Raw genomic sequence first — 129,251 nt, 5'->3', positions numbered from 1 at the left:
TGCCCACGACTTGTTTAAAATGGCTCCATACCTCCAACTTTCCTCAAAACTTGCTCAAAGTTAATTCTAATTTTTTTATTTCAAGCTCCATGTTGCACTTAAAGGTGCACTTTGAGTTTCTGCATGGTTTCAGTGCGATTTCATTTTTGTCTCAAATTGTAGGGATCTCTCCTTGATCCGCTAGCTGCCTACCCCCTGAATATACTGTGAAAAAGCCCGGTCTTGGGAGAAAACACAGGGGTCGTAAACGTCAAACAAACACTAGAGGCACAGGCGGTGCACCAAAATACAACAAACCACTCCAGCCAATTACTGACAAGATGGTTGGGGGAGAGGGTGGGGGGTTGGTGAGAGTTAAGTCTGTTTTACAGTTCTGCGGAGGCTCCACACTGCAGAGGCTCCACGCTTACGTAGCCTACGTAAGGGGCCTGATGTTTACTGTATACTTGTGCGCTGGTGTGTGCGTCGAGCCGGCGTGTGTGTGTGTAGGAAGTGGGTGATAGAGCGAGAGTGAGAGAGTGACGCGATTAGCTCCGCAGCGAGTATCGACTCTAGAGTCAGGCTACGGCGTAGATGCAGAGGGGTCTGTGGGGGTACGCTGTCGATTTTACACACAACCATAAAACGGCCTTTAGTCAGTTAGTCATGACAGTTACGGAAACATGTGGGGAGGGGCAAGCTTGCTTTGTTTGAAATTTACTTGGAACGTCAACAGAAGTGACCATGCAGGAACTCATAGTGCACCTTTAAGCTACACAATACAGCACAGCAGGCGTGTGAGTGGAGGAGATGCTGCGCATGTGCATTTTGTAACTGAGGCCTAACTTGTGCAACTTTGTACACATTTGGCCTAAAAATATATATAATAGTTCTGATTATGGCATAGCTTTCTCCCCACCCAATTAGGCTAATAAAGTAATGATTAAAAAAACACAAATGCTTGATCAAGGGCCCGGGGCCATGATATAACAAATCCCACTATGGCCACGCCAAGACCCACCCTTCAATAGCATTTATTGGCCAGGGGTCCATGCTTACGCAAGGTAACGTAACCCCATTTGTACAGGTCCAATCGGCTATCCTAACCTTAACCACTCAAGGTCAAATGCCTAACCCTGACCAAAAAAGCTGCTTCGTAGGGTGGGTCTTGGCATGGTCATAGTGGGATTCGTAAATTTGCAGCCCGGCCCAAGGATAGTAGTGGTGGGAAATATCAGCAGGCCGGGTCGGGTCAAGTTTGGGCTCGGGCTCGGGCTCAGGCAGGGAATCTAAACTCTAGTAAGGACTTGGCCTGGGAATCTGAGGGTCGCCGGTTCAAGTCCCCATACGGACTGGTAGCTGGAGAGGTGTCAGTTCACCTCCTGGGCACTGCTGAGGTGCCCTTGAGCAAGGCACCAAATCCCCAACCGCTTGGGGTGCCTTTAATGGGCACCCCCCCTTACTCTGACATCTCTCCATTAGTGCATGGGTAAGGTATGAGTGTGTATTTTGGGCCTGTGTGTAATGTGTAATATATATCAATAGAGTGTAAAAATTTAATTTCCCCCCTGGGGATCAATAAAGTATGTCTTCTTAAGTGACCGTGTTTCTTAATACAGTGTAGAAAGTGGTTTTATAACTTTCATTTCCATCCATTTCCCTTCCATTCCATTCCATTCCCCCATTCCATTCCATTCCCCCTCTGTGTGTTTCATTCCCCACCAGATGCCATTCCTTCCAGTCTTTCCATTCCACTCCATCCTCTTCCATTCCTCCATCCACTCCTTTCCTTAATCTTCCTTCTTCCTCCATTCCTGTCCTTCCACTCCTTCCTTCCTTCCAAATCTCCCCCATCCATTCCTCTTCCTTCATTCCTTCCTTCTTTCTTTCTTCCTCCATTCCTTCTTCCTTCCATCCTTTCCTTTCCATTTCTTCCTTTCCTTCCTTCCATCCTCCATTCTTTCTCTCGTCCTTCCTCTTTCCTCCCTCCTTCATTCCGTTATATGTCTCTCTCTCTCTCTCTCTCTCCTCTTTCTCTCTCTCTCTCTCTCTCCTCTCCTCTCTTTCTCTCTTTCCTCTCTCTCTCTCTTTCCTCTTTCCTCTCTCTCTCTCCTCTTTCTCCTTCTCTTTCCTCTCTCCTCTCTCTCTCCTCTCTCTCTCTTTCTCTTTCTTTCTCTCTCTCTCTCTCTCTCCTGTATATCTCTCTCTCTCTTTCTCTTTTTTCCTCTTTTCTCTCTCCTCTTTCCTCTTCTCCTCTCTCTCTCTTTCCTCTCTCCTCTTTCCTCCTCTTTCCTCTTTCCTCCTTTCCTCCTTCCTCTTTCCTCTTTCCTGTCTCTTCCTCCTCCTTTTCCTCCTGCCTGTCTCTCTCTGCCTGTCTGTCTTTTTCCTGTCTCTCTCTCTCTCTGTCTCTGCCTGTCTCCTCCTGTGTCTCTGTGTCTTTCTTTGCTGTGTCTTGCCTGCCTGTGTCTCTTCTCTGTGTGTGTGTGTGTGTGTGTGTGTGTGTGTGTGTGTGTGTGTGTGTGTATGTGTGTATGTGTGGTATCTGTGTCTGTGTATGTATGTATGTGTGTGTGTGTGTGTGTGTGTGTGTGGTGTGTGTGTGTGTGTGTATGTGTGTATGTGTGTATGTATGTATGTGTGTGTGTAATGTGTATATATATGTATGTATGTATGTAATGTGTGTGTAATGTGTGTAGCTAGCATGTATGTAGTAATGTTATTAATAATATGTATGTGACATGTGTGTGTGTGTGTATGTATGTGTGTGTGTATGTATGTGTGTGTGTGTGTGTGTGTGTGTGTGTGTGTGTGTGTGTGTGTTCTCTCTCTCTCTCTCTCTCTCTCTCTCTCCTCTCTCTCTCTCTCTCTCTCTTTCCTCTCTCTCTTTCTCCTCTCTCCTCTCTCTCTCTCTCTCTCTTCTCTCTCTCTCTCTCCTCTCCTCTCCTCTCTCTCTCCTCTCTCTTTTCTCTCTCTTTCCTCTCCTCTCTCTCTCTCTCCTCTCTCTCTCTCTTCTCTCTTTCCTCTCTCTCTCCTCCTCTCCTTCTCTCTCTTTCTCTCTTTTCTCTCTCCTCTCTCCTCTCTCTCTCTCTTTCCTCCTCTCTCTCCTCTTTTCCTCTTTCTCTCTCTCTTTTCCTCTTTTTTTTCTCTCTTTCTCCTCTCTCTCCTCTCTCTCTCTTTCCTCTCTCTCTCCTCTTCCTCTCTCCTGTCTTTTCCCTCTCTCTCTCTTCTTTCTCCTTTCTCTCCTCTTTCCTCTTTTCCTGTCTTTTCCTCTTCTCTCCTCTTTTTCTCTTTTCCTTCTCCTTGTCTGTCTCTGTGTCTCTGTTTCCTTGCCTGTCTTGTCTCTGTGTCTCTGTTGTGTGTCTCTGTCTGTGTGTGTGTGCTACTCTGTCTCTTTGTGTTGTGTGTGTGTGCTGCCTGTGTCTGCTGTGTGTCTCTTTGTGTCTATATGTCTCTCTCTATTGTCTCTATTTTGTCTCTTTATTCCTATGTATATGTATGGTTTTTTTTTTTTTGTGTTTGATAATACAGTTGGATGATGTTCCATCTGTACACACTGTTCTTTCTTTGCACTACCTTAAGATGTCAGATATGGGATGATTGATTTTTTGTGTTTTTTTAGGCTGTAAATGTCAACAATATTTAGAATTAATGCATAGTGTTACTACTGTCCTAAACTATGTACTTTAACTAACACCCCAGGCCCTTGACAAATACTTTGTTGTAGTTGATCCTTATGGTTTGATGTCCTGGTGGCTGGCCATATCTTACTTTACACATGTAGTCAACGTGGAGGTAGGAATCTAGAAAGTGTGATCAATAATATTCCAGAATAAGGTGTTGTCAGAAGCTAGAAAAATGTTTCTAGGAGTGCAGGCTTTATTACAATTATTTATTATTGAGCTAATTTCAAACACTTTTTATCATCCAATAAGGTACTTCAAGCTTTACAATAAGAAGTCAAGGAAGTGAAGGGACTACAGCCACATCCCAGCCCTTCAGAGAACTGTCCTGCAGAAAAGGCTGTCGTCCAGACTGGGGTGGTTGGGCCATCAGTGAGCTCAGGAGACCAGATGATCCCGCGCCCAGGGGTTGTGTTGTGTGACTACTCCTGCACCACCCTCAGAAGTGTTGTTGCAGACACAAGTCAGCAGAGAAATACAGCTTGCCTTAGGTGAAACTGAATATGTGAAATATATACATAACCCAATTACTCAGTATGTTTGTGTATTGTTGGTGATGAAAAACTGACCCTGACCTGTGATGTACTGCAAATAATGACTGACACTGAGTTCCAGCTTCTTCTACCACCGGAGCCCCAGCTAAATATGTTCAAATATCCATTATGTATGTGAAGTTTTATATTGGACTAAAAATAAAGCATTATAATAGTCTCAACCTTATTTCCTGTTTTATATAATGAACCAAACAGACAAGGGTGAATGTAAAAATTGTTTTAATATATTATGTGCATTTTAAAATATAATTACAGTAAGACAATGTAAACACAAATTAAATTACAGGACAGTATACTGTAGTAGGATATATTGACATACAATGGACTAAGAAACTACAAGTACACAATAAAGGTTATTGTAAGTGTTAATTGAGTATCTGAGCAAAATATGATCAATACATACACTATTGGTCTACACCCTGGCTGTTTGAAGCCTTCGCACACAGTGTTTCCTCCACAGAGAGACTAAAGGCTCCTCTCCCTCTGCTGCTCCACGTCCTCCTGGTTGGTCTGCCTGCTGCCTGATGTGAGCTGTGATAGAAAATTATAACAAAGTTTCTTACACAAATCAAATGGTAACAAAGTTCTTACTGATAACTGAGGCTTCCAAGGTTGTGTGATTTACAATTAAAATAACTTGCTTATAAGTAGCCATTAGCAAATGTGTAGGCTTTAAAAACACTATGAACATTTTCCTTATGCTGACCTGCTTGCAAATGCAACAGAAGACATGTAATTATAGTTAGAATAGCCAGTCTTTGTCATAACTAGGAAAGTACAGATGAGCACAAAACTATAAAGATGAACCAGTTAAGCAGTGCTAACACTGCATTTGTACTGTACAGTATGTGTCGACCTCTAGATATAATACATTATATTCACAGCTTCTACATTGTACAACTTAACCAATACCCTAGCATTGTGTATTATCAGGCCAATTGCAACCACAACAATTAGTAGTTAGCTGGATAATAATTTTTCCTAATAGACCATAATATAGCTACGTTACTAACCTGAGGTTACCTGGGAGAGCATCGTAGCTCTGCTCGGTCCTGCAGGTCTCTACAGAGAGAAAACGATAATTAATACAGCTCCATTGAGTAAGGCCTCACGAAGAATACATGATTCCCATGGTAAATTAGCTCAGTAAGGTAGCCGGTGGCTACAAGTTTTAGATAACGTTAGCAGTAGCCTATAGCTAATGTTAAATGCTAACTTAAAAAGGTTTACTAGCTAGCTAGCTAGTCACTTAGCACAACGAAACAACAAATGTCTAGTAACCATGCTTGGTTACTAGATACAGATAATATATATATATGATCAATACTTACATTTTATTAATCTTATAGTAATCCCCTGTGGAGTGGCTTGTGTGTCCTCCAGACCAGACTGAGTCTCTAACGTTAGTTTACCTGTACTGAGGCTGAGCTGTCACTCAAACTTTCCCCTTAACTCTCATTAGCCAATGGGGACGCACCCCTGTAAGACCCGCCCACGCGAGATATTTGTGTCAGAATCGCAAGCAAAAACTCAGAGAGCGCAAACGAGAAAGCTGGGAGCATGACTGCAAACGTTATGGAGAGGGCAAAAGACTGATCATTGAGAAAGAAACAGAGGGAACTGTAAACAAAAGGACATAATAAACAAATAAAAGACCAATAGTTTACAACTACACAAATGTTTAGTTTGCAAGTTTTACCTTTGAGGTGACAATTTTTTTGCTTGAGTTAGTGTTTTTTGTTTGATACTTGAGAAGTTTTGCTTGGAATTAGAGTCACAAAACTAATCCCATACTTGGCCGACTACTTCTCAGTTGCAATTTTTGATCTTCACTAATGGTGCGTTCTTTTTGTCTTGTAATCGCGACTAGTAGCTCGAGCGTGACGTCAAATCCGTGTCGAAAAACGAATAACCACGGGTTGTTGCATTCTTTTTGTCACACAATACGAGTCGGAGAAAAGATGGATTTTTGTAACATTTTTAGTAACATTTAGGATTCTATTCACCCAGTTGACATTACAAATATATTTCAGTTTGATACATGAAAATTACATTTCGATTAACGTTAGGCTACTGCTCTGCTTTCTGCTCAAGACTCTGCTTAAAGCCATTGTTGTCATATAGAAACCAAGCGTCTCTAGCCAATTTCAGCTGCACAAGCTACAAATTAACTAATCAGGCGGTATTTAACTTATAAGACTGTAGCGACATGCCTATAGGTAGCAGTATACAGCGCTATGTGTAAGACTTATTCATTTGGTTCAACAAAGACAAAAGTGCTTAAAATTGTAGAAAACCACAATGTTTACTATGTGTGATGCACAACGTAGCCATCTTTGAAAGTGAGCTCTGGGTCCTCTGAGTTCAGACGACTCGTAAATACGACCTCGGGCGTTCTTTTTGCAACTTCCGGGTCCTAACTCCGGAAAACGACTCGTAGATTGACTTCGGTGGACAAAAAGAACGCACCATAACCCTCCAGCCTTCCTGCTTCTCCCACTGCCTACCAACTGGACTTAGCCACCTCCATACTCTCCATACTCCAACTCCAAATAAAAACTCACCTTGTTATATCTACTTAATTTGTCCTGGTCTGCTTTTGGGTCCCTACACTAGACAAATCGTTACACAATAAGCCTTGTTTTCCAGTGGTGAAGAGTAGCCTACATTTACTTAAGTACAATTTTGAGGTACTTGTACTTTGCATGATTCATTTAAGTTTTGATACTTTTACATTTTGGAGGAAAACACTTCTCACAGCACTACATTTATCTGACAGCTTTAGTTACTAGTTAATTTGGTTCAAATGATAATACAAATTATAATCACCTGATATATCAGTATTATAGATTAAGCTACCCACCAGGATACTGAAGTTACAATTACCTTTACCAGCTGCAACACTAAAATAATGCATCCACATTAATGCATCCATTGCTATAATCCAATGATAGTAATAATATAGTACTTTGAGTGTATTTTGATACTAATTGTTTGAGGGTTCAGTTTTAGAGGTTGATTGCCATCGTCATGGGGCTTCGGTCAGAATGCATGAGGAAGCCAGAGAGAAGTTAAGTCCATTCAATGAAGATTTATTTAACAAAGGGTGAGGCAAATGATACTGGATAATAGAACAGACACACATGGGTCGGACAATCTAGGAAGAAACAAATAGAAATTACAACTTAACAAAGTCAATATTCTCACATGTTAATCATAAAGTAACTAAATAAAGCTGTCATGCAAATATCAGACATGTTATCAATAAATAAGGTGCAAACTAAAACTCATCTTACCAGCTGGCGCCCCATGTGAAGGTGTAGAAGGGAGTGAGTGCAGTCTTAAATAAGGAGTGACCAGGTGAACTCAATCAGGTAATCAGGGTGGAAACAAAAGCCAGTGATGAAGACAGGGGAGGAAAGGAAGTGAGGTATAGGAAGTGAGGTAAGTGTGGAAATAAAGTGTCAGAATAAGATAAAAATAGGGATCTTTAGTACACTAATACTTTTAGGGCCCTATCTTGCACTCAGCGCAATTGCCTTTGTACACCGACGCATGTATCATTCCTATTTTGCACCCCACGCACAGCGAACTTTTCCCTCCACAGACGCACGTCGGTAAATTAGGGAATGTATTTGCGCTCCCGGGGCGGTTCAGCGAAAAGAGGAGGCATGTTCCGGCGCAAACGTTACCTGGTGCTATTTTGCAGTTTCAGAAAACAATTCCGCAACAGACCAGGAAAAACCTGGTCTAAAGTCAGTGCCGCTAGTCTAAAGTCAGTAGTGCGTTATTCAGATGCTATTTTAGGGGCACATGCTTGGCCTTAATGTAGCGTGTGCACAATGCGCATACACTTCTCTCATCTACACGGACGCAGCAGTTCCCATTTTTCCAAACCATACATAATTACAAAGAATAATATTACTGAAAATGCGCTTCAGTTGTTTGGATAGATCAGGAGGCACTTTACAGTACAATCCTCAAAAAGTCGCAGCATTCTTTGTGGCTTGTTGTGTTTTACACAACATTTCCATGAATCATGGATGTGTTGATGACATAAATGAGGAAATATTAGAGGAATTAAGGAGACATGATGTTGAACTACGGTGGGATTGGATACTCCGGTGGAATCTGGTCTGGGATTGGCAATGCGCGATGCGCTCCTGATGGAGCGGGTGGACGGAGATGGAGTGGGGGGAGGAGGAAGGGGCACAACAGGTGTAGGTGGTGCGTTTGGAGGCCCACGCTCCATGGATGCAGCAATCCTCTCCAGACTTGAGGAGATGCGCCCGAGAGGCCACAGCAACATCGCCATCCGGCCAAGACAGGCATTTATTACTTTACCGCATCTCGGACAGCTCCCGCTGGCGTGCGCCAGGCAAATCCGCCGTCATAATAGCAATCCACCATGGAACAAGCGCGCCTGCTCTTAAAGGGAATATGAGATGACACTCTGATTGGTTATTTTCACGTTACGCCCAAACCACACCTAGCTACTTCAGACCAACCCATGTAAGATTTGCGTCGGGCGCAAGACTCATTTATAATAGCAACAGCGCCCGAGATCCGCCCACAAAGCTACTTGCGTTTTGCGTTTCAGATTGTTAAAATAGGGCCCTTTGATTTAAATTAGACCACTTCTCCTGCTGGTGTATGTGTGTGTGTGTGTGTGTGTGTGTGTGTGTGTGTGTGTGTGTGTGTGTGTGTGTGTGTGTGTGTGTGTGTGTGTGTGTGTGTTGTGTGCCAGTGGTGGAAGAAGTATTCAAATAATTTACTCTAGTAAAAGTACTAATACCACACTGTAAAAGTACTCTGTTACAGTTAAAAGTCCTGCTTTGAAAATGTTACTAAAGTAAAAGTATGTAAGTATCATCAGGAAAATGTACTTTACGTATTAAAAGTAAAAGTACTCAATGCAGGAAAATCCTCACATTTTAGAAACTGGAAATGATCAAAACATTTTTGTGTTTAATGGTCTAATAATTTCAGGTGGACTTGTAGGCCGTCATATTGTTGGGTAGTTTCATTTATAATAAAACATCAGATTTTAGTAAAGTTATTATAGTATTTATTGTTTGCAAACATCTTAACCAGTTAAGTACCTAAAGCTGTCAGATGAATGGAGTAAAAAGTACAATATTTGTCTTTGAAATGTAGCAGAGTAGAAGTAGAAAGTGGCATGAAAAGAAAATAAAGTAAAGTATGAGTATGTTGCAAGGTGAGGTGTGTTGTAGCTCAGAGGAACCATGAAGCAGATAAAATATTACGCTAGCAGGAAAACTGGTTGACTTTTATTTGCCTTCAAAAAAATACATTAAACACAGAAAAACACAGAGGACCCCCTCTTTACTGAAATGTAGCGGAGTAGAAGTAAAAAGTGGCATGAAAATAAAAGACTCAAGTAAAGTACAAGTACCTAAAATGTGTACTTAAGTACAGTACTTGAGTGGATGTACTTAGTTACATTCCACCACTGTCCCAATCCAAGGTCACTCATGTTGTCACTGTTGAGTCACGAAGCTGACAATGAAGCACCTTTTGAAAAAAAATACATATAATGTGCAGCTTTCTGTCCCCATTCTGTTTAGCCTCTGCAGTTTAATTCCATACCCCGTTGTCCACACAGTGTCATGATATCCAGAAGAGTCCTGTTGGCTGTGAGAGGCTTGCAGCAGCACCTGGTGTGTCTGAACAGGAAACCTGATCATCGGCAGGTACAAGAATAGCTCGGCAGGACTGTTATAGGCCACTCCCCTGACCTGCTGTGAACTGGCATTGAACTTCTGTTCCTGCTGAGGACAAAACCCTGCTCAGTGTTTGTGTGGCCACGTATCTCTGGGCTTTGGGTTCTTTTTTACTCTTTTGTCATTTCTGGTTGTTTTCCTTTGGAAGTGTAACATATTGCATTTGAGCTAGGGCTGCACAATATGAGGAAAATATCTAATTGCAATTATTTTGACTGATATTGTGATTGCGATATGATTCAGGATATTGGAGGGAATGATAGTTTTTACATCATTATTCTCATTTTCTTTGAACATTAAAAGAAGTTAAAATGATTAGTGTGATTTTTGCGAGGATCTGTACCAAACAAAGATGTTTTCTTTAGTATGTAGGATATGATTTGTAGGCTTCATGCTTCATTCAGAATGATTTGACACATATTTTGACTTAAGCAAATATTGCGCCCCCTTGCGATTTTGATTTTGACCTAGTCCATTTTGCGATTTTGATAAAATTGCGATTAATTGTGGAGCCCTAATTTTAGCATCAATAAATCATCCACACATTCATTTAGAGATACAGTATCTTTACGGTAAACAAACAAGGCCACCACTGAGAAGCTAAGCCGCCTCTGCAGAAAATATGCTAAACTTTGATTTGGCGTAAAACAGGAAGAGGAGACTTTTGTCTTCCAGGGCAAATGGGAATTGATCTTTGAGAATTGTGTGTGTGTGTGTGTGTGTGTGTGTAAGTAAACAGATTGAAATGTCTTCATTTTGAGGAAAACTACACTGGAAACACAACAACCTTTGCTGGCACGATCATGGATGAAAATGGATTAATCTGCAGAATCATACTTAGTTGTACACAAGGTTTGATAATTTAAAGCAGGGTATCTTCAAATTTTTTAACAGCAAATTTAATGACTTTTAAGATCTTTTTTAAGTCCTCTAAAAGGAAAATGTAAGACTTTACCACAACAAAAAAAACAGGAATATGTTCAGCGCGACACAACACAGAATGGTGTGGCAAAGCGTAGCACGGCACAGCTCACCAGAGCCACGCTCAAGACAGGTCACAGGGACACAACAACTTTTATACCAAGTGCTGGCCTTACAAAGCTGACATGGTTGACTGTGTATGTCTAAACTATAAGCCTTTAAGGTACTTCAGGTAATTTCTAAATTCTGGCCCCTCATAGCAGTTTGAAAAAGACATGGAGGACAGCCCCAGGAAATTACAAAAGCCCACAAATACACAAAAGTTAAAGTATTCATCATCCTTTCTCTAATTTATGGGTAAATGTGGCTGCCAAATAACCTTGAGGAGTGTTTGGGGGTTCTCCCCCAAGAAAATGTTGTTCAAGGTCTGCTTGTTTTCCATGTCATTTCAGACACATAAATAATAAATAAAGATAAATGCAAGCACATTCAATTATCATAGACCTAATGCAATTAGCAAAGCTACCGAAGGCATTGCTTGATGAAGTGGACGGCCTTGTGGAAGGCTGAGAGGTCGAACTGCTAGGTTCAACAGGAGAAGATGAGAAGATACTTATGGGCAAACTACTTGCCTGCGACGACACATACTTCTTGTGCTTCTCTGCTTTCATGTGTGAATCGAGTGCTATGTGGCCCGTTGTCCCCAGCTGTATCGTCTTTTTACATAAAGCACACCTCGCTTCATGATTAGCCTACTGGCTGTTTTCTTCAGCCACCCCCAATACTTTTTGTCCTCCAACCAATAGTTTTTAAACAAACATTTGCCCATGCTTGCGATTTCGCTTCATGGCGAACCATCAACACACGCATTCATCAATCACCTACCTGTCAGTCACCTATGGAATGATGCAGATTGCACCCACATAGATCGAAGTGCTGCCCCAGATGGTGCGCTGGTCAAATTGCAGTTGAAAAAAAAAAAACGGATGACGAGTCGGACTCAGTCCCACGTGAAATTTAAGACCTCCTTATCGTAAATTCCAGATTTCAAGACAATTTCAGACCTTAAATATCCAAACTTTCATTTAAGACGTTTCAAGACTTTTTAAGGACCCGCGGGGACCCTGTAAAGAGGCAGCAGGTTATCATCTAAACCAGAGGTTCTCAACTGTGACCCACATTTTCCCATGGCCATTAAGTCACGATCAACTCAAGAATTCCAACCAAGCAATTTTTTTTTTCAAAAACACCCTCTGAAAACACACCCATGCCAGCTTTTTTTCTTTTAAACATAAATACACAAATTTACATGTGCAAAGTGCATTTCAGAGAACATTAATAAGAAACTGTGGAGGAACATGACAACTGTATGGACAAAAGGGACTAAAATAAATTAAATATCAAAACTGCACAAAATAAATAAGGCCACAAAATTAGATATTTAACTTCCATGCATATCTCTGCATTCAGAGAACATTAGTAAGAAACTGAGGACCATGACAAATGCATGTATTAAAGTGAAAAATAAATATTAAAACTGTACAAAAGAAAGAAGAAAAAAAGGCCCACATAATGAGATGTTTTCACCTAAACTGTCATACATTTTTATCCTCAATGTACAAAAATCCATATAAGGTTTTACACACACATATACTATATTACTATATATATTATTTGTACATTCAACCCCTTCAGCCTTTTGTTCTTATGCAACAGTTATTTTGTATGTATATATTTGTTTCTGTATTTATTGTTTATTTCATATTAATGTTTAATCTGTGGTTTGTTTGTTTATGCATGCACCATTCACCAAGGCAAATTCCACATGAGTGTAACATCTTGTGGCAATAAACCCTTTTCTGATTCTGACAAAACAACAGATATAATCAGTTTCTAAAATGCGATGCATTGTTTTAGCTTACACAACACAGCAGTGTATGAAGTAGTTGAAATATCTGTAATAATAATCCAATATATGTTCTCTTAAAAGAGGCATTCTGATAATGACTCATTTCACTTTTGATAGTGTAGTTACAATGTAGTATACGTATACTATTGTACTTTTTAGTTAGGTAAAAGATCAGAATACTTCTTCTATCACTGCCAATTTGTTAGTTACAGTTTACTTTGAGCTTCAGTTTCTAAGGTTTAGGGTTTAGGTAGCCTTAAAAAGTGTTAAAAATATAACACTCAACTTACTCAATTACCGTAGCACATTTTGGTGTACTTGCATTTGAGTATTTATATTTCAGACTTCTTTATACTACATTTCAGAGGGAAATATTGAACTTTATATTTCACATAAGCTAATAATTCCGGTTTGCTACAGTGCAGAATTGCTGTTTTTAGCTACTTAAGTATATTCTGTGAATACAGAATACTTTAATTTCCCTTCAGCTCTACTCTCGAGATCCATTTCCACCTGTGGAGAAACACCTCACTGTTATATTTTTAATTTCTCCAGCAGTCAGGAGCAGCAGCGCGAGTGGGAGTCCCGGGACGACCCTGTTAGAGCGGTAGGACCACCGTTTGGAAACGACTATCAGAGAACACACAGACACACACCCATGTGCGGCCAGTAGGAGGGGCCATGTGCTGAGGTGTTTGAGAAGGTGATGCCGTAAAAGCGGGCCAGTGTGTCGCAAACCAGGTGTTTTGCAGGGGGAAGGTGACGTCGTAAAGCGGACAGGAGGAGGGAGGGGTGAGGAGGGGTGAGGAAGAGGAGGGGGAGACTGGAGGAGGGAGGAGGTGACTGGCAAGCGGCTGCGCTTCAGACTCAGCGAGAGGATCATGGCGGATGGCCCCAGGTGTAAGCGCAGAAAACAGGCGAACCCGAAGAGGAGCAGCGGTAAGTCCAAACTCCTCCGTAACCGACTGGGCGAGCCGGGCCGGCTGCCGACGAGGTTTTCACTCGGTAAACTCCTTCGGAAGACTTGTTGGGAGTGAGTTGGACCACGTTTCGGGGAGTTTTAGGGTGTTCATATCCCAGTGTGGTGGTGTACCGTTATACCTGGTTTGCTTCTCTCTCCGCCTAGCGGTGCATGGGGCCGCCTGACAGAGTGAACCGTTATCCGTCACTTAGGCTATAATAACCCGAGGAGCGCTTGATAGTTGGCTCGGCTGTATCATTAGTTTTCTTTACTCTTCCTTTCTTTGTTTCTGCACTTTTCGGCCACTTTTCCACCCATTGCAGCACTTGGCGGCAGGTTGCAGGGCTTTCACATAACAACGTGGCCCGTTAAGCGCAGTTTGTAGTTTAGTGTATGATTTTAGGGCGAGGTTGTTGCGGGGTTAGTTTCATGCTAACTTGCTACTCACTCGGCCCCGGACGGTGCAGTTTCCCCCTCACGTTCAAAATAATTCAACTTTGTCTGAATGTTTTGATGTCCGGATGGGAAACCGTGCTGTTGAGTTAAAGGCGTGTTGTTTTTTTGTATGGGGTTTGGTCTTGTTCACTTCTACTCCAGTGATGGCAAAAGAGATGGGATGTTTATTTTATCTTCAGTTCAACCCTCCTGCCACAACTGCAACACCACATGTCCCCTCAGTTAAGGTAAGAGTGGAAACTGTATTTTTAATCCTCCTGAAGTAGAGTTTGGCAAATGTATTTTCATGCATGCATTTCCTCATTGCCTGCACCAGTTTATAGCTTGATTTAGCATTTTTTTGTTATTCGGCGTGAGTTTTATGTTGACTGTGTTGCAAATTGCCCCTATTGGACGTTTTCGACTGTTGCTTTTTGCACCTGTAAATTCGGTGTTGTGGACCGTAAAAAATGCTGAAAACACATGTTATTTTTGGCTGCATTTGGGGCATTATAAGGGAATGTATTTTTTTGTTTCTAAGCATATAGGTTTCGAGTCACTTCATTACATGGATTTATAGTAGTTTACATTATATTTACTTGATCTTACTTAGTGGTATCTGCTGTGATTTAGTTTTAATACCTCTCTATTATCACCTGCAGGAAGATTATCTCTATGATATCGAAACAATGATCACAGAATAGATGTTTGTGGGCTGTGTTTTTCCACACAGTGAGAGTATTTTTGAGTCCACCCGTTATGAAGTAAAGGATATCAAAATAGATTTTAGGTGTGGGCTGTTGTAATAACTTTAAATTGACACAACCCTTTATAGTCCCTTATTGGACGGTTTCTCACCTGTACTCTCCCCTCTTACGTCGTATCAGCCAGTAACAAAAGTAAACCCATTTATTTATATATTTTAGACACCGTTATGAGGCATTTAATGTGTGTGAGCCGAGGGGCCGGAAAGCACCTTTTTTTTCTCCTGCTGACGACACGACGGTGACTGTGCGTCCGTACAGGAGCCATCATCATCACCACCACCACCATCATCATCATGTTTACCTGAACGCGGATAACGGGGCTGACAAATGGCCTAGAAATAAACAGAAATAACACCTGCGGCTCGCGACCGTTCACAGAACAGGATCTGCTCGCCGTTTCCTAAAGGCTCTGTGTCTCGTGAGGAGCCAGGGAAAACCGCTCCAAATGTCAACTTGTGCAGGTAGAGATGATTTTTTTGTAGTTTTTTTTAACCGTGTGCCGTGCCAGCTCGGCGGCATGGATGCTCGCCTGCCTTTCATTCTCGCGGGATTTATCTCACCGACAAGCATTTCTGACCTACTTGTGCATGTTTTATCTCAACCTTTTTATATGTGTTTTTTTTTTATTTTGGTGTGTGGATTGGTCGCCTTGTTTGGTCGAGTGCACTCCGCAGCTTTGTGTGAGTGTGCACGGCAGACGAGCGGTGCATAAGGTGGTCATTGCTCTGTTATCCCCCCAAACTGTGTGCAGTAACAGCGCTTTACAGGGCTCACCGTCAAACCTCTCGTTTCCATCTATTGTGTTGCGGTAATTCGTTATACAATTTCCTGAGCGCTGTGCGGAAGGGAATGGCGGTCACTCAGTACTATTACTGCAGTGAAGGCGGGGTTGCTGCTTTTTTTTCCTGGACACAGCCAGGTATACGCAAGGTGATGCAACACCTTATAAAGGTGTATTTTAACAGATTTCCCCCTGTGATAGCTATGCAGTATACAGCTCATGATACTTGATGGGAATATCCCTGAGCGTCTCGTTTCCTTTTAATTATATAACGTTAAATGGGATTAGAATGTGAAAGGAGCGCGTCCGTGTAACGGGGCGCACAATCAAGATGGCAAAATGTGGTGTGATTTAGTGCGCACCGCTTCCATCTGCTGCAAGTAGAACTCATCTGCTGCTCCTGTTCCCTTTCATTTCCCCACCAGCCTCAATTTAAACTGTGCATTTTGTATTAGTTCATCCCACATGACACAGACTGCTCACTGCTTTGGATTTTCCTTCTGAACATTAGCCTGTGCTAACGTGCCATGATCTCAGTGTGTCATCACCATGATGTGGCAAACAGCTGCTGGTACATCGACTACACTACACTGTCACAAAAAGCTTTCATTTGTGCTCTAACAGTTCATATGCTCACATGACTCGATGCTACTGACTTTGTGCTCTATAAGTCTAAGACATTAACACAGAAATGCCAATCTTACAGTGGACACATGTATTATAAAGTGAGTAAGCAGACTGTAGATGGGCCTTTTCTGATAATAACTGTTATTCCTCAGGTGACTTTAGACACATTTCATACCTCTGAGGCAAATTTGTGATATTGGGCTATAATAAAATTGTCAATTTCACTGTACACATTGTAATGTTTTTTTTTTTAACCAATTAGTTAAAATGCCTTATATAAATTCCAAGACCCACAGTCTTAAAGCAGCAAATCCTCCCATTTGAGAAGCAGGAACCAGAGAATGTTTTGCATAGAAAATGACAAACGATTTATTGATTAATCAAAATAGCCAATTTATATCCTACAATAATTGACTAATGGATTAAGTTTAAGGTCTCCTAACACCTCACATGTCCCAGGGACCCATCTCCTCTCCTCACTTGAGAGTTGTGCTGAATCTTGTTTATTATTATGGATAAGGGTGTGAGAAGATTATGAGGCAAAACATTACACCGATTTGCACAGTGGCCCCCAAATGACAGCACATTAGACACAGTGATTTATATTAAGAAAAGATGACAGCTGTAGTGTACATGGTTAGTACCAGTTGAGCGTTGTAAACATTATGTGTGAAGGGCACACTCAGACCTACCACTGGTTCTCTTGGTTCCAAACCACAGTGACAGAGTTGGCATTGGATTTTATTTTGTGGTTTTAGTTTCACATTGCACACTTACTGTATGTTTTAAATAAATCTACTTCCAGTTAAGGTCATTTAAGATAAACATTGTTTGTTGTTTTTGCTGCAGTAGTTCAATGTTTTTAATGCATTGTCATTTCATGTATTTATAATCTCATTCATAATGAGCCAGTTTGCTTGAGAGGGGACTCATATTCTGGTGTATGTGCTGTTTTTGTGTGCCACCCAAGTTCATATGGCATTGTTCTCCCCTATCTAAACATCTTACCCTAGCCTGCCTGCTGTTAATGCTGGCTGACAGTCACTTGGCCTACGTCTTAACAGAGAAGATTTCCCACCAGGACACCACTGTAAACCTGCTGCTATAAAACCAGTAAATGATGAGTGTCATTGGGCTACAGGCCTGCAGGGAGCCTCAGCAACTTCCACTGTTCTCTTACTGTACTTTTTCCTGCATAAAGAAAGAGGTTTTAGCCAGAGGAAATTAACGTGCGCCAAATCTTCTGATTTTCAGCAGCCAGACATACCGGCCTGCGCTGAAAAGCCAGCTAAACTATAGCATATAGCATATAGCATATAGCATAGTAATTAAGCAAACTGGACTTTGAGGTCAAGTTTAGTCAAGTCCAGGATGCGAAAGCCCCCTTACTGCATTATATTTCATTATATGTTTACATTTTGAATTGTTACCTGCCAACAGAATTTGGTGTTTTCCATTACTTAAAGACTACATACATTTTCACAATAAATTGGTGCCTAAAATGTATCGTACTGCAGGAAATGGAGTCTTTAACGCTCAAAATACCCCCCCCCCAGATCCCCCACTTCAAAGGCCCATTTTGAGCCAGGGAAAAACCCTGCACACATTAGACTGTAGATTTGAGGGAGTTGTAGCAGCATGCACAGTACATAAAACAGTTATTCCTGTGTTTTAGAGTCATTATATACGGACATCCTTGTAAAGAAAAAAGCGGAGGAGAAATGGTGAAGTTGTTTTTATTTTAGGTCCGCGGTGAACTTGTCTTTATCTCCACCGCATGTCGATGGTCTGCAGTTCTTCTGTAAATGGCAGGTGTTGGCCCTCGATGTTGCTGCTGCCATTTTGGTCCCGGCTTGGTCATCCAACGCCTTTCCTCTTGCCTCAAAGTGCTCCGTGTTTGTGTGTGTGTGCGCTCTCAACTGGGCTGTAATCTAACACAGCAATTTAGGGACTAGAGGAATGCAGCCTGGTGTTAACATACCTTGACAGGATAAACACAGCGGCCTACTCCCAGGCTTGGGACTGCTCATACCTCCGAGCCTGCCAGGGCCTGGGCCATTACCGGTGTACATTCAGTCACACCAAATTGTGTGTTATGTGTATCCTTAAGGTCCAACACGTGATGAATGCATTTCTTTTCTCATGAACTATTTGCAAAGTTGATTCTTTTTAAGGATTTTGAATCCAGCATCCAGTGTAAACTTGCTAGCAGTCTTCTTCTTCTCTGGGCGCTTTGCTGCACATCTTGGTGTGTCACTGCCACCTGTAGATCAGTGGAATAGTGTGAAACACTTGGCAGGAATGTGCATCACGTCACCCCTTGTGTGTGTGTGTGTGTGTGTGTGTTTGTGTGTGTGTGTGTGCATAGCATTACGAAAGACCAAAAACTCCACAGGGAAGCTTTCAGCTTTCCTGTTTTAGTGCCAGTAACAGTTCTGGAGCGGATGCTGTGCTATAAATGTTTTTAATACTTCATAATAATCCTCAAGCCAGTCGCTTGTTTAAATTGCAGATGTACAGTACGTTTGGTTAAATGATAAATGGAGCATTTTCACCATCAGTAATAGTGGCGCACCAACAGACACGTGGAGTGTTAATTAGACCTTTCACTGACTCTGTTCACTGACGGCTTGTACGTTATATCAGGTCAGGGAAACAGGCATTTGTTGATATGAACGTGCGGTGGATGACTATTTTAAGGGAGTACTCTGGTTTCTTTGGTGATAGGCTCTTTGATCAGCTGGTTGTTGTTTGATGCACTGAGATGAGTAGCATTTTCTCTGCGTGTGTCTGGTATTTATTCAGCGCTCCTCTGTGGCTGTAATGCTGAGGCTGTTATGCTCTGTAATGCCTTGCATGTTGTGCAAGCAAGCTTTGCATCATCTAACAAGAACTAGGGCTGCACAATATATTGTTTTTTTAATCATCATCAGAATATCAACTGGCGCAATATACACATTGTGAAAGGCTGCAACATATAGACACAAAAAAGATTGAAAGAAGTTGAAAGAAAATAGAGTAGAAATCCGTATAAAACTGCACATTAAAATGTAACTGTCATTTTTTTTAAGTGGTACCTTTTATATTCAATTCAATGTTCAATTTATTCAATAAAAGAATGTTGGAAATGATTTGAATTCAACAAGCAGTTTGTTGTATTTTAGAAGAATACTGAAAGCAGCAGAAAGGTAGAACTGAGTACATTTTAATATCTGTTTATTTACCACAAGCAATATCGTTATTGCGAAATTCAACAACGTTCTCACATATAGCATATTTTCCTCATATCGTGCAGCCCTAATATGAACTACTGTATGGCCCTTCAGCTGAGTTGATAGACCTTGGCACATTGTGGTTTCGTACAATCACACACCGGTCTTTGTGTGAATGAACCATTTCCTCCAGCTCACCCTATAGGTGCCCCAGTAACTCCTCTTACAGAGCAGCGGAGTCATGTGAGTGTCTTTATTTAAGATATTATTTAGCATTTATTTGGAGCTAACAGGCCTGGCCGTAGACTGGCTCCCGCCTGCTACACTCTTAGTCTGATAACAAATAATAGATGTAATTATCCAACATACTATTATGCTTACCAAAAGCTATTTTTATACAAAGAACTAGTCATTTGTAGTTTTTTTTTTTTTTTACCTTACCTTATATATTTTTTGAGTGTAATGTGAATATTTATGCACAACATGTGAGCCTTTGTTGTGTTTTAAGGAGTCAGATGGAAATGGTCCTGAGTGCTATTAGAGGTGGCTGTGGTCAACAGTAAGCTGCTAATTGATCCATGAACATCGGCCATTCTTGTTACTTTCTCCTTGTGCTAAAGAGCCTGGAGCTCTGTGTTTGTGTGTGTGTGTGTGTGTGTGTGTGTGTGTGTGTGTGTGTGTGTGTGTGCACTGTTTTCCTTGCAGTAAAGGCCTGTGGAATGACAAAGCACTACAGGATGTCTTTAGCGTGTCAGCATTACCCCTCCCATTGCCTTTTATGGTCCAGAGGGGGAGGTGCGTCAGGGCTACTGATGCTGCTGCTATGACTAATTGAGTAGTGTGTGTGTGTGTGTGTGTGTGTGTGTGTGTGTGTGTGTGTGTGTGTGAGAGAGTATGTGTGTTGTGTTAACATCAAGGTGGGAAACTGCTACTTTCCTCCAGGCTTTGCATAACAACAGAGGCCCGCTTGTTTGGATTTACATGCATTAATATGCTGCCTGTTGGGGAAAATCAGTGGTTCCCGCTGACGCTGTTGCGTTTCAATTAGATGAATATAAAGGCACCTTGACAGATCAGGCGTGGAAAGTTGAGGCAGATGACTCAATACAGCCTTAAAAGGCATCATCTTTAAATGGGTTTAAATAATATACACCCTCCCACATCTGACTTAGATTAAAGAAAGAGTCAGAGAGTCTGGATAATTTTTAGTCATCATCCACTATACAGCAACCTTTATTATTATTATATAACTAAGTAGCCTACAAAAAAAACACATTCAGAAAGAAGCCTGAATCCAACTAGAAATGCCTACAAACATTAGCCAGCACAGACATGCATGTTGTCATGCAGGTATGATAAGCTCACTGCAACCCATGCACACTCAACATGAGCACTATTTATAGTCGAGGCGGACAGGAAATAGCGTGCTGCCCTCTGATTTGATACGAAACCGAGAGCAACAAATTGTGTCATTCAGGCTGCACTGTGCCGACGAGGCTAAGTAAATCTGAAACGTGGCAATGTGGCTTCTGAAACTCAACACTATAAGTTGTCTGCATCAATAGTGGTAACAAAACAGGTTTTAGAAGATAGCTCCCCCCACCCCACCCTCACAGTCATTTCACAGAGAGATCAAAGGTCAATGGAGCAGCCCTGGAGCTGTGTTAGGAAACACAAAAATTACCCCAAAGTACACATGGGAATTATAACATAGATAGCTTTTTTGCATCAAATCATAAAAAAATGGTGTGTACATTTAATAGTAAAGCTGACTGTCTCTAATGTGCCGATGTCACTTAGAAGTCTCCACTTTTGTACATGTTCATCATTAGTCCTCAAGTGCCAGTCCATGCACACCTGAATTAATTTAGGGCTAAATGGCACCTTAATTGTGTCAAGCGTGCAAGACTAGAATTTCAGTAAAAACACTTTAAGGCAGGTAGACCTTAACGACATTATTATTGAATACTTGATCCATGTTTAGGCTGCAGAAATCGTTCTTGTCACACATCCAAGACTTCAATACAATCAAAATATTCACCATAATGTCAGCTCACAGAAGAGTACTAATGCCTGTGCTATCTGAATGATTTGAGAGTAAATTGCTGCCCATTTGTCGCTATAAATCAATGAAATACATACACAGTTTAAACTGCTGTGCTCCAAAAATGTAACATGTCACAGATATGTGCCATGCTAAGAATGAAGAGCTCAAAAGAGTGGTAGAAAGAAAAATCCAGTTCCTTTATAGTCTGCCGTGTTGAATTAAAATAATATTATGGTGAAGCCAAATCCTGCTCGGAACTCACAATGCCATTTCAAATTGATGTCATGAAGACAGAGTTTGCTCACTGCCACCTACGCTCAAAACAAAGCCAAATGTGGAACCAGAACTGAAATCCACCTCCAGGGCCATCGGTGCATAAAATCTCAGAGGAACTGCCAAAACTCTTACAGTATTAGCACATTTCTTAAAGGTGGCCTAACCCATTTCCACAAGTAACCTGCTTTGCCGTTGCCTTTCATCGTTCCCATTCAAGCACCTGAATATTCATGTATTCAAGAGGCTCCCCGAGCAGCTAGCTAAAACTTTAATCTACACTGTGTGGTGCTAACCAAGGCTGAGCTGTGAAAGACAGCCTTTGGTGACGGGACCCAGTTTGTTCTGCTGCTGACCAGCTCACACCATGCATATATTAATGCATTTGCACCTGTATTTAATTAATTTAATTTAATTTTTAATGTGTTTATACGTTTGGTGGGATTGTGTGGGTGTGGTGTGTGCATTCAGGCCAGTGTGTGTCCAAAGAAAGAGCCCCATTCAAAGTCCTGTGTGAATGGGAGGGGGTGGGGGGGGGGAGCACTCTTTCACACTCAGCCGATGGGAAACTCCTCTCCCTCTCCTTTGGTGGTGCTACAATTTGCATATCCTGCCATCCTCCATTCTCTTTTTTCTCCCGCCGCCTGAGAAGCAGAACAGAGACGGCCGGCTCCTTCGAGCTCAGAGGAAATCAGTGAAAACGCAGCCCAAAGCTGCTGCTGGCCTCCAGGCACTACACCAAGCCACAGCCACGGATGTTGTACAGTAGAGACTAAGTCTAGTTGTAATCCCACACGTTGGTCATTGAAGTGCAGTGCTGTTTGCCTGTGATAGGCTACCCGCTTTTATTCGCTTCCAATTAAAACTGGGACACATCTCGAAGGTAAACCAAAAAGAAACAGGTGTAGGGAAGCTGAAACGAAAAGAAATGTGGCTCTGAGGGCGCCTGGGTTGCTCACCTGGTAGAGCGCGCGCCCATATATAGAGGTTTACTCCTCGACGCAGCGGCCACGGGTTCGACTCCGTCCTACAGCCTTTGCTGCATGTCATTCTCTCTCTCTCTCCCCTTCATGTCTTCAACTGTCCTGTAAAAATAAAGGCCTAAAAAATGCCCCAAAAAATAATCTAAAAGAAATGTGGCGCTGAGAAGAGAGGAGTGGAATAATGAAATGGACAAATAAAAGAAAACAGTGAAACAGTACAAAGTTAAAGCCCAACATTACAACCTCTGTATTTGTCCCTGTACTGAAACATTGTTCATCTTAGTAGCCATGTGTGTCATTCAGTCACAGAATAATACAGAGCTTAAACAACTGTTTAAAAATAATTGATAATCGATTAATCGTTTTTTTCAAGCAAAAATCGTAAACATTTTCTAGTTTCAGCTTCTCAGTTGTGAGGATTTTCTGCTTTTATCTAATAGAAAACAGAATATTTTTGGGTTTAGGAAGAAAATGCAAGTTAAGTCATTTGTTGAAAGTAAGTGCAAATCACTGTAATTAGTGATCTTGTCACTTATGAATTGGAAACTGTTTTAAGTTTGATGTTTTAAGACTCAATGCAACGGACTTGGTTAGATTTCTACAGTCTGTGCTGTCATGACCAGGACACTATTGGAAAATAATTATAATCTAAAATAGCACTGCATTCTTACTAAAGTTACTTTGAGGAACCAAAGCTATATAAAACCAAATAATTCTTGGAAGCTTCCAAATCATTTATGATGGAATAAAGCTAAAGTAGGAGCAGGGGAGGCGACCGACCTCTCAACAGCCTCAGCGTTCTTAAAGCCATTATATACTAGACACCTCCAAGGTGGCGCGCGACATCGTGACGTCAAAATGATGTAATATCCGGCCGGCGCGTCCGATTTATGGCGCGCGAGCCGAGGTCGCGCACAGCTCTTTTTTTTTCAGCGGCGCGCGACAAAGCGGAAACAGGAGGCCTGAATGAGTTCGCCGACAACCGGATGCCAGAACTCTCAGAGTGACTGCAAGTCTCTCTGGTAAACTTACTGGGTTAAGATGAGTTATTTTATGGTGAATGAAAGGCTTGATCCGATGAAGTAGGTCATTGAATCAAATCGAAGCATTGACGGCAATGCTGCCAGTTCTGCCGTTTGTTTACCTTTTTCTTCTTCTTCTAGCCAGTAAAAATAGCAACATCAGTAGCCTTTGCTCATTAGCGCCGCCGGTGTTCAGGAGAAGACTGCAACTAGTGTCGCGACCACCGGCGCAGGTATAAATAGTCACGGCGATTTCATGACGTCACATATGCACGCGCCAGCTCGGCTGCGGTTACTGTAAAACACGCTTTAGGAGACACAAATCATGAGCGGTGGACAGGTGGGTTAGGAGGGGCCGGGACTCACGGGAACCCCCCCGCAGACCTCAGTGAGTACAGCAGCAGCAGGACAGGTGGGAGGGGAAGAGATAATTAGATTAGAAGCCCAGTAGAGGGGTTTAGTCTCCTCTTTTACACTGTAACTGTAGCTTGTCTAACATTATGGTATGTATCAAAGGAAAAGAGTCGCTCAGGAATAACAAATTATTTGCATTCTTGCCTGAAGCAGAAAATTTAAGTTTACATAACTGAAGATATGTATGTGGCACTAAGCAAAGAAGCATAATATGTTTGCTACAGGGATTTATTTTAGGGCTGTCAAACGATTATTTTTTTTTAATCATGGTTAATCTCTGAATTTCTATAGTTAATCGCGATTAATCGCATGTTTTATCACATGATTAAAATTCTATTATTTTGCATTTCAGAACTGTTTTTAAGTACATATTAACAATGGAAAGCAATTCTTACCAGTGTATATTGATTGGGAATCAAATGAATGCAAAGATGATTTTAAGATTTGATTATTTATTTATTTACTGTAAATAAAAGAAAAATGTGTGAATCTAGTCACACATTTGAATCTAGAATCAATATTAGGTTTGAGTATTGTTTGGTTTGGATACCGGTGCTTAAGCGGTACTTTTAAAACGGTACCGATGCCTTAATTGTGCATGAACCGAAAGTTACAAAAAAGAAGGGTACTAAACAACAGTTGGTCACATTAAAGAACGGCTTGTTTATTGCTAAGGCCATATGGTCAAAATTAAATGATTTAATAATAATGTAATAACTAGGGGTGGTATGGTTCATGAAAAAACATCCGAACCGTATGGTTCGCTTGTCTCGGTTCGGAACGTGTGTGTAGCGCGGTTCGTCAATAGACTTCTAATGTGCACAAACCACTTACTGCGGTTGTGCCCTCTTTCAACACCTATGTTAAAACACTTACCGGAAATGACGAGCGGGATGAGGGTGACAAACACAACACGTGGCAGATGATTGGACGAACGCGTCACGTGGGGCTGGCTGCTCTCGAATTTCAAAACAGACTAATGGCATCTCGTTGTGAACACAATCATAATTAACGAAAATAGTTCACCGAAACGTGTTTCTGAAAACATTTTAAGCGATAAATAGACCATGCAGTTGCTCAATCTGTCTTCATTTCAGATCGACAAAGGTCAGTTTAAAAAAAATTCGTCAGATTTTGAGAGGCAGCGAGCCGACCGCTCCTCAACGGTGGTGTGTGGAGTGCTGCAGGTCACGTCACCTGTAGATTTTAGTTGTTAGTTTGATAAATGCAAGTTATTTCAATTGTTATTCTGTAATATTTCAATCTTCATGTGCTAAAAAGGGCACATATGTTCCTGTAAATGGCGATACACACTCATTTTTTTGCCAAATAAATGAAATGCTTGTTGAAATCATCATTGTCTTCCCTCTTGCTGTATCAAAATCTCACCTCGCTTTCCTCAGAGATGGTCCCAATAATGTGCTTAAAGTCACATTCCATTTGTGCATGATTACAAGATAGAACTATGTTTTAATACTGTGTCCTACGTTGTGGATAATTAAGCTATATATCATATGCTGAAGTATATTTCTGGAGTGTTAAAGATTAAAGAAAAAATAACAACAAGAACCGTACAGAACCGAAAACCGTGACCCTAAAACCGTGATACGAACCGAACCGTGGGTTTTGTGAACCGTACCACCCCTAGTAATACCTATAAATTTATCTTATTTCACTAGTAAATAGCTGTTGAACGACAAAAACAACCACCAGTTGGGAAAAGAGCATTTAACAATAACTTTGAATGCACCACGAGGCTGTAGGTTACCAGTTTCATTGAACGCACCGTCTGTGTTTTTCCGACAACAGCAGCTGCAGATTGTCACATCCCGGTGTCGGAATCCTCTACAGTGAAATACAGACAAACTTTACACCATTTAGCTTTAGCTGTCAGCATTGTAACCGTGTTTAATCCAGCTACTAGCTAGCGGTAGGCTAACGTTAGCTGCTGTCGAGTGTAGTGTTAACCAGCGTCACGTGCAGCGATGTTTCTGTTGCCTGTAACATCTGTTTCAGAGCATCAGAGAGAAAAGCAGGCATATCAGTGGCACCGGAATGAGGCACCGAAATCTGCATTGCTATTCCTGCAGCAGCAGGATGTGTTACGAGGAAATATGGCAAAGTGCGGCAAAGGGTCAAAATAGTAGCCTGTTAGTAGCCTTGTAATAAAACTAAATTAATAAATGGCGGCATGCGATTAATGCGATTTAAAAAAATGTACGCGTTATGCTCGACCCTTAATCGCATCGCGATTAACACGTTAATGCTGACAGCCCTACTTTATTTATATACCTTCCATTGGCTGCCTTTGCTTGAAATTAAACCATGCCCCCTTTCTCATGGGTTGTTGCAAAGCATTTTGGGAAAAGTCCTTACTAAGCACATGTTCACACTATACGGATGCAAAGTGACAGACTCTCCTTGCCTCTCAAGAGAATGCTTAGCATTGAGCTGGTAATCTACATACTTAACTCTGATAGCAACGCGTTTATTTAAACTAAAACAGGGGTGCGTTGAACCCCCTGTTGTGTGTGCAAGCCCTGTGCCTTTTTATTACCACGAGTTTATAGACACGTCTCTGCTGATTGGTATCACCTGTGATACAGCCAATAAATGAGAGACACACCTACAAAACGAGAGAAAACATCTCAAAGCCTTCACAAGGTTTCACACCGTTTCGAGGAAACATGTTGTTTGACCAGGAAACCGTAGCAAAACGGTGCACACCGTTTTGAGATTGAACGTGCCCCTGCTGTGGTGCTACTTCGCTTTCTGCTTCTTCTTCTTTAGTGTTTAATGGCGGTTGGCAAACCAGTGTAGAGGTGCATTACCGCCAGCAAGTGGACTGCAGTCGCCACACTGTCATTCATGATGAGATGAGCAGATGCTGAGTCAAGTGAGACACCTAGTTATAAAATTATGGATACCGGTCCAGTCCGGTGTTTGGCTTAATATCAAACTAGTTTGATATTTTATACACAGGCCTAACCCTAAATTAAACCCTAGATATTTCCCCCGTTGTTTTCTGATTTATGGTTGAATAAAGTAAGCATTTTGAAGATGTCACCTTGGGCTTGGGGAAATTAGATGTGCATTTGTTTCACTAAAAAAATAATCATTAATGCAGGGCCCTGATTGATCTGCTCCTGGGCAGTGCTGCTAACATAATTCGATTTGCTCAGTTATGAATGAATGTTTCCTCAATGTGCGGACCCATTTCATAATGATTGGATTGTAAACGGCGCACCACTTAGATGTGGTTCTGTTTAGGTTCTGTTTACGGTTTCTCTGGATTTATTGTTATGTTACTGTATATTCATTTCATAGCTGGGCAGAGACAGAGCGGCTGCCTCTCTGTTTTTTCCTCTCCCAGTATGCAGGATGCGGGGTGAGTAACGGAAATGGAACAGAGGATTTGATTAGAAGCTGAGCAGGGATGTGCAGTGTGGATTCTCTCTCTCTGTGTCTCCTCTCCATCCTGTGTCCTCTGGCTTGATGGGGTGTGCGTGGAGCAAGAGGGATGATACATGAGGCTTGTAAAAAAGGCAGAGGAGGTGGAAGACACCTCTTGCTTGCAAACATAATATGCAGTGCTATTCAGATCCCTTAATGAACTGTCAGTGTAGATTTAGATTTGTTCATTGATGTAGGAGAACATTAGGACTCGTCCTTTTTTTTAAACCGTGCACAGTCGGGTGAAAGAGAGAGCTGCTGAGGCTGAAAGAAAGGGAGTGTTGTTATTGAATTACAGGTGATGGCGGCTGCTAATTGGGCCCTCCAGAGGTTGTGTGTGTGTTTTTGTGTTTGGTGTGAGTGTTTGTGTCCGGCTCAAGGGGATGGAGAGTTGAGGAAGCTGTTAGGGTAAAGTGCGGGGCCCCAGTGAGCTCCCTGAGTGCTGTGCTTCGGAGGCTGCGCTGTCCCTGCGGAGGAGCGCTAATGGAGGCCACCCCGCCCTGATGAATTACACCCAGACGGGATGGATGGATGGATGGATGGATGGATGGATGGATGGATGGATGGATGGATGGATGGAGGGACAGCGGAGCCGGGGGGTGATGCTGCTGTAATTGAGGCGGCTGCTGGGCGAGAAGAGTGCTCGCCTTTTTGATGAGTTGTAGGCATGAAGCACCACGTTTGCACCGTAGCTGTGACAATAACCACATCACCACGCGCACCATGGCTCCTGGTAGCGTGGCAGCTGAGCCTGAGAGTCATATCTGAATACATGGTATTCTACTATCACAGCCTTTTATCTAGTCCGTGAAATCGTAAAAAGGTGATGCTTGACATCAGATCTCTGGGAACATCCAGTGTTGTGTTTAATGTCTAATGTTTGTGCTTGTTTGGAATAAATAGAAGAAGTACTAGTAGCTAGTAACAGTTAAATCTATGATATGATAATAATAATTTAGGTAATTTATCAAGCAAAAATACAAAATATTTACAGATACTGGCTTCTCATATGTAAAGAATTGCTGTTCACCTAATTGCAAACTGAATATACTTAAGTATAGAATAGATATATCGGACAAAACAAACTCATTTAAGATGCCAATTTAGGCTCTCAGAACTTGTCATGCTCTTTTTTCACACATTATTGTTATACTTTTTTTGTTGAGTCATGACTGTGAGTTGATGGAGCTCTTTTATATTGGATCGCATCTAGTATTTCCCTTCAGGAAAATTATTTTCCAGGGAAATTATTTGGTACTGATGTTTTTACAGGATTTTGAATTGATGTTCAGTTATGATGTGTGATTTCTGTTGTTTTTTATGTCTATCTTGGGTACCAGAAGGTTTTTTTTTTTTTTTCCTTGTGTAGTTTCAAACTTTTGATCCATTAGTTGTTTGACATACAGCAAATCCAGCTTCTCAATTAGTTTTTTCTTCTTTGTTTAATGCAATAGTGAATTGAAGGTATTTTGGTTACAAGCAATTTGAAAACGTCACCTTTGGATATTGACAGGCGTTTTTCACTATTTTCTGACATTTTATAAACCACGTGATTAGCAGATTCATTGAGAAAATAATGGGCAGATTAATCGATGATGAACATGATCACTAGCTGCAGCTCTAGCCTAGTTTCATGGGAAGTGCGTGATACTAACTACATGGCATTCTGGATAAAAACCATGACCAAATCTTACAGTATCCCTGCCCCCTTTTTCATTGCATTTTTAGTTATCACATGAAATTTGCTTTCCCTGTGTAATTGTTATTCTTTGTTCTGCTGAGCGTTCAGGATCTCCGCTGTTACTGCTTATCCACTTTGGGAGGTTTTTGTTGATCAAAGCAGTTTTGGCATTGGTGTTGCCACTGCGGCGTGATCGCTGAGGTGTCGGCTGTGCAGTCAGCAAGAGATGTGAACAAACGACACTGCGGGCTTTCTCACCGTTTTGTTTCTGTGTTTGCCTCTGCCTTCGCTGGGGGAAACCTGTGGGGGAGGGGTTTCTGCAGGGGGTCTCTGTGCTATATTTACACCTGCATAGGTAAACTGTAATTTTCACTTTGCACAGTCAAACCACATAACCAGCCGTGATAGGTTACAGTTAATCTTAGCAGCTTATTGTCATGACACGAATGTGAGAGCATTCAAATAATGGAAAGTTCTGTCTATGGATGGTTAGTCTCTGTAACTCTGTAATTCTCTGTGTAATATTGTGTTGGACTGACATTACTGAAGCCAATACCTTTCTTTTTTAGCATTAAACTGATACAGTTGAAAGATTTTGACCTTGGTGTTAACATGTTTCGGTTTCAGCCATGTCACTCTAAATTAGCTGTTGACTTTTGGAAACCATCAGCCTGTGTAGTTGATGGGCAAAAAGTCTAATTTCCTGCCTTCATCTGTAACCTAAGCACGAATGTGTCTGAGCTGCACTTTTCCTTTTTGAGCTATCTGTATAAGAGAATTTGCCCAGGTGCAGCTCAGACGCCACAGCTTTTACATCTTACTGGGTTCATCACTGCTGGTTGTTTTCCCCTGTGGTCTCATGCAGCAGGCATCTTAATGTGAGTTTAAAGATACCTGGAGTTAATCTCAGCAACCTGTAGTAAGCGTGTGTGAATGCTCATTATTTACCAGTCACGTTGTGTCTTACAGTCTAACAGAGCAGAGGCTAAAAATGCAACAAAAGAGACATTTTTACAGCTGAGATCAGCAGTATGTAATGTGTGTACACCCAGACGGCGTGCAGCGCACACATGCTAGAGTAATCTCGTAGTTCAACTTCAAATAGGGCAAATGTTTGATGCATAGTTTTGCAAGACAGAGGTGAAGTATTTTGTGAATACTTCGTAACCCATCACCTTCAGCCAAATCTGGTAGACTGGGTCCATAGTCTGTTAGTTAACTTGATGTCATGTGTCAATGTCACAAAACCTTAGAGCTGAAACAATTAGTACATGAATTGATTGGTCAATGAACAGGAGCTAATCAGTAAATATTTGGCTAATTGATTAAGCAAAGAAGAAAGGCAAAAAGTTGGCCTGACAAAACAAGACCTCATATACAGTACTTTGTCTTCGAGAAACTATAAAGGCTGTTTTTCACTATTTTCTGATATTTTATAGACCAAATAATTAATTGAGAAAATATTTGTCGGATTAATCAATAATGAAAATAATCATTAGTTGCAGCCCTATTTGATTAATGCCTGTGTGACTGAGCTTTTCTTCCCTTGTTGCCTTGAGTTATTACGTTCTTGGAAAAACTGTTAAAGCCCCTGGCAGCCTCTCTTCTCTCCCACTCCATCCATGTGAAGACAAGTCCAGTGTATTTACGTGCATGATGCCCTCATCAGATTTGTGGATCAACATGGCACTTAAATACAGCTGAAAACAAGCAGAAACAAGCAACTTCAAGGATTTGCTGCTATTGCTAATGTGTGTGTGTGTGTGTGTGTGTGTGTGTGTGTACCCTTCCCAGCGTAGCAGGTGTGCCTGCATGGGCTTTAACCTTATTACAAATCTCATAAATACCACCTGACAACGTTACAGCAGGCAGGTTTGGATATAAAATTCTCCTCCCGTGGCGTGATCATGCAGCCTTTCAGCACAATTATATTCTACCACACTGGAGGGGAGGAAAGCTCCGCCCCTTTCCCAGTACCTCCGAACAGACCGAGCTGTGTCTCGTGACTTCAAATTTGAGCAGTTTTTTATTTCTGCATTTTAAGCACTTTTGTGAATGAATACATTTGTTCTGCATTGACCTTAGCTTGCTCCTTTTTTTATTTTTTTTAAAAGTGGATCCTCCAAAGCTATAATATATAATGTCCAACATGTTCATTTGAGACTTTAACCTTGGCCAAAACACACACACAGTCACATAAACACACACACACACACACACACACACACACACACACACACACACACACACACACACACACACACACACACACACACACACACACACACACACACACACACACACACTTTCAGAAGCATTAAGTGTGCATTACATTTAACGGTGCTCAGTGGGGGAAAAAACACATCATGAAGGCCAAGATGTTCTGGAGTTTAATCCCTCTGTATCCTTTAACAGTCACGGCAAATTGAGCACATTTTTGGCTCAAAGGTGTTGGAATTATAGGTATTTGTTTGCCATTGTGCCGATACACACCTGTGCAGTGTTTGTCTGTTTAGCGTCTTTGCTGCCTCGCCTGGATGACATTTCAGTCGACCGGCGGTCTGAGCGTGCATGACATTTTGCTAAACTGTGTTGGGAAAGGTTCCTGCCTGTCCCTGTGTTTTCCTTCCCCTCCTCCCTGCATTGTGTGACTGGGTAAACAAGCACACACTCAAACACATGCATATCTCTTCTCAGACTGCATATACATCTGGGGAGTTTGCTTTGTACGCCTGCAGGTTTAGGATGATGCCTTTGTCTTTATCGCTTACAGCGTACAGAGCAGCCTTGAGTTGTTTATCTGTGGTGTTTTCCCCCGAACACACCTGTAAAGAAAAAGTAGGTTAGCATCTCCTCATGCTCTCAAAACAGGTCGCTGTTTTCTCAGTTGTCCGCACATGGCGGTTTTCTACTGCTTATTCTGTCTGTCTGACATTAAGAGTTGTGCAAATGCACCAAATAGTACAGTTTGCATGTAAACTGACTAAATTTATAATCTAAGACTCTTGTTCCCACATAGTACTGTGAAGACCAAACATTTTGAATTTATACCAAACACACTGCTGTTGTATAGTGAGAGTTACGTTCTTTGAAAATATCACGCCTGTAGCTGTGCCTCCTCCAATCATCCCAGGCGTTCAGTTGAACTTTTAATCCAACGGCTGAAAGCATATGGAGATGCTCTGGTTCTGTGCCACTCAGACATGAAGCCTTCCCGCTACCCGGGCGCAGATTCATCTCCCAGCTTGAAGCTCCCCTCATTGACAGCCATTCAAAGCGATGTAGCTAGCCGTCAGACATCCAGACGGCAGCGGCATGGTCTTCATTTAGTGAGGACAGGGAGCTGCCTGCAGAGCTCGCTGCTGCGGCTGCTGCCAACTCCCTGACATACAGTAGACAGGCAGTTTTTTTTGCGCTTGCAGTGCCAAAAATACAGTGGTCTGATTAAGTAATATGATGTAAGATGGTGGGATGGTGTGAAGGAGCCTGCTGGATTTGGAGATGGAGATATCGTTAGCAAGGGAAGGGAGGCGGAGGCTGCAGCTCTGTACGCTCTCCATCTGTGTTCTGATTATGAAATTAGGCTGCTCCTGGAGACACCCATTCATAAAGGCTTAATTTGTGAGGATGTTGGGACTTAATACAGTACAATTGGGATGCTATTTTATTGTAGTATTTGGATTTCAAATGTCTGAAGTTTAGGGTTATGTTGCTGATGATCTCAAGTAAAAATTGCATATTTAAAAGTTGAATTTATTTCTCTGTATGTATTTGTACAAGTCTGGTCTGGTTTCTTAATGTGGATTACTATAGTACAAACATGGCTATTAAATACCATATTTAAGGAAACAATCCCAACCGATGGTGCTTTGAAGGCAGTGAAATCAGTCAAATAGCATATTTAGGATCTGTAATGTTACATATTTCTGAGAGAAATAAAAACATCGGGGTATAATCATAAGATTGATTTGATTGTTTGAAAGTGGGCATGACTTAGCAAACATGGAGTATGCTTGCTGATACTGTCCCTCCACACCCACCTCATCCAAGCTGTTGGATCAGGAGGTGAAGCAGGACAGACAAATGAACAAATCAGACTGCACCAAACACTTTAGGAAAATGTAAGTAAAGGTTTTGTCTGCTGATATCCAAACACACACCCTAATCCTTGAATGACTCCACGAGCTGCCAATGAGCTAACAAGGTCAAGTGTGTATTTTTTAATCACAGGGGTTAGCTGTAGTTAACTTTAGGGCTGCAACTTATGGAGGAAATATTTATTCATAATTCAAATTGAAAGTCCAAAGAGAAATTGAAAGTCCCAAGAGAAAACAAAGCGAGATCAAATTAAAAATATAATTTTTTTTTTCATTTTCCATTTGGCTTTGGCTTTTGAATTTAATATTTGGCTTTTGAATTGCATTTTAACATTGGCTTTTAATTTTCATTTAATATTTGGCTTTTGAATTTCAATTTAACATTGGATTTTCATTTGGATTTAATATTTGGCTTTTGAATTTCCATTTAACATTGCCTTTTCGTTTGGACTTGACACATGTCAATGTAAATGAGGAGGCGTGGCCCAAAGGCTGGTGGGAGGGTCTGAAACGAAAGGGGTGCAGAGGCACCTTATGAGCAGCAGGGGGAGCAGACTGCTGAGGAGCATCTGTCTGCAGCTTCGCCACCTTGGCCAGGCTTGGCCTCTTATTTCACATGATAGAAAATGATGATGTAGGCTAAACACAAATGACATTTCATGCAACAACATTGAATTTTTCATGTAGTTACTATAATTGGGCCCGTGTTAGTGAGGACTAGATTAGGACTGGATTTAAAGCTGATTCTGGTTCCCAACTTCGCCCCAGGTGTGTCTGTTTAAAACACGACTCAGACAACTTTTCTCTTTTGATGTTATATTTAATTAAGCAACAGTAGAAACATGGGTGTGGGTAGCTCTGCTTACGTGTGTTTGTGTGTGGTCAGATCTCGAGGACACACGGTTGTCGGTTATTTACGCGATTAGTTGTTTGGTCTATAAAATGGTGAATGGAAATTTAGGAAATGGTGAAAAATGTCGAACATTGTTGTCAAATGTCTTGTTTTGGCCACAACTCAAAGATATTCAGTTTACTTTCACAGTGGAGTGAAGAAACTAGAAAATATTTACATTTAACAAGCTGCAATCAAGAGAATTTTAACTTAAACTGATTAATCAATTATCAAAATAGTTGGCGATTAATTTAATAGTTGACAGCTCGATCATTCAATTCTTAACAGCTCTAGTTAACTGTTCGCCCTAAATCACATTTGGTTCTAGAGAAAAATAAGATTTTAACATATAATATTTTAGATATGCAAAGAGATAGAACAGTTACACGGACATAGAATAAAATTCTTTTATTTCTTTTATTTCACCCTGCCCTTAAGGAACCCATATGATGTGTTTTAGTAGGTAAACTGCCATCTATGTCTCACTGTGAAAGGTGACTGTGTACTTTATCTTCAAAGCAAACACTCTGATGTTACGTAACTGATGTTACTGGATGTTACTGTAACTGGTGATGTTACTGTAACTGATGTTACGGGTGTGCCCAGACTACCGAGGTCAGCAGCTTTATCAAAGAGCGTTTGTGCCATGACAGCAGTAGCCTGAGCGAGCTCCTGCATGCTCACCCTAAAGCTCAGAGCAGATTCACATCAGGCGTGTCTGGTCTAGTGCTAAGTTAAGCGCTTAGTTTAGCATAGCCTAGCCAAGTGAAGCATAAAGCGCTCACGGCAGTACACACTTCCCCCACAGGCTCGCTCGTGTTGCAGAGACACAGCTAAATACACATATGTCATGTTCTGCACATCACCATGCTCAGCTTTATACTGATGATAAGCAGCTCTTTGTAACCACAGGAAGTCTACACTTCTCCAACCTATTTCCCGAGGAGTTGTCTGCCAGAGAGAACGACTGTGTGTGATATGAATACTGAGCAGGTGAGAACAGGAGGAAAGTGTAGTGAGAATAGGCATGGGCCGGTTACCGGGGTATGCCTATTCTATACCGGGTATATATAAGGTATACCGGGATTTGAAAAAGTCACAGTTTCAAAACCACTTAAGTTTTCCGTCATACCGTTCCTAAGGTATGAGCTGTTTTTTATGAGTCTTCAAGGACAGAAAGTGCAGTGTAGAAATCCTTCTTCCTGCCAGTGTGCAGTGTGTTTAGAAATAAAATACATTGTGTTCAATGGAAAAAAGTTGTTGTTTTTTACCCAGAAATTAAAAAAATAATACCTTCATAGCTGTCATTGCAATACCGTGAAACCGTGATATTTTTGCTTAAGGTTATCATACCGTCAGAATCTCCTACCGCCCCATGCCTAAGTGAGAATGAGATCATCATGACCACAGCAGTGCAGTGGTGCCTTCTGGGGAATACTGTTTTAAAATTCAACTGTTGAATTTTACTGCGTCCACTGTAAAGGAGAAGAGAGATTAATTCTGCAGGTGGGACTCATGTCTCATGAGCAGGGTTTTTACGCCAAAATGAGAGAGCCACGTTTTTTTCAAGCACGCTGCTTAATTCAGGCAAAGAAAAAGAAACGACTGTTGGCTTAAAAGTAAAACCAACTACTGAATGTGCTTAAGTTTTCTGCTACCCCCTGATCTTTCTTTGGAAAACGTGTATTAGTGAGGAATAAACAGAAACCATTTGAGAGATGCTTTTTCTAAAGGAGAGGGGAATCATTTTTAGAAATCTATGCATGGTCACGTCAGGCATGCCAGGGACCTGTCGGCCATTCAAACAAGTGGTCTTGTAGTCTCCACAAGGACACAGTAGGTGGCGAATACGTTAACTGTAGCTTATTGATTGGGTGTATGATTAGCTGAATGCTTCCACATTACCTGATTACCTATAGGGTATCCTATGTTTGGCACCAGTAAAAAGGGAAAGCAAGACCTAATGGCTAATTAGTCCTTGTCCAAATTGAAAATGCATCACGAGTTGCAACTAAAGCACGTCTGGAAAATCAGGGTGTGGATTGAAACACAAGATGTGCTGGAGGTAACTTTAGCTGCCATTTGAGTGGCTCTGGAGCTCTGTCTCTCCCATTATGTTTTATGATAATCATTATGTTATAAATGGGTTTTAAGGCCTTAGCAGTCAGGGTGAAGCTCCAAGAGTAGACAGGAGTGTTATGTGTGATTAAAGACTTAATAGGTGAACCTGGAATGACTTCTCCAGTGCAATAATTCCAACCCTCTTGAGAGGAAAGGTCAGTGGAGACAATAGCAACACGCAGAGCAGGAACCAAGCAGAAGTCAAGTAGCACCAGGGTTTCTCTGAACCATGTGTTTTCACTTTCAGTGAAGAGTCCAACTCTCCTTGTGCATAGGGCTGGGTTATTAGGGTTATTAGGCACCCACTGAATTGCCTCGATACCATTGAGTATTAACAAATGTCTTGTCGTTTGGTACCAAATTTTGATCTAATGGGTTAATCTCGTCAACGTCAGTGAGCCAATAAGCATGCAGCAGGCTTGATGTGCCTGAATCTAAAAGTGCTGGTGACTGGCTGTGGCGAGGCATCAAGGAAAAACACTAGTTTACAAGAAACTGAAAAAATAAAACGTGTAAAATGTGTAATGTAATCTTGTTAAAACGAATTTCTTAAAATTGGTATCGAAAAAAATTAGCGTCCAGGAACTGGTACCGAAGTCAAGGTAATTGGTCTGGATATCGAAAATGTTTGAGCGTTGCAGCCCAACTTTTCCAGGCTGCTCCTCCTAAGCATCTTTCTCTTTGCTGGTTTGGTCAAGAGGTTCCACTCTCAGCACCCAGTGATGAAGCAAGACTTGATTGAGAGGATATTAACCCTGTTGCACCCACCAAAGATCAACCCAACCCCCAGTGGCAGTGTAGAGCGACATGAAAGATGGAAGACAGAGGACGGGGGTTGTGTTAAAGGTCCCGGAGCAGCACTGCAGCCACAGGACATGGAGAGCACATGGCACAGGCCCCAGTCCTCTGAACAGCCCGGACAAATCCTTTCTGTCACTCTGATTTGTAATATTGTCCAATCCAATACTTAATGGATGGCCGTTAGAAGTTCTACCTCTTGCACATGAAGGTCACAGGTCAGGATCAGCTGCATAACAGCCCCTTTGAAACCAAAAAGGGATTTACTGTCAGGGGCGCTTTAGCAGGCTGGGTGCTTGCTGAGTTTAACCCAGCTGTTTGGGTTTAAGAGTAGTCCACCAAAATCCTGCTGGCCATGCAAAGTGATCCTGAAACTAGGGCTGCATTATTAATACATCTGGCAATTATTTCCTTGATTAATCAATGAACTATTTGCTCTATAATAGAGCTGCAATCATTAATTGATTAGGCCCAAAGGAAAAGTATTTGGATAATTGACTAATCTTTGACCAGTTCCAGCCTCTCATTTGTTAGGATTTGCTGCTTTTCTTAGTCTTATGCATGCGTGGAGTCTAATCAGAAATTCACAACAACAAAAATACTACTCTAACATGTACAGTATATTAGTACTGTATGTGGTGTACATGTTAAAAACAGTAAAATTATAATTAAGCCTGATAACTATTTAAAAAGTAGTGTTGGTGTGTTTTCATTGGTCAATGCAACATCAATGTAGCACTATTGCAATCTGGCACGAACAACGGTAACGTTCGCTAGAAGTGTCATGGTATCTTGATTTTGCTTTAATATGGCTGAACAAGTTGCACTCACTCATTTTTGCTGAGGCTCAGCACACAGAAAGTGGACATACTGGGCGTGAATGTCTGCAGCTGGGTGTGTTTAAATACTCACTGTGTGTGGGGTGACGGCTGTGTTTCTCCCCGCAGGTCAGAAGCAGAATCTCCGGCAGCTTCCTGTCGGTTTAAACCAGTCCGGAAGAAGACGCACAAACACAACCGGAGGCAAATTCATGTTTCCTAGGAGGACGAAGCCATGTCCCGCCCTACCCTGCCTCTGATTGGCTTACTCTGGTATTCCTATTAACCAATCTCCTTCCTCATGCCTAAACCTAACCAATCCAACAAACGAAGGCAGCGGGTACCAGCCAATCAGAGGTGGATAAGGGCGGGACATTTATTTGCCATCCTAGAAACACAAATTCGCCAATATCAGAGCACTTTATGGTCCTCTTCTGCTCAAATGCCTCGAATGTTCAACATAAAGAAACACATTTCTACAGGGACAAGAAAACAATACATGAAATAAAATTATGTTTTGCTTAAGGTCAAAACTATGACCTAGTATGTTGAAAATAGTAGTTAGCTTGTTGATATCATCTATAATGAATTCCTTTTTTCTCCTTTAAGCCCTGTGAACAGTTTTTAATGTTTCATCAGGCAACTCAAGACTCTGCTGCTCTACTATAATTTCCTGGATTGGGGACAACTGCTTTGATTTCGGGACACCCTAGATTCAGGCCTACCTCGACTTAATCCAGGCTCACCCATCTGCATCCACCACTGGTCATATGTGTTAGGAAATAAAATTTTTGGTCAGTTGGACAAAAAAGCAACCTGATGACATCATCTTGTTTAAGGGCTTTGTCTACTTTTTTGTATATATTACAGATTAAACAATTAATTTAAGAAAATGTATGGCAGATTAATTGATAGTGAAAATAATTGAATTAAAAAAAATCAAATGTTGACATATTTAAATCTTTTTTTATATGACCAACACTCCAAAACCCCAAAATATTAAGATTACTGAAAAAACAGTAAACCCTGATATCTGAGACCCAGTGAAGTTTTGGCACTTTTGCTTGAACATTTTATTTAAAGGATTTATCGATCATGAACATCATGTTGCAATGAATTTCTGGCTGTCGACTATGAAATGAATTGACTAATCGTTTCAGCTATACTGAAAACGTGTCTTGTGTCGCTCTTCCTTGTGGTTGCTTCTAATAGTCGACAGTACAGAAAATAAGCTCATCTGTCATGCTTCAGCAACACCATTATCAGAATCACAATCACTTGAATGACTGATTGGTAAATGGTCTGCATTTATATTTGGCTGGGAGAGGTGTTTTCTCAGATGCATGCGGACCAGCCTGGGACAAAGATAACAGTATAAACAGACCCAGGCAACACTGAATAACATGTGGTAGACAGTAGAAAATAACTGTAATTTAAGATAAAGCATGGGTGGTTGACTCTGGAAAAGCAATGCATGCTGTTTGCTATTCAGCACATCTGCCTCGCCCCTGAGATTCTGATCAAACTGTACAAAAGTGCAGCACAAGTTTCACAATTATTAAATTCAAACCCTGACGAGAGTCTGATGTCCCACATAATATTCACCATCTAATTCTGGCTCAGCTTTCATTTTCTCATCTCTTTTCATACAACCACAAGGCATAGGCCCAATCCCAAAGTGAGCCCTGAGGACTAAGGACTAAGGACTCACAGACTTAAGTGATCTCAGGTACTAAGTGAGCGAGTGTGTGAGGCCACATGGGCTCGGATAGGTATAAATGGGATTGGGACGGCGCTTCACGAGATCACATGTTACCTTGGCGACGTTTAATAACAAAGATGTTGCTAACACTTGCCGGTTTGGGAATTGTCCTTTTAAGTTTGTTGCTTTTCACACGGCCGAGGCCCAGGAGACGGCTGCCTGAATCCAAACTCTTGTTTTACGAGCAGGACAACAGGTTGGTCCGTTCCGTGGTCGCGTGTCGTGCTGTTGTTTACCTTCGTAATTTCCGGTTTTCCCTATCGTCTCCGCGGTAAACGTCACAACGCTTTGAACTGTGGGTAATTCCCTTTGGTGAAGTCTGCATCGATGCAGACTTACGGAAAGGGCTCGGTAAGTGTGTACTCAAACCCTCACGCCCTTTGAAATTCCACATTGGGACAACTCTAAGCCCTGACGAATTTCGCGAGAACGCGCACCAAAGTCCGTGAGTCTGTGAGTCCGGACATTGGGATTGGGCCATTGTGTCAGTCCAAGGAAAGTTTACTCAGCACACAAGCTCAGCAGCTACCTGGAAACATACCAGTGTAATCACTTATCTTTACATAAGTACAAATTACAATCTTTTCTTCTGCTTTTTTTCCACTCGCTGAGAACTTGAGAGAAGTTTGAGGTGCATTACCCGCTAAAGGAATGCATGGAGAAGTTTAGAATTTGTTTTTAAAAAAGGCATGGAAGCGCTGTCAAATTTCTTTCACTCCCTAGTTTTGATGACTTATCACATACAGATACAAAGGGCCAGTTGTCATCCACTTGATACATTTGACAATGATAAACTGCTCTCTGAATATTCTTCTTTTGAACTCACTGGGAACGAAACAAGGAAGCAGTGAAATGTGATTGATTACCTGCTGACAGCCCAGTGATCCACCTGACACACCTGATATAGGAGAGGACTTACCAGTCTGTGGCAAAAAAATTGGGAAAAAAGCACCGTGCTGTGAAACCACTGGGTCAAATACTAACGCTGATTATCCAAAACACAGCCATGACCTAGATTTGCTCCCACCAATAGCTGTCACTTCAGCAGAACAACAGAGGATGCTAAGGGCTGCAAAAAACTAACTACAAATCCCCAGAACCTGCGATGCTTTATGAAAGTATCATCCGCTGCACGTCTGCCAGTTTGTTGTTTTGTTTTGTCGATCCGAAGGCGCACGGCGCAGCATCTGTCTGTGTGCGGCGGGGAAAGTGTCGCGTAGGTGCATTTCACAGGCATCTGGGGGCCGGATAATAAGCTGGTTACAGGACTTCCTGCTCCATATGTGCACCAGGTTTGACAGACGCCAGACACTCTGGAGCGGTGTGTGTTTTTACGGTGACATTTTTAAGCATTTAGCTAACGTTCATATCCCGATTGATTTGTTAAGTTAAAAGAGAAGAATACATGGGTATTCATGAATCAACAGAAATAGAAAAAACAAAGCTTGTGTGATACAATCTGAAATCAGCTTGTTTGGAAAGTGGAACAAACTTCCATGGACTGCTCTCTGTGGTGTTAGAGATGAGGCCTCTCTAATGTCTGAAAGGGATGGACCAAACATGTCTATTTAAAAGTCAGTAGTGATACGTAAATAGAAAAGTTGTTAGGCCCGGTGGCAAGTGTCTTTTTTTTGGCCTGTCATAGACTGATGTAGGGCTGGCACGATTCGTCGACGTAGTCGACGTCATCGATTATGTAAATGCGTCGACAAATAATTTGTGTCGAATCACTAAATAAAATAAATAAATAAAACTTGTGTGCGTGCAAATTAATTAATGTAATGCAGAACTAATGTAATGTGGAACTACTGTTAGATACGCGGGTTCTAGGGACACCTAAACTGTAGCCCCGCCTTAGCTCTGAAGCTAGCTGAGCTCCTCTGCCTACATGCAGTTTTTTGTTAGGTCGATGGTCCAGTGAGTGAGTCAGAGATAGCAGCACGAAAGGACGAGTATGGCGAGTGGTGGTGACCCACAAGAGTTCCCCGCCGGCCTCTTAAAGATCGCAAGTTTGGGAAAACTTTGAGACTTTATGGCTGCAGCCTGGAGCCTCCTGTGTCATGTCCTCTCTTCTCATGCCATCCCCACCTCGAAAACTTCGGTCTTCGGGTCAGTTACAGTAGTAGGCTACAGGTGAGAGAGTGGTGGATAAGACGAGGACTGTGTGTCGGCGTTGTTCAGCAGGTTGTTGGGTATGTGAGTGGAAATACATCTAACATGCTAACGCATATCCGACGCCATCACCCAGATGTGCCAATCACTGTAACAAGACAAAAAAAAACGTGCTTAACCAGCCTTTAGATACAAATAATCAAAGTTAAATTAAAGGGAAAAGAGCTTGGATGTTAAACAAGAGATTATTCATTATTTTACCTACTGTTAAAAAAGCAAATACAGGCTACTCTTTTTGCACTTGCTCCATTTACTTTAAGTTTTTACTTTTGTATTCCTCCTGAAAGTGACTTTAATTTGTGGTTGGATTGATAGCCTACATCTGGCTTCAGGTTGCACGTTAAATACATACATTTTAGCACTGACCTACATTAGGTCAGTGCTAAAAGCTGCGTGTTTATGTAGGTGCTGTTGTTATGAGACGTCGTTGCGGGGTAAGAGGTCAAAGGCTGGATGTCGAGGGGTGTGGCGATGACATCATCGATACGCAAGTATGCGGATTCGCCGTCCAAATGAAGCGCCGTTTTCGAATTTTTTCACCCTGGGACCAGGTTTCAAAAAAGTGCATTTTCAGGCAGTGTGTTTACAGGATTCGTTTGGACGATCGGCCCAAACGATGCAAAACGTGTGTTTACACCAAAAAGTGTTTCCGTGTGGATGACCCCTAACTCTAGTTTAAAAAACCTCTCTTTTCCCCCCAGTGGCTTAAGCCTGGTGGGGGGCAACTTAAGCCCGGTGGGGGCAACTTAAGCCCGGTTCGTAACAATAAGGTATCAAAAACTGAGTAGGACACGCTGTTGGATGCTGTCCTCCTCTCCTACTTCAATGCCTAACGAATCTATCTCTTTCTCTCCCTGACCCTGTCTTTCTGCCTGAAAATATTGTAAACAAATTAATAACATAATTAATTACACTGGTCGGACTGTTCAGCTCTGTTTCAGACTGATACCTCCAGTTCAGGCTGGTCCTTATCCTCAATACGTGCCTTTTTCAGTTGCGGAAAATACTTTTCAATACTCTTCTGGATTGAAGCAGCAAACATTCAGTGTAAGAGTAAAAAATGACATAACAATATTTATAATACGTTTATTTGATTCACAGCTGCTACATGTAGTGTTTTGACCTTGACAACCCAACTGCATTTTACCACAAACTTGGGTTAACTTTCTAAAGCAGGCGCAATCGCTGGTTTGCTAAGAGTCGGGTCGGGACTCCAACATTAACACACTGACAACATTGTATTCAGAATATAAAATATTGTTATAGCACTTTTTAATGGGTGATTGTGTAAAAGTGTTCACGAGATAAATACCAACCTTTCGTGAACTTGTGAATTTCACCAGCCGTCTTCTCTCCTTTATGAAGACAGATGCTGTGTGCACGGTGGGCTCGATGGTGTTTTAAGCCTCCAGGCAGCTAACCCTCACCTAAACATAACCATTGCCGCGGTGCCTGGAAGGCGACGTTGGGGGGGTAAAAACACCAAACACCTCACGGTGGGAGGAGCTGTGTGTGTGTGTGTGTGGTGTGTGTGTGTGTGTGTGTGTGTATGTGCGCGAGACACAAGTGACAGAGAGACGGAGGAGAGCAGGGAAAGGAAATGCAGCTGAACGTGTTTTAAATAGTGTTTAAAAATTAATAACGATACGCAATGTGCAGCGGCCGGTGTTGATAGTGCAGCGCACCGGCACACATTAGTCTATGTGTGGGAAACACTGGGTACAGGCAGAACACATCACCTTTTATTCTGTTTGTTAGCCACCCCTTTAAAGAAAAGCGACCTACTCACTAATACACTGACAGGGAGACTTTTTATTAGGCCTTTCAATTAAGAGATACTACCAAACTGTCGTAGATTATTTTCATAAATACAAAACAAAATGTGCAAAGAAAATCAAACCCTTTTGCATGTCTTTATTTAACTGTAATCAGAGAAGAACCTTGGATCATATTGGAGACTGATTAAATTACAGGCCAGTGTTGGCAGATAGAGGAACATAAAGACAACTGGACAACAGTACAACAAGTTTAAAAGTCACAGGACTGTACAAGTACATAGTACTTACTTAAAGTAATATTCTAATAAAGATATAATTGCAATAAAGATATAATTGCATGCTAACAGTCACATATGTTGATTTTGCTTTGTTTTGAAGCACTTGGCTGTTGAATTTTGACCCTGGATGGGAGTAGTAAACCAGGAACACTTAAGAAAGCTGCAGTCCGTATATTAACACTAATACTGTTGCGTTCCTGGTATACAGTATGTGCCAGCCAGGTGCTATTTGCAGAGGTTTGTTTTGGTACTAGTTACCCATGTGAAATAAAGCAATGTTCCCAGTTTAATATTTGAAATTGTAATTTCATGCTCAAAAATAGTGTTGTTTATAGTTTGAGACAGTGTGTGGGAGTTTTCCAACACAATTTGGCAGACGACTAGGCTGCTTGGGCTGGAATACAACATCTCATGTAACGCTGCTGTGTAAACTGTGTCTGCGCTACCAGGGAACATTCCTCTGCTGCTGTGTAAACCAGGGGTCTTCAACGTTTCTTAAGCCAAGTACCATTTTACTGAAAGAGATGGACCCCCTACTACATAGTATATTGTATAAAATGAACTTGCATATTAAACTGGGCTACAATAACGTGTAGGGCAGCCTAAAGCCTTTTTACATACCTTTTTAGTAAAGAGAATTCTAAGCTTTTAAAATAATTGTTGGCATGATTTTATAAATCATGTTTTAATGTTAAAACACACAGTGAATTCTTAGGATAAACTGTATCTGTGGATAGCTACCCTAGAGACTACCTTTAGTCCAGTAAGCCTATCATCAATGTGTTTTTTTTTCTTCACAAATAAGCCAATTTATATTTGCTAATAATATGTTGGATTCATGTTAACATGACATGACATTTTAATTTTTGACAAAACTTTTAAAAACATTATACAAATTATTATACATTGTACTATAATTTGGGGGGTCCCCCCTGCAGTAACTCTGAGGACCCCCTAGGGGTCCCGGACCCCCTGTTGAAGATCTCTGGTGTAAACTGATTCATGTTAAAATGAATGGATTGAGGAGCAGCTCCGAGTCTACGCAGGATTGCATTTCAACCACACGATAGCTGCCCTGCTTTCTTCTCTCCTCTAGTGTGTCATGTGGTCAAAGGCCATGTGCTCAGAGTTCCTCCCCCGCCCCCTCCCATCATGAGGTGGCCTCCCCATGCTTAGTCTCTGCTCGTTCCCAGTCACCGGGCACCAGTGGCCGGGAGGCGACCTTGCGGCCTCTTTAGCGCTGATTGGCGCTGTGTGTTCTTGGCTTGGCTGCACTCTCTCCTCTCTTCCCTCTGGTCTTACACTGAAACATGGCTGCTCAGTGGGGGGGGGCAAGAGGCTTTTGGTAACCGTCAGCATGGTGGTCACCAGCTGCACTCCATGCTAATCTCTTGTTACCTAAATATGTTTGGATGTACATGAATTACTCTTCATTTTAAGTCACATTTTTTATAGTGGGTAATTACCACTTGTCAAACACTCATTCAATTGCCTACCAGGTTCATTTCAGCTCTTTATTGTTATTATTATTATTATTATTGTAGAGATGCACCGATTCCAATTTTCTAGGCTGATTCCGATTTCCGACGTTTCATTAAGTCCGATCTGCCGATACAGATTTTAGCCGATTCCGATTTAATTTTTTCTAACCACTTTACAGCACACACAAATATTATTTTCTATCTTTTCTTCAATAGAACATTTTACATTTTGCATAGACAATTTTTTTAACAGATAATCGATCGCTATAAAAATTAATAAACTATATAAATTACTCCCGGTGTGGGAAATTCACACATATCTAAAGTGCAATTATTTCCTTCTTTTCACATCAAATATCCAACAAAAAAAAATTGAAATATTTAGCAAACCAAACTTCTGTATGAAAACAGGGAAAACAGGTAATGCATTTGTACAAAAGGTCATCTATAAGCAGTGATTGTTAGAGTGCATGTCGGAGAATAGCACGGACACGCGCTTCACACCGCGCGCGGGCACGCCCGCCACCCAGTGGAAAAGTGAGAGAAAGAAAAAAGAGACTCGCTGTCTAGCCAGTGAAGATCGCGTGTGTGCGTGCGTCCATGAGAACTGTAGTCGTATAACTTATGTTAACCCTTGTGTGGTGTTCGGGTCTGTGCGACCCATTTTCAATGTTTGCTAAAAGAAAAATTATGCTATTTATTATTTATTCTAACTCAAACTCATTGGCCTTGGCTTATATTCTGATCTCACAGGGGTAAATGGCAAATATGAACCATAAATGATGTATATATCATTGGTAATTGAGCTAAAGTAAACATCTATTAAGTATTTTTACATAAATTGTTATGGCTGTATTGATTTAAAAGCCTAATAATGTGGTGGGTCCACCAGACCCGGGAACATTGGCTGTGTAACAAAAATATGAACACCACACAAGGGTTAAGTTCATTGTTAGCTGGTGATTTCGTTGTTTGTGTTCTTCATCTGCTTTACAATGTTATTTATTTACAGCATATGACTGGCATAAAATCGGCATATGTATGACTGACCGGCCGGTCGCCGGTCATGGCCGATCACGTGAAAATCGGCCAATTCCAGTCAATCGGTGCATCTCTTTATTATTATTATTATTGGGTTCCAATGCATCAAAAACTAATCAGACTAGTAAAATAATGGCTTTTGATACAGTATATAGTATTATCCAGTACTGCACCAGTAGGCAACAAAAGTTAACTTCCTGCTATAATCTAAAGTAATGTGAACTACCAAGATTTACTATAATCAATGTGGATGATGTATGTATACTTACATGGATTATGTGATTACAAGAAGAAACTACTAAGGCACAGATAGCACGGTTTGAAACTGAAATCTCAGTCTTAGTCAGTTTTGGTAATCTTATCTGATACACGGCATCTTTAAGAAATGTAGACATTTATATTCCTGTTTCCTGGTGTAGACTAAACCTTTGGAGAGTGCAAAGTACTTGGAAAGAATTGACCTCATTACCTAAAAAGAAAGTCTTGTGAGTGCATCAAGCAGAGTAGCAATCAGCAGGCCGGTCCTCACGTATTGATCTGATGATACTTGTATTACCATGATGTATGCAAGAAAATCATTACTGAAAAACACAGATCTAGGTTGGATTTAAATTGCTGATTCACTGCAGAAAAAGTTCCATTCCCAGATGTCCTTTACTAACACTAATGCAATCAGAACGGGCCTTTTTCTCTGCACCGTCAGAATGGTTCAGGCAGCATGAAACAAATGTTGGACTGCAGCACGGTGCAGCGTGGTCTCGCTCCAAGGCCGGAAGGACTCAGTATTCCCTGACCTTCTCCTGCTCCGGCTGCCACATCTCATCTTCTGTGAAGCATAATTAGCCCTTGCTTCTAAAGAGTGTTTTCAGTAAACGTGTGGAAGGGGAATCTCCGGTTTCACTGTAGGGCAACTGCAGGTGAACTGCACACTGTTAACATGGGTATCTGGATTCAAGATTTATATGTAGAACTGTGTCTGTGTTAGAGGTGTAAATCTTCACTGATCTCCCGATTCGATTACGATTATCATGTCAGCGATTCGATTCGATATCTCGATGCATCACGATGCGTCATAAACGTTTTTCTATTAAAGCCATATAGGATATTTGACTTGACAAGCTTGCATTGTCAAGTGCAATGCCCAAGCTGCAATAAGTAACTTTAGACTGGAATGATGAGGTGTTTGGGTTTGTTTCTTTAAGGTAGCTACCACGAAGGTTTAGCTATTTTGGATTAATCATATACCATCCTACTTTTAACGTGCAAATCTATTGTGCTATATTGGAATAACTGACCCCAGACAACTCTAACAAAAAAGGTATTGTTTACTGAACTATAACTTAAATGTACAAATAATATTTTGCCATTAGATTGAATACAAAAAAAACATATAACACAAATCACACCCTTCAAATATGCTAACTGCAATATTTCTTCAAATACTTCAAACTAGCCCTTTACCCGTTTCTCTATCAGTTTCCACTTAAAACACTCCAGCTACACAAAATGATTCCTCCTTACGGCAGTTTCAATGTAAAACTTACTCAAACCCTATTAAACCACTGTGTTACCACACACACACACACACAAAAAAAGTTGCATGCTTGATGGTAGCTTGTGTGCGACGCGTCCAACGTTATCTTCAGTGAAGCAAATGCACAGAAATCCAACTTACAGTAAGCTGTTAGTCCAAGAAACACAGCTCAAACACGAAAACGAAAACCAGTCACCAGCTACAGCAGGGAAACACGCTGTTGTCCTCTCCGGTCCGAAATTAGCGTCCTCCGAATTAGCAACTCTCCACCATTAGCTCCAACTTTAGCTAGTCAGTTAGCTCCAACTTTAGCCAGGCACACTAGCACAACGTTTGTTCTAAACCACTGCTGTTAGACAAGAAAAGTGTTGTAGTGTCACCTCTTCATTACTCCACTTAGATTTTCTCCAAGCTAACTATGCTGTTTTGCATGTGTGTCTGTCTGTCTGTGTGCACGTCTGCCTGCCTGTCTCTGTCTGTCTGTCTGTCTGTGTGTGAAACGGGTTAGGCTACTGAGAATGTTATTTTTCATTTGAATGTTTATGCTGCGGCCGGAAAATTAATGAGCTGATAATTGCGTTATAATCGATTATGGTCGGCCACTGCATCGATGCAACATCGTCCATGTCTGCATCACGATGCATTGATTATTTAATTAATTTCAACACCTATTGTCTGTGTGTACGTCCTTGAATCTGTCTGTGTGGTGGCCATGCTTGTGTTGTGTATTGTATTGTAGAGATACAGTCCTCTGGAGGGAGGCTTTCCACTAAAGTAAGGCTGAGAGTATGCTGGCTTGAAATCAATCTTTTATATACATACATGTGGGAAATGGACCCCCTTTTTGGGTAATTAACCTGGTGCATTATAAAAAAATAGTTAAGGGCTGCTTCTTGCTTGTACAATTTGCAGCAGAAGTTCTTTGAGAATTGCTTATATCCAAGCAACATTGGTATTGTAACTAAAATGTTCCTAACCTAATTGATATTGACTTGAATCGGAACTGTAATTGAATCGAACCAATTGGGGAAATGGTTAGCGATACCCAGCCCTAGCAGAGAGTAATGCAGAGTAGGGCTGCTCGATTATGGAAAAAATAATAATCACGATTATTTTGGTCAATATTGAAATCATGATTTTTTAACACGATTACTCATTAACATTTGGATATAATGGATAGTGTCCAGGGTATAATCTGTTAGTGTCCTTTATCTCACAGAAAGAGTCTTTGGATCAGAATAAAATCTGTTTTACTACTGTGAGTCGGTTCAGCTTTACAGATATCACACATAACGTTACACAGCTAATGAACAGTTCCACAGACATAACACAATGTGCATCTCACATCACATGTTCAATCACTATGACCACTACTACTGTCATTACTAAACATTGTGCCAAAATATCAATAATGTCGCCGTCAGTGGGCTTATTTGCTAGCTAACCTTAGGAAAAATCCAGCACATAGACGGTACCTTAGAGTGACGTTAAGTGAAACAGGTGATTTAACGTCCCTGCTCATTTACATACAGTTTAACAACAAAACTAAATGCTGAGGGAACATTACTATGTTTTTTCATGTTGGTATTTAGCAGTATGCCTATGCACCTCCACTAAGCTGGAAAAAGTTTTAAACAGTAAGTGAATACAGCGTGAACGTCTACTACAGCGGGGGGTCAAAGGCAGAGGGACCGCAGGGTTAGATATCGTTAGCTGTTCCCAGACAACTGAGTTGGATTTGCCTTTTTTTTCTCACCAAGCGCTGCTGCCATCTTTACTCGCGCTGAGTTTTTAAATTCCAGCGGATGATATGCACACAACTTGCCTCCCTGACTGGCTTCGGGAGTCATACGCGTGTCATTCAGAACACAAGACAAAATAAGAGTGTTCTTGCAAAACAGAACATGGCAAAATAATTGTTTTTTCTCGATTATTCTATTTTGGTGATCGTTGGGAGCCAAAATCAAAACTGAAATCGAAATTCTATTAATTGCACAGCCCTAGTGCAGAGGCCAGAGACTCCCAGCTCTCCAGGGAACAGAAAGCCAAAGAGCGAATGGCTGCAATGGAAGTTTAGAAATATTGTCACATTATTGCCCTGGCACCATTTAAAGTTTTAGCATCACCTATTTGCCACTTTCTCCAGAAATACTCCTACGTTATAATGTCTCTTTAATTCAGTCCAAGGGATTTTAATCATCACTATAATCTGTGGTTTTGGTGCAGTCGCCTAGTGAAGTACATTAGTATATAAAATGGAGTGATGGGACATTGCACAGATATCCCTCCAAAATAATGTAATAGCAAGAAGCAGGCAACAGGGAAGTGAGTGTTGAGCAGCTTTCTAAAAAGGAACCTGTTTACCCTGGGTCACCCTGCGTATGCACTGCAGTCTGCCCGTAATTAAATCAGAGTCACATGCAGGTGCTGTATGGATAATATATAGCCTGTCATGAGCCTAAGCACTGTGAAAGAGCAATGCACGTGCACATGCCCACAAACATACACACACACACACACACACACACACACACAGTAAACACACAGTCATTTAGCAAGCCAACAAGATTTAATGTCTAAGTCTTGAATCTCGTGTCTGCCAAAGTGGAGGCCGACATAAAAATGGAATTACAAAAAAAAGAGAGAAGAAAGGAAAGTGCTAGTATGGCAGTTTCTCTTGGTGCACACACGCACGCACACACACACACACACACACAGACACCTTTCCCCTGTCTCTCTGAGTAACAGCTGGGTTTCTTAGGGAAATTGAATCAGTGGCTCCCTGGTCGGTCGGCCGGGCTCTTGTGTGGCCCCTGGCATGGAAACTCAAGCTATCAGATTGATTTTTGCTCTCTCGCAGTCGGCCTCCCCCCTTGTTCAGCCCGCTGTTCCAGGGACGGTCTGACTAGTGGACTGCATCCAGCTGAGTTGAAAGACTGGGAGGTCGCTAACTGGCTGCCGGAGCCACAGGAGCCTCAGCTCTCCCGTTCATCTCTGTCACCAGCAGTACATGTAGCAGTCTGTCCGTCTCTCTGTGACTGTCTATGACAGTGGCTGTTAGACTGAATATGTGAGTGTCTTCTGGGAGTAGAGCTTATGTAACTTCCCTTCGTCTTTTATCCTGACTTCGCTTCAGGGACTAGTAGAAAAACGGGGTCAGTCCAGCTCCTCTTAATCGCTATTACTTGGCGAGGCAGCCTTGAGACAGCACACACTCACGCATGCAAGCACGCATGCGCGCACACACACACACACACACACACACACACACACACACACACACACACACACACACACACACACACACACACACACATAGGTCCTGCCCTCAAACCTGTTCTCCATCTAAGCTTTCAGACTCTTTGAGACCTTAAAAAAGATATTTCCCCCAGATCCAGCCTCTTGTTCTCCGGCTGTTTGTCAATCCGCAGGCAGACTACATCACTGTGATTAGCTTGCTAGGCTCTTACTCATGGGTGACTGAGCTACACACTGCTACACTTTTGTCCTAAACAGTATTCTGTCCTGAGACTTAAATAAAGTATCAGTGGTGGGAGGGGCACACAGTAATACCCAGCCTTCATGTGTCTAACATCAGAGTTGTGTATTTGCCTTTTTTTTTTGTGCGAAAGAAAATCGAATCTTTTTACCAGAATAGATTTTTTATTTTTATTTTTTGTTACCAATGATTCACCTAAATATTTGTTTTAAAAATTCACCTTTTTTGTTTATGCGGTACTGTCGATGGCGACTCAGTCATATCTGTTTCCAGCAAAACGGAGCAAAAGCAGAAGATGCAGAAAATCCATGTTGTGTTCTTCTTTTCAAATGAAATAAATGTCAGACAGACTGAAATGAAATGAAATGTGATGTGCGAGAATACGTGTACAAAGGTACATTTTAAAATGTGATGTTGTCTGCAGCTGTCTTATTAACTATTAGCGGTGGAATTTAACTAAGTACATTTACTCAAGTACTGTACATAAGTACAAATTTGAGGTACTTGTACTTTTTACTTACTTCTTTACTTCTTTGTCGCTATTAATGTCACTTTCTACTTCTACTCCGCTACATTTCAGAGGGAAATATTGTACTTTTTACTCCACTACATTCTTCTGACAGCTTTAGTTAGCCTACTAGTTACCGTACAAATTAAACTACACAACAATAGACCTACAAGTCCAGCTGAAATGATTAGACCATTACACAACTGTTTGGATCATTTCCAGTTTCTAAAATATGAGGATTTTTCTGCATTGAGTAATTTTACTTTTAATACTTAAGTACATTTTGTGATGATACTTACATACTTTTACTTTAGCAACATTTTCAATGCAGGACTTTTACTTGTAAGAGAGTATTTTTACAGTGTGGTATTAGTACTTTTACTTAGTAAAAAGTAATTAAAGGATCTGTATATTTCTTCCACCGCTGTTAACTATGCCCTGGTCAGCCTCTGCCTGCAGCTTCACTCTGATCTGTAAAACCCAGAGACTTCAGCGTCCAAACAGTAACTATACACAATAAATCAGCCATGATAGATTACTGTTTAATGCCCTTTAATTCTGGTGTAGAGCTGGTATGGATGGCCTTTTGGCAAAGGGGATTAGTGTGTGTGTGTGTGTGTGTGTGTGTGTGTGTGTGTGTCCTGATGTGGCAGATTCATGCATGTATTGTAGTATGAAATGAAATGAAAACTACTGTATATGCTCTCCTCTGCATCCGTGGCTGTGAAGGAAGATGGGAGACGCCCTGCCAGAGTGCTTGTATGAGTGAGTGTGAGAGTGTAGGTAGGAAGAGAAAGAGTGTGTGTGTGTCAGTGGGAGGGAGTTTATGAGCGAGTATGACACTGCAGGTTGTGTTATTGAATGCCTGCCTACTTCATCACACACACACACACTCACTGTGTTTCTTGATATATTTAAAAGAAGTGGACTGGCAGCAGGGAGTTTCCAGTGGCGGCCTGGTGCTGTTTCTGATGTTGTTCTTGTTTCCTAGATGTGAATCAGAAGTGAGCTTGTGACGAAATGAGAAAGGAATCAACCCATTAAGCCAGAAAACAGTAACAAACCTACAGCCGCAGCCCTGTAACTCTGTCTGTCTTTCTCTCTGTCATCATTTGTCTGGTCAAGGTTTCTAAAACTAGGACCTGAGGAAAAGTGACTCAAGTATCTAGATTTCATTATTTTAGGTTTTGTTATCGACTCTAGTAATGTCTAGTAGTGGTTTTTCAAATGCTTTGATATTGGTGCTGAGTTTTGTTACCAAAACAAAAGTCATTAAGACATGTTTATAATTGTTAAAGTACTGAAAAAATACCTCCCTTTGATAATTCTAAACATGATTTTCTGCAAATACTTCATCTCAAATATATTATGTTACACAGGCACCAGAACAAGTACTGTACTTTGATTCAATGAAATAGTCTAAAATTGGCAAGGTTTAGATTTACATCAGGAAGTGAAAGAGTCAAAGAATGAGATTTAGAATCAGGCCAGACTTCTGATTAGGGCTGAAACGATTCCTCGAGTAACTCGAATAATTCGATTACATGCCATGAAGACTGACGGCGGAGATTGCAAAATGAAGAAAGAGCGTAAATAGTGAGGGACTAAGAGAAGAGACAGGTGGAGAAAACGACAGAAAGTGTCCAAAGTTTGGAATCAGTTCAAATGTAATTAACTACTGCAAAATCGAACTAGCTTACCACAATAATAGCATGACGTCAATGCTTTAGCATCTCAACAGAAAACATTGAGTCTAACTTAATCTTCCATTCCATGAAGCGGACCCGACAAAAGTAAATCACAGAGTCGTATGGACGATGAAACTACACCAAACACAACAACTACCAAAAGCAAAGACAAGAAAATACGTAGTGGTGACCACAATTTGAAAGAGCAGACTTGTTCACTATCCCTTCGGAAAAACAGCTGATTGTTGCGCACCATTTTCTCTCACTCTCTCTCTTCTCTCAAACCCAAATAGTGATTCCTGTTTTTTTGTATGTGCAGAAGATCCTATTGCTTTTCCCTGAGTGGATTGTTGTCTTTTGATAGCTTGTTGGCTTGTTCACATATAGCTCTACAACACATCACATATCTGATGCACCATTGGTATTGTTGCAGATACTCACACACGGTTTTGGGGTATTGGCCATGAAGTGACCGATCCACATTAACTGCAGTCATTAAAATTTTAATTAAATTTTAATTTTAGCTATAAATCTACATTAATTTAGTCACAGCGGATTATGACTCAGGTTTTAGCGGCACCACAATTCCTGACATCATTTGTCGTTATGTAGAAAATCTCAATTTGAGAAATGGAGAGCGCTGGTATCGGATCAGTGCTTGGTATCAACCGATACCCTCAGTCGAGGAATTTCAATCGGTGTCAGGAAAGAAAAAATTAAATCCAAACATTAGGGATGCACAGATCCAAAGATAAAAGGAGAGAAGTGTTGCCCATAAAGTTTACTAAGTTTTCTGCTGGCTGCTAGACTGGGTAAACCCAGCCCGATCTGCTGGCGATTTGATTTCGCCCTCCAGCTCAGGCTGGAAACCTATACGTTTATCTATCCTACTTCCATTACAATTTTGCGGGGACCAATCACAAACTGGCTTATCCACCTGGCGCGCCATTGGCGGGTTTAACACGATGGCGATTGAGAAGCGACCAAGCAGCTTCTTGTTTAAATTCAACATAGCGGCCACCGAAGCGCAGCAACCCGTTGATGCTGCTGTCGTACAGAGTCATTTGAACTGTGCCCGTAGAGCATGCCTCTTGTGCAGTAGAAAATACAGAGCAGACTCCCCAGACTAATGTTCAATCTTAAAAGATTGAGTTTTGTCTGGTGATAACCAGACTAGCTGGCTGCAGTAACATGAACAACATTTTGAAACATGTAACATGTATCCAATTTTTCCCAGTTTCCCTTTTATCCCCATCATCAATGCAAAGCTGTGTATATAACATTGATGTTTGTAGTCATCAGTTCATAACTGGTTTATGAACTGATCAGCTGATCTGTAGATCTGAGAGGGGAGGACAGGGCTCAGAGGGAGACAAGATGGGGGGGTAGGGAGGTGTTAAGGTAAACAGGAAATGACCACGTGACACCTCAACCCCCCACTTCCCTATATATCACATCCTGTATGTGGACTTTGTGTAGAAGTGCTCAGGTTATATTTATCCCATGAGAGGGAGAATCCCCTCCTCCTGTCCCCGGAGCAGGGGTGTGTGTCGGTGCAGAGAGAGATCTGACGTGTTTTATTAGACTATTAGCCTCTGATATGTTGATATGTAGGTCAGTGCTGTGTTTAAACTGTATGTCTGTATATATGAGTGTGTGTGTGTGTGTGTGTGTGTGTGTGTGTGTGTGTGTGTGTGTGTGTGTGTGTGTGTGTGTGTGTGTGTGTGTGTGTTGTCAGGCAGGTAGCAAGAAGTCAGTGTGGCAGGTAAATGTCAAAGATGCATATAGTCTGCAGATCACTTTTTTTACCGACTCCCAGGCTGCAAAACCCAGCTCTGCTTTTCCCTGTGGAACTCCACTCACAAAAAGCACACTTTCTTTTGTCTTGCAACAAACACAGCCGTGGGGTCAGGGGTCAGAGTGCATGCAGGAGAATGCCGTGGAACAGGCAGCAGCAGCAGTAACATCATACTTTTCAGTTGAAACCCTTAAATTATTTAGGCCCTTACAGTCATTTTTGACCATTTTAATGACCACATATATTCTCGTAATTATTGAGATACGATAAAAGCATTTTCATCAATCAGTCAATCTCTTTTATTTACATTCAGATCACAGATTGTGCTTTTGATATGCATTTGAAATAAGTTGTTAAAGTCTCGAGGGCACATGGCCATTGTTACACGAACACAGTACAGCATCAGCATTGCAGTGTGCATGCGCTTTACCAAACACAGATGGGCTTCAAGGAGTAAAAAATTAAGTTCCTTTTTCCGTTTTCTTGTTCTGCCTATTTAGTGTATAGTTTTAGAACGCTCTAACAGAAAAGGTCAGATTTTAAAATTTGTAAAATAAGCAAGCTGTAAATCTTGGCTCTCTGAAATCTGCAGATTCTTAGTGCTGTTGTCCCATCTGTGTGCTGGATTCCCGCTGTCTGAACGGTGCTGATACATTTAGTTTGTGAGAAGTAGCACTGCTCTGGAAATGTGTTTTACTAAGAACATATACTGGTTTCAGTTTGACTCGCTCTTGTGTTGAATAGAAACTGAAAACTTCAGGTGAATAGAAAGAAATTGTTCTTAATTTTTACCTGCTTGTTCAACTAGAATTTGCTGGGTTTTTTTATTTGGTATTTTCCACGCTTGAACTCCACGCTTCACTTTCTATCTTTGTGTTGTACATGCGTTAAAGAGGCACATTTGTGCAAAGTTTGTCCACCTGCTTTACCATAGTGCTCCTACCTTTGTGTTTTACATAACAAAATTATGTTGCACTTCTTTCATCATGCTCTTTTTTGATTTTCAAGTGGCTTCTTCATCATTCCAATATCTACAGTAGCTCATCTAAGGCTGCATATATTTCAGTCATAGCTGCGTTATTGGTGGTTTTTATAATGGTCCCCAGTGTAACTGATCTGTGACACTTTCTATTATAAGGACAAGAGAGGAAATGATTTAGTGTTGGTGAAGCCGGGTTTCTCTAAAGAGCACTCTCATACTGCTGTTTATAACATTCTTTTGGTTTGTTACACGTCTTTTCACAGAGAAATGGGCAAAAATGAGCATCTCAATTAATTACCTCTTCAAATCAAAAGAGACAGTAATGGGACAGCAGGATTTTTATATATTATATATATATTTATGCCACCCATTAGTGTTTATATGACTCAGTGATGAACTGCAGTTGGGTAGAAGATGATGTAGTGCAGAGGTGCAGTCTAATCACTGTTTTTTCCAGGCAGCTATAGCAGGACTGAGAATGTTACGTAACACCCCAGTGTAACACACACACACACACACACACACACACAGTGAATTTCATGTCTTGATATAATAAGGTATTTAGTTACTTATAAGAGCAAAATCTTTATGGGCATTTTTTTTTACTTCCATTGTTTAAGAACTCAAGGAACATACATTACCACTAGGGCTGCACGAATTGAGGAAAATATGGAATATGCGTAAAATGTACTCAGTTCTGCCTTTCTGCTGCTTTCAGTATTCTGCTAAAATACAAAAAACTGCTTGTTGAATTTTAAACAAATGAAAGGAAATAATTTCTAACATTCTTTTATTGAACAAATTGAACATTAAATTGAACACAAAAGGCACCGCCAAAAAAAGAATGACTGATGATCTCTGAGTGTCTATTGCGATATTTCGCAGCCTTTCACTTCATGGTTATTACTAGGGATGTAACGATTACCGCTGTAACGGTAAATCACCGTAAAAATGTTGACGATAAGAATTACCGTTTTCATTTAAAATATTATTATCACGGTGGATTACCACGGTGTGGAAACCGTGTTTAATCCTTTCCAGCTTCATCCGAGTCTCCTGAAGTTGACGCTCAGACAGGGGAAGGGGACAGAACGCAGCAGCTCAGCTGTAAACGTTTTTCTTTATCATTCCTTTCCTGTTTTCGGACTTGTTGAAGTGATGTGTGTAGCCCAGAATGTAAGTTAAAACTATTCTGTAGCTTGCTAAACTGTCATGGGTTTTACTGCCTCGTTATCTGTGTAAACGTTAAAACTATGTGTAGTCATATTTCAATAAGTGTTCTGCTATGATGTGGATAAGTTTAGCCCGTGTTACGACGAGACATTTGTTTGGAGAGAGAGATATATTATCGCCTTGATAATATTGCTGTTGCTGTGTTTCTTATTGCATAGCTGATAGATGTGCGGATTGTTTAATATTACTTGTGTAGCCACGTGTTGATATTCAGGTTGTGTTAGGGCAATTTGCTAGCAACGTGCAATCGCCAGTAAACAGACTAGCGCTGTAGAGCCACGTGCTTAGCTATTAAAGTTGTATTACACTGTTTGCTCCTTTATGGATATGTGTGCTGTAATAGATGTGGCTTATTCTCAGTTTGTGTTACTGAGCAATATGTTACATTTATGTTAATTATTACAGATAAATGAATGTAATTCTTAGTATCGTTTCTTTCTTTCATCTTATATGCTGGTGGCTATAACATTTAGTTTTGGTAAATAATGTTCATAGTAAGTCAGATGCTTATTAATGTGCATTATTATTTGCTTATATTTCAGAACCACATCCAACTTCACGTTTAGCGTCAAATACAACTTCATAGTTAACTTCATGTTCGAGTTGTAAATAAATCTTCCTGGATCTCAAAGTCAGACATCTCTGGTTCAATTTCTTACCGGACACCCTACAGCGGGCCAGTGTTTCAGTAGCCAGTTTTCAATAGTTTTTACAAGCCTATTGCCTATATTTTTGTAATATAATAAACACTGTTACACTTTTTGAAACTATTTCAGCTTGTGTAGGCCTATCAGTGCTTTCTAATCATATTGAACACACTTTTAAAAACACCGCGATAATACTGAAGAGGTTAAATTTTTATACCGTTACATCCCTAGTTATTACGCCAGTTGATATCGTGATGACGATAAAAAAATTATATATTGTGCAGCCCTAATTAACACTTCAATCACACTTTAATTAACCCCTCACTCTTTTCACACACTTGCAGACACAGGCTCCAGCAGTGATGTCAGTGGTTTCTCAGGTGTAGTGTCGTACTGTGAGTCAACGGGAGCTTAGGGCAATGACATCAGCTGTGGTGCTGTGCCACCTGTCAGGGTGACAGGTGGCACAGCACCACGGCTGGTCACCCTATAACGTCTGGGAAGTTTGAAAGTGATGTAAAGAGTCACTTTAGGCCTGCATTCGGCTTTTAAGAGCAGCTTGACAGAAACTCTGCCAGAATAGATTTCCATAAGTGATATTTACCTTTTGGAAACATTTAAATGCACTTTGAAATTTCTTTTAATAATTTAAAATTTTTAAATAATAAGAAATGTTATGGTCACTATTAGAGTTATGAGTCATCTTAAAAGGGACCTTGTTATATTGGAATTTCCCCCTCTATGTCTCTCTCTGACTCTTGTATGTTTGATGTAGTCATGGCATTTTGATTTAATTTGAGTGGTTAACTTACTCTTGTTTTTTCAAATATTCAGGGTTTCCCCCAGAAAAGTTGTTTAGTATTTAGTTTTCAGTATTTGACTAACTACACCACCCATAAATCATACATTTACGAAGTAGAAGCACATTATTGTTGTCTTCACTATCCCTTCACTCACTCCTGTGTACGGTATTATCACAATATTCATCACCCTTTACTTTAATATGACTGTTTGAGCTGAAATACAGTGTGATAACCTGTAACTGTCAGGTTGTAGGCTTGGACCCAAATGCAGAAATGCGAGGAGGGAGCAGCAGTTAATAATAATTTAATAATAACACAAAGAGACTTACAAAACATGTAAGCTGAGCAGGTAAGTAATCCAGAAAACCATGGAACATGGAGGGAACAGGGAACAAATCCAGGAACACAAAATACAGCAGAAGACACGCCGGAGCACTACACAAAAGACTGACGAATGATGATAAACCAACAACAGATACAGAAAGCACACAGACTAAACGAGGGTGAAACAAGGGACAGGTGACTAGTGTTGTTTTAGGCGGCCTTTTTTAATTTTAGTTTTATTCTAGTCTTTGTGTCATGATGTCATTTTAGTCATGTTCATACTCTTTATAGTTCAGTCAAGTTTCAGTGGACTAAAAGTCTGAGCATTTTAGTCTTATTTTAGTCAGAATTACCCATGACTATTTTAGTCTAGTTTTAGTCGACGAAAACTGATGACATTTTAGTCTAGTTTTAGTCGACGAAAACTGATGACATTTGGTTTGTTTTAGTCAATGAAAATTGTATTTTAGTCTTTTTTTATGTACAGTGGCTTGCATACGTTTACACACCCATGCTAAAGTTGACTAAAAAGAGGAATAAAAAACCATCTTTTGGAAATTTATCTTAATGCCTTAATTTAAAACAAAATAGGAAAAATCCAACCTTTAAGGATACCTTAAACCTTTAAAAATAAAAATCTGCCTGCCTCTATGGGAATTTAACATAAGGTTGTGTGTATACATGCCCCCTGTATTTTAAGGAAGAACATGTATTTATTTATAATACATTATTCATTCACAAGGAAAATTGGTGTCCTTAAAGGTTGGATTAAAGGTTTTTTAATTAAGGCATTAAGATCAATTTCCAAAAGATGTTTTTTTATTGCTGTTTTTAGTCAACTTTAGCATGGGTATGTAAACTTACGCAAGCCACTGTCATTCTATTTAACCCAGTCAATATAGTATAGTATAAGTACCGAGTAGTATAGACAAAACCAAAATTTTCTTTTAGCCAAACCCATTTCAAACAAGGTTATCTTATTATATTATTGTTACCTTATAGACTCAAGATTACATCCATTTCAGACACGGAAGACGCTCTGATTTGAATTTACAACATATTTATTTTACCAACCAAACATGTTAGAAGTACACACACATAAATTTAAATAAAAACAATAAATATATACTGTTGCTGAAAGGTGCTGTAGAAATAAAGTTGCCTTGCCTTGCAACCTCAGCCTGTCAGTCAGTCCCCAGGGCAAAGAAACCACCGTTGTGCCTGCTCAGAGGAAGTGTAATGTCAACAGCACTGCGACCGCTTTCGGCTCGCCATTAATATCATATCACAGTGCAGAGTGAAAGGTGTCTGCGTTTGAAAAACTGTAACCACACTTGAAACCGCTTTATCTGCATTGCCGTGACTTCAACAAAACTGCAGAGCCGACGTAGTTTGCTCCGTCCGCACCTCTGCGCGCGTTTGTGTGTGTGTGTCGGACCTCTGCTCTCTGTCAACATGAGAGGACAGATAAGCTTGCGCTTACTCTCGGGTACCGAAATTTGGCACTGTTTGATTTTACGTGAACCAATACTCGGTAGTACTGACGTGATTCGGGCGGTACCGGTAAAAGTACCGGGTTCGGTACCCAACCCTAGTTTACACTAACTCACCACAGCTTGAGGAAGTGACATCGCCAGCGTCTGCGCAGTGCGACCTGATGCAGCCCCTGAAGTGAGACACAGGAAACAGAAATACTACAAAATAATAATAATAACGCGACTAAACGAGACAAAATAACGTTATAACATTTTGTCTCGTCTCGTTTTGGTCAACAAAAATGAAGAGACATTTTAGCATAGTTTTTATTTTGTAAACCACATTTAGTCTCGTTTTTATTTGTCAACAATATTGCATTATACATTTAAATATAGTCATCATCACATGACCAGCATTTACGTTGCGTCTCGTCTCGTTTTCGTCAAGTGATAAAGGTTTGTTGATGATGATATTTAGTCATAATTTTCGTTGACGAAAGCAACACTACAGTTGACACAAGGGCTGGGGAACAGGCGAAAGTCATCACCCCAAGGCGGGAAAAAAAGACAGGAAGTAAAACAAGACATGACATGGGACTACAAATTAAAACAGGAAACAAAGCATGAAACAAACACAGAAGACAGCAAACATGAAAAGTGAAACAACAAGGAAACAACAAATAAACACAATAAAACAGGAAAAAACTACAACAGAAACCCACAATTGTGACAGTAACCTTGGATTTAATGAAACCTGAAAAAATGAACTGTATTTTGCAACTTTGTTGGACTTACATATTCAAAAACACCGTAAACAAAAGCAGGTTGGTGGTCCAAGGTTTAGGACAGTTTGAGCATTGGGCTGCATCTTTTAGATTCTATTCAAGTCCTCAGCTAGGAGTGCATTTGATCTCCCAAATTATGAAAACTAAATAACAATAAACAGTTTCAGACCTCTGCTGTGGCACTGAAATCTGAATTTCAGGTAGCTCTCTTTTGTTTTCCCTCCAGAGTGGAGTCAATGGCTCACTCTGACTTTAACTGATTTATGGGCCAAAGATGGATTTTGCAGATAGTTTGACCTTGCAGTGTGAGGGTAAATAAAAAAAAAAGCTCATTTGCTAAATATGAAGCTAGAGCCAGCAGGCAATTAGCTTAGCTGAGCATAGAGGCAGCATGCAACTTCCCTTGCTACCTGCACCTCTGAAAGCTCAATAGTTACCACGTTATATCTCCTTTATTAATTAAAGTTGCAGTTTTACATCCAGGAAGTCGCTGTTCCAAAAAAGTAATAGTTCCAGCACATAACCCTAAAACCAGAACTTGTTACACTTTGTGTTGTATGGATAAAAAAACAGTACAACAAGCTAACCAATATTGTGAGCTACAGAGGTGCTGGTAGTTCCTCTGTAGTCCGCCACGCTGCATCCAATTTAAAGTCCCAGTATTTCTTGTCAGTGTAGGTGTAGCACAATGGTGAGGCCCTTCAGATTTTCTATTGTTCCTGCCATTCTCTGCTGAAGGGCCAACCCTACATAAAAGGAGAGAGAGAGAGAGAGAGAGAGAGAGAGAGAGAGAGAGAGAGAGAGAGAGAGAGAGAGAGAGCGAGACAGCGAGAGAGAGAGTGATATGAATAACATAGACATGGCAGATGCTCTGTCTCTTTCGGGGGGGGGGGGAGTCCCTGGCCTTTGGCTTACATTGCTGGCTGCAACAAGAGGGGCTTTCCTGTGTGTGCGTGTGTGTGTGTGTAGCTGTGCAGTGTGAGTGATTGTCCAGAGGTGCGCTGTGCCAGGGAAATAAGTGACCACAGCCCTCCTCTCCTGTCTGTGCAGATGACGCTGCCTCAGTCTTACTTCATGATGTTGACTGTTAACAGACACCTCAGGAATATGACTTAGTGCTTCATAGTTAACTTCCAGTCCTGCAACCTGGAAGGCACTCAGCGGCAGGGGATTCCGATGGAATCGTAATTTTTGAAATGATTCCAAGGAGGAATCGGTTCTCGATGCCCAACCCTAATCATAACATTACAGAGAAGATTTATAGCCTCTTCAGGTGTTTGTGGTGCGTTTAACATCCAATGGTCAGTTTGATGGTTGATCACCATCTACATCTGCTTTAACTAGTGTTAACAGCGGGAGAGCAGCTGCTCTCCCACTGTTAACACTAGTTAAAGCAGAGAGAGTTCAGATCTGCTGGAAAAATCACCTCAAACTTGTTTATCCTCTTCGGACAACAACCCCTTTACAGCAGGAAGCAATTGGATTTATTAGAAATGTTGTCTGCCCGTTAAAATGTCCCTCTATTTCGATTGCTTGTATTCGAACAACAGTCTGAAACCTAAAAATGTTTACTGTCATATATGTCAAAGAAAAGTCTAAATATTGGCCAATGAATTCTTTATCAATCAACTAATCGATTAATCATTGCATCTCTAAACTTCCCCACTGGCTGCTGAGACTACTTATCTCAAACATGATCTTTTTTTTTTACAGTGAAGGAGTCAGATTTTAATGTTCATATTATTGTTGGATTGATTGGCCAATTGATTAAGTGATCAAGGAGAAATGACAAATGTGTGCTGGTTGCAGCTTCTCAAATAAGTTGTAATACCGGTAATATGAAGTAGGGCTTTGACTTTTGCCCAAAAATCATATTCGAAGTTTGTTTGTTTATTAATATTAATATTCAAATATATTCAAATATTTATTAATAATATTTTGACCATTAAATGCTTTCAGTAAGACCTATATTTTTTATCAAACTTAAGTTGTAGATGTTCTGTCCACCAGAGGGGAGTGTATCAGTCAATGTCAATAGGCAGGCAATGATGTTTTCAGAAAAAAAACACACTGCCACAACTGTTTTTAAAAAAAATTAAAAGTCAGACCCTGTATTAAACACAAACAGTATGCTTTCAACAGGAAGTTTGGAGCTTTCACCGTAGCCTACGTAAGTGGTCTGATGTTTATACTTGCGCACTGATGTGTGCATCGAGCCGGTGTGTGTGTGTGTGTGTGTGTGGGGGGAGTGTGGGGAGTGTGTGTAGAGTGAGAGAGTGATGGTGATTACCGGTAGCTTGTGTAGTGAGTAGCGACTCTAGAGTCATAGTGAGAGGAACAAAGCGTCTCCCCTGTGTTTTCTGACCACGGTGAGACATCTGTAGCAGGAAAAGTTAACCCTCTCCTTGATTTCTCCAATCGGGGGAAATGCAAGCCACGGCCGAGTGACGTACATCGGCGCGACGTGTAGTTACATTTTGAAATGCGTGAAAAAGCCTTGGAATCTGAATTGAAAACAACGTTTACAAGCAAACACATTTACAAAAAATAATGCCCATAACAGCTTTGAATATTAAGGGCTGCCTAATATTCATTTGAATATCATTCTTTTTTTTAAATATTCAAATTATATTTGAATAACGAAGTTCGGAGTCAAAGCCCTAATATGAAGGAGGAGAAAATGTGTGACTGTCCCTTTAAGTGGGCCGACTCTCTGCAGCTACTTACAGTGTTAAAGTCTGGTCACATTAGTAGCAGATGTTCACTCTTTGTGACACACACACAAACACACACACACACACATTTTTCGATAACACATCATAAATAACGGAGTTCACTCATTTTCATTCATGTACAGCATAACGAGTGTTTGCTCAGCTGTAGGAGGTAATCACAAGTAATGACTGATGGTCATGAGTTATTCACTCTGTATTAGTTATCTTGTACTGTTCAACTTTAAAATATATGCAAAGCCTAGTTGATTGATGTTTAGACTCCGTGCAAGTGAGATGGCTCCAGAGATGGCAGTTTGTCAGCCGACCCACCACTTTGGTCCAGACTGAAATATTGTATAGATAGTGTTTGCACAGTTCCTGTCCCCCTCAGAATGAAAGATGAAAGACAACTAATGTTGGAGTACCCCAGGGCTCTATTAGCTCACCTGTGTTCACTTTATATACCTCTGACTGCACCACTACTTTGCCAAATCAGTTTCTGTTAAAGTATTCAGATGACTCAACTCTACTGACCTTGTTGAACAAATGTGATGACCCTACACTGTATCAGGGCAATGTGGATTGGTTGGTTAAACGGTGTGATAACAATGCTCTCATTATTAACACTATGAAGACAGAGGAAATCATTTTTGGAATAACCCCGAATTGTCAACTGTCCTCAGTGAAGATTCATAACTCAAAAATCAGTCAATGATAGACGAAACTCTCTCATGGACTTCTCATATAGAATTTATCTGCAAAAAAATACAACAGCGTGTTTATTTTCTTCGTAGATTGAGATCCTTTGGAGCTAGTAGCCAAATCATTTCTTTGTTTTTCACATCAGTAATTCAGAGTATCATGCTCTACTGTAGTACTGCTTGGCTAAGTAGCCTATCAGTTAAAAATAAAACAAAGATATTTAATCAGATTAAAATTTGCTCAAAGATTATAGGACTACCTGTAGCACACTTCTTTCAGGAGGCTCACAATAATAGTATGCTTAGACTGGCCAGAAATATTTCAAATGACTCTTCACATGTCTTTCACAGTGAATATCACCTTCTGCCTTCAAACAGACGCTTAAAGGCCGGGACACACAGGGCCGAAAATCAGCCGTTGGACAGTCTGGCGAGGTCAGTGACTCAAGTCTGTTCGGTGTGTCCTGTGCCGTCGTCAGTCTGTGGGGCTGTCGGCCTTCATTTTGGCCAACCTGACATGTTCAGTTGGAGGCAGGGCAGTCGGGACTCACCCGGAAATGGCGAGCGGAATGAGCGTGACTAGAGTCTCTCTAAATCTGACGAAAATCTTTTAAACTGACCTTTGTTGAGCTGAAATGAAGACAGATTCAGCAACTGTATGTCCTATTTCTCGCTTAAAATGTTTTCAGAAACATGTTTCAGTGAACTATTTTAGTACAATATGAGATCGTATTCTGAACGGCCAATCTGAAAAACCAACCCATGTGACGCGTTCGTCCAATCAGCTGCCGGTTTTCATTTTTTGGGCAACAATACCGATTAGCTCCGCCTGCTGTTATGGAGGCGTATTACATCTCGTCTCTTTGGTGTGTTCTGTGGCACTGTTTGGACCAACACGGGGAAACTGATCATTTCGACTGGCTTTTCTGTCGACGGTCGGCCGTCTGGCTGGTGTGTCCTGGCTATTAGAGTTCATTCTTTTAATCGCATCAGACTTAAAAACTCTTTCATACATCAATCTATCCTATTGTTAAACCAGCTACATTAAATCCATTGCAATACTTATCTTAGGATATACGTCTCCAAGACATTGTCTGTGTGTATGTTCATGTCATTTTCTGTTGTTATACATGTTTTCTTTGTTTTCCTACTTGGAAGTTTATGTCATTTGTGGTAATGTTTCATGTATGTCTGTTGGTGTTATTAATCTCATGTATGTTTGTATGTATGTGTATGTCCTCTTTTTTAGAGCTACCCAAGGATGCACAAAGAATTTCAGCCTTGGCTGACAATAAAGTTGTATCGTATCGTATCGTAATAACTTCGGTGATGCCTCAACCTTTTTATCTAGCGCCATCATCAGGTCAAAAAACGTGTCCAAAACTTTGACCAAATACCTACAATTCCAATTTCAATTAGCAAATGTTAGCATGCTGAGAAGCTAAACTACGATAGTAAGCAGTGGTAAACATTATATCTGCTGATCATCAGCATGTTAGCATCGTCATTGTGAGCATGTCGGCATGCCGATGTTAGCATTTAGCTCAAAGCACAGCTGTGGCACAGCCTCACAGAGCTTCTAGCATGGCTGTACACTCTTAGTCATGTTATTAAGGCCAATACAGTCCTGATGTACTTCATCTACTGACTAATAGTGGTCTGTTTCTAGCTCGTCTCTTCCTCCACTGCACAGCACCCGACCTTTGACCCAGATCCCGGGCCATGTGGTCCAGTCAGGGTTGTGTTGTGGTGTGTCACACACACATGATTTCCCCTGCAGGGTCACGTGTCCTGATGTGAGTCTGGCTCAATGATGGCGATACACTGAGGAAGTCAGACGCTTTGCTGCTCGCTCACTAAAATGCTGCCGCTGAATTCTGTTTATTGTTTTTACATGAAGAGAAGCAGTTTGTTGGCATTATTTATTGTGTCCTTTTTTACTCATTGAAAGGTAAAAGGAAGACACTAGCTGTATATGAAGAGCAGCTCAGTGGATACAACTATGTACAGAGTAGATGCAGAAGTGGCATTAAGCGGGAGTGCTTATTTACACCAGGGATTTTTGTGATTTAGGTATGTTTTTACATTTCTTTTTTCTTTCCTTTGTTCCAAGTTGATGACATTTTTCCAGCGCACCTGCACAGAAGAATTTTTGGATGTGCGAGTTGTTTCTTTAAAATAGTTTACATTTTATTTTCTACCATGTTTATTTAAATCACTTTGTTATTTTTCACTGGTGCCCCTTCGTTGTTAAAGGTCTCATTTCAGATATATATATTTTTTAATTTCAGTCAAACTATAATGAAGGTCAGATTGAATAAAATGGGACGATGCAGACAGGATATTATGAATTCCATCTTCTGATTTCTTGCTCGCAGTCTCTCTGGAACCTTTCCCATGTTTTAATTGAGTAGACATGTTCACCCCGGCAGTTAGGGGTGAAAAAAAAAAAAATCTAAAATCGTTTGTCGTGATTTTTAAAATTTATTTATTTATTTATTTTTACCAATGATTCACCTAAATATTTCCTGTTCATACAGTACCGCTGACAGCGACTCCATCATATCTGTTTCCAGCCAAACAGAAAACGCAGAACACCCATGTTATGTTGCTTGTTTTCAAATGAAATACATGTCAGACTGACTGACTGACTGACTGTGATGTGCATTCTTAGAGTTTTTAGAAAATATTTTTGTTGTTATATTGTCTCTAGAAGTGTATTATTAATTTTTTTTTTAAAGAATAGAAAGAAAATCACAATAATCAAATGCTATCTATTGCAATACTTCTAGAATCACAATTAAAGAAAAACGCAATACAAATTGAATCGGCACCCATTTATCATAAAAGAATGGAATCGAGACAAAAGCATATCGTCCCAGCTCTACTGGCAGTGCACCTTGCCATTGAAGCAGTTTTACTGGACAACTGGCGTTTGAGTGTTAAACTAAAAATGTCCATTATATCATTATATGGCCCTTTTCATGTTTGTGTCTTGCTGTCAGTTTTGTCTGACAATGTGTTTTAATGAGGTGAGAAAGGAAAACTACTGCTAAAACACAAACACTAAAGACCCACCTGGTGATACATTTTTCTTCTTTATTATGATAATTTGAATCATTATTCACTTAGTTAGGATTAGTAGTTCAGGCTGTAAAACCAGTTTGTCCTCCTCAGTATTTTATAGCTCCTGTGCTTGTTTTATTGCCTCTCTTGTAAGCCGCTTCAGTTTTGAGAAGTGCACTACACATAATGTTTATCTCAGTTGTTTTATCAGGGATGTGAAATGCAGGGCCAAGAGTTTAGCGCATTGAAAAATGAAACATGTTTTCACTCAACAAACAGAAGAAGGCACAGAAGCAAGTCATGTTTTGTGACTCGGAGTGGAAGAAAGCCAACGAGTAATCAGAAAAGACATCCGAATAAATATTAGTTTGGGGTAATAATGAAACATTATCAAACAGATTCTTGTATCAGAGAGATGGATGGAGGGAAGAGAGGAATGCTGTCGTCTAGACTTCCCTCTTCCTCTCTGAGCTGGCCTCGCCTCTTCACAGACCTCCAGATGGACCATTAACAGTTCATCTGACGCATTGTTTCTCTCACACACACACACACACACACACACACACACACACACACACACACACACACACACACACACACACACACACAAACACACATATGTCAGGCTTCAGTGATTTACCAGGGTGAATTATAAAGATCATTCACTCTTGTGTTTGGTGTGACACACACAAACACACAAAAGCTTTTGTAGGACTTGTGCTTGCGTTTGTTTGCAATAGTTATGTTTGCATCACATGTGTTTGGAAGCACTTGTTTTTTTTTTCTTCCCTGCTCTGCTCAGTAGTTCCACCTGTCTGTTGCTATTGGTAACTGCACTTAAGAGAGCACAGAAAGCACATGATGCTGATCATTACTGCAACCTCAGGCTTATGTGTAGTCAGGTTGCACTCTCATATTGTCATGATCCAGTGTTTTCTCTATGGGTTTGTGGAAGACGGTAACTGTGTCTAAAACATTGGAACAGCAGATAATACATAAATACCACTCAAAAAGCTTAAAGACAAAACTTGCTAAAAAAGAATCACTGGGGACCAACTACAATCATTTGATGTGAGAAAAGTAATTTAGTTAGTTTTGACGCTCACATTGATTTTACATTTATTCGGCTTTGGTTTTGCTTTGTCACTCTCCATTAGCAAGTAGGAGTGATGTGAATACCTGACAGCTTGGAATGAGACACTTGAGGCTGGTATGTCTACAATTTAGCTTAGTAGTTTAAAGAAACACTATGATTTAATCATGTGCTTAATGCACGTTGTGAAGCACCACTTTTACTCAGATTCTATAAAACAACAAAGCAAATATCGCACCATCAGCCCACGTGATTATTTATTAATGAGATTATTATCTGAGAGACTCATAATATTGCAGACATTGAGAAGAACTTCACTATATATTTTTAAAGCTACTTTATAAGACTTCTTCTCCTTACCATCCTAGGGGATTTTGTTCAAGTCTGAAAAATAGAGAAAACCCTTTAAATCAAACCCTTCCAACGTTTAGGAATTGCATTTGAAGTCTGGAAAAAAATTAGTTTAATAACAATATACAAGTGAAATCCAATCAAAACCTCTTACTTTTTTTTAAATTAGCGCTGTACAGCAGTTTGACCAAAATCTGCAAATTGAATGAAGGATAGCATACAGAATTTATAATAAGGGTATGATGGCTTCTCAGATATTCTGTGTTATCTGGAGCTCAGATGGTTGCTGTTCCCTCCAGCCACCATTGTTAAAATAACTCAGCCGACACAGCCTGTTTCTCTGAAATATAGACCTTTTGGAATTCCTACAAAGCCTTGTCTGGGTAATAATGTGTGTTTTTGTCTGAATGAGGCACGGTTTGTTGATTTTTAGGAAGTCACTTTCTGCAGTAGTTGTGTGTTTGTGCTGTCTACGGTGAAGTAAACTGTAAAATGTGGCCAACCACAGACGGTCACCATTACCATTTAGGTTTCTGTTATGAGTGTACTCGGGTAGTCATATTTTGATGCTCAGCTTACCATCAGCTGATTGCAATGTGTTGTCAAGAAGGCAACTGAGCCACAGGTCATACGTGACAAGTATTGTACCTCAGGGTTAGATTAGGTTGAAGCAAATAGGAAAACCGCTCTTTGATCGTTTTATCAACATTTTGTCTCCTGAAAACATGTCAGTCTCCGAATGTAACTGATCCTCATCAAAACAAATCCAACTTGCAGTGCATCATAAGTAAGCTCCACTTGCTATGTTTTAGCTACTGTAGAGCTGACAAGTCGATCGAAATGTACGTGTCAGCATCTATTGGCGCAAAAATGGCGAAAAAAAATCACTGACCGCAGCTTCCAATCTGGTTCCAAATGTGAATAGTTTACCGAGTGTTCTACTGATGATTGGGTTTTGGACCTTCGGTAGGACAAAACATACGTACTACCGGCAAAACGTCATCCGAGGGAAGGTCTCATAACCACGCCCCTTTCTAGGAAAAAAAGAATCCCGCATTCCCCATAGATGACAACAGCGTAAACGACAGGAAATGTAAATCGCTTCAAACTTTTACTTTAAATAAACCGTTTTAAATTAATAACTATGCCGAAAAGTTTCTGAGTAGTTTGTTGCACCAACAATACATCCAAAAACCCTGGTCTTTGATTTGTCCTCTTGCCATGTCCTGATAGATGGGCTTTGGCTTCAGGCTATAGACCAGACCAGCATCGCCGAGGCTCCCTATGAGAGGGAAGAATCGCGCTGTCACATCAGGAGAGAAACAGGAAAATGCTGAAAAAGCTGTTGTGTAGCGGGTTAATCGAGACTTTCACACTGATATATGAGGCTCATAAGAAACGTGAAGCATATTCTCAGTCAGTTTGGTGACAGTTACTACTGATGGATAGCTAATGTTAGCTTTAGTGGGAGGCTACTGACAGTTTAGCAGCATCAGTCTCCAACTAAATCTCAGCTTATAGATCGAACAGTTGGTTATTAATAACAGGTTGATTACAGACAACACTCAGCCTAACAATAGTGATTTAATCAGATATGTATTTCTACATAAACAGTACATAACCGTGTTGGGTCATTGATCTACTGATACAGGGGAAGACTGAGGGGACATGACAGCTGTACTGGCCTCACAGAGTGTAGAGCTACTGAGTTATCCAGCAAGTTTACAACCACCAGGCTAGGACGAACAAAGAACGTCGATGCAAGAAATCTTCATTCCTTTTCTCTTTTCCTTTATTAATGCTGTAAAACTGTGAATACAAATAAAACTATTTTCAGTCCATTTGTTTTCATCTTATAAGCTATAAAACACATTTGCTAGCCACACACATGTAGCAATCATCGCCATTACGACGAGCAACGGGATTCCTTAGCTTAAACATAGCTTATACATTTCCCATACTTCTGTTCAAACACATATTTAAGCAGAACAACTTATACTTACGGGCATTGCCTTCGTGTGGGTAAGAAATAATTATTAAGCAAGTGAAAAAGACAACTTGTCCTGAGACAGCAAAACCGAACAACCTTTCACGTTGACTTCTCTCGTGTGTCTGCCTGATAAACAGGAAGTAAGCGGTTAACTCACCCAAACGTACATTTCAATACTCGCTATGACCAATAGATGGCGCTCTAACACAAATGATAAGTGAACGCTGTGTACAAGAACATGAAATCTTGGTCTGCTCAGACCATGACAACGGTGATCAACCTTACTTTATTAAGGTATCGTGAATGGTCAGGTTCAGGCAAGTCACACAATAAACAAACAAACCATCTGTTTAACAAGAAAAAAAATCCACACACATTTGTCAAAATTATGATCCAAACACACGTCAAAATTGCATTGACTTCTATGGGATCGTCTGTTTTCTATCCCCCAAAAGGGGGCGCGGCCTTGAGTTTTAGTAAAGTACCCGTATGTGCCGGTAGTACGTATAGTCTGTATCGATAATATTTATCTTTTTTTTTTTTTTTTTCATCACACGCTCAACAGCCATTTTAATTCCAGAGCTCGCCTCCCTACGTGCACATTCAAGTCCACCAAAACAAGTTCCTTCCCAAGACTATTTTGCAGAGGGATCGTTGCTCCGTCCGGCGCTTAGTGCCGTCCAAAACGATTATGATTGGTTTAAAGAAATGCCAATAAACCAGAGCACGTTTTTCTCCCCTCCCAGAATGCTGTGTGGACTAGCCAGACCCTCCTCCGCTGTTGAGGAAGGTCTTGCAATGCGAGACTAGACAAAACAATACATTTGAAAATTTCATATTGAACTTTTTTTAAATTATTATTCGAGAAAATAATCTGCAGATTGAAAATAATTTTTGCAGTCATGGTTGACTGTGACCGACTGCAGTTGTCACACATTAGACACATGGAAGATGTACTTTTTACATCCATATATTTCTGCACTGAGCTGGGATTAAGCCACGACCTTTAACATGCCCACATGTCCAAGGGCTTGAAACAGCAACCAGCAAATGTTGTGTAAATGTAACGTTTCTCTCCACATCTGTCTTAAATATGAAATCACTAACCAGCGTCCTGCACACAACCATATTATGCTCCTCCATTTCTGCTCCAGCATTTCACATCGATCCAGACGTGCATTGATCTCACCCATGCACACGCACACACACACACACACACACACACACACACACACACACACACACACACATTTACATTCACAGCTCCCCTCGTCTGTCTGGAGCAGTGACAGCATCGTCTCGAGAAAGCACCGCGCATCTAAAGGGTGTCTTTAGATGTAGGTGGGTGTCGTCTGGTCTCTGCAAAATGTGCATTTTGTGTGAGCGGTTAACTGCGCTACCTGACGTAGCTTCCCATTTCATGCAGAGGTGACCACACACACAGGTCCCAAACCACAAAACGAGCTCTGTGTGTGCGTGTGCGTATGCGTGTGCACACCTGTCACCTGTGAACAAACAACTCAAGCTTTCCTTCTCATTAGGCGTCTTCAGCACCTCTGCCAAGACATACAGCTACCATGCGGAGAGCATGCACACACTTGCACACACTCACATACATAGATACTCACACACAGTTATATAATTGTACACATGCTGATGGTAAAAAAGCAATTAAATACATATAGTGCTCATCATCACTTACAACCCTGTATACCCACATATCTCTATCATCTCCAACCGTTGTGCAAAAACTCACACAGCACACACACACACACACACAAAAACAAACACCTTGCCTGCTAAATTCATTCAGGCCAGTCCAGTTGGTCCATTTTTCACTCTGAGCTTCCATTAAGAAGTTGTACCTCGCAGACAAACTCACTGACTGCAGCACAGTGTAAAATAGATTTGCTTTCTGAGGCAGATATAAGTGATTATTTTTCCCTTTGGCTGCAGTCTGTCCCTTTTTTATGTTTTCTAAGAGAGGGTGGCCTACAGTCCTGCTTGGTTGAGGTGGGCTAATTGAGGCGGTGTTGTGCTGCATTTCATGGCTCCACCTTTCTCTAATTGGTTAGCAAGCTTATATACAATTTGGATTGAAGGCTGCGTGCAGGGCCTGCATTTTAGAGTGGCTTTACATTGCAGAGTAAGATCACACAATGTCATCTTTATTAATTCTTCACTTTTAAATTGACAGCAACATTACCTGTGTCTGCACTGTTGCTGTTTTCCTCATGGTGCATTCTTGTAGACTTCAGTACGTAGAGCATAGCACAAAGGCTGTTTTGGTTTAGCATCAAGACTTCCAGAGGTGCCAGCAATGCTAGGAATGTATAAAGGAGAGACAGACTGAACTGCTTCCAACAGAGGCACATTGCTGTACTTCTTCCCCATGCAGCTCAGATGCTGATCACACAGCTGTCATGTTTGGCAGTCAGAAATTAGTTAGCAGTTTAATTGCCTATATTCTGCTGCCTCCAGCGTCTTTTGAAACAAAATTTGTCTTCTGGCTGTGGCATTAGCCACATGCCGAGAGTCAAAAACAACACACCTTCGACATTCTGTGTGTGTGTCGCGTTGTGTCACGGCAGTTTCATATGACGACCATGAGGCGTGAGGCGGTACTAAATCTGCAATGGAAAATGGGGGATGGAGAACTGCGGTCGAGCCGACTAGAGTAGAGTAGAGCTGGTACTAGCAGCGGGTAAGCGCCATAAGTGGTACATGCTAGGGGTGGGAATCACAGGGTACCTCACGATACCATACATGACTCACGATACCGATTAATTATAATAATAGATCACAATATTGGTATAACTATGAATACAAAATGCTGGTGAGAAGGTTTCCTTTCTTCATTCACAGAAAGTCCAAAGACTGTTAGAAAACAGCCAATTAAGCAGTACAAGTTTTTCAGTCTGTAAATTAAAAGGACACAACTATAGAGCAAATCTGGGTCCAGACTTTGGACTTAAACGTGGCTGGGGCATCTGTTATTTTCCTTAAACTGCTTTCTGCCATCTCGTTGAAAACCTCTTCCTCTTCGGCTCGTTAACTTCTGTTCAAGATTCCCTCGTTCATGTGTTGAGCGCCAGCTCGAGGAGCCATGAAGTAGCCACACTGGGAGCAGGGAAATCTATTTAGAGCGCACTATTTTATTCATTAGAATATCAATATTTGGTGGCAGCTTATCAATTCTCGTACCGGACGAAGGACAATATAAGGACATATATTGCCGTATCGATATTTTGTCCCACCTGTGCTACATGTTAGATCATCTTCCATCTCTGTGTCTTTTCTCTGCAGTGACAGACTTCAACAATGGCTTGGAGGCCAGTTCCGACTCAGATGACGAGGACAAGCTACACATTGTGGAGGAGGACAGCCTGCAGGAGCCGGAGGTCGCCAACGCCGATGGGACCAAAACGCAAGACAGCCATGGCGCCACGACAAGCCCAGTATTACCACACAACGGTTCCTTAAACGGAGGTAAGACGCCATTGTATTTTAGTCAGTATCAGTACCGAGGTTTTTCATTCCAGCCATCTGTGCAATGTTTTTTGTTAAGGTAATGTAGGTCAGACAGTCCCCTGGCTTTAGACTGGACTTTAAGATTGATCTTCATTATATCTGTTAATCCCGAGAAGGTTGCTGAGCATGTTTGCTCTCTTTCACACACATTCATTGCTAGGAGCGGCCCAGTACCCACAGGCTTACCCAAGCTGTCAGCACACAGCTCTGCTGCATCACTTGAGAGACAAGTTCAACTTTCACACAGCCGCTGCGCCTTGGTAGTCGTAGTTCAGGGAGTGTTGTTCACGTTAATATGGAGCTAGAACAGTGAAAAAAGTGACCGTTTTCTTTTTTCTTAAAGATTATTATTATTATTAAGAATAAATGTAGATTGAAATTGAAAAACCTATCATAATGCCAAAAAATGTCATATTGAAATAATATAATAGGATTGTGAGATTATAACTTTTTGATGTTGCCAATATAAGTGCCAATATAATATTTGCCATTTTTATTTTCATGTCTCATTCACCGATAAGCAAACACCTCATATTATCATACCCAATGTTTAAAACCGCAATGACTACTGTTAGCAATGCAGTAGGGCTGCTCCATTATGGAAAAAAATCATAATCACAAATTATTTTGGTCAATATTGAAATCACGATTGCTCATTGTGTTTTGGAAAGATGTTGCAAGTATTGAACTTAAATAACAATAAAATAGTTAAATCAACAGTGAAAACACCTTGAACTGTGAAATTTACCTTTAATACTTTTCCCGTTTGAACTTTTTATTCCATTCAGAACACAAGACAAGTTTCCTTGCAAAACCTAATGTGCAAAATAATAGTTTTTCTTGTTTTTGTGATCGCTAGGAGCCAAAATAGCAATTCAAATTTGCATATATAAATATGCATACTTAGGATGCCTATTAACAACAGGCGAAGGGACTAATCAAAACTAGCTTTTAAGCTAACTCCGGCTCACGATACATGCATTTACATTTTTTTTATTCTAAAGAGTGTTTAAAAAAAATAAAAAAAATAAAATAAGCATTGAGCTCAGGCTCGTACACGGGAGGGGTAGAGTACACGCAGCAGGCAAGCAGGCATCTCACTGGTTCTTTCCAAGCGGACAGCGAGGCAGTGATTGGTGGGCATTTTTACAGGATTACAGCAGCTACAGATGACAGATATTTTTTGCTCCTTTTTCAAAGTCCATAAGTAATTTATTGCTGCCGAGTTGTAAAGATCATTTCAAACAATGTATTAAAAAAAATGCATATTGGAAATACTTATCAACTCTGCCTTTAATTGCACAGATTCTTCCAGCCTGTTTGCGGAGTTGAATCAACAGTACTGAACTCCTGTATCACTGTTTCTGTGACATTCTGGACTATAATCCAACCGGACAGTGATAGCCAATAACGTGCACAGAAATGTCCATATGGCTTGCATGTGTAATTTATCTTCATCACTGCTGTAAATAAACCTTAAAGGTACATTAATATAACGGTGTGAGTCAGCTCAGTGTATGGTAGTACTATCATCTTTGTATGGTCATGCGTGGGCTCTTGTGTTTCAGTGGATGCATTAGAACAGGTTATCCACGCAACTGTATGCAACTTAATGTTCACTGTGGTGGGTGTGCATTATTGAGAAACGGTGCTAACGTCCATATACAGTGCAGTTTTTGTAAGTCCTTGCCTCCTAATAGTAATGAGTGAGTAATATGATGGTAAGACGCCGCCAGGATTAAAAAGGCGTCAACTAAGCATTCTGCTGGGAGCACGAGTCAGCAGAACACGATCACAGCCTCGGCGTGGTGCGTGATATTTTCCGATCAACAGAGAAGTGAAGAGCGAGGAGGCCGAGAATTAGAGCAAATTAGAGCATTCGATGGAGGGAATGCAGACAGAGAAACAGAACATTAAAAACAACAAATAAAACAACTAAAGCAGCAAATAGTTCCCAAAGTCAACCACAATCCTAGATACATCAGGCAAATCATCTACAGCCAGATGTGTCTGCCTCCGAGTCATTTAGCATCCTCTTCAAAGTGACCAATGAGAGCAGCTCATTAAGTATCAAGGTTTCCTGTAACTTTTTCCTTTTACAGGGAGCAGCAAACCGATATGGATTTTTTAGTGCCAATGCCGATACTGATTTTTTTTCATCAGCCTTAGCCGATGACTGATACGGGCTGCCGATTTTCTTGAGCCGATATTTGGAGCCAATACTGCTTTTGCTCCCTCAATTTACATCATAAAAATGTAAACCCTGCCACACTGGATTTGTTTTCGGAATCTGCTCTGCCATTTCTTTAGAAATAATAAACAAAAACACAGATAAGTGTCACTTCTGCAATCATCTTACATTCATATCATCCAAATTATGTGTGCAATGTGCATCATATGGATGGGTGCACTGCATATGGTTAACTGTGCAAGGGTAAAAGGCTTTCATCAACATCTACAACACAGCCTTGATGATGCATTGCTTGCTGACATATTATAAGACAGATATAATCAGGTCATCCCAAAATGTCCTTTGTCAACACATTTCAATAATTTAAGAAAACAATAAACCTGAAAAGTAGCCATTGAAATAAAGTGCTTGATTTGTAATTTAAGACTGCCATGGAAGCCTGGCAGGCTTCCAGCACCAGCACTGTGCTAGTGGGGGAGGGGCAGTGCATGGTCTGCACGTGAACTGTAGCGTCTCCAGCAACAGCCTGTGGACACCTGTCTGTAAATAATGCCGGGAAAAATCTATCGGCGAACGCAGCAACCACGTATCGGCCGATGCTAATACACGTAAAAACGCAATTATCGGCTTGATATATCGGCCGGCCGATAAAATCGGTCTTACGCTACTTTTTTTTCCCAGTTCAGTTCTGACCTTTGGAACGGACAGCTGTCTGTTCCAAAGGCTCTGGCAAAGGGTCAGGCTTTTTACTTTTTGACTTAAATCTTTCGTTATAAACTGTTATCAAGATTAAATTAACTTCTTTGCTGCTGCTGCAATGTCTGAGCAACAGGTTTACAAACTGAGTAGAGGTTTGTACTGTTATCTTGGTCAGCTGTCTGTATGAAAGACTCAACCTCTTTTTTCCAGTTTTTATTGTTTGGTATGACAGCATGCAGCACAATGCAAATACAAGAGATGCTTGGATGAGATTACTGAGCCACAGATGAAAAGTGATGAAAATCAGAATGAAAGTGTAATCCAGTCAGAGCTTTAAGCAGAGAAGTGAAGCTTGTAGAATACTAGTTATTTTTAGTACATTATTATTGATGTTTCTGTTACGGTGGACAGACTTTGTATTGTGCAACCTGCAAGAGGTTTCTATCATTTTTATTATTATTTTAGCCTTTGTAAGTAACGTTTTTTCTGAAGCAGCGGTCAGTGATTGCACTGTGAGTCCACCAAGCTGCCAATTCAGCGTTAATGTGACTAAAGATTAGGGGTGGGAAAAAGATTGATACAGTATTTTTCAGTCCACTAGATGGTGCAATTAAGTTTTTTCAACAGATGTTTTCCTTTGGGTACAGCATTTGTCGAAAGTCGAATAAAGGTAATAAATTGCAGCATATTGCAGAATATCGCAAGATGTTCAAAATCGCAATAATATTGTACTGCGAGATAAGTATCGTGATGATATTGTATCGTGGGAACTCTGGTGATTCCCATCCCTATTTAAGCCTGCATCAAATTTCAGACAATCACAGACATTGAGGACAAAATCGTTTGGTAACCAACCAATCAGAATGCAGCATGAAATGATGCAGAATGCATGGTCTGAATGCAGCAGTGCTCGTATTTAAAAAAAAATCCTGTTTAGTGTTTACATGTTAGGGCTGCTGTAGGATTCACCAGGTGTTCATCGCTAAATCTGAAATTTCTAAAAATTGAGATTTCTGACACAGATTGCATCCAATATTTGATTAGACGCATCTCGTTTTCACACAGCGTATAGGGGTGTATTCTTTGCCGTTGCTGATTGATTTGTCTGTGTACATGGACCTGCTCCGTCTTTGATCAGATTATTTCAATACTCCTCTCAGCCTGTCGCACAGCCAGATGTTCTGCTCTCATCTCTTCTCTGTCTTTCTGTACAACACTACATCCTAAAGGCTAATTGGCCTACAACACACATACACACACACACACACACTCACACATGCATCCTTACTCTTCTGAATTGAATACCCCCCTGTCCATCCATCTCTGATAAAGAAAAGAGCTTTACCATCACTTCTTGTCATCTCTGTCCTCAGACTGGTGTCTCTGTTCAAAATGAATGACTCAGTTTTTCCCAAATCAGTGCCTGCCTAACTATGAAGACATATTACATACGTGTTTATGTCTTGCCAAATATTCAGTAATGTTGTCTTCACGTATCCCCATTATATTTATTAGAATTTATTTGCTGCTTAAATTAACATATTAATGAGGGAAAAGAAATACCTACTAATACCTTTTTAATCAATCTATTGCAACAACTTTTGAGTGCAACTAACAATTATTTGAAGGTTTGATCAATCTGCTAATTATTTTCTCAATTAATTGATAAATTATTTAGTATATATCAGAAAATTGTGAAAAACCAGTCTATGTGTAAAATGCCCATCAAAATTTCCTAAGCCCAATGTGAGGGGTTCAGATGTCTTGTTTTGTCTAAAACCCACAAATATTCAATTTACTATCATATAAGACAAAGGAAAGCAGCAAAACTTTAAGAGAAGTATATTTGGCATATGTTGCTTGAAAAATTACTTTGAGAGATAATCGATTAACATTAACAACAACTCATAATTTCAGGTCTACTTTTGAGTTCATATGATTACTCCAAGACAGGAATGTTAAGTGAGATATACTAGTGAAATAACATTTTAATGGGTTTCCTCATTAGCACTGCTGGGACTGTGTTTGACTGTGGGGAGTTGAGTCAGCTAAACTGCTTCTCGTTTGTCTGTGCAGACAGGTTTTATTTCCACTGCATGCCAACTTGTAGATGAACACAGTACAGGTTTATTCATGCAGGGTGCAACACGGCTGCTTCTTTTAAACTCAGCTTATCAATCAATTTCCTGCTGTCCTTCCTCTTATTCTGCCCATTTATAGTTTCAGAAGTTTCACCAGCTGCAGGAAGTGCAGACAGAAAGACTCTATTGGAAGCGTAATGTCTTCATCTTGTGTCACTTCCAGACAGCTTGAGAAGGCTCTTTAAAACTCTTACATTTACATTTAAATCTCCAGATAACCTATAGAGAGGATCATTCAGAAACACTCTCAAACACATGCGAACCAAACAACAAAAGTACTGCAAGATTGAATAAGCAGAGGCAGAACTAAGTTTGCATTCAATAGCAGATGCTGATTGGCTTGTGTTAACACCGCCTCTCAATGCCCTTTTAATCCTCGATTCCCTGAAAACAGCTCAGCCCTATGCAAGCATCTGCCTTCAGTCAGCCAAGCAGGAAATACTAAAACCATGGAGACAGCGAGAATGTGACACCGAGAGATATTGCTCTCAAGGCTTGTTTTATTGTTTCTGAATAAAGCCTTACATGGTGTGAGCAGTGTTCATGAGTGCTACTCGCTCTCTCTTTTACTTTGTGTCTCTCCCTCCCTCAGCTCTCTCTTTTCTCCTCTGTGTACTTGCTATTTTTCTACAGTCCCTGGTCTCTTTTCATCTCTTTATGTTCTTCCAGCTTGCCTTCTTTGCCTTTGTTTCCCCTGTTTTCCTCTCCTCTTCTGCTCGTTTTCTTCTTCTCCTCCAAATCCAGCTACAGATATTGTATGAAAGCCTCTCCTCACTGTTTGAAGTGATCGGTGGTGCTCCGACTTTGGATATTATTAGCCGTTAATGATCCCACAGAGGCCATTGTTGTTCAGTAAACCTCGACATCAGCATCACTTTTTTTGAACAAACTTAACTTTTTAGGCCTCATCCTGTCTTTGCTCTAGCAGGTAGGACAGTGCATACAGCCGTAAATATCAGAGCCTGACATCAGCATGACCTATATTGCATATATATATATATATGCATTTGTTTGACGTAACATGAGAAACTGTAAAATGTCCCGCTCAGAACATATCATAGTCACAATTCGTAGAAATCAAATTTAAGGGAACCTTAACTCTTAACAACATTAATATTGGAAACTAGAGCTGTCAGTCTTCCTCTATTATACCATTAGAATTTCATTTGTTATTTTTTTTAAATATTTGATTAACATTCGAATATTAAATGCTCAAATGCAGCCTGTTATAAATATGTACTACACTACTCAGGCTTATGCATTGTCAATGCCACTATAAGCATGTGGTTGTTGTTACACGTTCTGTCTACTAGAGGGGCTACCAACATCAGCCTGGCCTTGAAGGGGATCTACGTCATGGCGCATAGCATTTCTGGCACGCCGCTCTCTGTTTACATTATTTTCCACCACGCAAACAGCTTCAAACATATCAGTAGAGAACTCTGTAATAAAACATTATATAACAAGTGTATTAAAGCGGCTCTGTTGTAAAGGCTAACATTGCTAGGTTAGCACAATGACATGATGTTAGAAAGCACAGCCGAAACAATTTGTCATAAACTAAGTAACACTAGTGTTAGCCACGATGCTAACGGCATTGATAACAAAGCCAAACGGTGCTGTCACTACTATTTTGGTGATTTATAAGCAACCTGTTTCTTGCAGATTGTCACATTACTGAGAATACAGCTGTTAGAAGGTAATATATGTCAAAGCTAACTCTGACAGCTGTAGGGCAGCTAACATTAACTTTAGCTGTCTCCATGAAGCTCCCAGCTAAGCTCCTATAACTTGCGACGCAGTTAGGAAACCAGAACAAGCTAACTATTGATAACATAAGCATTTCGGCTTGGTGGATGTCAATTTTAAACACATGTTAAAACTATTTCCCATCCTATTTCCCAGCCGCAGCCTGTCACTCCGCCCTTTACTAACCTTACGCAGTATGTAACGTTAGCTCACAATGCCTTGTGTTTCTCACTCCTTTAACTTATTGTTCATCAGACATGAGGAGAGTCGAGATTAGCTAACGTTTGTCAACCTATTTATTAAAAAAAATCACATTTGAATAATAATTTCAGCATTCTAATAGTATTGATAACCTCTTCAGATAACCGCTATATCCATCCATCTTCCTCCACTTATCCGGGGTCAGGTCGAGGGGGCAGTAGCGCTGAGCCCTCAGGAAACCCATTTCGGCCGCTTGTACCCTGGATCTCATTCTTTCGATAATGACCCAGCCTTCATGACCATAGGTGAGGGTAAGGCACTCCATTGGTTTCCTGCTGAGAACCATGGCCTCAGATTTAGAGGTGCTGAGCCTCATCCCAGCCGCTTCACAGCTGAAACGAGTCCAGCTTACTGCCGAGAATCCGGACGCAGCTCTCGCTTTCGTCATACAGAGATTGGATGGCCCTGAGAAGGGACCCCCTCACCCCATACTCCCGCAGCATCTCCCACAGTATCTCCCGGGGGACCCCGTCACACGCCTTCTCCAGATGCACAAAACACATGTAGATGGATGGGCGGATGGGCATACTCCCAGGTTCCCTCCAGAATCCTTGTGATCCACAACCAGGACGGAATCTGCATTGTTCCTCTTAAACCCGAGGTTCGACTATTGGCCGAACCCTCCTTTCCAGCACCTTGGAGTAGACTTTACCAGGGAGGCTGAGAAGTGTGATACCCCTGTAATTGGCACACACCCTCTGGTCCCCCTTTTTGAACAGGGGAACCACCACCCCGGTCTGCCACTTGTGACGCTCCTAGGCCTATTAAGTCCCTTTGGTTGCTGGGCTCTGGGGATTGGCTAATGAGGACTGATGATTGACACCTGGAGCAACTGATTGCTCACCTGTCTATAAGTAGGAGTGCTTGGGCAGTCATTCTCTCTCCCTCCTCAAGGTTGCTTGGTTTGTTTGGATTTTGGGTTTAGTTATATTTGCGTTATAGCTTTGATACATCTACATACATCCATACATTTCACACATTACTGATTAACTGATTTCACGTTTATCTTTGTTACTTTAATAAATTTGGTTTAACTGAACAAACATGTGTGTCTCCCCCCTTTGTCATGCCTTTGAGCCAGGTCGTGACATGGGGGCTCGTCCGGGATCTTGTTCTTGAGGAGGGGGGTGTGACGGCTCCTAGGCCAATTAAGTCCCTTTGGTTGCTGGGCTCTGGGGATTGGCTAATGAGGACTGATGATTGACACCTGGTGTTGCGGCAGGTTTGGTGGCTCAATTTCAGATGCAGTTTAAGCCAGTATATACTTCGGAGATTGATTTGTGTTATGCTCCATTTGTCTCTGAAGGCTTTGTAAAGCTGCTTGGTAGTAGCCCCTCACCTGAGACCACTTTGCCATGGGAGACCCTACCAGGAGCACCCAGCTCCAGACATCACAGCCCTCAGATTCATAGGGACACACAAACCTCTCCACCACGATAAGGTGATGGTTCCCGGAGATAACCACTATACAAATACATTAATTATCATTATTGTGACTATTAGGTCTGAGGTCTGGCCCAGTAATTGGCACACAACTGCAAAATTATCCAGCTACAGATAAATACCGATACCATAAACCGATTTATCAAGATGACACTGTGGTGATATGAGTGAGTGACCAGTACTGCCGTAGATGTAAAAAAAAATGGGGGGAAATGACATGGAAGAGCCATGATAGAAAATTACGTTTTTTTTTAACTTCACGTCTTTTCCTTTTGGACTTCTGCCCTCATTGACGAGCATACTTGTCCATCAGTTCCTATTGGACACTGAGCCCTTCACTTTCTATTAATTTGTGTTGGTTTCAGCCTCCATAGAATTCCAGGAACTTAAACGTGAGATCTGAAACCTGGCTCGTTTTGTATCAACTAGACTTGTTGTGTGCTTTTGATAAGATGCTGCATAGACCTTTTACTGTTTATTGCCAGTGTTGCTTGCAGCACTTTCGGTGCACAATTGTGAGGCATGAGTAGAATGTGCAGTGTTGAGCAGATAGATTTAGTTCGTATATTGTCTGCTGTGTTTTTTTAAACTCTTGACCCTTACTATCAGGTGCCTGTCATGGTGATAATGTAGGATAGATGTAGGATAAACTATATACAGACCAACACAGACAGACACATTTCTGGACAAATACTGAATTTATAAAGGTGTAGTCTGGACTAGGGCTGAAATTTTCCTTCGATTCCTCGAGTAACTCGAATAATTCAAAATTATTTGCCTCAAAGTTTCGTTTAATCAATGTTACCAACGCTCACAGTGTTTTCGCACGGATGATTATTACTGTCGCACACCGGTCTGACGCTGCTGTTGAAACATGCCATGAAGACTGACAGCGGAGATTACAAAATGAAGAAAGAGCGTAAATAGTGAGGGACTAAGAGAAGAGACAGGCTGGAGAAAACAACAAAAAGTGTCCAAAGTTTGGAATCAGTTTAAACGTAATTAAAACGAAAACTGTGCTGCAAAATCGAACTAGCTTACCACAATAATAGAACAATGTCAATGCTTCAGCATCTCAACAGAAAACATTGATTCTAACTTAATCATCCATTCCACGAAGCAGACCCGACAAAAGTAAATCACAGTCGTATGGATGATTAAACTACACCAAACACAACAACTACCAAAAACAAAGACAAGAAAATACGTAGTGGTGACCACAATTTGATCTAAAGAGCTGACTTGTTGACTATCCCCTCGGAAAAACAGCTGACACCATTTTCTCTCACTCTCTCTCTTCACGGAGAAACAGCTGATCAATGATCTACTAGCATAAGTGTATCAGAGCTGTGTGACATTGTAATCAAATATATAAATGAAAATAGGTATATATATATATATATATATATATATATATATATATATAGTATAACTAATATTTACATATAGGCCTATATACAGATCAGACTCAGGTTGAAACTTGTAGTTCTGAAAGTTAAGTTGCACATCTTAAGGTAATGTTTATGTATGTTTAATGTATGCCTTTGTTTGAGGTTGTTATTGCATTTCAGAAAATGTTTTCTTTAAAAACAATGTAATATGGCACTTAAATGCACTTAATGTTTAGTTTTTTGAGAGATGTAAGCAATGTAGGCAATACAAATGTTGCTTTTTCCGAAAATTAAACCTAACTATTGCTCTTCAATAAAACAAAAGTATTTATTTTATTACTCGATTAATCAACGGAATAATCGGTAGAATACTCAATTACTAAAATAATCGATAGTTGCAGCCCTAGTCTGGACAAGGAATCTGATCAGTCTTTTAGGCTCAACGAGTCGGAGAGAGAATAAATAGAGAGAGGAAGACGCGCTGGCAGGAACAAAGCCGCGAAACAGTGGAATACAACTTTATTTTCTGATTGTTTCATGGTGATTACATTCTAAAGCAGAAATAAACACACCCACACCTCCGCACAACCCTGTGGGAAGATGCCGCATTGCCAGATTTTGTGTGAATGTCGAGCTTCATCCTGTCGCTGCATGTGTGTGTGTGACAGCACACAGCAGCACAAACCCTGTGAGCTGTTATTGGCTGGGGGTTACACACCCACATATGGCGCATAGACTATGGTTGACACCCAGAAACGTCCCAAACACAGCGATATAAGAAAATACAGCAGCGGGCAGGGTCTTTGCAGATACAGACACCACCACACACTTCTAATTGAGAGGGATTACTTTTGTATGAGTCTATAAATAGTTTGTTAGGAAAATGCTGCTTAGTATACCTTAAAGTAATTGAGCACCGGTACAAGAGTGTATGATAATGTATCTGACTTGAGTCATGCATTCCTGGAATTACCTGTTGTTTTACAGCTGCACCTGCAGTAGGAACCAGCCTGCTCACTCTTTTAGAAAAACATTAACAAACCAGGAAGAAGTAACGTCTTTAGTGTGTGTGATGGTGTTGGAGGGAAGTCATGGAAAAGTCATGAAATGTTGCAGCACTGCTGAGCCACGTTGGGAACACTTCAAAGGCTTTGTGCAATATTTTTGGATTGTCTGATTTCGCCCCTTTCTTTCCTCCCCATCTGAGGAGAAAGCAGGGAGAGAAGTTGGTGTTGAATTGGTCCTATGGTGAGATATTAGTGTCTGCTACTCCCCCTGCAGTTTGGCCCGCACTGCAATTCCAATCCATCCTGCCTTATAAATTCACCACGGACTCACAGTGACAGGTTCTGGCAAGGTACACCAGTGCAGTGCTCTGTTTATGTGTGTGAATGTGCTTGTGAATAACTCTGAGTGTGTGAGCTTGTTTGTGCAAATGTGTCCCATTCAGTGTGTGTGTGTGCCCACCACATGATTTCCTGTTTTCATTCCAATCTGATATCCCACATGTGTGTTGCAGGGTCCTGTTCGTCATTACTGAGTGGCATTTTGTGAGGCATTAAGTGTAATTGTAGAGTGCGGTGGGAAAATATGCGAGGTGTATTGAGAGGGGTGGGGGGGGGGGGTTGGGAGTCATGGAGGGAAATAAAGGGTGGGTCACATAAAGGGTGAAAGAGTGATGAAGGAAAGTGAAGTTAGCAGGAGGGTGGAGGACAAGATGTGGAAGTAGAGAAAGGAAGTGACAGATAAGTAAGGTGAGGGGGATAAAGAAAGTTAATAAGAGAAAGAGGGATGAGTAAGAGAGAAAGGAGCATGATGAACGTTAGATGAGTGGGTCTCCGAGGGGGAAAGAGAGACTTGAAAAGCTTGTGGATGAGATCATGGGAAGCAGAGATCTGTGTGCTTAAAATGAGGCTTAACGGTGCTCGGCCTGGTCCCGCCCCCCTTTATGAACACACACACACACACACACACACACACACACACTGCACCTGTCCCTGATGAGGCTCAGCAGGAAAAGGTGTGGCTTTTGGCAGCGGTCCTGCCTGCATTTAAAAGGCTTGATCTCCATGGCAATGGTGGTCGCAGTTTCACCTCACTGTTTGTTTTTACACACCGAAAGTGAGGTAACGTCTCTGCCCCAGATACTAGTACAAAGCAGGGCAGCAGACACCATCCACTACACGTGATGAAATACTGTTCTAACCAATGAGTAACAGATGCTCATTACTTATACAGGACCAGCAAACCAGAAATTCTGGGTACTAAAGTACAAAATAAGAAAAAACAAACCATTTAACTAACGATATCAATGAAATTATGTTGCCTTGGCTTTTGCCTCACTTGACTTAGCCCTGAGAGGTGGGATGTCGAATAAAAAATGCTATCCAGGTGCATTATGGGAAATGTAGGATCCCATGTTTTTGGAGCTTTGTCCATAACAGAGACAAAAAGTCAAGATATCTCAGTCTCTGCTGCTTTGATTAAGCCCTTTTTTTATTTGTCTCCTGTGAGTACCCCAAATTTAGGGAGGGGAGTACTTTTTCTATTTCTTTTTTTCTTCAGTACTAAATCACTAGAGTACCACTTTACTATGGACATTAACCCTTTACAGACTATTTTTTCCACTCTTGTGCCAGTTTATGCAGGTAAACTGTAATCCTGTTGATTAGCTTGAGAATGCTTCACAGTCTTTAGTCACTTTGGAGCTGCATTACATTTTTAAACTAAGGCCTGTCATCCTAAACTAACATTTTTTATTATAATTTACTTTTATTAGCCTCTTGTATCCATGATTAAAAGCAAGCCTTTGTAAATTTTGATACAATTAAACACAGTGCTTGTCCAAATGATAAATGTGATGTGAAAGCCTGTCCTCTCTGCTCTATAAACATACAGATATGACTGTTAGCCTATCTAAACTTGAAACTAAACTATCAGACTGATCTCACGAAGTGGTGTATGTATGACATGCCAATTCATATGCCATTTTAACCGTGTAATCAACTCACTTTTTAGCGTGTTTATCAAAGCCATTTGGCCTCCATTGACTTACTTTGTGATAACAAAGTATGTAGTATGAAAGGGCGAAAATCCACGTAGGGAAGTTGGTCGGGGTGGTGGATGGGTAAAACCCAGGACTTTCACCCAATAGACTGGGGATCGTGTCCCGCGTGTCACGTTTCCTTTGTGTCCCGCGTGCCATGTTTCCTAAACTCAACCGTCGCTTTCTTCTTTTACTAAACCCAACCACATTGTTCTTTTCCTAAACCCAACCCCGTTCTTCTTTTCCTAAACCCAACCCCATTCTTCTTTTCCTAAACCCAACCGGTTCTTCTTTTCCTAAACCAACCCGTGTGTCACGTTTCCTAAACCCAACCGTAGCTTTCTTCTTTTACTAAACCCAACCGGTTCTTCTTTTCCTAAACCCAACACCAACTGCGCTCAAAATGCGTACAGATAAAAGTGGCATGTATATTTACGCGATAACATGCCAAGTGGCGTGTATGTTTACCTCTGCTGTATACTGCGTAGACATACACGCAGATAGCTCAAAATGCGTACAGCTAACACGCCACTTGGCGAAGTCATGATGTCATGTTGAAATTATACAATCAACTTAAAGTTTGCACTAAGATCATTGGTCAACCTGTTGCACACTCCTTTCAAACAATCCCCAAGAAGAGCATGCTCAGACTTGCTAACAGCATCTCGTCTGACTCCATGCATGTTTTAAACTATGAATACCAACTTCTGCCTTCTAACAGGCAATTTAGAGACCCTTCGTTTAGATACAACAGGCTTAAGAACTCTTTAATATATCAGTCTATTCTGTTGCTAAACCAAAATCAGTTTGCTGCCAATTAAGATCTGGATCCGGGGATATCACAAAACGTGTTTCTTTGCCATGGCTGTTGACGTGTCTTCATCTTTGTACTATATGTGTAATTGTTTTCTAGGTCTGTGTGTATTTTTAGGGCCCGAGCGGCGACAGCGGCGAAAGCCTTATTGAAACTGAAGGAATTCTTCTTTTTCTGGCAAATGAATCACCTTTTTGAGGGGCTTAACATACTCAAAAACTCACCAAAATTGGCGGCCGCATCAGGCCTGGTGAAAATGTACGTATTTTAAAGGAATATTTCACCGCTGGAAATCTGAATATATCTTTAAATTGGGTCACTTATGTAGTAGAAATGTGGAAAAAAAATTGAAATTGGTGCCTTCTAGGCCGAGAAAAGCCAGAAAATGTGTTTTGGTCTTATATGGATGAAAAACACCAAATCCCAGAATGCACCTGCTTCGTTGCTTTGAGTCCACTCCCAAGCCACGCCTACCGCTTGACAGACCGACAGAGGCATTCAACTCAACTCAAGCGTGTTTTATTGTCATTTCAACCATATACACGAAACAACGTTTCATCGTGGACTCAAGTGGTGTTACACATTTAACATATATAAAAACGACATTATATAAAAACGACATACGAAACAGGCTACATTTAGTACAAACACTTTATAGGCTCCGTAAAGTTCAGCTAACGCATACTAGCATTAGCGCGCGTGGGCTGTAAACACCGAGCATAAACACAGCCGTGAATTAGTGTGTAATGTAGAATGGTCGGCATTTAACAGTCACAAACTCCACCAGCAGTTAGCAGTTAAATGGATACAAATCACCACATTTCTGCGCCACTCGGTGTTAACACAGCCCACCTCTTTTACCTGGCGACAGAGCATCTCTAGCTCGGAGGGCTAGCAGGCCTGGTAGCTGGACAGTCCGGTACACTATTCAGGCAGGTTTCCACAACAACAAAAACACGGCAGTCTCTGAACTCACGTTTGGAGTGTCGTTGAAGTTGGATGTAGTCCAGTTTGTGGTCTAAATGAGCGGACACTTGCAAGCAGGATCCGTAAAGTTCAGCTAACGCATACTAGCATTGGTGTAGCTAAACACAGAAAAACACAACCACAGCGTGAATTAGCGTGGAATGTCGAATGGTCGGCATTTAACAGTCACAAGCTCCACCAGCAGTTAGCAGTAGCTAGTTGGATTTTATTTCTACACCAGTCCGTTTAACACAGCCCACCTCCACGGGCCGGCGAGAGCAGCCTGGTAGCTGGATAGTCCCGGTTCCGGTACACTGTTGTTCAGGCATGTTTCCACAACAACAAAAACACAGCAGGAGTTTCGTTGAAGGAGGATGTAGTCCAGCTTGTTGTTTAATGAGCAGACACTTGCAAGCAGGATGGCTGGGACAGGTGGACAGCTAGCGTTAGCTTTCCACCTAGCCGATGAGGATGTCCCCTAGCCGGCTAGCGGCATTGAGCGACACCGCTGGTCTCCGTGCAGGCGAAGCTCACGTAGTGTGCCGAGTATTGCGTCTGTAATAACATTTCCTCCATATTCTCCGATCTGTACCGATGTATCCCGGTGGTACACACGTCCGGTAGTTTGAATGCAGATAATTGTTGTAAATGTTTTCTGCTGAAAACCAAAAGCCTGTTTAGCGAAGATTCAAGATGTTTGACAGTCGTTTTCATTCGGAATACCTCGGCCAGACTCGGCAGTCCAACCCCCTGTGGGCGTGTTGAAAACATACGGAAGTAGATCCTACTACTGGCTGTAGTCCTTTGCCTCTGGCCCAAAAATCTTCCAATGACGCAAAAATCGTCATTTTACGTCATCGGAAGATTTTTTCCAGGCCCCAAATGCAGAAATCTCTCGTCTCAGGGGGACATGAGGGAGGGAGGCACGGTCATTCAGAAATACTATCGGGTTTCTACTGATACAAAGCTGAATGCTAAATCGGTGAAGTATCCCTTTAAGGGTTTCGGAAATAGGCGCACAAAAATGGCTCGCTAGCACCCCCTACAACATTTTTTTTTTTGCCCCTGCCATACGTTTAACGTAGACCAGGGCTATTCATTTGGCGGCCCGCGGGCCACATGCGGCCCGGAAGCAACCTCAGAGTGGCCCAGCCCGTGGTCCCGCAATAGACAGTATAAAAGGGAAAATAGATATTTTTTCCCCCACTATGGCCACGCCAAGACCCGCCCTTCAATAGCATTCACACACTACTATTGGCCAGATGTGTCCTATCCCCTGACCAATCCCCTAACCCTAACCTTAACCACTGGAGGAGAAAAGCCTAACCCCAACCAATCGAGCTGCTTCGTAGGGCGGGTCTTAGCGTGGCCATAGTGGGATTGGTAATTTTGCGTCCCGCCAAAACTACCAACATGTAAACAATGCAGAGCGTGCTGTGCCGGTAGTAGCCTACATTACTATCAATATGTCTTTCTCAACACTGAAACGTAAAATTGACAATGAAAACCGTCAGTTTAACCCTGCCTGGACTGACAAATACTTGTTTATTTTTCCGCCACATCCAAATGCCAAACCGATGTGTTTAATTTGTAATGAGTGCGTTGCAGTACTTAAAGATTACAATCTGCGGCGGCACCACGTTGAGAAACACCAGACTTTCCGCACCAATTTTCCCGAGGGATCTCAAGAGAGGGCTGCAAAAGTGCAGAGTTTGATTGCATCTTACAACCGGAGCAGTGTTACCATGGTACGGTCCATTTACAGCCCAAGAGAGAGCTACCGCAGCATCCCTTCGTGTTTCCTGGATATTGGCAAAAAAGAAAAGGCCATTCACAGACTCTGAAACCGTGAAGGACTGTATGCTGGCCATCGTGGATGAGGTGGTAAATGACGATAAAATTAAAACGAGCGTGGCATCTGCTATAAAAAACGTACCCCTGTCAGATACTTCCAACAGTCGGAGAGTTGAAATTCTTGCTGCAGATGTGTATGAAACAATGTTAGGAGACCTGAGGAAAGCTGACACCATGTCTATAGCAGTAGATGAGTCCACAGACAAAACTGATACTGCTCAGTTGTGCATATATGTCCGTTTTTTTGACGGCAAATGCTTCCGAGAGGAGCTGCTCACTCTACTGCCGTTAGAAGGACACACAACTGGCGATATAGTCTTTGGGAAAATTTCTGCTTTTTTTAAAGACAATGGTCTGGATATGAAGCGTGTGTGCATGCTTGTGACAGATGGGGCTCCATCCATGACAGGGAAAGTGAATGGTTTGGCAGCACGTTGGTCCGCTGTAGCACCTCAGTTGATCTCCTTACACTGCATTGTGCATCAGGCGGTGTTGTGCGCAAAACTAAGCGGGACGCTCAAAACGACAATGGACAGCGTGATGGCTACAATTAATTTTATTCGCTCCACATCAAGCCTCCAACACCGCTTATTCCGCATGTTGCTGTCAGAAATGTCTGCTGAGCACCAAGACCTGCTTTTGCATAATGACGTGAGGTGGCTGTCCAAAGGCAAAGCACTGGAGCGTTTCTGTGGTGTCAGAGAGGAGATCATAACTTTCCTCCGCAGCAGCAGCAGCAAGCAAAAAAAGGCAGAACAGCACTTGAGTCGCATACTGGACGACAACTTCATGGCTGATGCCTGCTTTCTGAGCGACATATTCAAACACCTGAATTATCTCAATTTGGGACTACAAGGAAGAGACAAAACTGTCATCGACCTTGTGGGACAGATGCGCGCATTCCAAGTTAAACTGGACCTTTCGCAAACTGATTTGAGCACAGGCCGAATGCTGCATTTTCCGACACTGCGCAAATGCATCTCATCCACCGCACAAATCACGGATGTGATGACAGATTTCATTGCGAGCCTGAAAAGAACTTTGCTGGTCGATTGGATGGACTTGTTCTTCCCACAGAAGTGGCCGTTTTGCCAGAGACCCGTTCACTGTTGCAATAGAAGGGGACTTATCCGCCAGAGCAAAGGAAGTGGTCCCTTCCATTGACGAGGGGAAATTTACACTCAAACTTGTTGACATGCAGTCATCTGTAACCATGGCACAGGAGCTTTGCACTAACGGGCCTGCAATGTTTTGGACTGATGTCAACATACATCAGTTCCCTAACATTAAGAAAGTAGCGATCGTCATGCTCAGTATGTTTGGATCAACGTACACATGTGAGTCAAGTTTTTCACACATGAACTCCATAAAAAGCAACTCCGTTGCTCCCTGACTGACCGGCTTCTCCATCAATGCCTTCGGATTGCATTGACAACTTACGAGCCTAAAGTCACTGCTCTAGTTCAAAAACAAAAATGTCACTTCTCCCACTAAGTCAGCAGGGTAAATGTAGCCTACCTACATCAATATAATGTGGGATGTGTAACAAAGGCATGCATAATCACACATGGTGGTGATTTAAAATATTTTTCCCTCAATGTGCAGTAGTACACCTTGTGTAGTTAGTTATAGTTGTGAATACTGTGCACTTTTTATTTTTATGCACTTTGAGATGTTCCTGCATGGGTCAAATATGAGCAAGATGTTTATTTTATTTCAAAAGGAAACTTAATGTTATTGCGAATTGCCTACTGTGCACTATTTTGTTTTATGCACTTTGTGATCAGATAGGTCAGATATGTAGGCAAGAGGTGCCTAGGTCAGTTTCTTTTCTTTTGTAAGTGGAAAAAGTAGGAGCTACCTCAGATTCTGTTCAGTTAGCTCTTTTATTGTTTTCTATGCACCTTTTGCTGTGCAAACTGACCAAAGTTAAAAGAGAAACAATGAATAAACCTTACATGTTTTTCAATAAATTTGTTTGTGTTGGTTTTAAAATTTGTCATTACGAGCTGCTTTGCCGCTGAAATGACTGGCCCAACTAACCTTTCTCGGTTTGAAAATCTGGCCCAACTGAATTTGTAATTGAATAGCCCTGACGTAGACTAACGAATGTAGCATGTCAAGACGTACAATTTCATTTTCAATTGAAAGTTCAAAATTAGTGTGATTTTGGCCATTTCCACATGTCGTACTTTAACAAACTCCTAGAGATTTCATCTCGTAAATTACCCCACTAATAATGCCTGAAATGATACCAAACTTCTACACTAGTACAAATAGGTTATGCACTCATAAAATGATGGATTGGAAAGTTTGTAAGTACACCACAAGTTTATGTAAATAACACTTGCCTGTTGGCTTCTGCTCTCTGCTGCTGCTGCTGCTGCTACCGGGCAGTAAGAGTGCTTAGGGACGTCTACAAATTACAACACCGAAAAGAGATTCAACAAAAATATGTATTAATTTAATGATTAAATAAGGTAATGTCTCCAAACTTACCTCAATTATAACTACAGCACTTACTTTAAAAAAAAAAGTTAAATTAATAAATATTTTTGTTGTATCTCTTTTCGGTAGCCTGACAAGCCAGACCCACATCAAGATGTTGGGTCTGGGAACTCACCATTGATGGAGCTCAATCCGAGGGGCGGGATAAACGGTTGTCTTTCAAATTCCCTCTGCACGCAATAGGATAGTGCTACAACCAGGCAGAGCAACGAAGAAGGTAGCAGAGCTAGTTGATAGATTAAACTTTAAACTTTTGCCGTATCCGGTCGGCAAAACTCCGAACACATCTTCCTTTTTTTAAGAATGACTTCAGTGCTGTTCTTTGTTCTTTTAAGAAAAGCTTAACTCCAAGTCTTCGAGAAGACCACTGTTCCCAGCAGCAGCAGCCATAAGCCCGCCCACCGACTCTATACACGATGTGATTGGCCTGACCAGTGTTTGGTTTTTCCAGCTTTCCTTCTTCATTGGTGATGGTTTGGCCCGCCCCCTATGCTTAAGCCACACCCCCTTTCCTAACTAGTGACTTATTTAAGGTAGAGTCTTGTGTGAGATATCATTGAACTCAGCAGGCAGTTCCCTTTTCATTGGAAACGATTTGCAGTGTCTGAGTGCAAATGCACGGCCACAAGGAGCAGCGTCCGCCAGTAACCCCAACGTGCAAGGAGGTGCGAGTCTCCCACTTGAGGTTAATTTGAGTGTTGTGTTTAATGAGAGGCAGGATGAAGAGCAGACTGACAGTGTCATACCACTGTTACATCCCAGGGTCACTTTTCCTTTTTTTTCATTTTTATTCATCAAGTATTCATCATAAGGCTCATTATAGTATCAGACACACTGTCTCTTTTTCAGCAAACCAACTGTTCCACTTTAACTCAAACATCATCAGCACACTTCATCAGGACATTTCAGCTGATCAGATAAGATAGATGTAGCTGGATACAAGTAATCCATTAAAGATGGTTTCATTCCTGAAATGCTATTTGGAAAGAAAACATTACAATATCAGCAGAAAGTAAGTTTTTTTTAGCAAATATCATGCCACAAGTAATGGCTTTCTACACAGTACAGCTATTAACTATGCTATGAACAGCAGCTTTGTTATTTTCTTTTAACCTTAGCCAATTTAGTAATTTTGCACTTGGAAAAAAGGGCAGTGGTACAAGCTGTGGGATATTTTCTTGTGTGGTTTTGAAAATGTTAGACTTTGGTTTATACAGAAATGGGGTTTAGAAGTGTAATTTTAATTTTAATTTTTTGTCATTTTCAGTTAGTCATAGTGTTAGTTGATGTTCCTTTCACCTTTCTCATCTTGTCCTTTAGACAGGTTTCAGCCTCTCCTGTATGTTTGAAGAGTTTCAAATGTTTGGCCAATGTCTAGCTGCCAAAAACTTTTTCCTCTTTTGACTCCATCCTGTTGACTTCATCAGTATTTTCTCACTGTTGATGATATTAAACTGAGTTCTGTACCTTCAAAACATCAACAGTGGGATAGATGGGATTATTCATATAATGGGTAGCCACCAGGATTATTAACAAAATCAGGGCATGTACCTTTAACAAGGGTTTTCAAAGCCATAGGCCAAAAAAAAAATTCTTAACTATTTTGGAAAATTGTACTCTCCAGGCATTGATTTTACAAATATAACAAGAGAGGAACATGCTCGTCACAGGGAATTATTTAAAGGCCTTGTGGCGCTCTCTAGTGGTGGTGCTGCAAAACAACATCACATTCAGCTGCTGAGTCAGTGATCGCAGCAGAGAGAGTTTTGTAATTATCTATAGTATCTATAGTTGGATGGAGACGTTTTGTCACCGGTCAATAAGTCTGTCACCTTGCTCCCCTGTACGAATCCACTCCTCAGATTTAAAACCTTGTTTGTGTGTGTGTGTGTGTGTGTGTGTGTGTGTGTGTGTGTGTGTGTGTGTGTGTGTGTGTGTGTGTGTGTGTGTGTGTGTGTTTTCAGTGAAGGAGGAGTATGTGTCAGAAGAAGAAGAGGAGGCTGAGAAGGAACCTCTAGTGGAGGAGATCCTCCAGCAGGGAGACACAGCCGTCATCTATCCTGAAGCCCCTGAGGATGAGCAGAGTCCAGCAGAGACAGGAGGCGCTGATGAAAACGGTAACATTCACACAATAACCACTGCTTACTCATTTCAGTGTCTGTACTGTCAGTGTTCATTTTTGTATCCTGTTCTTCGTAATGCTGGAATCAAAAAAATGTTATGCTCACAAGCCATTATTTCTAGTTAAAGCCGCACTAAGCAATACTTCAGTGTGATTAAACAACTGTCACATAACTGGAACTAAAAAAAAAATATTTTATACTAATTCAGGTCCACTTTACAATTAAGCAAAGCATCACATTTAAATTAGGGCTGCGAGATATGAGGAAAATATCTAATTGTGATTATTTTGACTAATATTGCAATTGCGATATGATTCAAGATATTGGAGGGAATGATCGTTCTTGTATCATTATTTTAATTTTCATTGAAAAATATATAAATAAAATGAAATAAAAATCATTATAGTGTAATTGTTGCGAGGATCTGTACCAAACAAATACTTTTTCTTTAGTCTGTAGGATAGGATTTGTAGGCAGGGGCTCCCCCCCTGCCATATGGACTAGCACTAGTCCATTTTGAGGTTTCAAAAAACTTGCAATTAATTGTGCAGCCCTAATTTAAATAACTAGTGAATAACACTATGTTTGACTTTATGTTTTTATCCCTCAAATTGCATTATAATTTCACAATTTATGTTAAATAATACAAAATGTCAACTTCGTCCTGTTTATTGGAGGACTTAAATGAAGAGCTTGCAGCAGCTTGCTGTTTGTCTCAATTAACTTTGACTGAGTGGACACAGATGGAGAAGGTCTGGGCAATGCTGTGAGGGATATGAACCTTTAATAAAACTAGGGATTCCAGGCTTGAATGGGAGCAACGACACAAAACCCTAACACCCAAATGAGTCACTATCAATATTTTATATCATTAAATGGGAAAGTCTGGCACTGCAACCAGAGAACACAGAGACTTTTGATTAGATTGATTTTACTGTGAGGGTTTTGATGTAAAAAAACAATGATACATTTAAATGTATCATTGTTTTTTGAGACATTAAGTAAAAAGGACATGCAAAGGAAAGCCAGAAAACCCTCAAAGGCTTGGCATGTTGGGTTCCCTAGAATAATTCAACAATATGTAGCATACAGTAAATCAAACTTAAAAAAAGCATATAGTCTATGAAAAAGGGACAAAAGAAAGGAGCAATTAAATGAGGAGAGAAAATAAACAGTGAAGAAAGAGAGAAAAGGAAAAGTGATCATAAAAAAAAAGCTAAACGTTCAGCTTCAAAGTATAGCAAAGTCCAGACGCTCCACTTTAGTATCAAGTGCTCTGCTAGCAGCGATTAAAGCCAAGGCTTAGGTCGAGGCAACCCAGGTCATAGAAAATGAAGGACTTTAAAGGCTCACATGAGGATACACAGCTGGCCAATCACAGCGGGAAGTGGGCGTGACTGTCGTATCGTCGGTTTCACAAAGTTACAGAAATCAGATGTTGGACTGGAGAGGGAAGGCAGCGGAGGGGGGTCAAAAGCTGTTCGACCATCTGATGAGCACTTCTGATGAACAAATGAAAAGCATCAACGAAAGCATCACTCCTCCATGTACCTCTCCCTGCTGTCTCTGTCCCAGGCACACCAGATTCCTTCTCCCAGTTGCACACCTGCCCGTACTGCTCGCGGGGCTACAAGCGCAACGCCTCGCTGAAGGAGCACATCAAGTATCGCCACGAGACCAGCGAGGACAACTACAGCTGCTCGCACTGCAGCTACACATTCACGTACCGCTCGCAGCTGGAGAGGCACATGAGCCACCACAGGGGCACCAGGGAGCAGGTAACACCAGGGGCATCCACTCTGTCCCAGGTTTTAAACTGCGGGCTGCTGTAGCATGTGTCTAGCACAGGATCAAATCATTCCTGGTAAATCAGTCACCCGTTTTACAAAACCTGTGGGTCCTGGAAAGAGTCTCAAATATTATATATATAGATCAAAATCAACATGCAACTTAGCAATCAGCAAATCCAGTCATAAACTAAAAAGTCTGCATAGATAATCAATGTTCCTCTGGAACTTTGACCTTTAGTAAAACTGAAAAAAAGGAAATTTGTACGGTTTTTCTTTTTTTTTAAAAGGCCAAAGCTTTTACTCTGTTAAATTAGATAATTCTCCTTCATGAATACTAAACAGCTCATGCAATAGAAAAATAAAGATTTCTAACTTATTTCTATTTCATGGACACATATGGTCTGCAGCTTCTTATTAGCTTCTTATTAGCTTCTTATTAGCTTCTTATTAGCTTCTTATTAGCTTCTTAACTTCCGGTTTTTATTGACTACTTGTGTCTGTCTCAGCGTCACGTTACCCACAGGCCGACAGGTGGATCAGAAGGAAAAGGTGGAACCCGCAAGTTCATGTGTACCGAATGTTCCAAGGCCTTCAAATACAAGCACCACCTGAAGGAGCACCTGCGTATTCACAGTGGTAAGCCGCAGAAACCGCCCACTCTCAGTCACACACACACACACACACACAAACACACACACACACACACATACACAGAGCCTGGCAGTCTAAGGGCCCTATCTTGCTCTCAGCACAATTGACTTTGTACACTGATGTATTGTTCCTATTTTGCACCCGACGCGCAGCGGACTTTTCCCTCCACAGACACACGTCAGTAAATTAGGAATGTATTTGCGCTCCCGGGGGCGGTTCAGCGAAAAGAGGAGGCATGTTCAGGCGCAAACCTTCCCTAGTGCTGTTTTGCACTTTCAGAAAACAATTCCGCCACAGACCAGGAAAAACCTGGTCTAAAGTCAGTGGTGCGTTATTCAGATGCTATTTTAGGGGCGCATGCTTAGCCATAATGTAGCGTGTGCAACGCGCATACACTTTGCTTCTCTCATCTACACGGACGCAGCAGTTCCCATTTTTGCAAACCATACATAATTACAAGGAAAAATATTACTGAAAATGCGCTTCAGGTGTTTGGATAGGTCAGGAGGCACTTTACAGTACACTCCAAAAAGTTGCAGCATTCTTTGTGGCTTGTTGTGTTTAAACAACATTTCCATGAATCATGGATGTGTTGATGACATAAATGAGGAAATATTAGAGGACTTAAGGAGACGTGATGTTGAACTACGGCGGGATTGGACACTCCGGCGGGATCTGGTCCGGGAGTGGCAATGCGCTCCTGGTGGAGTGGGGGGAGGAGGAAGGGGCACAACATGAGCAGGTGGTGTGTTTGGAGGCCCATGCTCCATGGCTGCAGCAATCCTCTTCAGACTTGAAGAGATGCGCCCAAGAGGCCGCAGCAACATCGCCACCCGGTCAAGACGGGCATTTATTACTTTGCCGCATCCCAGACAGCTCCCGCTGGCGTGCAATAATAATAGCAATCCGCCATGGAACAAGCGCACCTGCTCTTAAAAAGAATGTGAGATAACGCTCTGATTGGTTTATTGCACGTACGCCCAAACCACACCTAGCTACTTCAGACCAACCCATTTTAGATTTGCGTTGGGCGCAAGAGTCATTTATCCCGCCGGTATAATAGCAATAGCGCCCGAGATCCGCCCACAAAGCTACTTCCGTTTCACGTTTGATACTTGCGTTTCAGATCGTTAAAATAGGGCCCTAAGTGTTCAGAACTCAAGTCTTGTAGCCGTTATTCATTATCTGTAATTGCTGTGTTTTTACTTGATTGATGGTCATTATCAAATCTACACACTCGTCACTAGTTCATTATAACTTTTAGTTTTGGTATGTGGATTTCAATGTTATTTATTCATCTCTTTCTGAGGTTCTTTGTTACAATGTATAAAAACCATGTGCATGAAAACATAAAAAAAAATTTACCAAATGTTGGAAAAAGCTATTTCAAGGTATGTAACTTTTCCACATTAAAATGTCTAAAAACCATATAGACCTTTATTATATATTTTGTTGAGTTATTTATATATATATATATATATATACAGTACAGGCTAAAGGTTTCATTCAATGCGTTTCCTTTATTTTCATGACTATTTACATTGTAGATTCTCACTGAAGGCATCAAAACTATGAATGAACACATGGAATTATGTACTTAACAAAAAAGTGTCTTATATTTTAGATTCCTCAAAGTAGCCACCCTTTGCTCTGATTAATGCTTTGCACACTTTGCACACTGATTACTGCTTTAGAAGAAGAAGATATGTTTATTTATATTAGGACAATGCACATTAATCAACATTTCTGTAAATGCGCCAGTGTTAGCCAGTCGGCTAATTTTCAACTGTAGTCCTAGTTGCATGCATGTCTTTATGGTGGGAAGAAACCGGAGCACCCGGAGGAAACCCACGCAAGCACGGGGAGAACATGCAAACTCCACACAGAAAGGCCTGGGACGACCTGGGATCGAACCCAGAACCTTCTTGCTGTGAGGCAGAAGTGCTAACCACTGAGCCACCGTGCTGCCAATGATTGGGTTCAGGTCCGGTGACTGTGGAGGCCAGGTTATCTGGCGCAGCACTCCATCACTCTCCTTCTTGGTCAAATAGCCATTACACAGCCTGGAGGTGTGTTTGGGATCATTGTCCTGTTGAAAAATAAATTATGGTCCAACTAAACGCTGGCATGTCGCTGCAGGATGCTGTGGTAGCCATGCTGGTTCAGTATGCCTTCAATTTTGAATAAATCCCCAACAGTGTCACCAGCAAAGTACCCCCACACCATCACACCTCCTCCTCCATGCTTCATGGTGGGAACCAGGCATGTAGAATCCATCCGTTCACCTTTTCTGCGTCGCACAAAGACACGGCGGTTGGAACCAAAGATCTCAAATTTGGACTCACCAGACCAAAGCACAGATTTCCACTGGTCTAATGTCCATTCCTTGTGTTTCTTGGCCCAAACAAATCTCTTCTGCTTGTTGCCTCTCCTTAGCAGTGGTTTCCTAGCAGTTACTTGACCATGAAGGCCTGATTCGCGCAGTCTCCTCTTAACAGTTGTTCTAGAGATGTGTCTGCTGCTAGAACTCTGTGTGGCAGTCATCTGGTCTCTAATCTGAGCTGCTGTTAACTTGCGATTTCTGAGGCGCGGCCTTCGGATGAACTTATCCTCAGCAGCAGAGGTGACTCTTGGTCTTCCTTTCCTGGGGCGGTCCTCATGTGAGCCAGTTTCGTTGTAGCGCTTGATGGTTTTTGCGACTGCACTTGGGGACACATTCAAAGTTTTCGCAATTTTCCGGACTGACTGACCTTCATTTGTTAAAGTAATGATGGCCACTCGTTTCTCTTTACTTAGCTGATTGGTTCTTGCCATAATATGAATTCTAACAGTTGTCCAATCGGCTGTGTATCAACCTGACTTCTGCACAACACAACTGATGGTCCCAACCCCATTAATAAGGGAAAAAATTCCACTAATTAACCCTGACAAGGCACACCTGTGAAGTGAAAACCATTTCAGGTCACTACCTCATGAAGCTCATTGAGAGAACACCAAGGGTTTGCAGCGCTATCAAAAAAGCAAAGGGTGGCTACTTTGAGGAATCTAAAATATGTATGTAAATTTATGTTTTCAGTTATTTCACACTTTTTTGATAAGTACATAATTCTGTGTTCATTCATAGTTTGATGCCTTCAGTGAGAATCTACAATGTAAATAGTCATGAAAATAAAGGAAACCCATTGAATGAGAAGGTGTGTCCAAACTTTTGGCCTGTACTGTGTATATATATATATATATATATATATATATATATATATATATATGTGTATATATATATATCTATGTATATATAGTGTATATATAGAATAATTAAGACATTTTCATTTTGATTCGGTTTCTAAACAACTACACGCTCTTTCTGGACTGCACAAAGCGATTTATATTTTGTTTAGTTTAGGCACTTTGGGAAGATCAATGAGAGCACACAAGTCTGGACCGCAGGTTTACTCCTCTGCTCCACTCGCCGACACCCCTCTCTCTTTCTCTCTCTCTCTCTCTCAATTCAATTCAAATTGCTTTATTGGCATGAATGTCAGAAATAACAATATTGCCAAAGCATCAAGGATAATAACTCCAGATATTAGGTGGTGTTGTGCTGGTTGTCTCTCAGGCTGTGACATGCACTTACATATCTTGCTGCTTCTACAGCGCTCACACTATTTTCTCCAAGTAGATGTTGCATTTTTGTCTGGGTGGTAAGTGTATCAAAATCTGGGAGTTTACATTTAATTTTGGTAAAGAACTGAGTTCTGATGTCAGAATATGCGCTGCATTGAAGTAGGAAGTGTTGCTCTGTCTCCACCTGTCTCTGTGGACAGAGCTGACACAGCCTGTCTTCTCGAGGCAGCCAGGTCTGTCTGTGGCGGCCGGTTTCCACAGCCAGACTGTGTCCACTCAGCCTGTACCTGCTCAGAGTCTTTCTGAGTCTGTGGTCACGTATGGTGCTCAAGTAGTCAGCTACTGTGTACTCTCGGTTTAGGCCTAGGTAAAAATCCATTTTGCTTTGACGTTTAGTAGTGTCTTTCCAATAGGTCATGTATTTCTGTTTTTGTCTGCAGATGATTTGGTTTGTCCGGATGGTTTTGGGGGTGTCCTGAGGTTCTGGGGGCTGTGAGGTGAGGGAGCTGAGGGGGGTGTCCTGAGGCTCTGGGGGCTGTGAGGTGAGGGAGCTGAGGGACAGGGCTAGCTGACTGAGGGGACTTTTCTCTATGTTTCTCTCTTGGTATTGTAGTGCTTTGTAGTGGAAACAATGGGGGTTGCTTGTTTTCAGGTGGTTGTAGAATTTGATGGATCTTTTTTCAATTGTAATTTGGAGGGGATATTGGCCTAGTTCTGCTCGGCAGGCGTTATTTGGGATGTGTCTTGGTAGGTGTAGAAGGTTTCTACAAAATTCTACATGGAATTTCTCAATTGGGTGATTGTCCCAGTCAGTAAATTTTAAATGTCTACTGAGCGGGCCCCATATTTCGCTGCAATATAGAGCAATGGGTTCTATTACTGATTTAAATATTTTTAACCAAATTTTAATTGGAATGTCTGTTTTGATTTTTCTTTTAATTGCATAAAATGCTCTTCTTGATTTGTCTCTCAGCTCATTCACACCAATTTGAAAACTACCGGATGAACTAATATTGAGACCTAAATATGTGTTTTTCACATGTTCTAATTGAACTGTGTTTAAGTAGAATTGATGTTTATTGTAATTCCCAGATCTTTTCTGGAAAATCTGTATTTTGGTTTTGTTTAGGTTGACAGTCAGAGCCCAGGTCTGACAGAAACTGTGCAGGAGGTCCAGGTGTTGTTGTAGGCCTTCTTTTGTAGGGGACAGCAGGACTAGATCATCAGCATATAACAAACATTTGATGTCAGTATCTCCCAGAGTGATACCAGGGGATGTAGAAAGTTCCAGATTTTTTGCCAATTCATTTATATAAATGTTGAACAGAGTTGGGGACAGGCAGCATCCCTGTTTCACTCCACGTTCTTGGGGAAAGAAATGTGTTTGTTGGTGGCCAATTTTAACTGAACATTTGGTGTTTGTATACATAGATTTTATGATATCATATGTTTTTCCTCCAATACCCATTTCAATCAATTTATAGAAAAGACCATCATGCCAAATTGAATCAAATGCTTTTTTAAAGTCTACAAAACATGTTTGTTCTGGTTTAATTGTTTGTCAATGAGGGTGTGGAGAGTAAAGCTGTGGTCTGAAGTTCGATGTTTTGGGAGAAATCCAATTTGACTTTTGCTCAGGATATTGTGTTCACTAATGAATTGTAAGATTCTGCCATTTATAATGCTGCAGAATAGTTTTGCCAGGTTACTGGTCACACAGATTCCTCTGTAGTTATTTGGGTCAAACTTGTCTCCATTTTTGTGGATTGGGGTTATCAGTCCTTGGTTCCAAACAGCTGGGAAAATACCTGAATTTAGTGTGGTATTGAAAGCTTTTAGGATGACCAATTTTAATTTATTATCTGTGTATTTGATCATTTCATTTAAAATGGAGTCAGCACCACAGGCCTTTCGGAGTTTAAGCTTTTTTATTTTGTCTGTTAGTTCTTGTTCTGTAATCAGGGTGTCAATGGGGTTCTGGTAGTCTTTAATTGCTGATTCATTATCGTTATTTTGCCGTAAAGGTTAGTAAAATTAGTCATCCAAATATCCCCATTTTGGATTGCTAATTCCTCTTTAGATGTTGTGTTTAGTTTATGCCAATTTTCCCAGAATTGATTTGACTGTATTGATTCTTCGATTAGGTTTAGCTGATTTTTGTTATGCTGTTCCCTTTTTGTTCTTAATAAATGTTTGTATTCTTTTAGTATTTCTCCATAGAGAAGGCGTACAGTTTGGTTATTTGGATCCCTGTGTTTCTGATTGGATACATTTCTTAGTTCTTTTCTTAGATTTTTACAATCATTATCAAACCATTTTTCACCACTAATATTTTTTGTTTTTCTTTTTCTCTTTAAATTTGTTAGTTTTGCTGCCTTGTCAAAAATGGCATTCATGTTATTAATAGCTAAATTCACACCTTCTTCATTGTAAGGAAATGATATACAAAGAAAATCATCCAAGAGTGACTGGATTTGTGGACTGTCCATTGCCTTTCTGTAGAGATCAGTGCTGCTCACAGTACATTTGTAGGACTGGGTAGAGTTTTGTAGATTATTAGAATCAGGTTCTTTGTGTTTGAGATTTCCTCTACTCAGATAGATTGTTATTTTACTATGGTCAGACAGGGGAGTAAGGGGATTGACTGTGAATGCCTTAATATTAGAAATGGCAAGGTCAGAGATAAAATAATCAACAGTACTGCTGCCAAGGGAAGAACTGTGGGTGTATCTACCGAAAGAGTACTCTGCCATTGACAATATATAGACCTAACGTACGACAGAGCTTTAGGACCTGTGTCCCATTCGTGTTAGTACGCTTGTCGTAGTTGTTTCTGGGGGGATATGTGGGGTTAGTTAGGCTGTTGTTCCCCAGTATGTGCAGGTTTCCATGGCTGTCTATAGTGTCTAATTTCTCTGCTGTTCTGGCATTCAGATCACCACAGATTAAAATATTACCTTGGCTCTGAAATTGGTTTATCTCTCCTTCGAGTATGGAGAAACTCTCCTCATTGAAATAGGGTGACTCGTAGGGGGGAATGTATGTGGGGCAGAGGAATATATCTTCGTCAGCTGAGATTATTTGTTTTTTAATTTTTATCCAGATATAAAATTCCCCTCTCTTGACTAATTCTATTGAATCATTATATTCAGATTTATACCAAATTATCATTCCTCCTGATTCTCTTCCCTGAGTGACTCCTTTTAATTTGGTGGACGGGACAATAATTTCTCTGTAACCTATTGGACAACCAGTGGAAGAACCTTTACACCATGTTTCCTGGAGGACAACAATGTCAGTAGTATTGATCTCCTTCAGGAACTCTGCATTTTTACTTTTTAATCCAAAAGTTGAGGACCGGAGGCCCTGAACATTCCAACAAGAGATAGAAAAAGACATTATACTGTTAAAATACTTAGTTTCTAAATGAGGCAAACTCCTGTTAACGATATATGTAAATGTTTTCTTTTCTTAGATAAAAATAATAATAAAAAGCTAACTAAATTGTGTGTGTGTGTGTGTGTGTGTGTGTGTGTGTGTGTGTGTGTGTGTGTGTGTGTGTGTGTGTGTACACTTTTGTGTTAAGGTTCCATCAGGTGTGAACAGATTAGGCTCAGCATGTGCTGGATGTCCTTCAGTTGGCTGGTGGGTGGTGGGTTGGCTGTTCCTCTCGCTGTCTGGGCGTAGCTCTGCCTGTCAATCTCTCTGTAGGGGCTATTGTCAGTTCAAGGGGGAGAAGAGGGAGCGGCCTGCCGGTGACCTGGCGGGGATGGTGATATAGCGGCTGGGGCGGTCGGGGTTGAGGGGTCCTCGCCGCTGATGTAGTGGTATTTCTTGGTAGCCTTGGCGAGGTAAAGGGTGGAGGGGCTGGGTTGCAGTTCAGAGTGGCGTCCTTCAGCGTCTTTGCAAAGATGGGGACGGCTTGCTTGTAGAGGTGGACGTGATCATAGAGGCAGTCTAGGTCGAGGGTGGGGTGGTGGGCCAGGTGCACGTTGGGTCTCAGGGCACCGTCTTGGGAGAGGCCGGCATTGATCCGTTGGATGGTAGCAGGGTGAAAGTCTTTCCGTTGTAGAAGGGTGGACACAACAATGCGGGAGTTGGGGAAGTTTCTGCTGGCTTTCTCGATCACTCTCCTTAGTGATAAGGTCACTCGCTCTTGTTGGGTCTGCAGGTCATTAGTGCCAGTATGAATGATGATGTGGCTGGGAGAGCCAAGTCTTTCCTCACTTAGCAGCTCCAGGGCTCTTGTGGTTGTAGGGCACCACAACTTCTGTACACGGTGGTTTGGGAACAGTTTTTTTTCATCAATGAATTTTCCATTAGAATCTATTAAGAGCACAATCTGTGGTCTGGACAGAGTGGGGTCGTGCTGTGTCTGTGGTGCTGGAGATAAGGCAGGTTGAGCAAGGTGAAGTGAGGCAGGTGTAGCCTGGGTTGGGTGGGGTGAGGAGGGTGCAGTTTGGATAGGTGGGGGAGTGGTAAGTTGTGGAGGACATACTCTCTCTCTCTCGCTCCCTCTCTCTCTCTCTCGCTCTCTCTCTCTCTCTCTCTCTCTCTCTTGGGTTCAGTTCTTGGGTTTGGAGTGACTGAAATCTCAGTGTGTCCTGGAGGCTCAGTTTGAGATGTAATCAACCAACATACATACATAAACGTTTTTTATACAATAATAATCAGTAGGTAGTAGCTTTATTCTGCTCTGCATTGATTGGTTGGTGTTTTCCTTAGATTTTTAATATGGACAGAATTCTGCATGCAGGGCCTCAATGGGATGCTTGTCCCATCTACTGTAGTCCCGATAACTGAGTGGACCTCAAACGTCTCAACCATAAAGGGAAAGTGTTAGATTACACTGTCAAATAGTTTAATAAAGTAATAAGAAATAGTCAAAATTCTAATTGGTATGTCTAATTGCATATAATGCTCTTCATGACTTTTTTTCTCGTGCATTCACTGCCAAATAGAATCAAAAACCTTTTTGAAATCAATAAAACATGCAAAGTTTACTTTTTTTTTGGTGTGCTATGATTAATTAGAGTGTCTAGGCTACAGTGTAAACATGGTCAGTAGTGCAGCAATTTTGTTAAAAAAACAATGCGCCCTTTACTCAGGACATGATTTACTCAGAACTGATTTTGACTTAGTATTTCAATATTATTTTGTCTCACGTCTGTGTTTTAGGTTTTAGGTTGGACTCAGGTTGGACTACTGTCTTCATTTTTCTTTGCAGTGACAGTTCTTGTCGTACTACTCTTTCTTTTCACTCTCTCTGTGCATGCTGGGAGTCTGAGCGAAAGGCGGAGTGAGTGAAGCGTGGAGCTGTAGCGTGTTTCTTTGTTCATTCTGGTGGATATTTCGTAACGTTTTTTTTCTTGTTTCTGTATGGCTAGGTAAGAGTTTCTCTTTTTTTCTTGGTTGTTGTACTTACAAACAGAGCTGCAAAACAGCGTCGAGGTGGGCAAGGTGGCGTCCACTGAAACGCCGTCTCTGTCCCCCCAACACGGGGTGCGGCTCATACCTGCCCCGGTGTGCTAATGGAGGTGGTGTCGCTAGCTGTGGGTAAGGTGGTTGGTCATGCTAATTTGGTCTACGCTCTACCGTATGAACAAGGCGGTAGTGGTTTTAGTTATGGAGTAGCATTATATTCATAGTCATAAGCTGGTGGAGAGCGGTGAGGTGACACATTTTCGTCCAGGTGTTTTCTCTAAACGTTAAGACAGTAACACCGCCCAGAGTTACCGTTGTAACTGCTGGAGAAACAGTTGCAAAAGGTTGCCAGCAAATTTAGGGCAGTCGGGTTGGCAATGCATACAAAGATCCCAGAGGAATGCATGTTTTGACGTTTAGACGCCAGGCATTTAATTGCCCACGCAAGTGTTGTGGTACTCTGCACGAGTCAGCAAAAGTGTATGGCTGTTTGGTAGATTTGTGGATTAATGTTTTCTCCCTGATGTTAACGTTTGTTGTTTATTTGATGAAACCTGCGATGACTTTACTTTTTTTTTTTATGCTTTATTTGCTAATTCATAACAGTAAAAGAAAGGACAAGCGTAACATAAAAACGTATGCCAAATGCAAAAAAACATAGCTCAACAATGAAGCCACCCACATAATACTAAAATTGATACTCTTTTACAATTATAACATATGAGACCACAGAAGAGTAGGCAAGGCTACAATAAAAAGGTTTTCATGCCTTCCATTAGAAGGGGATCTGATATCAAAAATTTAGATAAGAGGAGGTTAACCCATATTTTATTATAGGCTAAATCTTTTTACTCTTCTATAATTTCGAAAGCTGCATTTATGGATATGGAATTAGACAAAACCAATTTAGGATTAATATAAAATATTGGTTAACCTCCTCCTTTCTGAAATCTTAAAACATTTAAAACTGCATCAGCGTTTAAGCCATTTTACATGAGAGGGTTTAATTTCAAGGTCCGAAAGGTGCATCACTGAAGTGATCCTCAAGTGTAATATTGTGATTATACAACAGTTACCAACAAAATAAGTGATAATCAATCTGTATTCATATTGTGGAGCAATTTGCAGGATTTCTACTCACTCCCTGTTTAGTCAGCCAGACAATTTGAGCTACAGCTTTAGAGATCGTGGGATTTCCCAAACTGAATAAATCCCGCCTACACATATAAACACAAAACTGCTTTGCTAGCTCCATCGTGTTGAAATTAAGACATCTGCTGAAAAAATAATTGTATTCAGCATGATTGCCAGACTGTTTAGTTAAAAAACACCAAAGTACGAAAATAGTGGACCAGACGCAAGCTTTTATTTTGAAAAGTCGAAGCTCAGGGACAGCACCAGCTGGGAGGGCATGAGACGGGAGACACGCGCTGTTCGTCGCAGTATTCTCTGAAGCGCCAGGGGCTGTACAAACAAAATAAAGATGAATAAGCAAGAAGAAGTAGAAAAGAAGTTGAGAGCGGAAGTAAAGGAAAGCAGGCTGCCTGTTGGCAACAACACCAGTAGTTACCACATTCATGGTAAACACAGACGTACTGCCAAACATTACATTTGTGTAACATTAATACAAAGATGAATTTAAATGAGAATTAATCATGTGATAGAGCTTCTTTTCTTTTAACAGTTTTTGTAATTTCTCTGTGGCCACTCTTAGGTGAGAAACCATATGAATGCTCAAACTGCAAGAAGCGATTCTCCCACTCAGGCTCCTACAGCTCCCACATCAGCAGTAAGAAGTGTGCAGCAACCCCCAATGGCGTCCCTCGATTGCCAATCAAATCTCCCCCACCCACCACTCAGACCACACCGGTCGTAATTGCTCCAGCCCGCATGATTCTCAAAGAGAAGACTGACAGCAAGCCCCTCCAGGAGCAGCTCCCCATCACCCAGATCAAATCTGAACCTGTGGAATACGAGTGCAAGGCCATGATGGCGGCACCGGCAACTTCAGCTGGTACCAACGGAGTGGTGAATGGAGGGACTGCACAGCCAGCTGTGGTTCCAGCTGCAACCTTGCCTCAGGGCGTGGCTATGGTGGTGCCAGCCGTCGGCCTCATGTCGCCCATCAGCATCCAGTTGAACGACTTGCAGAATGTGCTCAAAGTGGCGATGGATGGAAACGTGCTCAGACAGGTGCTGGGCACAGCTAACGGGGTGGTGACACAGGGAAAGCAGGGAATCGTAGTTCAGCAGCCCCAGCAGCAGATCATCAGCCTGCCGGCCTTTGTGGATCATGACGGCACCACGAAGATCATCATCAACTACAGCATCAGCCCCGCAGCCGCTACCACTGCCACAGGCCAGCCTGCACCGCTCGTTGCCAAAACCAATCCTGCTCCCCCTCCCACTGTCACCACTGCTGCAGCCCCAACCCCCACCAAGACAGACAGACCCTCGACCCCAGAGGTGGCCGACCTCTCCATTGTAAAGGCCGAGCCCGAATCGGTAGCCATCCCAGACATGGAGACAGAGGCAGCCACGCAGACAGAAATGGAACCTGTCAAGACTTCATACACCCAAATAGCGCACATGCCAAAAGTCAACAGCTCCAGTTCGTGTTTACTCTGCGATGACTGTCCCGACAACCTGGAGGCGCTACACCTCCTCCAGCACCGCAAAGCAGCCAATGGGGAGGCCGTTGACTCGGCCGCGTTGGACCCCTCATTCGCCGCTCTGCTCAGCGAGGCAGGGGTGACGCTGGAGGAGCCGCCTGTGGACGACCTGCTCTCACTCCTCAAGACCTACTTTGCCTCCAATGCCAAACCCAGCGAAAAGGAGCTGTCCAAGATATCGGAGTCTGTCAGGATTCCCGTGGATGTGGTCAGAAAGTGGTTTGCCAAGATGAACTCTGGGAAAAACGTGGGCAAATATCGCAGTGGCGCTACAGCAGTTTCCAAAAAGACTGAAACCTCGAGTCTCAGCTCGGAGGAAGCCTCGAATCATAATGGTGAGGCAGAGGAGGACAGCTCCCAAGAAACCTCCAACAAAGCCTCATCCGAATCTGGCAGCACGTCTCCATCAGATTCCTCACCACTAAGCCTCAATGCCGGGGACCTCGTCATCGTTAAGAGCGAGCCAGAAGACCCTGACGCCCAGGACTCCCAGGCCGAGCCGCTCGACCTCTCCCTCCCTAAACACATCGCAGCAGCACTGGAGATGGCCCAGCCCCCCGCCAAGCAGCAGGAGCACCCCCTGAACCTGACCTGCCTGAGGAAGGAGCAGCTAGACGGGCGAACCTTCTACGTCAACAAGACCGGAGGGCCCGTCAACATCGTCACTACCACACAGCTGCCCACGTTAGTGGCCATCGGTGGTCAGGGCGCGGTGAGCTGTCTCAGCGCCATCAACACCACGACCAAACGCACCATCCTCATCCCCCAGCTCACCTACACCTATGCCACTACAGCCGGCAGCGCCACCGGAGCAAAGACTGTCGTACTGAACGGCCACACGGTTGGTAGTATTAAACATTATTATTTCTACAAAACAACATTTCCTCCGTAGGCAATTCATTGAATTACGTATTACTAAGCACTTATATCTTTAAAGTATATTATAAGGATCCCCATTACTCTTCCTGGGGTCCAAAAAAACATGAAATCAGACAATATTAGAACATTTCATGACATGTACAGGAAAAGAAAGGAAACATAAACTAACAAGTATAAACAAAATAACAAGGAAAAGAACCATAAAAACTAGTGCTAGTACCATAAAAACGATTAAAATATTTAATCATGATTAATTGCATTAATGTCATAGTTAACTCGCAATTAATCACACATTTTTATCTATTCTAAATGTCCCTTGATTTCTTTTTGTCCCATTATTTTTTCTCATTTTAATATTCTTATCAACATGGAAAAGTGGATCGGCTTGCTTTGTGCTTTTGTCGCCTAGCTTTGACGAGGGGGCGGAGAATTCGCATCAGCTGTGTGCTTGGCCATCAAGTGGTATTTCAGACTGGACGTGCTGCGATGATAGCTCAGTTCACAATGACAAAACGCACAGATCACTTTGGTCTTGTCAATGGAACCATTTGGCAACTTTTTAAAAGTAAATTTACCTTATTGGCATCCATTTCGGCGTCTCACGCTCACCATCCACTCAAAACGTAATGTTAGCCTACTACTCTTTGGCCGGCTCGCAAGCCCAAACAAGTGTGTGTGCCTGTTGTTTTGTTTCCGGTCTAGCTAGATCTGGTGTGGTGTTGTAGTTTTTCTAACGTTAATTGTTGCAACAGCATGTGAAAAAAACTACAAAGTTTGCTAGGCCAAAAAGAACGTTAATCTTGCGATAAAAACATTTACGCCGTTAAAATGGGTTTGCGTTAATGCCGTTAATAACACGTTTACTGACAGCACTAATAAAAACCCAAGAAAAAGTCATTCAAAAAACAAAATACCATTACACTTTATAAAACAACATAACACATGGGTTTAGAGCTAACATCTAGGTAGCTCACAAAGAAAAAGAATGAGGAAAATATGCAATAACATTGTTGAACATCGCGATAGCGATATTATTTGCAATATATAAGCAGATATTAAAGTGTACTCAGTTGTGCTGCTTTCAGCTAAAATACAACAAATTGATTGTCTAATTGAAAACAAAGGACAGGAAATAATTTTCAACAAACTTTGAATTGAATATTAAAGGCACCATTAAAAAAAGAATGAGTTAAATTTTAATGTGTAGTTTTCTACTGATATTTTTTTTTCAACCAACACAAGATCTCTGAGTGTCTTTGGCGATATGTTGCAGCCTTTTGCGATGTGTTTATTGAGGAAGTTGATATTGCGATGACGATTAAAAAAACAATATATTGTGAAGCCCTAGATTGAAACCGTGAGCTCTTTTTCTTTACTTTTAGGATTATTGCCCTCACCCAACACATGCCATTACAGTATTTGACCACAACGATGAATGCCATTTTCTTCCGTTTACAGCAGGGAAAGAGGCTGGAGAGCAGCTCTGACACCGTCTCCACGGTGGAGGAGCAGAACGACTCGGACTCAGCCGCGCTGATGAAGAAGCGGCGGCTGGAAAACGGCGTCTACCCATGTGACCTTTGCTCCAAAGTCTTCCAGAAGGGCAGCTCCCTGCTTAGGCACAAATATGAACACACAGGTATTCCGTACACAATTAAATTAATACATTTACTACTTATACTATACTAATAATACTGTATATAACCACATTTATAAAATCTTTATTTGCTCAATTAATGGCAATGTAATCATTTGAATAGTATAGTTTTTTTTTATTGAGCAGGGTTTTTGTTTTCCTTTTTATGCCCAAAGGTAGTTTTTAAGGCCGTGACTTTACATGTGACATCATCTCTTATTAAATATGATATACTTACTGTGATTGTAACTTTTATTGGACAGCTGGCCTGTAAAAGTACTAGCTCAGAAAGAGTTGACATCAGTATTTATCCAGATGAGACTCTTGAGGTGAATAAACTTTTGTTATCTTCACTTAGGAGTTACTTAGCAGTTAGCTGTGTGCTGCACTACTGTGCACAGGTGTGAGATGGTTCAGCCATGACATCATCCACATAAACACAAACCATAGACACAAAGTCACAGGCTCTGTCTTACATACATATGTAATACATCAGTTTTGTTTATTGAGAGTCTTTAAGGGCATTCTTTATACCGATGAGTCAGCAATTACCTTGCCAGCCCAGATTTCCAAATTTGAACCGCTTGTTTACCTACCTAGTTTACTACTTTGTATACCTTCTCAACTGACTAAAGCTGGAGAATGGTGCTTTAAAGGAATATGCCACCGTTTGTTGAAATAGGGTTATTATATAGGTGGGCAAACGCATTTTTGTCTCAGTGCATGCATTGTCTTAGTCCGGCAGCACCGCCGCTAGCTTAGCTTAGCGTTGTTGCCGATTAGCATGTCGTGAGTAAAAGTGAGCAAACAAAAAAAAACTAATTACTTCTTGTGGCCTGCATATTCACGAGTACAAATAGCAATGCAGATTAGGACTAGACGAGGCAGATATTGATTTGGGACTATATTGGGTGGAAGCATAGGCGAAGCACTGCTACTTGGGCGCAGAGATATCATGCAGCACCTGAAAACCCCCAACTTCCCTCAAAATACCGGCGTGAATATTAGCTGGCTATTTTTCCTACAGTAGACAGTGAATGGCGATGAACATGGCGGATTTTGTGAGAGACAAAGAGGATGACTTCTCAGACAGTCAAGATCCAGAACCATACCTCTAACCAGAGTTTTCAGAAGACGAGCTGCATGCTTTAGAAATAGAACGACAGGAGGAGGAGGTTGCGATCGCTCAACAGCAGAGGTGTCAAAAGTATTCACATTCATTACTCAAGTAGAAGTATAGATACTAGGGTTTGAAAAGACTTCTGTAGAAGTTGAAGTATCAACGCAAGCTTTTTACTCAAGTAAAAGTGTAAAAGTACTGGTTTCAAAACTACTTAAAGTATAAAACTAAAAGTAATGCAAGGGGGAAAAAAATGCCATTAAGGACAAAAGCTTAACCCGCCCCACAGGGGCCTATAGTGCACTAGTGCCTTATATAAAGGGCACTATAGTGCACTACACCACCTCCACAAAAAAGGAGCACCTTGTTCAATTGTAGTTGTCTGTTCTGTATGTTCAAAAATATAAAACAATAAAAAGTTGATCTAAAAAAAAAAAGGAGCACAAAGAACGGCTTACGTATTGCTAAGGCCACAGGGTCAAAATTAAATGATTTATTAAAAATGTAATAACAATAACATAACAATAACTTATTTCAGGCTGTGTCTGTGTTTTTCAGACAACGGTAGCTACAGTCTGGTGTTACAATCCTCTACAGTGAAATACAGACACACTTTTACACCATTTAGCTGTCAGAATTTTAACCGTGTTTACTCCAGCTGCTAGCTAATGGTAGGCTAACGTTACCTGCTGCCAAGTGTAGCGTTAACTAGCATCCCGTGCAGCGAGGTTTCAGTTCCCTCTAACATCCATTTTCAGAGCATCAGAGAGAAGCGCAGGCATTTAAGTGGCACCTAAATAAGGCACCAAAATCCGCGTTGCTATTCGGTCTGGTAGATAACGGTCGTTAAGGCACCGGTGCTGTATTAGCACCGGGTCTGTGCAGGTTCGATGGATCGCGTACAAACCAATAGGGTGTCGGAATGGTATATGTTTATACTTCTCTTCCAACCACAATCAAATTCACTCTATCCGGGTGGCGCGAATAACCCTATTTCAACAAACGGTGGCGTATTTCTTTAAGAGAGTAACCAGCATCATTTCACATGATGTCTTATAATGTTATAATATAATGTTTTATTTAGAGTGTCAATTCATAGCAGTCATTATCTCAGGATCCCCTTAAAGATAGAGTAGGTCTAGACCATACTCACTTTTTTCTTCCTTAGAGCAGTAGCTCCCACCCTTTTTGGCCTGTTTTTGGCCATATTTATATGGCCATATTTATATTTATATGGCCATATTTGTTTTGGCCATTTTATTTCGCATATTTATACGAATAATATCAACATCAATTAATCGTTTGACCTTAAAAGTCAGAAAATTATGTAAAAAAAATGCTCAATCACAGTTTTCCAAAGCCCAAGATGATAATATCAAATTGTTTATTTTTTCATACAGCCAACATCCCCAAACCTAAAGGCTTCACTTTATTATTACATTATTACATTAAACAAAGAAAAGCAGCAACTCCTCATAATTTAGAAGCTGGATCTAGGCAATGTTTGGCCTTTATTTTTGAAAAATGAATTTAATTGATTCCTTATCAAAATGGTTGCCAGTTATTTTTCTGTCAATCAACTAATCGTTTTATCAACTAATTGTTTCAGCTTTGAAAACGTTGAAAAATTTCTTGGGGGAAAAAAGAAAGAGACTAGAGGAAAGTCTTAATTAACACAGTTTTAGCTTATCCTATTAAATCATCTCACAACCACTGTTAGATGTTTTTGTGACCCCTCGTGGGGGGCCGGATCCTTATAATAATCCATAAACTCCAAGACATCTAACAAACACTTTTTAGGTACTGGCATTCACTTGTGTATTTCTTTGATAATACCGTTCTTCTACTACTTTAATCGGACTGTTTGAGTTCTTCTTCTGTCTGACTCTTGGTTCTGTCATCTGCAGGAAAGCGGCCCCACGAGTGCAGCATCTGCAAGAAAGCCTTCAAACACAAACACCACCTGATCGAGCACTCGCGGCTGCACTCCGGTGAAAAACCCTACCAGTGCGATAAGTGCGGCAAGCGTTTCTCCCACTCGGGCTCATACTCCCAGCACATGAACCACCGCTACTCCTACTGCAAGAAGGACGGGCCAAGCTCCGGCTCGGGGCCACGTGAGGTTCAGTCGGAGCTCGGCAGCCCCCTCGGCGCTGGGCCGCAGTCGGACAGCCGGACCACGACCCCTCCCTCCCAAATGGACTCAGACGAGAGGGAGAGCGAGGATGAGGACGACGAGGCCATGTGCATGGACGACATCCGGGTGGTGCAGGTGGACGACGGCGAGTGCGAGATATACGAGGGCAACTTTGAGGAGGACGAGGACGGCGAGGAGATGGCGGAGGAAGACACGGCCGGAGAGGAAGAGGCAGACGGAGACAAGGTGGACAACGAGTTTGTTTGTGACGTGGTGGAGGTCGAGCTTGAGGACGGTCACGTGGAGGACAAAGAGACGGAGGAAATGACTGAAGAGAAGGAGGAAGCGGCAAGCACGGATACAGAGGAACTGGCAGACTGTGAAGCAAATACGGACAAAAGCATCAGGGAGGGCTCAGACAGCGTTAAATTCACAGAGGAAGTGGTGACAAACGCCAAATAAAATGATGGAAAATCTCTTCGGGACAGCTCAAAATGCCTCGGTTATGACATTTCAAGTTAATTCAGACAAAGCCGCAGAAAAGTCAAGAAAGTCACGGCGGTTGCCTGATCTTAACGGTCCACTACTGTGTACAAAAACCCAGGTGTGCCTGAACTTGAAAAAAAAAAAAAAAAAAAGTGACTTTTTTTTCTTGTGGAAATGAAATATCAGTGTTAAAATTGTTTATAGAAGTCCAGATTTTAAAGCAGAATTCACCCATCAACGTGTTAGACTTGTTACTGAGACATACCAGGTTGTTTTTGTTTGTTTGTCTGTTTTCATTTAGTCAGTGTTACTAATCTTGTTTGAAAACATTTTAACCTGTAAAGATGAGAGATTTCTATACCTTTTTATTGCCAATGAAGTTTCCTAAATCAGTATTTTATTGAGTTCTACGAACAAAAACCTCTGCACTACAGTATTCCTGGTTTACCTATGGATACATGCCTCATGCATCGTATGCCCTTCAGTGTTATATACGCTAGATAGATACACTAGCTAGCAAGATGTTGTTTGTGTTAGTGTTGGCTAGTTAGCATTACTTTAGTTTTCAGTTTGACTGTTAGCCTTAAGGAAAACAAAGTATTCTTGGGGAGGATTGTGGGCGGGATGGGGAGACGTTGGCTTCTGTACGCCATAACCAAATTTGCCCTATCAGGGAAGGTGGAGTCACAACCTTAAAGCCAGCATCAGGGGTCTGTGTTTTCGCAATCCAGGTGAAGATTGAAATGCAGGGTCCGCCTCGCCTGGCTTCGTTGTGGTTAGGGAAACGCACGCGCCAATAAGAACCGAGCTTCTCTTTATTTTGGTTGACTTTAAAGTTTCAGTGTTATTAGCTTGTAAATTAAGTCATACTGTACGTGAAGGACCAGGGCTGTTCCCTGCTCCACCCCAAATGCCTCCAGCCTTATGCAAGACCTGTGTGCTGTTAAAAGTGCCATTGAACAGTGTTATAATTTCTTCTTTACACATGTAGCCAGTATTATGTCCCTCTGTTACCTACACAAGACCCATATTGACTAATGTTTGTTGACTTGCACAGAACAGCTCATTTGTTTCAATAGCTGAAATATGCATCCTGTGAAATTTATTTAAATATTTGCAAGGCCTAGAAAAGTATTTGGACCACTTGTCTTCAACTATCGAGTTTGGTCATTGATTTTATGTTGGACTTCATGTCACAAGTCAGTTTAAAAAATGTTTACATAAGTGTTTAAAAACAGAAAGTGTTCCGTTTTCTGCAGATTGAAATATTTGAAGCTTAAGACACTCTGCTTCACCTGCTTGGCTCGGAAAGAAATACAAAAAATAAACAAAACCAAGATGAATTTGATGTAAAATGGAGACAGAAGGATTTACTGTAAAGTAAAAAATTCAGCCAAACTTGTGCACTTGTTTCGGATAGTAAAAAAGAAAAGAAAAAGCTGTCTCGCACTTCAGGTAACAAACGTTAGTGAATGTGGTCTCTGTCGATGTGTTTTCAGTTGGTTTTACCGAACAGTGTTTATAAAATTAGTCTGTTTTAATTTTCTTTTATGTTTTATGTTTTCGACAATGGCAGTATTAGAACCCTTTTCACAGATTAAAAAACAATTTACCTGTTTAGTTTTTAGAAGACTTTTTTATATTTATGTGTCTTATTTTTATATTTTCTTTTATGGTTATTTATTACACATTGTAACGTACATTACTGTAGTTTGAATTGATACAATAATATATTTTAGTATGAAAAATAACCTTAAGACGAACAAAAAACCCCAACATGTGGTTCTGGGAGCTGAAGTTTGTTTTAACAAAAAAAAAAAAAACTAAAAAGATAAAACGTGTATTCTGTAAACATGACTTCTGTTAAGCTAAAAAAAAAAGACAGGAATGAAGTGAGAAATAGAAACTTGTTACATGTGCATCCGCTCTTTTGCGTCGTTATGAAGCTACTGAATTCTAAAACTCTGTGATTTTAAAAGCATGAGTCGCGTTTTAATGAAGGATTTTTATGAAGCCTCCCTTTTGATTTCGAAGCCAAATTCCGATGGTCCTGCCACCCTGTTTTCTGTTCTGTGCCAACTTCCATTGTACTGTCGAAGGCTGCATATCACATTATTCTGTCCTCACCCTTTGTAAATCCACTGTCTTTTTGTATTGTTTTTATTTTAGTTTTGCTTCATTTTTATGACTCCCCATCACAATAAAATATAAGAAAGCATTTGTGAGTTGCTTGTTTTACTTCTACTTAGCCTCCTACTTTATCACTATCACTATCTACTGGGATAAAAAAAAATAGTGTGTGTAAGAAAAAGACTCCTAGCTGCATGTTTTATGTAAGGATAGTAGTCACTTAGAAATCTAAGCCAGAGTCACTTGTATATGACTTCATTTTGACTTGCTTTTTTAATTTTGAGCATTTTTGCCTGTATTAGAGAGTTGAGCAGAAGGGACTTACCAAGACTTGAAAGCAAAAACATCCTAGTATTTGACCTAGTAACATCGTGGAGAAATAAAAAAAATATAGTGAAAGTCAGGCCTTGCATAGTTTATTTGATAATTCAATGCCAATGCATTGAAAGAATGGTCACTTACTATTTCCATATGAAGATCAGACTTGACTTGGACTTGATTAAAGACCATAAATTAGCTCTGATCGAAGCAAAAAGAACTGACAGGCTGGATGCTGCTCAGTTTCAGCTGTTTGTGTTCTGAACTCCTATGAACTATTCATTATGACTTTATGAGAAAGTAGGATTGTCCTCACTAGCAACAACAAGAGAACATGTACATCACATATCTTATCAAATTTAAAGGGGAACTATCCAGTTTTTTTTAGCTTAATTTACCTTAACTGAACAGCTTCGGAGCCATTGGAATGGATATATGACTTTTTTCAAGTTGAATGGTAGTCGTCTCGCTCCCCCCTAGCACCTGTGAGCGGAAAAACCATAGACAGTATATAAGAATGGACCAACAGATCCCGTTGCTCTAGACGGAGACCAGTGAAGGCTATTAGAAGCATTTTTCCGGTGATCGCTAGTTTTACTGGACAGCCTCCAACTTATGGAGGACTAAAAATGACATAAGGAAAAATAAATAAATAAATAAAAGTAGAAATAAATAAATAAATGCAGAAATATAGTGAAAATAAATACATTTTGGTAACATAAATGGCTTTTTCTGTATTTTTACATGTATTTATTTATTTATTTATGCATTTTTATATGTATTTATTTATGTATTTATACATGTATTTATATATTTATGTATTTATATATTTATTTATTTATTTATTTATTTATTTATTTATATAGTTATGTATTTATTTATATATTTATTTATACATTTATTTATTACTACATTTATTTATTTCTGTATTTCCACATTTCTACATTTATTTATTTCTGTATTTCCACATTTCTACATTTATTTATTTCTGTATTTCCACATTTATTTTTCCCTGCGCCTGTATGCTAATTGAGTGGGGGGTGCCAACATCAGTCTGAAGAAGGATTGGTTAGCTGGGGGCCGTGTCGCTAACCAGACAGAAGCAAAATATCCATCTATCCATCTCTGGACGCAGGCTATCTATGAATGCTGCAGCTAGTGTGTAATACGGCTTCTTCGGAGGCGTTCGGATTCTCTTGCGGAAGTGGTGATTCACTGAGAAAGTTTGTTTGAGGCTGACGTGGCGAAGGAGCTGGGAAGTTGGTGGTTGGAGTAGTGTCCAGTTAGTTGCTTGTAATATACATTTACGGTGTTTGGGTAGTTGGATATTGGTTTAGGACTGAGTATTGTAATAGGTACAGTTTACGTAGGCGCAACGCCGGCCTGTATAGGTCCGGTATCGGTTTTTTGCTGTGTTCTTTGCAAACTCTGTCAAGATGGCAGGGACGGAGATTGACGGAGGCGAAAGTAGTAGTATGTTGAGTGAGGAGGAAGAGAGAAGGGAGGGTGATTGGAATGAGGTAATAAATAGAACAAGGAGGGAGAGTGGTAGGAAAAGGAAAAAAGCGCAGACTGCCGCTAGTGGGTCGGATAATGATGGGAGAAATGGTGAGAGATGTCAGAACAATGGAGTGATTAATATGGTGGTGAGATTTGAGGAAGAAGGGGGAGTGAAGAAGTTTGATCCGCTTAAGTTGACTCAAATTATTCAAAGGCAAGTTGGTGAGGTGAGGTATGCGAGGGTTTTGGGGGATGGGAATTTGCTAATAGGCTGTAATACAGAAGAGGAGGTGGAAAAGGTGAAAAAATTGGCTAGCGTTGGGAAAGTTAAGATATCCCGGGTTGTACAGGTTGGGGAAAAGAGGTTCAGTGGTTGTAAGGGGGTGGTTTTTGGGATTTCCCTAAATGTCAGTATGAAGGTATTGATGGAGAACTTGAAGGTGAGGACTAATTCTGTAAAGAATGTGAGGAGACTGACCGCTGGAGTGGAAAAAAGGGAGACTGAAGGTATCGTGATAGAGTTTGAGGGAGAGTTGCTACCTAAGGAGGTATATCTTGGCTTTATGAAATATAATATAAGAGAGTTTGTGCCAAAGCCTATGAGGTGTTTCAATTGTCAGGAGTTTGGGCATGTGGCCAGAATGTGTAAGAGAAAGAGGAGATGTGCCAGGTGTGGTGGGGATCATGAGTATGGAAAGTGTGGAGAGGGTGTGAAACCAAGGTGTTGTAATTGTGGAGGCAGTCACAGCGTTGCTTATTGGGGTTGTGTGGTGTTGAAAAGGGAGGTGGAGGTGCAACAGATAAGGGTAAGGGGAAAAGTTTCATATGCTGAGGCAGTCAAGATGGCAGGCCAGAAGAGACAGGTGGAAGGGGAAGGTGGCAGAGAAATAGAAGTAGTAAAACAACAGCAGGAGAAGCAGAAAGTTTGGAGAGAGAAGAACTTGGTGACGTTTATAGCGGGAGTTATTAATGCGACCTGTGAGATTAAATCTAAAACTGAACGGATTCAGATTATTGTGAAAGCAGCAGAACATCATTTGGGTATGAGAGGGTTGAAATGGGAAGAGGTGAATGATGAGCTTAGAGTGCAATCTGGCCAAGAGGTACCGTGTTTGAGTTGATATGCATAGTGTTGTTAATTTTACAATGGAATGCAAGGAGTTTATTATCAAATGGGCAAGATTTTAAGCAGTTTATTGTAAGTAGGAGAGATAAACCAGACATTGTATGTGTTCAAGAGTCCTGGTTACTTCCTAGTTTAGATTTTATTTTATATGGGTATTTGGCGTTGAGAAGAGATAGGAAGAGACGAGAGAGGTAGGATGTGTCACTTTTATAAAACAAGGTCTTCCTTATAGAGTACTGGGTGTAGGGAATGAACAAGAATATGTGGTAGTGAAGGTGTGGGCTGTGGAAACGGAGTTGGTAATTGTAAATTATTATAACCCATGCAAGAGATTAGAGTTGTGCTTACTTGAGGAGGTGGAAGGGCAGGATAGTAGGAATATTGTGTGGTATGGTGATTTTAATGGGCACAACATGTTGTGGGGGTGTGATAGTACAGATAGAAATGGGCTGGTGCTTGAGGAGCTGTTAGATGAGAGGAACCTGGTTTGTTTAAATGATGGTAGTAAAACGAGAATTGATATTACGGTGGGTAAAGAATCTGTGCTTGATCTCACATTTGTATCTAATAATATAGCACCAATATGTGATTGGTCTGTGTATCAGGAAGGGACTATAGGAAGTGATCATTATCCAATCTGGTGTAAGATAAATGTTAATACCTCGTTGGTTAGCGAAGGATCGGGTGGGAAATGGATCCTTGAAAAGGCAAATTGGGGAAAATTTTTGCAGGTTAGTGATAAATGTCTAAATCAGGCCAATGCAGAAATGTCTATAGCGTCACTTGACAGTTACATAAAGCAAGGCATATTCTTGGCAGCATTGGAATCCATTCCTAAAAGTAAAGGTAGTAAGAAGAGGAAAATAGTGCCCTGGTGGGATGATGAGTGTAAGGAAGCTGTGAGGAATAGAAACAGGGCTTTCAGAATAGTGAAACAAAGTCATAATTTTCAGCATATGATACAATACAAGCAAGCTCAGGCTGTGGTGCGGAGGACAGTGAGACAAGCAAAAAGGTCACATTGGAGGATTTTGTGCGTACGATTGGTAGCACAATGCAAGTGGGTGAGGTGTGGAGTATGATAAAAAAGATGGGAGGTGATAGAAGGGAGTGGAGTTACCCAGTTCTGACTGAAGGGGATGTGACAGCAGTAACTAATAGGGAAAAGGCAGAGTTGATGGCAGTTACGTTTGTTAAAGTGCATCGTTCGGATAATTTGTCTATAGCGGAGGAAAGAGGTAGAGGAAAAACGAAAGCGGACAACATGGAGGCTCTATGTAGGAAAGTTAAGTGTGATGGTGATGGTCTGAGTGTCCCTTTTAGTATGGGAGAGTTGAGGAAAGCATTGGATAAGTCGGGTATGACTGCGCCTGGTAAAGATGAGGTTTGTTATAGTATGATAAAGCATTTAAATTCTGATGGCCTGGCGAAATTATTGTTGTTATATAACAAAGTTTGGGAGGAGGGTAACATACCAGAGAGTTGGAAAGAGGCGTTGATTGTACCAATACGGAAACCAGGTAAAGATTCAAGCAGGCCTGGGAATTATAGGCCAATCGCATTGACTTCACATATTTGTAAATTAATGGAGCGTATGATAAATGAGAGATTAGTTCATTTTATTGAAAGTAGAGGCATGATGGCAGCTTATCAAAGTGGCTTTCGGAAAGGTAGGAATACTATGGATCCAGTGGTGTGTTTAGAGGATGAAATAAGGAAAGCCCAAGTAAATAAAGAGACAGTGGTTGCAGTGTTTTTTGATGTGGAGAAAGCTTATGATATGTTATGGACTGAGGGGCTGCTAATAAAGTTACATCAGATTGGGGTTGGGGGGAATATGTTTAATTGGGTAATGGCTTTTTTGGATAATAGGTCCATACAAGTGAAGATAGGTTCTGAGGTATCCAGCAGGTTTGTTGTTAAAAATGGGACACCTCAGGGGAGTGTAGTGAGTCCGACACTTTTCTCTATTATGATGAATGATGTGTATGTGAATATTCCGATGGACATAGGTAGATCACTGTTCGCTGATGATGGAGCTATGTGGAAAAGAGGGAGAAATATTGACTATTTGATTAAGAAAATGCAGGATGCAGTTGCCGCAAGTGGCAGACTGGGGGCACAATGGGGTTTTAAATTTTCAGTGGAAAAAACTAAAACTATGTTCTTTACAAGGAAGAAAATCCATGATTGTAGTCTGACGCTATATGGAAATAAGTTGGAGAGAGTTGATACTTTTCGTTTTTTAGGTGTGTATTTTGATATGAGACTGACGTGGAAAGAGCATGTTAGACAGGTGGTTGGTAAATGTTAAAAGGTGATTAATGTTATGAGATGTCTTGCAGGTTTGGAGTGGGGGGCGGATTTTACATCATTGAAGTATATTTATCAAGTTTTAATACGATCTAGGTTGGATTATGGCAGTATTGTGTATGGATCTGCAGCTAAATCTGTACTCTCAGACCTGGATGTTATTCAGGCACGTGCTCTGAGGATTTGTTTGGGGTCGATGAAAACTGCTCCAGTTTGTGCTTTGCAAGTTGAGGCAGGTGAAATGCCGTTGTGGCTCCGTAGGAAACAGCTTATGGCTAATTATTGGATAAATTTAAAAGGCCATGATGAATGGCATCCTACAAAGAGGGTATTGGAGAATTGCTGGGAGAGGGGTAAAGAGCGAAAGGCAAGTTTTGGATGGATAGGTGAGGAAGTAGCAGAGCAGCTGAAAGTCCGGGAAATTAAATTTTGCTCCACTGTTCTGTGGCCTGTGATGCCAGCCTGGATGCTGAGAATGGCTTGTGTAGACCTGGAGGTGCTGAATATCAAGCGCAAGAATAAGACAGTTGACATAGTTCAGGAATATTATGATTATAGAGAGAGAAATTATGGTGGTTATGTACAGGTTTTTACTGATGGATCGAAAAGATTTACTCAGGGCAACGGGGGCAGCTGTGGTGATTCCCAGTTGTCAGACTGGAGTCAGTAGGAGAACCTCAGACTATTTAAGTGTGCATGCTGTTGAATTGGTAGGTCTTTTGTTAGCTGTACAATGGGTGGAAGAGGTGAAGATGCGCAATGTGCTCATTTGTAGTGACTCAGTGTCAGCGCTGTCGAGTCTCAAATCAGGATCTGCCAGGTATCACCAAGAAATTGTGTATGAAATTTTGTTTACAAATTCAAGGTTTGCTGATCAGGGGGTGAATGTGGTGTTCATGTGGGTCCCTGCTCATGCAGGTATACCAGGTAATGAGCGAGTGGATAAATTGGCAAAGGAAGCGGTTAAGAAGGGTGCTGTGGAACTGAATGTTAAACTATCAAGGGCAGAGGGGAAGAGCATTGTGTGGGAAGAAATTTCCAGACAGTGGCAACAGTATTGGGATGGTAGAAATAAGGGGAGGGAAATTGCATAGGATTCCGGCTAAGGTAGGCCAAGGAGGGATGAGTTATAGTGGGTTTAACCGACAAGATCAAGTGTAATTGTCAGCAGACTGAGAATAGGTCATAGTAGATTAAATGGGAAAATTTTTATATTGGGGAAACATCCGACGGCCAGTGTAATGTATGTGAGGTAATGGAGACAGTGGAGCATGTATTGTTGTCATGCAGGAAATATAGCCGAGAAGGGGGTTATGTTTGCTGGACTACGGAAATTAGGTTTAGGTGAAATCAAGATAACAGATGTCCTTGAAAGTGGCGTTATTATGACTGGAAGGAAATATCTATTTGCGTTTTTGAAAGATACTGGTGTTTTTAGGAAAGTGTAGTGTATTGGTCTGAATAACTAGGTATTGAGTTATAGTCACTAGGAGGCAGTAATGCAACGATTTGGATGCCAACTGCCGTTAAACTCTAAAGAAGAAGAAGAAGTGTGTAATACGGTGTAATGAGTCGGGTGGTGCTTAAAGAGCAATGTGCAGGTTCAATTCATAACTGAATTAATAGTAATTTATTGTGTTTGTGCTGGTTGCACAAAGTCCAGTCTGTCAGGAAATTGTGTACATCATTTTCCTTGTAGGAAAAGTAAGGTTTTTCATTTTTGGGTGCGTTTTGTGCAGGTGAAGTGAGCAGACCGAGTGTGTCACCACACACTCGGTCGTTTGTGGTGCTCATTTCACTCCGGAGAGTTATAGACCTGGAGATTTGTTGGAGTCTCGAATGGGATTTTGGAGTAAGGACAAGGACAATGTGAGGCTGATTATCGATGCTGTTCCCTCGGTGCACTCGATGGAATCAAGTCCACCACCATCAAAGCTTTCACCTGAATCTGGCGCGGGCAGGACTCGGCAGGACTGGAGGACCAAGTGATAGCTAGCACTTGCAGAAATTCCTGCACCGAAAAAGAGCTCTTAGCAGAGTAAGTCTTACTTTTAATTCTTGTAACTCTTGATTTGGCTGATTTCGTAATGTTTTAACCTAATAATTTCAGAATAAAGAAGTGATTTGAGCGTGTATGTATTGGGCAATCCACCATCTAACTAGTAACATACATGTTAACTTGGCTATTGCATTAGCAAACATTTGGTAGCTGATGATTTGATGACAGGAGTAGCTAAAATTGCGTCTGAAATAATTCCCTCATCTGGATTAAAAATGCGCTGATTGAATAATCCTAGCGTCAGGGTTTCCGTATACAGAGAGAGGGAGAGACTGAGTTTTAGAACAGGTTTTCGTAATTGTCTGCCTTGACATCAATGCAGTTTGCATTAAGCTAGCTATGAGCTGTTGGCAGCTAGCTAGGCAAACCCCGTTTCCCCCGCATTTATTAAGCTAGCTTTGAGCTGTTGGCAGGCAGCTAGCTAGCCCAAACACCCCCGTTTTCCCCGCATTTTATTAACCCTTGTGGATTGTTCAAATTCACTACCCTTTCGTTATGTTCGTGGCTGAAAACAGCCACTACTTTAAACTGCTGTAAAAATGTATCAGATAAATATTTTTTTCAATTTTCTTTGCATATATCCATAGGCGTAATTCTATGGGGGGACAGGGGGACACGTCCCCCCCAATATTCAAATAAGGACAATTTGTCCCCCCCAATATTTGATCATACTGTATGATTATGCAGGCAATATCGATGTGATTGCAAATACTTCTTTCTTTCCAGCTCCGAAAATATAAAATCCCGGCCGGTCCATTTCCCAAATCCATTCGACTTGCCTTACACTATACATTAACAAAACCTATTTCTCCTGAAATCCATGTCATGTTTTCCCTATACCTTTAGTAGCTCGTGCACCGTCAGTGAGTTAGGAAAAACCAAACAGAAGAAGAGTTAGGAGCGCGAAATCTGACAGACATTTGGCACATATCTATGAATGGTAAATATCCTGTATTTGGCTGACATAATCCCTTAGATAACGACCAGTAGTGTGTCTCAAATCGCGCACTTCCCGAAGTGCACTAAGGGAAGTGCACTTCGTACACTATGTACTTACTTGCATAGTGCGTAAAATTTGACGGGGGAGTATTGTCTCAAATCGCGCACTGCCTTTTGTACTTACAGGAAGTGACGATCAAAACATCTCAGTCCTCCTCCTTCTTCTTCTGTGAAGTTGTGAATTATACCCAGGGCAGAGCATTCCCACCACCTGTTGTCACCATACATTTCTGCCTTGTTCATCAAAATGAATGATTGTTTTTATTGTTGCTTGTTTTTGCACTTTATTTTATGCAACCGTAAACATCCAGGTATGATGATATTCATGCTTCTGCTCTTAATTCATTGTAAAAAAAAAAAATAACCACAGATGGCCATTTTGAGTTATTTAGCAAAATGGGAGCAATTAAAATGGTGTCCAACTGACATATAACGTTAACATAGAAAATAGTCATATATGTTTATATAAAGGGTGTTTATTGCAATAGCTATTAATTACAGTGAAAATACAAGAGTGAAAGCAGAGGCAACACAATAGACATTTAAATAGATCCTATTGTTCTATTCATTGCTGGCCCTGTATTTTGATGGGAAAATGATACGAGGGTGGACTTCAGACTCTCCAGGGGGATCCTTTAACGGTACATCCTCGGCACGGCGTGGGACCCGTCATCGAGGCCCTTGTCTTCCTCTTTTGGCTCGCCAGCGGTACATCTGATCGTGGTTTAGCCAGAGCCTTTGCACCCTGACAGTGCACAGTGCTGTCCACAAGACCAGCAGGGAAATCCTCACTCTCCTCCCCCAGGTCGTTCTCCTTCCAGCAGAGGAGGACTTCCCTCAAGTTGGCAGCATTGTCCGTGTCCCTAACGATTATATAAGTCAGATCAGGACAGAAACAGCTCTGTTAATACGATATAACATAGCATACATTAACGTACTGTAACATTACTACTAACGTTGGCAGCTTAATGTATATTTACCAGATCACACATCTAACGCTAAAATCGTCTACAGTGAGGACGATAGTTTAAAACAAAGAACCGTATACCACAACACATGTAACGTTAGCTAGGTTATAACTTATTTGCCAGTGGTTAAACCAAAGAGTATAGCTAGAAGTACCAGTAACTTCGCCGCTGTTAGCTAGCTAAGGTTAGCTAAACCTAGCTTGATAGCACGTCAAATTACGATGCAAATAAACGCGTATAATTGCCGGTAAAAAATCATCACTGACTGCAAAATTCACCACACATACATAAACAGGTTTGCGTATATGTTAAACAAGTATAGCAAAAGACTAATGTTGAACTTACATTTGGGTCTGCGTCGCCGCGATTCGGGCCCGCCATTATCGAAAGTTTTTCACCTTTTGTTAGCTCCGCCCCTTCCGCTACGTAGCCAAGATGGCGACAGTTGAGTGTGGAAAGTGTCCATCGATCCACACTCAACTTTTTCACCGTTATGAGTGCACCATCCGGGTACTTGTAGTGCACTGCATTTACCACACTTCGACGAGTTAAATTTTGAGTGTACTCAAATAGTTAGTATAAGTACAGAAGTGCGCGATTTGAGACACACCACAGGTGAATTTCACTAGAATTTCGAATTGTAGAATTTGTGAATTTCGACTGTAATACTATACAGCTTGTATGAATGGGAGGGACTATTGACAAGCTAGCTGACAGCTAGCTAACGTTACTGTATAGCTATATACAGTAACGTAAGTAGCTAGCTGTCGGCTATATATACACGCTGTATATATACACGCTAGCATGTAGCCTGGCTTTAAAGCAAACTAGGA

General features: G+C 41.1%; 1 protein-coding gene across 2 annotated transcripts; it reads left to right on the top strand.

Moving 5' to 3' along the window:
* Window positions 1-13,624: 13,624 nt before the first annotated feature.
* zeb1a (zinc finger E-box binding homeobox 1a) lies at window positions 13,625-119,223 on the top strand. Of its 2 annotated transcripts, none has more exons than XM_039815925.1 (8): window positions 13,625-13,726; window positions 75,179-75,361; window positions 96,431-96,583; window positions 98,165-98,367; window positions 98,886-99,015; window positions 109,790-111,588; window positions 113,085-113,265; window positions 116,290-119,223. In XM_039815925.1, exons 1-8 carry the CDS (start codon window positions 13,669-13,671, stop codon window positions 116,979-116,981), a joined length of 3,399 nt encoding a protein of 1,132 aa, XP_039671859.1. In that variant the 5' UTR covers window positions 13,625-13,668; the 3' UTR covers window positions 116,982-119,223. The 2 variants fall into 2 exon arrangements, with proteins under 2 accessions (XP_039671859.1, XP_039671860.1); XM_039815926.1 differs by lacking the exon at window positions 13,625-13,726 and adding an exon at window positions 15,128-15,411.
* Window positions 119,224-129,251: the final 10,028 nt, after the last annotated feature.

This window comes from Perca fluviatilis, chromosome 11, assembly GCF_010015445.1.
Source record: "Perca fluviatilis chromosome 11, GENO_Pfluv_1.0, whole genome shotgun sequence".
NCBI lineage: Eukaryota > Metazoa > Chordata > Actinopteri > Perciformes > Percidae > Perca > Perca fluviatilis.
This window is presented reverse-complemented; position numbering and strand designations above follow the sequence as displayed.

Coding starts and splice junctions, on each gene's coding strand:
- zeb1a (XM_039815925.1), top strand. CDS start 13,669: ATGGCGGATGGCCCCAGGTGTAAGCGCAGAAAACAGGCGAACCCGAAG. Junction 96,584..98,164: donor AGGAGGCGCTGATGAAAACG/GTAACATTCACA, acceptor TCTCTGTCCCAG/GCACACCAGATTCCTTCTCC. Junction 111,589..113,084: donor TCGTACTGAACGGCCACACG/GTTGGTAGTATT, acceptor TTCCGTTTACAG/CAGGGAAAGAGGCTGGAGAG.